The sequence below is a fragment of the Aricia agestis genome, chromosome 17 (genome assembly GCF_905147365.1).
Source record: "Aricia agestis chromosome 17, ilAriAges1.1, whole genome shotgun sequence".
NCBI lineage: Eukaryota > Metazoa > Arthropoda > Insecta > Lepidoptera > Lycaenidae > Aricia > Aricia agestis.
In genome coordinates, this window is record NC_056422.1 from 8,232,495 (window position 1) to 8,376,673 (window position 144,179).

The window sequence follows — 144,179 nt, forward strand, 5'->3', positions numbered from 1 at the left end:
TTGTAAGCACTTTTTGAAAATTTAATTTTTTTAACTACATATTATTTAGGTATAAGTACGGTACTAGCTATGTGACCGAGTAGTAGTTTGCTCGGTATTCGATAAAACACGAATTAAATGACATTTTCTAAAAATGATTCCTAGCTAGATCGATTTATCGCCCCCGAAAACCCCTATATACTAAATTTCATGAAAATCGTTGGAGCCGATTCCGAGATTCCAATTATATATATATATATATATATATATATATATATATATATATATATATATATATATATATATATATATATATATATATATATATATATATATATATATATATATATACAAGAATTGCTCGTTTAAAGATATAAGATTTGATTTATTGATCTCACATTGATACAATGATGAAAAACTCAAAGCAGATAATATGTTACTACCGCGTGCGTTTTGAAGCTTCAAATACGGCCCAATTGGGCCGTCTGTTGTTTAGTCGGCATCGAGCGCAGTCACGAATGTGCCACGTCTTGTCTTACCTAAATAAATTGAAAATGACGTCGTGCGTGTTTCGAAATTGTACCAATTATGACTCAAAAGAAAACAAAATACATGGAATCTCTTACCACATGTCTTGATTGCAATAAATACCTCGATGATGTACATTTTCAATTATTTTTTCGAACAATCTGGAAAAAATCGAATTTTCGTCATAGCTCAGGCGTAGCGTAGGCGTACTGGGAGAGGTATCTGCACGCTTATCCAAAATAATGAAAAGCAACGATATGCATGTCGCATTCAGGACAAATAATACTTTAAAACATCATTTGTGTCATAATAAAGACCAGATTGATAAAAAATATCAATCCGGTGTCTATAAGATCGATTGTCCTGAATGCGATAGTGTATACGTGGGTCAAACTGGACGCAGCTTCGAGACTCGGTATAAAGAACATATCGCGGCTTATAGAAATGGTCATCCTGATAAGTCACATTTTGCTAAACATCTTTTAGATAGTAATCATACTGTGCCCGATGGCCATTCCTATAAAGTTTTACATAAATGCGATAAAGGCTTTCGGCTGAGCGTGTTGGAACAAGTAGAGATCATAAAAGAAAAGAAAAATAACAGATTTGCATTGTTGAATGACCAAACTTGCTTGACTACGTCACCGCTTATTAATATGTTCGGGGGTACTAGTGAGAGTAGTGGGGGTAGTGGGGATAGTAGCGGGGCTCGATAGTGTATAAAAGGCGGTGTTTTGACCGTTGGCGGCACTTTGTTCGTAGAGTCCACATCCTGAGGATGCTCCGGTGTTGGGGCGAAACGCGCGTCGAGGTTTTCAACCTGCATGGTGGTGAGGGGCCTTGCACGGATTTGCCAACATTATTGCTTGTGTGGTGGTGGTGTTTGCAAGTTCTTGCATGCGAGTGTACGCATAGGCAGTGTGGGAGGAGGGAGGTGCTGTACGCATGCCTATGCGTACACTCACTCATTTACTTAAAGGTGGAAGTTGTTTTCGCGGAATATTGCTAAAAATAATAACAAACTAAATTTAGAACTGTCTTTTTTATGTAAATGGTTTCTCGTATCTTTTGTTTCACTTAGCTGTCAAATTTGTCAATGTTTGCAATTTTGACTTTGAAAATTGTTCGGAAGAGATTTTTACAGCCACCAGAGTGTAAAGACCTGTGTTCAAAATAGTAAGACTTAAATAGATTAGATTAAGATAGACTTAAGTCCGTTATTTTTGAGTTCACGTCATTAAAATAATAAACGTATTACAGGTAAACCAATCACACATAAATGCCGTTATTGTCATTTAGTGCGTTTGTAACATGTTGCACTTAAAACAACACTTCGGTGAACCTTAATATGTATGCAGTATAATTCTAAAGTACTGCATTAATGTTAAGTACTAGTCATCTGTTTTGACCATGGAAACAATTTTTTTAGTGCTTAAGTGACCTTACTGCATTAATACTATGTGCAAGACAAAATTAATAATTTTAGAAATACAACAAGAATGACGTAATTGGCACATACTGCATATTTGTTATGTTGCTTATTTAGTAAGCATGGGTTTTCACGTAAAATTAAGTTTTTGAGTACTCTTACTGCGGTTATACTAAGTACATAAATCTTAAATCTGCTCTTTACTGCATTTATGTGAATATGGTTTGGCTTTTGTAATAACGATAGGAAAAAATGGGTTTTTGATTATTATAGAGCTTAACGTCAGCATCTCGAATATCTAAAACAACCATAAACGCAGTAAGCGGTACTTACTGCGTTTATGAATTGTGCGGCAGTATGCAAATTTAAAATTACATTCATCATCACTACCATATTATACCTTATAAGTTACATGCATCCCATGATTATGAGCCTATTATGACTTATTGGTACTTTTCATAGTCATTTAGATCAAAATTCGATTTTGTCAAGCGATTTATAAAATATTTGTTTGTTTGATTGATCACGCTAATCTCAGGAACTATTGGTCCGATTAAAAAATATATTTTAGTGTTAGATAGCTCATTTATCAAAGAAGGCTATAGGCTATTTTATCACGCTAAAACTAATAGGACCAAAGAAACAGAGGAAATGTGGTTAAAACGGAAAATTATTAGGAAGGGTTTATCTCACGAACTACTAAAGCAATTTTGTTTATATTTGGCACAGATATAGAGTAGACTACGTGAAGAGAGATAAGCTATTTTGTTGCGAAAAAATGAACGTTTTCCGTAAAATTCCTAATAATTTACGCGAGCGAAGCCGCGCGGGACATCTAGTTTATAATATAAAGTAAGATAAATACGGCTCAAAAGCGCAAACTATAGTGCGTCAAGAAAGTGAAGAAATTAAAAAGTGGCAACATTGCGGACATGTCGCGAACTTTGCGAGTGTGGATCAGTAAATTTGGCAGAATGCGCGATCCGCGCCGCGCCCCGCGGCGCGCTGTCGCGCGCAAGTGTGGATCGGTAGTTAGTATCGATACAGTTGCGCGCTAGCATCGATACACACGCGCGACAGCATCGATGCAGACGCACATTAGCGTCGATGCAGAATAAGAATATAACAAATAACAATTGAACAACTTATTTTATGGTTTATTAGTTTTTTGACAATTTAATGATTGTTGATCTTGTTGATCTTTCACTTAAGTGTAAATGGGTGGACAGGACCACTGACCTCTATAATAGAGGTCAGTGGGGTGGACCCAATACATTTCTTTTTTTAAAGTAATAATACAGAGAGCGCGATTAAAACAGTTTCAATTGAATTCATCGCGCTGTGGCAGCAGGCAGTCAACGAATGACTGACCAAAATAAGTTTCACGTTGTGGCTCACGTTAGCGTCGATACAGTCGTGAATCGTGATGCTTATACGCGATACAGCATCGACGCTGCATCGTGATTGCATCGATGCTGCATCGCGATTGCATTGATACTACATCGCTACAGTTCAATGGCCAGCTTCTGCATCGCGACAGCATCGCTACTGTATCGCGACTGTATCGATGCTTAAAGTAGCGCAAGTGTGTAAAGGTGGACCACTTGCGACTGCATCGGTGCTGCATCGCGACTGCATCGCTGATAAAAGTCGCAGTATGTAAAGGATTGGTAAAGGACCTTAGCCGTAAGTCGTAACGCATTATTTAAAAAAAGCTGTCACCGCTGTCAGTGCCTTGTCAGACGTCAGTGTCAGATTCGTTTCAGTGACGTTTTATTTCTTTTAGAAGTTTGTGATCATGGCGGTAGGTGTTGTGATAAATTTAGTGATTAGTAATCCGTTTTAATCAAATATTATTGAAATGGCTTTGAGTACATTTTCATGTTATTTAATAAATTTAGTATTAGTCCCCATTTTTGTTACAGTATTTCGATAATTGCGCCTGTATTTGCATTGTTGCGAAGTCCTAACCTCAACCCCCCAAATACAAACTCGTTAGTGCCTATTAATTCTGTATTTACCATGAACTGTGAACAAAACGATGTGAATATTTATTTTAGCGTGTACCACCACCACCGGCCGCGATTAAAAAGGATAAAAAGGAGAAGAAAGCTCCTAAAGATAACTCCAAAAATGTTATGAGAAATTTGCACATCAGAAAGTTGTGCTTGAACATCTGTGTTGGTGAATCTGGTGATAGATTGACTCGTGCTGCTAAGGTAAATATTGAACTTATACAATATTACCATTAGTCCAAAAGCAACCGCCAATTGTTGTTAGTTGAATTAGTATTGACTATGGTCCCACACTCCCATTTAACATTGGGTTAAGCATGGTTTGAATCAGGAATACAACTAATGATTTGTTGCTTCCTTTGTATTATCATGCTAGATTAAATATTTCTATTTGCAACTTTTGGGTACTATTATTTTACTACTCAGAATACTCAACGAAATAACATTTATAGGATCCTTGCTTTTTTGTTGAAGCTATTGTCCTCTGTTAAATTAAGTTATTCACAAATTTAAAATTACACGTAAGAATTGTTAAAAACAAAAATTAATAAATCTAAATTTAGATACATTAAAATGAAATGCATTACAAATCTTAAGAAAATATCTTGTTTTACCTTTTAGGTGTTGGAACAGCTGACTGGTCAACAGCCGGTCTTCTCCAAGGCGCGATACACTGTCAGGTCTTTTGGTATCCGTCGTAATGAAAAGATTGCTGTCCACTGCACTGTCCGCGGGGCAAAGGCAGAGGAGATCCTCGAAAGGGGATTGAAAGTAAGTAAAATGATATTCTTACTAAATTATTAGTATCTGAGCCATTATAAATAATTATTTACATCCTTTTGACACTTTGTTCATTAATATTGATCAGTTTAGGTACCATACTAACACTACCAAAATCAATAAATACCCTTTGTTTTATTGGAGTATGTTGTAGTTTGAAGATGAAACAGTATTATTATTATGTTTATTCATACATAATAATAATACTCTGTGTGGGTTTGTGTGTGTAACACATTATGAATCTTTTTATTAGTAATTTAACTTACATTATCATTTGATAATGTTAGTTAAATTGATTGACACACAGATGCTTTAGTTATACAATGTTTGCCCTTGTCTGATATTTATGACTTTGACAGACTATAGTGTCTATACCATAAAGTTAATATTCCTAGCGGAATAGAGCAACAATCTTGAGCTGTCAAACGAAACCAAAATTGGTTTTCATCTGTGTGTAAAATATGTGCACGTACATACAATTCTATGAGATTAAATTGTCAACACTCAACATGCAGCACATGCTGACTGGACATCAAAAAAATCGGCCAAGTGCGAGTCGGACTCGCGCACGAAGGGTTCTGTACTATTATAGAGCAAAATTAGGCCAAAAATTGTGTTTTTTGTATGAGAGCCCCATATTATTTTAATATTATTATTATGTATTAAAGCCCACAAATAACTAAGGACATTGAGAAAAGTCTAAGTACCTACCTGTAGCCATTATTGATATAGAGCAAAAAAGGCCAAAAAATCACGTTTATTTATTCAATAATTTATGTTCACATAATCATTAACAGAGAAAACTTAAAATAAGAGATAACACGTTTGTTGTATGGGAGCCCCCCTTAAATATAAATTTTATTCTGTTTTTAGTATTTGTTGTTATAGTGGCAACCGATATACATTATCTGTAAAAATTTCAACTCTCTAGCTATTACCGTTCTTGAGTTAGAGCCTGGAGACAGACGGACAGACATAGAAGTCTCAGTAATAGATTTTACCCTTTGGGTAAGGAACTCTAAAAAGAGTGCTGCTGTCATGTATCACATGTCTCTATTTACCACGCAGTGTTACTGTTAGTGACATCTCTCTTGCTCAGGCCTTTGTTTCTCTATTCCGCTAGGTATATTAACTTTATGGTCTATACAGAGTCTATTTTAATAGTAAGGGTGTTAATAATTATACTGATTGCATGATTTGTTCAAGGATTACATTCTCTTTTGTACTTCCTTTGTAATTTCATGCTAGATTAACATTTCTAATTTGCAACTTTTGGGCACTATTCTCTTGCTGCTCAGAATACTTAAGGAAATTACATTTTTAGTTTAAATTATTATAAGTTGATCTTTATAATAATAACTAGCTGGTGAACTTCGTGTCACTTTAAAACCTTCCCTGGACTTCTACGAATATTTTAAGACTAAAATCAGCCCAAACCGTTCAGCCGTTTTCCAGTTTTAGCGCGACTAACACATTTGAATATCCATTTTTATATTATATAGATTGAGAAAATGAGAGTTGAAACAACAAGTTTTTCAACATTTTTTAATTCTTTACAGGTCAGAGAATATGAGTTGAGACGAGACAACTTCTCGGCCACAGGAAACTTTGGCTTCGGTATTCAAGAACACATTGACTTGGGTATCAAATATGACCCGTCTATCGGTATCTACGGTCTTGACTTCTACGTAGTATTGGGACGCCCAGGTAAACAGTGTATTTTTATGTTTACTAAAACACTCTTTGTAGAGATTTTAACATGTCCTTAAGAGTATTATCATGTATGTAACATCTAAACTGGAGCTGTTAAAAGTAATGTTAAAAGTTGTTTAAAACTTCAATAAATAAAACTATGCAATAGTTCCCAGTGCACATTGTTCAGGAATGAAAGATATATTATGGTCTTCATTCTGTAAAAATGTGCGGAGATCATTTTTTTATCTCATGCCAATTAAAAACACTTTGTATTTAGTTTTAATAGAGAATAAAGTACATTTTTGTTTTAAACTGTGGTTGTATCGGTCTTATCAATTCATCTTATATAAAATTCTTGTGTTACAATGTTATTTACCAAACTCCTCCGAAACGGCTTTACTGATTTTTACCAAATTTTATATGCATATTCAGTAGGTCTGAGAATTGGCTACTGGCTACTTTTTATACCGATGACAGTGCATTTGTTGAATAAATAATAGTAAATTATTACAACTCGAGACTGACCATTATTTGTGTTGTGCGATGGGATAGTGATGGACGTTGCCATGGTGCCTACTGTACTTATTTAGTGACTTCAATAAAATAATAAGGGCGAATACTTTATATGGCATAACAATATTGGCGGGACAGCTAGTACCTATATAAATTGTTACTTGTGTCTGTCATCTTTCACTAGCATCACAATATAATATATTAAAGCTAGCTGTCCCAGAAAACATTTCTTTGCCATATAAAGTATTTCGCCCGTATTATTTTATTAAAGTCACCACGGACGTAACCTTGTCTAATCACGAGTGAAGCATAGTTATGGCCGCCCGTGTAGGATGTGTGCGTGACATTGGCGCCGTCACTCAATGTACAATGACAGCGGGTTGTAGTACCTAGTTGCGTGTGAGTGTCGGTCAATAAACGAAATTGTCGTACGTTGCATGCTTCACCTCTTTATAGTGTAATGCTACGTCCGTATTTTTTTACGTCTGTGGAAGTGACTATATGTATTTCACCATGGCAACGTCCATCGCTATCCCGTCGCACAAGCAATGGTCGCCGTCAGTCTCAAGTTGTAATAATTTACTATTATTTATTCAACAAATGCACTTATCAAATTAAAAAGTACCCAGTAGCCGATTTCAGACTCACTGAATATGCATATAAAATTTGGTTAAAATCAGTAAAGCCGTTTTGGAGGAGTACGCTATCTAACATTGTGACACGAGAATGTTATATACTTATTAAAGATTAATTGTTGATTTTATATCATTATTATTATATTAATATGATCTACATTCTACACTATAATCAATATCCCAAGCATATATGAATGTGGATCCAGTTTACCAGTCTTGAATGTGGCAAATCTTATTTTTTCGACTGTACAACAAGCAATATAGGAAAACAATTTAACAAGACATATCCTTAATAAACTGTTTTTCTTTTTTAAGGTTTCAATGTCGCACACAGAAGGCGTAAGACTGGCAAGGTTGGTTTCCCTCACCGCCTGACAAAAGAGGATGCCATGAAGTGGTTCCAACAGAAATACGATGGTATCATCCTTAACAGCAAAAAGTAAATTAAGTAATAAACTCTAATAAGAATTTTGTGTTTTATTCTTAGAAATAGCCATCTCTTTCTTTTTATAATTAGAGTTAACTAGATTTTTTGCTGTTGCATGGTTAAAACCATAAAGTTAATATACCTAGAGGAATAGAGAAACAAAGGCCTGAGCAAGAGAGATGCCACTATCAGTAACACTGTGTGGTAAAAAGAGACGATACATGACAGCAGCACTCTTTTTTTTGATGTCCAGTCGGCACGTGCCGCACGTTGACAATTTAATTTCATAGAATTCATGTTCAATCATGCTTGTGTACTTTGTATACGTACACATATTTTCACACAGATGAAAACCAAATTTGGTTACGTTTGACAGCTCGAGATTGTTGCTCTATTCCGCTAGGTATATTAACTTTATGGTTAAAACTTATTGCCTAAGAAAACAATACAATACACTCCACAATGACTCCACAATAGGGTATTTGACAACATTTAAAATAAATTATAATTTATGGTCATCCTAATAAATTATAGGTAAATTAAACGTATTTCAACATAATTTCATTAAAATAATATGTATTTTCAGAGGATTTCGTAAGAAAAGTCGAATAAAATTGTCTGTTTTTTCGGAGATAGAAACGCTCTCTCATTGGTTGCAATCGTAGTGACGTCACACGCAAGTAAACAAAGCTTCTTGACTGGAGTTTAGTACGCCGTTTACGTGATAAATAGTGTTTGATTAGATTTTTATGTGATTATTCACAATTTTCATACAATTTCTAGTACAAATATTAACTACATTACTCACAACAGCTATAATAATATCTAAGATGGACTCCAATTACGTGCGAGCAGATAACAGCAACCTACCTAAGATCGATCCATTCATGGTAGAACTATTTTTTAAAAACAATGCAGTTTATTATGCTTCTGAAGTAAGAAATATAAAAACAGTAGTGTAAGTACCACTCGATAATTATAAATTTGGGTTTTGTACAATACATCATTCGTGTATTTTAGGTTATGTAGTGAAAATATTCAGTGCCTTTTCTGTTTTATTTGCAGGTCTGCAAGAGAGTCGTACGGTGATGATGCCGTTGGCTACGTTCAACTGTACCGTGACAATGGGATTTGTACAGTAAAATGCAAAATGTGCCCGGAACATAAAGTGCGCACCAAAGCTTACAATGTTACCCTGGTCGTAAATGAAAATGACGGTGTGATAATAAGCTGTGAGTGCCATGACTGTGCGGCTTCAGCTGGCGGATGTAAACACGCGGTAGCCTTTTTGATGTGGGTCCATAGTCGCAGCGAGGAACCAGCATGTACATCGGTCGAGTGTTACTGGAAGAAGCCTGTTCTGTCTAGAGTAGGAACCACTTTAAAGTTCATCACTATAGAACAAATGACCAAGACCCCTGTTCCACACAGACCTAGCACATCAGCACTATACGAAGATTTTATTTCAGAAGCCAAAAAGAGAAAAATTAACAAGTGTGAATTGCTAAAATTTCAAGATGATTTTGTGCATAGTGACATTATGAAATACTCATTAAGTACATAGTTTTATGATAAATCTACCTCAAGAAACTAAAAATGATATAGACATGCTCTTAGGCATAATGAAAAGTACATTCACAAGTGACATTATCAAAAGTGTAGAAGAAGCAACAAGGCAGCAGAATAAAAGTAGCTTATGGTATGAGATGCGGTATGGCCGCATAACTGCTTCAAAGGCCCATGAAGCTAGTGTCTGCCACACACCTGATGGAACATTAGTGGCCACTATAATGGGTGCGAAAATTCCTGATACAGTGGCCATGAAAAGAGGTAGAAAATTAGAACTTTCTGTCCGTAAGACTGTAAGCAAGAAATTGAAAAAAAAAATAACTTCCTGCGGGCTTTATATCTGTAAAGACAATCCTGTGATTGCTGCATCTCCTGACGGTGTAATGAACGATGCTGTTATAGAAATAAAGTGTCCTACTAAGACCAAATCTAAAGGAAATTATATAAAAAATGGCATCCTTTCTGAAAAATGTAGAGCGCAGGTGCAACTGCAAATGTATGCAACTGGTCTGCAAAAATGTTATTTTTGTGTAGCGGACAGTAACTTCGAGCAGACACAAAAAGTTGACATCATTTTAGAATACTATGATGATGATTATGTAAATAACTTAATAAATAAATTAGATTCATTTTGGAAACACAATATATACCCCATATTACTATGTAATACAAATATATGTGAGTGAGCAATAAAAAACATTTTATAAAGGTAAAAATATATTATTTCATTTTGATTCCTTAACTAGCTAGCCACATTATTTAATTAGAGAATCCTGCAAATTAATTAGTGCACAAGCAATAATAATAATATGGTCAAGGAAACGACGCATATTTGTATTTATAACTGAATGTTGCTTTAACATGTGAAATTCCCTTAATCGTCTTATGACTCTTTCAATATGAATTCGTAAGCTTGCAATGATTTTAGTTTGTCGAACTTCAGATTTAGTCAATTTTGCACCAGCACTTACACTAGGTGGTCTTAATAATTTAATTCCTTTTGCATGAAGTAAAGGTTCAAGGTGCTTAAAGCCTCTGTCAGCCAAGATGTAAGTTCCTGGCTCTAACCCATTTATAAAGCTACAGTTTTCTACTATGGTGACATCACTGGTTCTGCCACCGAACCCTTGTGATACATAATTGACTAAACCATTAGGTGTACATGAAATTAAATACTTCACAGTATTCCCTTTTTTGTAGTCTGACCATGTTAATGCCTGATATAAAGCCTTGGAGGGTTTCTGTATATCGATTTCCAGACAATCAATGATACAACTGACATTGTAATAATTGTGCCTGAATGCAATTGGGAGATTCTTTTTTATGTTTTTTTTGTCTAAAGCAACAATAAATTTGTTTAATACACTACTTAATATTGGGATATTAGACAAAAATATTTTACTTGCATATGATAGAGATATTCCAAAATTATCTTCTAATTCTGAAAATGTGCTATTTAGTCTAATTTTCTTTAAACAAAGTAAAATATGTTCAATTTTTATATTAGTGTGCTTATGAATTAACTGAATCAAAAAATAACAGTCTTTGGAAATACCAATATACATTGTAGGTTTGTTTTCAATCAAACGCATAGTATTTTTAAGGCACTGCATTTTTTCCATATCTTCAGTCTCGGTGGCAAAACTCTCAGAGTCAGTCACTTTTGATGATGATGATGTAGATGTAAGTACAAAAGGAGACAAATGGCCACTTTCCAAACAAGATATTTCACTGTCTGATCTTTCATCTTCAAGGACAATCTTTTTCTTCACTGCGTTAACAGCTCCTGAGTGTGATGGATGAAGACGACATGGTTCAATTTTCAAGGGTGAAGTGAAACTGGATGTTGTACACACTTTGGACGGTGAGGTAGAAATACTTTTATTTTGTGACCGTACTTGCACAGCTTTGCTCCTAAAATGTTTAGTCACTTTAGTTGTTACTTGAACAGATTTTTCAACGGTTACTACAGTTTCAGTAGAAGTTTCTTTGTCTAGAGTTTTTGGTATTTCTGAAAAGACAAACGCACAATATTGATTATTTCATACAACAAATTTTTAAGTTTCAGTATTATGTCATAATAAATACATAAATGGCATGTACCTTCCAGCATAACAGTATCTTGTACTATAATACTGTCATGTTGTTGATTCATACTTTCAACATCCGTTTCAGTAGTGCTTTGACTTTCCAAACATTCCGCAACAAGACTTTTTCTTTGCCTTTTAAGGGACGTATCTCGAGAAGGTCCAGCTTGAGGGGACAGTCGTCTCTTGCGATCCTCTTGACAATGAAATTTTGTCGGTACAGCCTCATCTGTCAAAAATATCTTCTGACTGAAGCCCATTTTGTATTTCAAGTAGTTTGTTGTATCTTTTTCTATCTGTAATAAAATGATACATAATAATATTAAAGGTTTTTTTGTTTTGATTGATGATCTTTTTCCCATAGTGCCCAGTTTCCTTTAGGCCAACCGATACCTCTATTTATTGTATTAGTAGTTATTGTATTTAGGATTCAGTACCTATGACATGGTATGTTTATATTTCTCTAAGACCCAACTATGACCTACTTATATCTAATTTACAAACATTTGCCAATGTTATATGTACCGTACCGTACGGTACCTATTTATCAATGTTGTGTTTGACACAAAAGACAATAATATTACTATCAACAGTCAACAATATGCGACAATATTTTCAAAACATAATACCTACATTAAGTACAGGTTATTATTATGATAATCTGGTATGAAATTCTAGATAACTTCTGTCTAGTGTCTTATTAACTTAATTTAAATACTTACTTACATCAAAGTGATCTTCACACATAAAAATGTTTGAATGCGATAAAACGCTCTTCGAGCTAATTGTAACCACATTTTTCGTCTTTTGGGATTAGTTGGAACAGAAACGAATATTTTTTCTGGAGTTTTTAAAGACGTATTTTTACATTCTGGCACTGCACACCATTTATACACCATTATCACGGATTAATTAAAGAAAAACCACGGAAAAACAGCTTAGCTCTTTTGATTGTAACTTTGTTTACTTGCCAGTGACGTCATCGACGTCATGTGATCGTCGCCATTTTCTAAATAGCGTTTTTCGCGCGACTTGGAGAATTTAAACTTTAATATTCATTTTCTTTGCTAATACAAAATATTTCCCGGAAATATTAATACAATATGTTTATTTCATAACAAAGAATAGTTTAAAAATATTTTTCAAAAATTGTCAAATACCCTATTAGACTAAAAATTATTGCAATAATATACAGTAGGTATGGTATAATTATATATTAAGTCTATGGGTATAATAAACATCGTGATTCGTGACAAGTCATAAAATCTTGACATGAACTTACATTTTTGGGACGCTATATAAAATTATGAGCTCACATTTGCTAGTTACTAATGGCAAACCCATGCAAATTCTGGGAACCAATAATTTTGATGATAAAAAAGTAAATTGTTTACATGTTTACTTGTTGTCATAGTAACAAAGTCAACACGATTACTTATTGTTATCAACAAAATATTTTTCGCCAAACATTGCCTTTTATTAAATCTATTTATTTAACGGCGTCATGAGCTTGGTATTACCCAAAGATGAATTTGGCGAAGATGTTCTTGCTCCGAAGGAACCTCAGATTGCTTCTCAAGATCCTAATGAAAGGAAAGCTGCAAGAGCACTTCGAATTAAACGAAGGCAGGAAGCACTTAAAAGGTTTGTAGCGTATATTCCCTTCTTTTCTCTTTAATTATCGTGCTGAACACTCCTCATGGCAAGTGCTTATTATGGGTATAACCATAGAGTAATAAATATACGGTCTCTGGTATACTTAATTAAAATTACGAGCATTTCATACTCATCTCTAGTTATACAAATGTAGCAACCTCAACTTTTTTTCGATGTAATAACAACATAATAATATGTTCTTTCCCGGGACTGAAAGACGTATTTTCATACCAAATGTCATCAAAATCGGTTCATCAGGTTGATTATGAATTAGGCGTAAAAAGATAACAATTAGTGTTTATCATTTTGCTTTAAATCCGATTTAATTTATGCACGTATTCAAATAAAATTGGACCATTTGATGTAAGTATACTACCTTCCCTAAATACTGCTGCTAGTTATAGCAGTGCCGAATTTATATTTTTTATGAGTAGGCCATTTTATTTCTACGGCCCAATGTACGAAATCTACCCCCATGCACGCTGCCGCCCCTAGGGCTTGGCCGGCGTGAGTATCTAGTAGGTATCTACGTTTATCAATCAACTGCTCAAATTATATTTATGTATTATAGAGCCGAACAACCCCTAGAAGATGCTATTAAGGATGAGGAGCCAGGTCTCATCGAGCAGGCCACCACCGCAGCCGCTCAGGAGATACAACGGCTGGCGCTGGACGGAGCTGCTAAAGTCACCAACGTCAAGGTCACCACTGACGAACGAGAGGTGCTACGACGGGTGTTGTTCACTGATAAAATGAAGGGTAAGTTACTACTAACAAATACTACAATCCTGCATCACGCTTTCAAAGTTTTGACGGAGTTGGGATTTGGGAAATGTAATATGGCACAACATCAGAGAAACGACAAGGATTTATGCAACAGCTTTTTACCGGCGAGGAAAACTACTTTCATAATAAAAAAATCATCCTAAAATTATGTAAATATTGCCCAATTTTTTAGGTACTTACTTACCTAATAGGTACTTATGACTTATCTTTAAATAAGAGCTATGACGTACCTAAATAAAAGTAAGAAGTAATTTTATATCTAGGTACCTATGTTGTTTATAGATTCCCTAAATAAAATTGAAGAGGAAGCAAATGATGCTCAAATACAGTATGAAGCGATAACAGCCAACTGGAATACCATGTTGTCTATAAAAGATCCATTGGAAATTGATGCCGAAATGAAAGAGCAAAAGCGAAAATGTGACGAACTCTTGGCGCAAAAGAATAGTTTGCTTAACGATTTAAAAAGCGATTTAAAACAAATGGATCGAACTTATTACAAAGATTTAGAAATTCAGGTAAGCATACATATATAAAATTATATCACAAGACGTGCCTTTTATTTAGGGTTGCCATCACCCAAATTCCCTTCGCCGGTCAGGCACAACAAAATTCCCGGACATTTGGCTGAAATTTGGTTATTTCCCCGGACACCTCTTAAACAGTATTTACGATAACGTCTTGCCAATTTTTGCTTTTCCAACAAGAATTTGTAAAAAACCGTGTGTATGCTTAGCGAGTTTTTATCTTTCGTTTGTTGCTGCATGACTTAAACGTTAAATTTCTCTCATCAAAAGTTTTCACCCGGACACTTTTCAAAAAACCGGCCGGACGCCCTTCAAACTAGGACAAATCCGGGGAAACCCGGACGGATGGCAATCCTACTTTTATTGAATATTGTAGACTTTATAGTAATAACTAGGTGTTGCCCGCGACTTCGTCCGCGTGGACTTTAGTTTATAGTTGTTCCCGTGTTTTCCGGGACAAAAAACATTCCTTGTCCCAGATTCAAATTAGTATCACCAATCTCCATGCCAAAATAGATTAAATAGTTTAGGCGATAATCATAAGTTTATTGCGCGGGAACCGCACATTTTCCGGGACAAAATTAGTATTCCTTGTCCTTTCCCGAGACTCAAAGTATCTCCATACCAAATTCCATCAAAATAGATTGAATAGTTTACGCGCAAATCATAAAAGTATATTGTGCAGTAACCGTACATTTTTCTGGGACAAAATGTATCCTATGTTCTTTTTCGGGACTCAAAGTATCTTTATATACATAACTAGATGTCCCGCGCGGCTTCGCCCGCGTAAATTAGGAATTTTACAGAAACCGTACATTTTCCCATAAAAAATATTTTCCCCATTTTTCCCGCATTTTCCTGAGTTTCTTCGGTCGTATTAGTCTTAGCGTGATAATATATTATATAATATAGCCTATAGTCTTACTCGATAAATGATCAATCTAACACTGAGATAAGTTTTTAAATCGGACCTGTAGTTCCTGAGATTGACGCGTTCAAGCAAACATACTCTTCAATGTTATTATATTAGGTAGGTATAGATTTTTTTTATCTATGGACGCTTCACACCACGTCAGTCTGGCCCCGTGGTAAGTACCTGATGGACTTGTGTTACAGGTACCAGACAACGGAAATATATTTAATACTTATATACTATACATATATTTAAGATTTTTATTATATGATACACATATTTAATACACATCCATGACCCAGGAACTTTGAAAACTTTTTGTTCCGTCGGCGGGATTTGAACCCGCAACCTCCGGCTTGAGCTACCAACGCGCTCACCACTGAGCCACAGAGGTCGTCAATCTATTTTTAGAAATAAAATAAAGATTTTTTTTAATTATCGCTTGACAAACTCGAGTCTCGATCTAAAAGACTATGAAATGGTATAATATGGTAGTGATGATGATGATGATGAATGTAATTTGCATAGTAGCATATGGTTCCTGTTCTTAAAACAACGCCGAAACTCCCAAACTTGTATCTATAAAGAATCAGGAGTTCTCTCAGCACCTTCCGAACCACGGTATACCAGGTATATCTCGGTGCAAAATCTTACTTGTTGGTAGCATATGCTTAGAATACTTCTCACGAAACCGAAGTCACCACACGTTTCCCTATAAGTTTTGAGGAGTTCCCTCGATTACTTATGGATCCTTCATCAGATCACCACTTTTGTGAATATAAAAATCGGGTAACATACGGCGGAGTAATCGTTGAATATAAGAAAACGAACATAACACCTCCCCCATTTTGAAAGTCGGTTAAAATTGTAGCCTATGTGTTATTCTGATGTATAAGCTATATTATTGTAAAGTTTCATTAAAATCCGTTCAGTAGTTTTTGCGTGAAAGAGTAACAAACATCCATACATCCACACATCCATACATCCAAACAAACTTTCGCCTTTATAATATTAGTAGGATGTAGCCTATAATATATTATCACGCTAAGACCAATAGAAGCGGAGCACCAATGAAGAATGTTTCAAAATCGGGTGATTTTTCCTATTGTGCTGCGTAAACGATAAAAGTTTCGCAAAAATTGGCAGAATTTTCTTTATTTACCCATGAATTAGTTACTCTCTCGGGTCTGTGGCTGTTTGGTTGTTCGTTTTGTTCGGTGTTGCTATGTGTCTGCGGATGATTTTCTTGCTCTCTGTATTCGATGCCTATCCCTATCCTGGCTGAGGCGAGCCTCACGCTCTACATATGATTCTCTTTCTCTCTGTATTCGATTTCTATCACTATTCTGGCTGAGGCGAGCCTCACGCTCTACAGACGATTCTCTTTCTCTCTGTATTCAATTTCTGTCACTATTCTGGCTGAGGCGAGCCTCACGCTCTACAGACGATTCTCTTTCTCTCTGTATCCGAATTCTATCATTTTTCCGACTGAGGCGAGCCTCATGCTCTACAGACGATTCTTTTTCTCTCTGTATCCGAATTCTATCATATTTCCGACTGAGGCGAGCCTCACGCTCTACAGACGATTATCTTTCTCTCTGTATCCGATTTCTATCACTATTCTGGCTGAGGCGAGTCTCACGTTCCGTTGACGATTCTTCATCTCTTGCTGAACGTGCTCTTTTGGCATTCACTGTACTACGACCTATGTTCGAACGACGACGTCTTCCAGGCATGATCGTATAGTAATACCCACAAAGCAACAAATAACCCAATCGCAAAGCAAAAACAAAAGTCCGTTTTTCTAACCAAGTCAAATATATTTTTATCGACAATTCAGAAACCAAAGAACCAGAAACAATGAATATCTGAAAGAAAGCGCTGTGGTTGCTCCTCTGCGTTACCGTCTGCACAACCACACAATGACGAAATACACTATGTACTACAATAACATAAGCCCGAAGCTTATGAGAGCCCCCGGCCGGTTCCGCCGTAACCGCTATGTCCCTCGGCCGCCGCCGCGCAACATATTTTTTGATTCCGCGTAAGTTTATACGTTTGAAAACTTCTAAAGTATTGATCGAAATTGTATAGTGTAAAAGACAATTATAATCTACATTTAATGTCTTAGCTTCCAAACATGTTTATTTGGATAAGGGTTAATGTTGTAAATTGTTAAAATCGCTTCGTAAATAAGCCTATTATATATATTATTTTTCGTAAAAAGTAAAGAACAAAAATGGCTATTGTGAGTTATCCCTAAGAAATACACATATACCATTGCGGACTTTTTTGTTTACCTTATTAAGGTGTACAATACTGTAGTACATTATTTTGATCTATCTCGTAGGGTTTAGCCAGCGTTTGCAATATAAACGCAAAAAAATGAATTTATTTACGACATAACATTAGAAACCTCTAAAATTATCAGTGTTTCTCTAAGATATTATGCATATGTTATACATATAAACCTTCCTCTTGAAACACTCGATCTATTAAAAAAAACCGCATCAAAATCAGTTGAGTAGTTTTAAAGATCTAAGCATACATACACACATACATACAGACAACGGAAAGCGACTTTGTTTTATACTATTTAGAGATTTCAGCAAAATGGGTCCAGCCGGTTACGCGTGATGTCGTGACCACGCCAAAATATATAACGTTGCGTGCAGCTTCGCCCGCGTACATTAGATATTTCACAGACAAATCAGTCCACAAAAAATAGCCTATGATCCTTCACGTGGTCTACTTCTTATCTGTGCCAAATAACAGAAAAATTGCTCCAATAGTTCGTGAGATAAGCCCTTTCAAATAATTTCCTCCGTTTTTTCCACATTTTCCTCTATTTTTTCGCTCCTATTAATCTTAGCCTGATAAAATGTATATAGCCTATAGCCTTCCTCGATAAATGGGCTATCTAACACTGAAAATTTTTTTCTAATCGGACCAGTAGTTCCTGAGATTAGCCCGTTCAAATAAGCCATTTCAAATAATTTCCCCCGTTCTTTCCATACTTTCGCTAAGCGCTAAGCGCGTTTTAAATTTTAAGTTAATAATTATATTATGTTTTAAATTTCTTACACAGGACAACGACATTAAAGAACTTTCGGACAGGATCGAAAAACAAATCACTATAATGCAAAAAGCTTATGCCAAGCAGTTGAGTCTTATAGAACAAGCTATAAATATCGAGCGAGAGGCAATGATAAATCTTAACAACAAGAGATGGGAGGCCCTGTATAAGCAACGGGATAGAGAAGAGGTGGCTCATATGGAATATAAATATGAAAAGGTATCTAATGATTTTTACTGCCTTTATTAAGGGGGATATTAGATTATCATATATATTGGATTCGAGATCATTGAGTCAATGATCCAATAGGATAATGTAATATAGACATATGATTCATTTCTTCCTTGATCATAGATTTTTCACATTTGCTGAGAGATTGGATCCAATACGGTCATAGAAATAGGTGTTGCCAGTTATTTAATATAAAAAAGAGTTTTTAATTTCTTGTTCGTTAATATGTTTCAAATAATGTAATGTAATTATTTTTCTAATTATATATATACTTGGATAATCTTGCTGAAATAACAAAAAACAAGCCATATTAAAAATGACGATGTCTTTTGACAAATCGAATTCTCTGAGATCTAGTAACCCTGACGTCAATACCTGTCAGCGTTAGCGCTCTCCATTGGCTATTGAAACCACATATGACGTAAAATAGGATCAATGAAATATGATAATGTAATAAGCAGATATGATCAAATGATCATATATATTGGATCCTATATATAATCATAGAAATGATCCAATATAAATGATAATGTAATACCCCCCTTAGGAACTAACTAGAAATGTCAAGAAAGTAGTTCTCCATTGGGTATTCTCAGTGGCTGCCTTACCCATTGCGAGGCCCCGGGCGGAAGGTCTTTGCGAGACCCCTTGTCTTCCAAAAAACAACTTGCGAGGCCCCTGCAAGAGGGCGGCCCCGGGCGATTGCCTATGTCATATCACTCATGGGGCCTCTGGCAGGATGGGGCATGAGCTATAAATGCCCCATCCAGAAGAGCGAGGAAAATGTATTTACGAGTTTCATTTTCTTTGTAAGTATAGTCTGTCAAGAAAGTTTTACGGTGGTTTACTTCCGTACAAAGTAAAAGACAAGTTAGGTTCAATAGGTTTATTGAATCCTTACTTATGCTAAAATGGTTTAATGGTAGCACGCGAACCGATTGGCGGCTTGACGCGAACTGGTTAATTAAAGTAAATTATAATAACGCTTGGCGGCGTATACGCTGACAGTGCGAAACGTGATGTACTGTCGACAAACTGTTGACCGTACATGCTGCCACCGCGAGAGAAGAAAGAGAATGGTGATGAAAATGGTACAAAAAATAAATGGTTCAATGGTTAGTGAGTGACGTGAGACAAGGTGATAAACAATATTCACTTATTCTAATGGCACCCTAGTATCTCTAATTACAATAATGTACGGTCAACAGTTTGTCGACAGTACAAAAGTGAAGAAATTAGAAAGTAGCAATATCGTAGTGTCATCCCTTTCAAATCAATCTAAGAAAAAAGGGATGACACTACGATGTTGCCACTTTTTAATTTCTTCACTTTTTTGACGAAGTATAAGTACTCATTATTATAACCTAGGTCCTAAACAGTACGTAACTCTTTCATTTATGAATCAAAACAAAAATTACAGCTCGAAGAACACAAACAAGAAATGGAAGTTATAATGTGGGAGCATCACGCCAAGTATAGGGAAGCTAAAATAGAACTGGAAACACTCATACAGGAATTACAAAAGGAATTGGAGAAATTAAAAGCTACTTGCCTTATTAATACGGAGAAAATTGGATACAATTACCAAGTAAGTAAAATAGGCGGATTTATTATCATTTATTACAAAAAATACTTTCTTGTGATGTTGTTAAAATGAATGCCATTGTCTTCAGGTGCTCAAAAAAAGGGAAGAGGAGAATGTTTTCGTTAGGTCCCAACAGAAACGCAAATTAAACAAAATGTCGGATATTGCGAATGCCCTCCGCGCCAAAATACGAAAGGCGGCAGAAGATGGTGCTCTAGAGGAAATCAAAGCGGATACGGAGATCGTGAAACTGATGCAGACTATGGAAGACATCGAGAAGAAGGCCCGTCACTTCGCTCAAGTTAACAACTATAAATTCTTACAGGTGATTTTCTAATATTATCTGTCGAGGCGTGCGTAGAAATTAATACGTATATGAGTATTAACTATAGACCCATTGCCACTTATTTCTTTAACTCAAGGCCGTACTCAGAGAGATTTACGGCCGTTCCCAATATTTGATCTATCTCTGGTTTTGCCCTACTAGAGATAGGAATAGCTCACATTAGACATTAGAGACATATATTTTATGTCAATTGTGAGCTATTCCTATCTCTAGTAGGGCAAAACCAGAGATAGATCAAATATTGGGAATTGCCGTTAATGATTGATTAACAACTTATATTATTGAAAAATACATTTTCTTAGGGGGGTATTACATTATCATTTATATTGGATCATTTCTATGATCATATATAGATTATAGGATCCAATATATATGATCATTTGATCATATCTACATATTACATTATCATATTTCATTGATCCTATTTTACGTCATATGTGGTTTCAATAGCCAATGGAGAGCGCTAACGCTGACAGGTATTGACGTCAGGGTTACTAGATCTCAGAGAATTCGATTTGTCAAAAGACATCGTCATTTTTAATATGGCTTGTTTTTTGTTATTTCAGCAAGATTATCCAAGTATGTAATTAGAAAAATAATTACATTACATTATTTGAAACATATTTAACGAACAAGAAATTAAAAACTCTTTTTTATATTAAATAACTGGCAACACCTATATCTATGACCGTATTGGATCCAATCTCTCAGCAAATGTCAAAAATCTATGATCAAGGAAGAAATGAATCATATGTCTGTATTACATTATCCAATATCATTGACTCAATGATCTCGGATCCAATATATTATATGATAATCTAATATCCCCCTTAAATACCATTAAATTATAGTAAACTAGATGATGCCCGCAACTCCTTTGCGCCAAAACTCGTTTATCGCGCTGGAACCGTACATTTTTCCGGGACAAAACTATCCTATGTCCTTTCTCGGGACTAAAATATATCCATGCCAAACAGAAAAATCGGTTCAGCGGTTTGAGCGTGAAGAGGTAACAGACAGACAGACACACTTTCGCATTTTAAATAATATATTAGTATGGAAGTTACTTCCATACTAATATATTATTTAAAATATATTACTTCCAGGAAGTATGGATTAGTGATAAATTCTCTGAGAGCTTGAGGGCTTAAGCAAAAACATTAATAATAATTATTGATATTATATTTTGACTGGTATCATGTTATCAATGATAAAGAAACAATTATTAACAGCTGTGGCTCAATGAAATTCTTTGTAGTTTTTCTTGTATTGATCATATTAATATTATATTCCGATAGGTATGGCGCATGTCTTCAGACCGCTGCACGGAGCTGGCGCGGTGCGTGCGCGACGCCGAGGTGTGCATGCACGAGCACGTACTCGCGCAGGCCCCGCCCCCGCCGCACGCTAAGCCACCCCGCAACCCTTTTACTAAATATGGTAAAACATTACTGATCATCACCAGCATAATACAACTTTAATTAAGTTACAATATTATAACGATTTAGTTATAGTATTAAATTAATAGTACCTGGATGACCGAGCTTTGCTCGGTATAGCAAACACTCATTGTCTTCGTGTTACTTAATAACGCCATCTGCTGGTCGTTAAAACAATTAGTTGCTAACCAAATAGTATTATTCTTCGCCAATAGATGTCAGGAAGAGTCATATTTTTCAGTTTATCGATTATCGATAAAACACGGGTAAAATTATGTACAGAACTTCTACATACAACTTTTGACATTTTATATAAAGTTTTGTTTCTCGATTCGCCATTTAGACTATAATATTCACTATCCTATAAAATATAAATTATAATCGTCCAAATCCAGTCCGCAGTACCTACCACATTCACTAAAACGGCATCAGTAAGTAAGTAATACTTGCCTTTTTGCAGAGATGGAGCGCAAAATAGTGGATTTTACCGACCAAAAGGGTGCTAATTCGACCTATATTTTAGAAGAAGGAAAAGACAAATTGGTAAATATACCTTTTTTGCTTTACATAATTTTAACTGTAAAAATATATGATTACCTACAATAATTAATACTAGTTCTATATTTAGGTATTCTTTAACTATATTTCAGGTTCGTCATATTTTACAACTAGTCGCTGACAACACGGGGTTCTTGGTCGAAGATCGTCTGCTGAAATTGATAGAAAAGTATCAACCTACATCAAGAAATCTTTGTACACTGGATTCCATTTTTATGGTAAGCCTATACTTTTATTTTGACACCAGTCAGTTCTTTTTATTCCTACCAAATATTTATATTATAAATGTGAATCTTTGCACACTAAAACTGCTAAACCGTTTAAGATTAAATTTGGCACGGAGATACTTTGACACTCGGGATTGGATAGTTTTTATTGCTAAAAGATGCACAGTTTTTTTGCATAGTTAAGTAGGTTTTAGTGGGAAGTACGTAATTTTCTAGGTCGGTAGTGTACTTCACAAAAAAGTCCTAGCCTCACATATTATTAGTCAGGCTACATAGTAAAAATGAAAATTATAAATTTTTCAGGCTCTAGAAATTCAAGCGCAAGAGGATGTAGATCTGTTGTGTACAGTATTTTTAAACTATGCTTTCTGTCCGCGATGTGCGACCATCGATGACTCCTCTGATATGGAACAGTCAACTTCAGGTATACCTAATTGTTATGATAATCCATACTAATATTATAAATGCGAAAGTATCTCTGTCTGTCTGTCTGTCTGTCTTGCTTTCACGCCAAAACTACTGAACCGATTGCAATGAAATTTTGTACACAGTTATTCAAGAGTCTGAGAAAGGACATAGGCTACATTTTGATGTGGGAAAATATCTTATTTCCATGAAAATATCGATGAAAATTAATTCGCATTGCGCGTGGCCAGCGCTCATCCCGGGGGTCCTGGGTTCGAGTCCCGCAGGCGGAACAAAAAGTTATCAATGTTCCTGGGTCTTGGATGTGTATTAAAATAATATTTCAAAAATCTTAAATATATTTTATGTATAATATTGTAAAAAATCCAGAAATATATCGATGCAATGAACATTTTAGTTCTAATACGATTCAACAGATGGCGTTTTATATTTTACTTCATTATTATAACAGAACTAATCATACCTACTTTATTATATTATGTATATTGGTTTTATTCATAACTAGCTGTTGCCCGCGACTTCGTCCGCGTGGACTTTAGTTTATAGCGCGCGGTGTCAACAAAATTTGTGTCAAATCTAAAAACTTTTTAAAACCCTGGTAAGTGGTACCCCACTTAGGGCCGCGCTACACCGGAATGGCAGCGCTGAAAGGGCTCGCCTCGCTGCTGCCATTCCGGTGTAGCGCGGCCCTTAATTAATCAAAATATCCAAAAACAGCTGTGCAGTGTGCACATAATCTATACTAATATTATAAATGCGAAAGTATCTCTGTCTGTCTGTCTGTTTGTCAGTTTCGCTTTCACGCCAAACGCCAAAACTACCGAACCGATTGTAATGAAATTTTGTATACAGATAGTCTAAAGCCTGAGAAAGGACATAGGCTACTTTTTTACTGGAAAAAAGGGTTGTAAGGGGGTGAAAATGCTTAAATTTGTTCAAATTAAGTTAGTTCCAAAAATTCATAATAGATGGCATCGTGCGTCTTCTACATCGCGCTGACGCTTGCTCAAAAGTCTTTCTATAAGAGGTGGTATCATCTTACATTTAAGTTTCGATTTTTTCGATTGTTATATCTATTCTACGGTATTAAATAACTCAGTACTTTATCTGTGCAGTGACGTAACCTTAAACCTATCAATGATAAAATAGTTTATGGGTAAAGTTGTGTAATTGGGGGGCTAAATAAGCTTTAAAATTTGGCATAAAATATAAAGTTTAATGTAAAAAAATTAAATACTTATTGTGTGCACACTGCACAGCTGTATTGATTTAATTATTTAATGATTGACCAGGGTTTTTTTATAAAAGCTTTTGACACCAATTTTGTTGACGAAGTCGCGGGCAACAGCTAGTAATAATTATATGAATATGTTGTGTTTGTAATTCTACCCCTAATAATACTAATTAAAAATACATTAATTTACGAACAGTTACACGTACATTTAATGGCATTATACCTATAATATCTTTTTTTTTGCAGGTGAGAAGTTTGCAACAATGCATACGCGTATTAGCGCTGCAAGAAGTAGTATGTCCGCCAGTACATCTAGATCAGCACATGTTGGCTTCAGGTAAGGATTTTTTGTCTTGTTTGTATGTCGAGCTTTTAAAAATTAAAATGTATTTTGATATTTTTTTTAATTACAGGAATATGGAACTAACGGAATCAGATGAAGCTCTCGTCACTGAAGCTGAAGAAATCATACAGAAATACGGCGAACCTAAATGTAATTATGTACAGTTAATTTTTAGGCACATGCGTACCTAATATCTATGTAATTTTGTAGAGTTTAGTTTAAGCACATCAGATAGACTTTTACTTGCTATAGTCTAGATTACAACCATAGTCTGGTCGTAGAGCACGTAGAAGTTCCATAGTCCTATTTCAGTCTCTTTTACTTGCGGGCAATTGTTGTCTCTGGCTTTACAAGCATTAGACGGAAAGATAGGATGTTAAGTCCAGGACGTCTACCATGAGGATGAAATTTCAATGTTTCGGACGAAAGTTTGAGGCGTTTCCCACTATGAAGTACTTTCGTTTGAAAGTTCGATCCGACCGAAGATCAAGTGACGTTTCTTGTATCAAACCTTACCACGAGCGCTTTTTAGACGTCCGAAGATTTGAATTTGACCATTGACTTTTATAAGTGGACTCGGCATAATGGTCTCTACCAAATCAAAATACTGTGGCCGGTCCGCCATTTTATGTTCCGGTTCTGCGAGGTACATAAACTGTCAAAGTGTCGTATTATAGGGATGTCGAGATTGAAAGAAAATATCGATATATCGATACATCGATATTTGAAAAAAATATCAATATCGGTCTCGATATATCGCGAAAAAAATAGGCACTTGAAATGTTCACAAAATACTCAGTTGTATACATACTTTAATAATAATAATAATTGATGGTAAAATTAAAATAAACTGTAAACACTTCGTGCGCGAGTACAACTAGTATTTGTCCGATTTTTTGGTATTTTTTGCCCGATATCAATAATGGCAACTTAAATAATAATTAATAAACTTAAAATAAATAAAATAGTTTTATTAAAATTAAAGAGGCTCCTATATAAAAAAAAAAACCATATTTGCCTATTTTGTCTTTATGTACATTTTTTTTATAAAATAAAAAAAAACATTTTTGATATCAATATAATATATAATATAACAGGACGCTCACTTATAACATGTTAGTTTATCGATGTCCTCGACAAATATCAACCGAGTGTCCCATCATTATAGACCGCCATGTTTAGTTCTTAGCAATATGGCGCCGGCCACACTTTTTTGTAGTTATGTCGCCTCCATCTGTTTCCTTATTCATTGCAACACACACAGATCATAGTAAAGCTACATTACGCCAAAATGTCAAATTCTTCACATGTCAATTTTTTTTTGCTGTCATAGGCACATACATAGGTGTATACAGCCTATATTAATTATGTTTTATCGAAATAATAAAAGATTTAAATGATTTATTACTTTAAAACCCTTTACAATCCATTTAGAATGTTATTCTTAATATTAAACGTTTGATAAAAGGCCAAATCTTTTTAAATACAACAATGTATTTCCAGCAAGAACGAATGTAAATCAAACGCTTTTTTTCCTCACTAATCGTTCGTTCCCGAAGAGTGTCACGTGACTCCAGCGTGACCCCGAAAGAAGTTTCCAATTCCGATGTAACTTCGTGGTAAAGTTAGGACCAAACTTTCGTATACGTATCGGTCGAAGCCGAATATTTGAATGCGACTTTTGATGGTAGACGTCCAGGGCCGGTTTTAGTACTACTAGCTCCCTGGGCGAGATTTCTTCGGCGCCCAGGGTGCTGATAGTGCTGAAAAAATTTGGCGCCCCTTTTTATTCGGCGCCCTGGGCGGTCGCCCAGCTTCGCCCCCCCTAACGCCGCTACTGGTTGTCTTTTAAATTTCCTCTTCGCTCGAGCTCATGCCTCTGTCAATCAAGTTATTAATAGGCGTTGTCACGTCAAAATGTGAAATTGCTCTTAAGTCTTATGTTGTAAAAATATTATAATAGTTACCCACTTCATCCACTTAAAATATTATGTCTTTAATCTATTTTGTATTTTCCCAGTTGGCATGGCAACTGAGGTCTCGTCTACGGAGGGATCGTCGTCGAAGCGCGCGGCCGGTCGCGTTACGGTCACCGTCAACGAACCTACCGTCGCAGAAGACGCGCCGCTACCGAGAGAACAGTTTCTGTGTCCTAGTGAGTTATCAAGATCATTAATTCCAAAATTCACATATTTTAATACATAAAATTAGGGGACAAACGAGCAAACAGGTCACGGAAAGCAACTTCCGTCGCCGATGGACCAGTGGTGTAGCTACCTCCGTATATGCCGTTCGTTGCCGGCCCTTTAAGAGAGAATACGCTATTTTCTTGAAGGTTTGCAGGTCGTATTGGTCCGGAAATACTGCTGGCGACAGTTCGTATTAGACTGTACTGTGCGTGGCAGAGACTTACGCGAAAGAAGCACGGTGGGAGACTGCCACTCATCAAGGTGTTGAGGATGGTATACTTTTCGCGTGGAACGATGTTATATTAACCCCTTTCTAATAATTTAAATTATAAAGTGAATAACTACAAGTTCTGCTAGTCGCTCGAAAGACAAAATACCGAGCTTATTCCTAAAAACTCAAAAACTGTGCTTTACTATGTCTGAAATGTTTTTTTTTCAGTGGGTCACAACTTGGAAATAGAACCAATGCAAGTGTTGACTGCCTTGAACGAGTTTATGTCGGTCTTTGTTCCGCCTGAGAAGAAAAAACTTTATGCAATCATGTAAGTTTACTTTTTACTTCAATTTTGTAGTCGAAATATAAATGTTATTCTGATTATTGTTATTTGATTTAATGTTTTTATTTGCTGTAGGGATAGCGTAAAACCACTCGACTTTTCTACGCCCTCGAGAAAATTGTCGGCCAATGAAATAAGTGCATATTGGGCCCAATTCAAAGATCTTTTCCCTCCAGAGAAGGACCGATTATGGGATGGTCTTATACACGGCCTGAACGACTACCTAAGTGTTTTGCAAGGTTTGTAAAGCTTTTATATTAATTTTGTTTATACTAATAATTACTTAAAACGTTCCTACAATAAACAATAATCTTCTTCATTTTGACCACAGATTTTAAAAGTAAGAGATATGTTATAGAGCTTGTCACATGTCGCCAAATCCTGCCCATATGGGCACAAATTGTCAGTCGTATGTCAATCACTCCACGGCAAACACGTTTTCACTACGCCGTAAATTGCGAACAAAATGCTGACTTGTGCTATAATTATCTACAAAAATTGCAGCGATACTGTGAATTACAGAAATAGCGGGATCACCTATCATAGCCAATTGTAATTTATACTACTTTTTAATTTAAAAATCAATTATTCTTCACGAAAAATGTTCCGTGAACTATCAAACTAAGGCACTAGTGATGTGGTGTGATGCAGATTTTGGTATCGATATTTTTATCGGCATTTTTATGCGGTTGCGTTATTATCTACATTAATATTATAAAGCTGAAGAGTTTGTTTGTTTGAACGCGCTAATCTCAGGAACTACTAGTCCGATTTGAAATTTTGAAGTATTCTTTCAGAGTTAGATAGCTCATAGCCAAGAAACAGAGGAAAATGTGGAATAAACGGTGAAAATTATTTGAAAGGACTTATTTCACGCACCATCCAGCAATTTTTATGTTGTTTGGCATAAATAAAAAGTAGACCACATGATGTCATAGGCTATTTTTGTGGGCTCATTTGTCTTTGAAATTCCTAATTTACGGGGGTGAAGCCGCGCGGAAGGTCTAAATTTATTATAAATATGCGGAAGTTTTATTTTATAGTCGAAAGAAGTGGTGCTTAATGCTTACTCATATAACAATAATTAGTGCATCTTTGAAGAATTATTACCTTCATCGCTTTTAGTCCTATTTCAGTTTTCCCAAAGACGCAAACTTCAAAGAGAAATGTTTGAAAAAAATCGGCCAAGTGCGAGTTGGTCTCGCGCACGAAAGGTTCCTTATCATAATGGAGCAAAATTAGGCAAATAATGTTTTTGTACGAATCCTTAATTATTTAGTTTATTTTAATTTTACTATTAATTGTTAAAGTATAATGGAGTATTTTGTACTTTTCAAGTGCCTACCAAGTACCTATTGCCATTATTGACATCGAGCAAAAAATTGCAAAAAAATCACGTTTGTTGTGTGGGAGCCCCCCTTAAATATGAAATTTAATTTGTTTTATTATTTTATCGGTTATATTATTGTATCTGTTATTTTATCGGTAACAGACATAGTACACAATCTGTGAAAATTTCAGAAGAGTAGCGGTTATTGAGATATACAGCCGAGACAGACAATATGACATCGAAGTCTTAGGAATAGGGTCCCTTTTTTCCTTCTTAAAGATATTCAAAAAATAATAAGCGGCGGATGTTACTACATCGCTATTATAGAAGCCAAAACTGTGGCTAGTTTTTCGTGTCTGTCTGTCTGTCTGTATGTTTGTTCCAGCATCACACGAAAACTACTGATCCGATTTGAATGCGGTTTTCGCCGACATATTTGTCTTTTTCCAACTTAGCATCTGGTTATATAATATTATGAATGTTTATCTATTGCCTAGTTACGATTTTGCCAGAACAGATTATTTTGCCGAATTGAGTTGGTCCCATAGTAAAAGTTTTTCGTAATCATGGATGATTTCAACCCCTTTTGTTAGACTCTGTAATATTAATTATTTATCACTTTCATTCTTTTAATAGTATTTAAATACCTACCAAAATACATCGATATCGTCGTAATAATAATTAATCGACACCGTAGATAGACCGGACATCACTAGACCGTGTACCGTTGACACTATTTTGACAATATAGTGTCATTGAAGTCGGCGACATAGGTTTCCATATAAACGGCGCTACATAACACTTCTCCTTATTTCCCTGTTCTGAGATTTTGACTAAGTAGTAAGTACTATACAAAATCTGCCTGCAGCAAATATTGTCGGATTTTAGACTAACAGACTTCTATGATAATCTGTCACACACATCACATTATCTACCATGGCAAGAATTTCATGGTTGTTATGCCAAGGGAATAAAATAATCGGTAATGTTATTTCAGAGCGTGAGCGATTACATGGCGATGTGCAACAGTTGCGCGAACGCAACGCGGCATTGAAGCGGATCGCGCGCGGTGAGTTGCCGCAACTGCCGCAACGGCCGCAGTACATGCAGCCCGCCCCGACTGCCTTTACAGCGCCTGCGCCAGATACCGCTCCGTTACCGCGCATTTAACGTAAATAGAAAAGTTTGATTAAAATGATTTGTGTTTTACTATGTACTTTACCCAGCGTATTTATTATGTCTGTAATCTGTATTTATTCTTGGACTGACCATAGACTGACCGCGACTTTGTATTTTCGAGAAAAGTACTCCGATTTTGTACTCAGATCAGAGAAGAGATTTATAGCCATTGAGGTACTATAGACTGGGGAGAGCCTTATATCGGTGTATAAGGGGGATATTAGATTATCATATTATATATTGGATCCGAGATCATTGAGTCAATGATATTGGATAATGTAATATAGACATATGATTCATTTCTTCCTTGATCATAGATTTTTGACATTTGCTGAGAGATTGGATCCAATACGGTCATAGAAATAGGTGTTGCCAGTTATTTAATATAAAAAAAGAGTTTTTAATTTCTTGTTCGTTAATATGTTTCAAATAATGTAATGTAATTATTTTTCTAATTATATACGAGTACTTGGATAATCTTGCTGAAATAACAAAAAACAAGCCATATTAAAAATGACGATGTCTTTTGACACATCGAATTCTCTGAGATCTAGTAACCCTGACGTCAATACCTGTCAGCGTTAGCGCTGTCCATTGGCTATTGAAACCACATATGACGTAAAATAGGATCAATGAAATATGATAATGTAATAAACAGATATGATCAAATGATCATATATATTGGATCCTGTATATGATCATAGAAATGATCCAATATAAATGATAATGTAATACCCCCCTAAGCGTAAAAAGCGTGTAATGTTATGTCCTACTTACTAGGACATAACAAAGGAGTCGGTCCACATATTTCATGCAATTAGATATTGTTGAGTTTTGTGGTTTCGCTTAATAATAAACCATAAGAATGGCCAAAGAATGCCTCAAATACGTGGATTTAACATTAAATACGTAAGTTTTGACTTACAAAGACCTTTCTGTTTCTTAAGTCAATGCAATCTAGGCACTGTCCCGCAAAATAGACAATATTGTTGTCACCCTACTAGAATTAGAGACATTTTTGCTCACAGAACGCACTTTCTGTTATTATTCCTACGTCGATAAACGCCACATAAAAAAATAATGACCAATGACATTTGGAATGTCAATGTCAATTGTCTGTCACAATGACATATGACATTCAGTTATTGCATTCGGTGGAAACGGGAAATTTACAAAGATTATTTAGAAAATAATACTCATCGTTACTTGTACTGTTTTAATCAATATCACAATTATTAATTACATAAAAGATAAGTCGCGCCAGGTCAAAACTTTAAAACATTTCTGGATTTGTCAGATGAAGATAACTTTGAACCTGATCTACATAGCAAATCATCATTAATTACTGCACGATTTAGTAAGAAAGTGGTTATTATAAATCGATAAAATGTTGAAAATACTGTTCCACCTAGTCGGCGCTATTCAATTTTTTTATGGTTGCTACTACGACTATAATTATGTGATCGTTCCACCTTCACCAAAATCGCCATCAACATTTGGTGGAAAATTCAAATACCTGACTTATTTGAATGCCGTAAGTTGTAATATTATCGTTTTATTTTTGTAAACTAGTAGTTTAGAATTTTTTTATTATAAAATCATTTGTTTTCAGATGCTTCAAACCTTATACTTCACCATTGCTCTACTTAATGATTTGATTGGCAGTGAAGATGTTACTCCATCAGAAAAACCTTTAATTCGAAGGATAAAAGATGCTATTTTCAGTGCACTCGCATTCCCCATATCATTATTTGTTGGTATAACTTTTTGGGGAATCTATGCAGTGGACAGAGAACTGATTTTGCCCAAAATGTTGGATGCAGTATTTCCTGCTTGGCTGAACCATGTGATGCACACTAATATCCTTCTATTCACATTTGTAGAACTTGCATCTTCATTCAGAATGTACCCTCCGAGAAAACGGGGATTGTCAATTCTTACAACTTTTATGTTGGCTTACGTAGTTTGGGTTCATGTCATCTATTTCAAGTCTGGTACCTGGGTATATCCCATATTAGCTGTCTTGAGTTGGCCCCTGAGAATAATTTTCTATATTTTCAGTCTTATGCTTGTGTTTGGATTTTATACACTTGGTGAAACTTTGAACAAGTCCATTTGGACCAAAGAGGTTGAGATAACAGTAAAGTCAGAAAAGAAAAAAGCGAAATAATTAATTTCAATAGTCATTTATGTCTCTTACTCAGTAGTATAATTATTTGAAATACGTAATTTTCCGCTTTAAATTTTTGATGTTTACAAATTAGAAATGAAGCAATAATTTTCATAGTATTGTAAATTTAACTAAAAAAAGGTTAACTTAAACGGTACTAATAAGTGAAAAATTGATGCTTATAAAATGTAAGGCAAATTGTAGTTTAAATTAGGTAATGAAAAGCAAATACTACTTAAAAAACTTTATTAGCTTATTATGTTAAACATCTACAATTTGTTGAATAACAAGGCTTATCATTTATACTATCTAAATTAGATAGGTGATTAGGTATTTATTAATGATAATAAATAATTAGTAAAGCTAGCTTAATGTTTTATAGAAGGAATGCTTTGAAAATGTGAATGTATGGCAGTAGTGGTTTTGGAATGTAATTCTATCGCATTGGCTGCCAGTGAGTAGGCGGAAAAATAATTAAATTGTAAGCAATTTCATTGTGATATTAAAAACAAGGCACAAATAATTGTAATGCAATGTCTTATGCCAATGCCCACTGTCTTCAACCTAGAAAACACTATTCACACAATGTTTTATTTTGTTTAACTGCTCTGTCAGTGAAATTGTATTTTTTTATATGCATGTAGTAAGTTTAACAGTTGTCAAAAGTGATCAATAAAGTGCATATTAATTTCTAATGTTTAGGCAAATATTATCCAAGGTTTTAAACACATATGGATTGTGTTGCAGAATTGAGCAATATCCATAATTGGTCGCTGTTTAGCGTTAGTGTCCTAACCCACAATTTTTTTCGTTGTTAAATTTTGAATGCAATCTTGTTCTAAAGAACATAGCTGCATTCATAACTCAATACGTATATTTTTAGAGGGTTAGTACACAAATGCTTAACAGCGTCCAATTAGTGTTTAAACAAAAATGTGCATTTGAAGGAAGCTGTATTTATTGCTAAGTGCAGTTTCATGTTATTTATTTTCCATTATATTAGTCAGTTAAGCTTTAGTACTAGTGAACAGTGTTCAAGCAATTAAATTTTATGTAAACAATTGTGTTTTACTTGAAATAACTGATTTGTTTATGCAAACTAAAATGCGATTAAAATTCAGTGGTCGCCAACCTTTTTCTCATACGGACCACAAACATGTTTTGGTCTTGGTGTCGCGGGCCGCAACAAATTATTTTTAGGGTGGAAAAATAACGTTCTTCAATCGATTTCAAAATAATTTCACGACTTTCACGACGACTACATTACTTTGCCGGTGGGCGTAAATTTCAAAGTGGTTTAACAGTACGCGGGCCACAGATAAAGTCCCCCGCGGGCCGCGGGTTGGGGATAGCTGGATTAAATGAATGATACATTAGAAAAGTAGCTTGACAGACATTCTAGGTTTTTTTTTAATGTTTAAACTAAACACAGATTTTTAAACGATTCTGTCTTGCATAAAAAAAACAATCATTTCTTGCATATTTTTATGGAAGTAACCTATGGCTCAAATCAACAGGCAAGTCACAAAATATATAAAAATCAATTTGTAATTAATAATAATATGAGTAGTCTCTTAGTTTGGGCTGTATTTTATTTCGTGAGAAAACAATACATTAGAATAATTAGAGGAGCAAAGCACACTAATGCTAAGTAATACGGTTTTGCTCGATCGAGCAATCATGAAGAGTAAAAACTAAAAACCATGGCTCGGGCTTTGGTCCACATATTCATCATTGCTCGATAGTTTCTCTAATTCGAAGATTAGATGTACCTATTTAATTCCATCGAGCAGGCACTTTGCGAGCCTTTGAGCTGTGAGTTTTGCAGTCCACATGGTGGTTTTTGCTTCGATTTAGAGGAAAACTATCGAGTAAAACCATATGTGAGTACTTAGCATAAGAGTTCAGAGGCGATAGTTCAAGGTCTTTAAGTAAAAATAATCTACAACATGTAATAAAACAGTGATAATACTTTAGAGTGTGTATCACGTATTGTGTCCCTTATATTAATTATTATAGTGTTCACTGTGAAAATAGCAGCTCTGGAAGAGTAACTTTATCACTTAGTTTTGTTACACCCTGTAGACATGATACAATTTACATTATACTATATAATGCTTTTTTAAATATTCCGCACTTATCACTAATCTTAACTCAAATTTTAGGACTAGAATAACATAATTTAATTTAAATAATTATACTTCTTTAGAATCCAGTTTAATAAATAAGCATAGTTTAACAGTATAAGCACTTAAAGTGATTTAAGTATAAAATTCAATAAAAATAATTCAAATAAAATTAATACTTAATTACTTAACTTGAAGATTAAAAGTAGAAGAAATACTGGACACAATAACTTCATTTATTACATAAAATAACACCATAATATAATAATTTCTATACTGCTATGCCTTCCATTCTGTGTAAAATATGTGCGTTTATAAATTATTTCATATAAAAAAAATAGTTACTTAATATACCAAGACGGCCAGTTATTATCACCGTCACTGGTCAATTGGGTGATGCATCCTCACACTGGTAAACCCATACATGCATGTACTAAGGTAGATGGCGGACCTACTTAATTTGGTAGCGTCATGTCAAACCATAAAGTTAATACACCTAGCAGAATAGAGCAACAATCTCGAGCTGTCAAACGAAACCAAAATTGGTTTTCATCTGTGTGAAAAATATGTGTATGTATACATGATTGAACATGAATTCTACGAGATTAAATTGTCAACGTGCGGCACGTGCCGACGGAACGTCAAAAAAAGAGTGCTGCTGTCATGTATCACACGCCTCTTTTTACCACGCAGTGTTACTGAATCAGTAACACTGCGTGGTAAAAAGAGGTATCAGTAATACTGATAGCCTGTCTCTCTCGCTCAGGCCTTTGTTTCTCTATTCCGCTAGGTATATTAACTTTATGTGTCAAACCCAACCTACAGATCACGGCTAACTTACGCCATCTGCCTATCATCATCAATTTCTTTGCCGGTATATTTCATATTTCTCGTAAAGTACTAGGTAGAAGTTAGAACTTGGACACTTATGCAGGTCTACGTAAGTCATAACATAATATTACATAGGCCACAATTCTATTGCTAAATATAATATGTAAATTATAAAAGAAAAATAGAAAATATTGCATTTTATAAATAAATCATAAATTTTTTACAAATAGTAAGTACAGCAAAAAATGGTGCCTAATTCGTTATAGTATATTATACTAGCTGTTGCCCGCGACTTCGTCCGCGTGGACTTCAGTTTATAGTGCGCGGTGTCAATAAAATTGGTGTCAAAAGCTTTTTAAAACCCTGGTACCCCTTAAATCAAAATACCCAAAAGAGCCGTGTAGTGTGCACATAATATATATTTTTTTAATTAAACTTTTTTATACCTTTTAAAGCTTATTTAGCGGTACACAACTTAGCTGCATAATGCATTACACAACTTTAGCTTTGCCCAATAGCCAATACCCATAGGCCATAAACTATTTAGTATTTATTATTGGTAGACTGTTGTTTCTGATTTCTATGTTGGTACGTGAGTTATTTAATAACATGGTACCACCTCTTATAGAAATACATATGAGCAAGCGATAGCGCGATCTAGGCGACTCTTGGCGCCATCTGTTCTAGTTTTTGGAACTAATTTAATTTGAACAAATTTAAGCATTAACACCCCCTTACAACCCCTTTTTTCAGTAAGAAGTAGCCTATGTCCTTTCTCAGGCTTTAGACTATCTGTGTACAAAATTTCATTACAATCGGTTCAGTAGTTTTGGCGCTGTTGTTATTGAATTTGATATCTAATCTAAGTTGGTAGGTGAGTTCTTAGTTAATAACGTGTATAACAATCGAAAGAATCGAAAATCCTAGCTTAACATGGTACCTCTTATAGAAATACGCATGAGCAAGCAATAGCGCGATCTAGGGGACTCTTGGTGCCATCTATTTTGAGTTTTTGGAACTAACTTAATTTGACCAAATTTACGCATTTTCACCCCCTTACCCTTTTCCAGTTAAAAAGTAGCCTATGTCCTTTCTCAGGCTTTAGACTATCTGTGTACAAAATTTCATTACAATCGGTTCAGTAGTTTTGGCGTGAAAGCGAGACAGACAGACAGAGATACTTTCGCATTTATAATATTATTAGTATAGAACGTGTATAACAATTGAAAGAATCGGAATATATAGCTGAACATGGTACCACCTCTTATAGAAATACGCATGAGCAAGCAATAGCGCGATCTAGGGGACTCTTGGCGCCATCTATTTTGAGTTTTTGGAACTAACTTAATTTGACCAAATTTACGCATTTTCACCCCCTTACAACCCCCTTTTCCAGTTAAAAAGTAGCCTATGTCCTTTCTCAGGCTTTAGACTATCTGTGTACAAAATTTCATTACAATCGGTTCAGTAGTTTTGGCGTGAAAGCGAGACAGACAGACAGACAGACAGACAGACAGACAGACAGACAGAGATACTTTCGCATTTATAATATTAGTATAGATTATACATAATATCGTAATGTAATAATAATATTATACTAGACACTAGTGTAAAACTAACATAGGTCCAGAGTTTATAAAATAAAAGCTTTTTAAAGAAAGGGCAACTACTAAAAATAAATAAACTTATCACTGTAACTTCTTGGTGGAAATTCATGTTTCACAGTAATAATATACACTTTTCATGCACTTATTCCACTTTTATTAATTTATTTTATGTTTCACACGACCAGTTTTGATAAAATTATCATCAGGTGTAGTGCAGGTAATTTTAATTTACCTGCACTATAAAAATTATTGTAATCTATGCTAATATTATAATTCTGCAGTGTTTGTTAGTTTGTTTGTTTGAACGCGCTAATCTCAGGAACTACTGGTCCGATTTGGAAAATTCTTTCAGTGTTAGATAGCCCATTTATCGAGGAAGAATATATGCTATATTTTATCACGCTTAGACTAATAGAAATGAAGAAATAGAGGAAAATGTGGAGAAAACGGGGGGAAATTATTTGACAGGGCTTATTTGAACGCGCTAATCTCAGGAACTACTGGTCCGATTTGATAAATTCTTTCAGTGTTAGATAGCCCATTGATCGAGGAAGGCTATAGCCTATATTTTATTACGCTAAGACTAATGGGAGCGAATAAATACAGAAAAATGTGAAAAAATGGGGGAAATTATTTGAAAGGGCTTATTTGAACGCGCTAATCTCAGGAACTACTGGTCCGATTTGAAAAATTCTTTCAGTGTTAGATAGCCCATTGATCAAGGAAGGTTATAGGCTATATTTTATCACGCTAAGACTAATAAGAGCGAAGAAATAAAGGAAAGTGTGGAAAAAACGGGGGAAATTATTTGAAAGGGCTTATTTGAACGCGCTAACCTCAGGAACTACTGGCCCGATTTGAAAAATTCTTTCAGTGTTAGATAGCCTATTTATGGAGGAAGGCCATAGGTTATATTTTATTATTCTACGACTAATAGGAGCGAAGAAATAGAGGAAAATGTGGAAAAAACGGGGGAAATTATATGAAATTGCTTATTATCTTAAGATAAGAACTACTGGCGCAATTTTTATGTTATTTGGCAAACATGAAGAATAGACCACGTTAAGGGACATAGGCTATTTTTTTGCGGAAAAATGTACGGTCGCGTGAAATTCCTAAATTAAGCAAGCGAAGCCGCGCGGAACGCGGAAAAATAAAATCGTAGGAAAGTCAATGCTGTACATTGAATATTTTTGTACAATAAATAATACTTGGGACGTGGTCTACTATACTAACGCGGACGAAGTCGCGGGCAACAGCTAGTATATTATATTGCAATAATTTATATATTATACTAGACGTTCCGCGCGGCTTCGCCCGCATAAATTAGATATTTCACAGATAAAATATTAGTCCACAAAAAATAGCCTATGATTCTTCACGTGGTCTACTTCTTATCAGTGCCAAATAACATAAAATTGCTCCAGTAGTTCGTGAGATAAGCTCTTTCAAATAATTTCCCCCGTTTTTTCCACATTTTTCTCTATTTTTGCGCTCCTATTAGTCTTAGCGTGATAAAATATAGCCTATAGCCTTCCTCGATAAATGGGCTATCTAACACTGAAATAATTTTTCAAATCGGACCAGTAGTTCTTGAGATTAGCGCGTTCAAATAAGCCCTTTCAAATAATTTCCCGTTTTTTCCACATTTTTATGTATTTATTCGCTCCCATTAGTCTTAGCGTAATAAAATATAGGCTATAGCCTTCCTCGATCAATGGGCTATCTAACACTGAAAGAATTTTTCTAATCGGACCAGTAGTTCCTGAGATTAGCGCGTTCAAATAAGCCCTTTCAAATAATTTCCCCCCGTTTTCTCCACATTTTCCTCTATTTCTTCATTTCTATTAGTCTTAGCGTGATAAAATATAGCCTATAACCTTCCTTGATCAATGGGCTATCTAACACTAAAATAATTTTTCATAGCATATAGTCTTCCTCGATAAATGGGCTATCTAACACTGAAAGAATTTTTCAAATCGGACCAGTAGTTATATATATGTAGGTATATATATGTAGGTACCTGCCTAAGTTATTGGAATACTGGCATCTATTATTAATGCTTTAATTTTAATTTATTATTTTATTTTTGTACGTTACACGAAAGTCTCTATGTCAAGAATATGGGACACCTACTAAAAATATTTACTTATCTAATTATAATATTTTACATGACTCCAATCATTTGGGTATGTCGTATGAACTAGCAAATATAAAAAACACCTGTCAACCAAGCCTATCCAACAGTTTAAGCAGAAACCTGCTTTTGATTTTGGTTGGCTTTTAGTAGGGGTTTGTTAAACTTGGTTGCGCTTAGCAATGAACTTACAATAATAAATTATCAAAACCATCACAAATTAGTAGGGCTGCACAGTGCACTGGTGAAATATTTTATATAATAATATACGGTTTACATAAGAAAATTGACTGTACTTTAAATAGTAGTCAATATCAACTTTCTACTCTGTTTCAATTCATTTTAATCTAAGTGTAAACAAACAGTATTGACTGTTATAATGCTACTAATTTAAAAGTCATGTCATTTATCGCGCAATAAACACCATGGCATATTAATTTGTCCAACTTTCTTTTTATTGTTTTCATTAATATCAAAAGTAATTGAAACTGAGTACACTTCAATATTCATACTAAACAACATTATACTTAAAAGTAAAAATACTTATACATACTAATTATGTATACCTACTAAGGCTGGTATAAATAGTCAGTACTCAAGATGCATCTCGGTCTCAACCAATGAATAAGGAAACAGATGGAAGCGACATAACTACAAAAAAGTGTGGCCAGCGCCATATTGCCAAGAACTAAACATGGCGGCCTATAGTGATGGGACACTCGGTTGATATTTGTCGAGGATATCGATAAGTAAGATATTATAAGTGAGCTATTAAGGTTAAAATCTTTTAAATAAATGATCAGATTCTTCACCTTATATTTTTTAAATTCGATAAAAAAGTACATCACTAAACGTCAAATCTACTAATTTCTATGTTGATTAAATATCGAAAATCAAGCCATGTTATATTCTATTCTATCACAAATCTTATTTATTGTCTAATTATTAACTAAATTAGCACATACGAAATCAAGCCATCGGTAAAATAACAAAAATTTTAGTAAAAATATAAACGTACCGATCCAAGGACAAACTTTTTCAAATTTATTTACTTTTTTGACGGACTATAAATTAATTTAAAAAAAGCAAATTGGTCGAAAAATTTGACCGATATATCGATATTTTTTTCGCGATATATCGAGACCGATATTGATATTTTTTCAAATATCGATGTATCGATATATCGATATTTTCTTTCAATTTCGACATCCCTATAATACGACACTTTGACAGTTTATGTACCTCGGAGAACCGGAACATAAAATGGCGGACCGGCCACATTATTTTGATTTGGTAGAGACCATTATGCCGAGTCCACTTATAAAAGTCAATGGTCTCAACTCTCAAGACACGGTTCAGGCTCTGTGATTGGTTGGCTGTCGAAATTTGGACCAATCACAGAGCCGAACCGCGTCTTGAGACCGGGTCGCATCTTAAGTACTGACTATTATGGGCCCGACAATGTGTGATAAATCACACATTGTCGGGCCCATATTAACACTGTAAGTTTTAGAACTCAAGATTAATCCCCTAGAGCATTTTAAAACAAAGTTGCTGCTATCAATAACCAGATTTAAGTCAGGATTAGGTTTTGGAAATCAGGGAACAATGGCGCAAAGTTGGTCATTAATTGATGTTTTAAAATATTTCCAAGAAGATCCTGAAATAAAATCGGCTATAAGTAGCAATGATTTTGAAAAATTAGTGAATCCAGAAGAAGAGTTTTTAAAATTGTTGAGATCTGCCTTAGAATACCAAGGGTTTGACCCAAGAGTTGTGATGAGGCAGATTATTAGGAACAGAGCATCTTATGATGCACAAAACAAACCATTACTAGAATGGGATCTTTCTAATGTCAATGATGACTTCAAGATGCGACCATCAACCAGTCTTGCTCACAAGTTCTCTAACAGGGAGCCTTTAAACAAGGATTTGAATTTTTTTAATAATGATGTTTCTATTGAGAAACAATCATATCTCCAAAATAATAAAGAAGTCCATTCAAGGGCTTAGTAACATACTGGAGATGTTAAAAGAAAAGTATGATATAAATGATGAGGTAAGGCAATCTGGCACATCACTAGGATCTAAAGATATAACCTTGCCAAGAATAGCTAGTGTCCTACCTTCAGTAGCAGTACAAATGTTCCATCATAGGTCTGTCAAAGAAACTGTGCCATACCAGTCAATACCTGGCATTGCTGAGATAGCTGGCTCTGCTAGTCCATCTCTTGATGTGGGTACATCCACATCTGATGATTTTGTTGTCTCCCATGCAATCTGCTGCCCCTTTTTACCTTCTCTTCATCCTATAACTATTGCAGGAGAGCAGCACATTCATGGACTAATGTTATATGTAGCCATTAGACTAGATGATATCATCCATAAAAAAGAAAAGAACTTCACAGGATTAGCTGAACTCCTATCCTATTACAAGGCTGGGTATGAATCACCAGCCACCCCAGCAAAATCAAGAATGGAGGTGTTCAAGAAGATTGGATTTACAACAGATGGTGCAAAAACCTTTAGAACAGAAGTTTTGGAAGTATCCAGGAGATGTTACAAAGCCTTAAAGAAGATGAGGACAGAAGACCCAAATCATGCACTTCTGATAGAGGCTGCAAAGACTGGTGTCCTACCTGAGTAGATTCACTTGACTACCCAGGTATTATACCACCTGTAAATAATATTAGATTAGTTTTCTTATTAGTTTTTAAATTAGATTGTAATTATAATATTATTAAGTACTTTATATTTATATTAGATTAATTATTTCATTAAATTAGTGTATACCTCATGAATAGTCTTAGTCTATAAAAATTCTTTTTTCTTTAATAAGTTAAATATTAAGTTTTAGTTTTAGGGACTTATGCATGCATAGGTCACAAAAAAAAAAAAAAAAAAAAAAAAAAAAAAAAAAAAAAAAAAAAAAAAAAAAAAAAAAAAAAGATATTGTGAGTCTCTCTATTGAACGAACAATTGAAGTAGCTTGCATAGAGCTAAGTCATCTTATTATTGTGGGTGTATACAGGCCTCCTTCAGGGTTATTTGATACCTTTGAACAAACTATGGAACAAATACTGTCAAAAATATGTGCATCTAACAAAAGGGTTATTATATGTGGAGACTTTAATATTAATTTATTGGATTTAAATTCCACAACTGTTAGATTCACATCTTTATTTAAATCATATAACCTTTGCAATTTGTTTCATGAACCTACAAGAGTCTGTGAGACCACAGCTACTTGTATTGATAACATATTTACAAATCTCATTCCCGATAAAAAAGAAATAATTAATAAGTTAAGCTCTGATCACTGTGGACAGTTAGCATCATTTAATGTCAATTGCGATAATAACGTAAAGGATAATCTTGTGTTTGTTCCTGTGACTACAAAACGTATTGAGCAATTTAGAAGTAAATTAAATTCAAATATTCAGTCATTGGGTAGATCAAATAGCTCAGATGAAGCTTTTAATAATTTGTTTAAGGTAATAAGAACACAATTTAATACAGTATTTACTTCTAAAACAGTTAGAAACGATAATAAAAAAACCAGATTTATTGAATGGGCAACTAAAGGAATTAAAATAAGTAGGCAAAGATTATATGAATTATATGATGAGAGGTGTAGCAACAGTAGTGAATCATTTAAAGCATATGTTAAAAATTATTCTAAAACCTTCAGAAAAGTTTGTAAAGCTGCTAAGGCTCTATATATCAAAAATAAAATTAAAAATTCTAAAAATAAAATCAAAACTACATGGAAGGTTATATCTGGTGAGACTGGAAACGTCACCTGTCGTAACACTGATTTTGAATTATACTTTGAAAATAAAAAGATTACAAATAATCTCGAAGTTGCGACGGTTTTTGAAAAGTTTTTTGCTGACATTCCGGTCTCAACTACAAAAAATCTAAATTCCTCACCAGAAGCTGCCGAAAAGCTACTCAGAGACAATGTAAAGGAATGTGATGTCAATTTCAAGTTTAGGGAAATTAGCCCTAGAGATATTATTGATACCTTTAAATTGTTGAATATTAAAAATACTACTGATCTCTGGGGCATGTCTACAAAAATTATTAAATCGATAATTGACATCATAGCTCCTCATCTGGCAATAATTTTCAATGACTGCATTAAGAGTGGTGTTTTTCCTGACTTAATGAAGCACAGTAAGGTCGTACCTTTATTTAAAGCGGGAATTAAATCAGATCCGACTAATTACCGGCCTATTTCGATTTTACCGACTCTTAGTAAAATATTTGAAAAAATAATTTTACAGCAATTACTGTTACATTTTAATTTAAATAATTTATTACACAATAACCAATACGGTTTTACTAAGGGTCGTTCCACAACGGATGCTGGTATAGGTCTTCTTTGTAGCATATTTGAAGCTTGGGAGGAGTCACAGGATGCCTTAGGTATTTTTTGTGACCTCTCTAAGGCATTTGACTGTGTCGAGCATGCTACTTTAGTCAAAAAATTGCACCACTATGGCATAAGGGACTCAGCACTCAGCCTTTTGACTTCTTACCTCAAAAATAGGACTCAAAGGGTTGAAGTTAATAGTAAAAGATCCAATGGGACCAAAATAGAATTAGGTGTACCACAGGGATCCATTTTAGGACCATTTCTTTTTCTCATCTACATTAATGACTTACCTTATCTAGTTAAGGATAATGAGATAGTACTTTTTGCTGATGACACTTCACTTATTTTTAAAGTGAAGCGACGGCAGTCAAATTACGACGAGGTAAATAGTGCTCTCTCAAAAATAGTACATTGGTTTAATGTTAATAACTTACTTTTAAACTCTAAGAAAACCAAATGTTTAAAATTTACTTTGCCCAATGTTAGGCAAGTTCAAACCAATTTACTATTAAATGATGAGAAAATGAATTTGGTGGACTCCACTATATTCTTAGGCATTACATTAGATAGTAAATTACAGTGGGGTCCTCATATTGCTAATCTTGCAGGTAAGCTCAGTTCTGCAGCATATGCAGTCAGAAAAATTAGGGAAATTTCTGATGAAGACACGGCAAGACTAGTTTATTTTAGTTATTTTCACAGCAGAATGTCTTATGGTATCCTTTTATGGGGAAACGCTGCCGACATCAATACAATTTTTGTGCTGCAGAAGCGAGCTATACGCTCAATTTATAAAATGTCAGCTTTTGAATCTCTGAGAGAAAAGTTTAAAGAAATTGGTATTCTAACTGTTGCTTCTCAATACATTTTGGATAATGTATTGTATGTTAGAAAGAATTTAACTAAATTTAAAACTAAAAGTGATAGTCACGGTAGAAACACTAGAAATAGGCACAAGCTGGAAATACCAGTGATCAGACTTAGCAAAATAAGTAAATCTTTTATAGGTCAATGTATACGCCTTTACAATAAAATCCCGGAAAACGTTCAAAATCTATCAATTAATAAATTTAAAAAAGTAATTAAAGAACGTTTGTGTGCCAAAGCCTACTATACGGTCAAAGATTTCCTAAACGATAGCACATCTTGGGAGTAGGATGGCTGCTTGCAAGGCTGCTTCTACATTTATTATATGTGACTTACAATTGTGTATTCATATTGTATAGATTAAGTTATTTACATTGTAAATTTTATTTTTTTTAAAAGACAAATTTTCCACTTTTTTACTAAAAAGTGGCCCCGTGCGAGTTTCTTACGCCGGTTCTTCTCGCCGGGTTAGTTCCCGAACCGGTGGTAGGCAACATGTAGTTCAACATTCTGAAAATATTTGATTCAAATTTATTCAGAAATAAAACAATTTTTATTTATTTATTTTATTTATTTATACCAGCCTAAGTGTGACCATGGACTTAGCACAATCGTGACTAGATAAGCAATTTACATGATTTTTAGACTTTGCCTTATCATAAAAAATTATCACACACATTCTGTCCTCAAAACTTTACAATCATACATAATATTCACTATATTTGAACATCGTTTTGCTGGCAATTGTGTAGCATTTAAAATTATTTATGCGGAAAGATCAAAGAAGTATAGTCACGCGGCTAACGGCTTATCTTGAGTTCAAAGAGTTGAAGGTTAAAATATCGTTTGGAGAGAAGAATGTTATTTTTTCTTCGTCCAAAGTCAAATCATCGCTTAAATAATTTTAACTGCTTTCATAATCAAATTTTAACAAATGTATAGTGCCAATTTTATCGATGCATGTTAATATTTTAATTGTTGATGAATACCCTCACTAATAAAGTTTGCGTAGCGTATTCAAAGTTCGCTTGCGGCGCTTGATGTCACCGCGCACCGTCAAGCAAAGTGTCTTGGTTTGTCATGTTACTTTTTAAATAGATAGGAGGAAATACGTAGGGCCCCGTCTTCACTTCGAATATTCACCGCTTGATTTTTTTAAATATATTTTTTCAACGGCCGCGCGGAGTCTCTTCAAAGATTCAACGTATCACAGAATCGCGAGAAAAAATCCGCGCGGTTAAAATTCGCAGTGCGGACAAGCCCTAACGATATAGCTTTTGCTATTATAATTGGTGGCACTGCTATATTCCAGTATAGGACGCATCACGTCTATCCGTTGACGTGTAGGTCTTACCCTTATTTTAACATGCGTCAATGAAATTGGCACCAAGGCCGCACTTAGAGACATTCAATGATTACTCGAGTTGTTACTTAACACTTTCTTGTAAAATTACTCTTATCTCAATCTTTACTAAGTAACTCTTTATAAATCCCTTAGGTACTAAAAAAGATATTTAAGCAACATAAATATTTAAGGTCCGCTGTATTTGTCACGCGACTTTTTCAATGTGAACGACAAAGACAAGTAGACTTTGTAGTTTATACATTTGTTCGCTGCCCAAATATATATACATATAATAAAATCGTAGGAAAGTCAATTCTGTACATTGAAAATTTTTGAAAAATAATACTTGGGACGTGATCTACTATGCTGACGCGGACGAAGTCGCGGGCACCAGCTAGTTTTGAATATTAACAAGTTAAGCCTCAATTTCACCAACGTCTGTTAGTGTTAACAGCTTGTTAAAATGTCCTGTCTTCTCTTTCATTCATATGAAAAACGAAAGAGCTAACGTGATACTAATTCGAGCATTAACTTTAACAGTCGCTGGTGAAATTTGGTCTAAACGTCTCTGGGTGCGGCCGTAAGTCTCGTTTTTAAGCATATTAAGTCTACTAGCACATACCTATCAATCGAGCGTGGTAAGCGGCGGTGAACTACGTTTTGACTTTCCTTGAAGTTTTGTGTCCGTTCTTTTTCCAGCCGTTGCCGTGCGTCAGTTCGCCGTTTGACCGCGGCGAGAAGGACGTGGACTTAGTTTTTGTCTCGTAAAGGACGTCAGAGTCCGTATCGCTCTCCGACACGTCTTTGTTTACAACTGAAATATGCATCAAATGTTAATATTAGCTCTCAAGCTCTAAGGAATCGAGGGTTGAAATACCGCCACGAGAATGCGGTTATCGCGTAAAGCCCGTCCTACCTCTATAGTCAGTTCAGAGACATTACACCTTGTAGTTTTATTTAAACAACTTTACTATATATATAGAGGTAAGGCAATTTAAAATTTGCATCACAACACTGCGATAATGCAATGTGAACTAGCCATTGGAAGTAAAAAAAAAAAAAAGAAATACGGCCTACTCACATGGCCTCTCGTCCGCCAGCGGCAGCAGGCGGTAGGCGGGGCGCGCCCGCTGCTTGCGCGGCGCACACAGACGACGCAGCGCGCGCGCCAGTACGCACCACGCCCCGCCCGCGCCCGCCGCCAGCGCCGCGGCGCACACGCACAAGTATACCACCGACCACTCTGTAAAATACATTCATTTATTGACTAATTATTATTATTTCATGGGAAATTCAAAATTAAAAAAAAAAAAGTTAAAAACTCAACAGAAATGTAATATTAATAGGCCGACGCCTTGTGGTGAAATTTTGCATACAATATGACCAAGTGGTTTCTTACAGAATAATCTGATTTATAAGCACTGGATTAATAAAAAATCAAATGTAATATAATTTTATCCTATAATTAATGACGTTACTGACTTTTTAAATTTTACCATAAAATAAATGTATAAATTATAAAAGCATATATTTCTGTAAAATTAAATTAGTAAAAATTTTATGGAACTATTAGTTTTTAAGTAAAAATTGTATTATATTAAGCTAATTTAAAAAAAAACTGTTTGTTTCCTAAATAAAGTAAAATAAAAATAAAAATAAAATAAACTGAGTTACATGAAGTGAACTCAACAATAACACAGTCTGTCAGTACGTACCGCAGTCGGGCAGCGCGTCGGGCTGCAGCTGCGTGAACAGGCTCTGCATCCAGAAGGCGTCGCAGCGGCACGTGCGCGTCGCCTGGTCGCACACGCCCCGCCCCGAGCACGCGCTCAGGCAGCGCCGCGACCGCACGCGCGCGCCGTCCACGGCTGCCGCGCGGGATAGAGTTAGCGCTGTCAGGCCATCCATAGCCGTGCCCTGGATAAATTGATAAACGATATTAAAATTTATTATTTTTATAAACATTTTAGTAAACTTTTTTTTTAAGTTTCGTTAAAAGTTTTTGGAAAGATCTTCATAATATAATATAATTGTAATGTTTTCTACTGTCACGCTCTGTCCCATTAATTTATAATAAAAAGCTGAGGTATTCGATGTACCTCGAACAGTATGCTCTAGCATGGTGCGGGTGACATAACATTCTGGCTGGATTAAATTTACGTTATAACAGTTACTAATGATTTTATATATTACGAATGTAGTACGGCTAAAATACTAAGTCATATGTTTGTAAAGAATGGCAACTTTCAGAAGTTTACTCCTGAAAGTTTGTTTTTACAAAACGTTACTGAAACTGTCACCCATACCATGCTACTTACCTTGTCAGACAGGAAGAAGTCAATAATCGTGTTCCCAGTGTCCACTTCTCCACGGATGTCTGTTACGTTAACTTTTATATCATCCTTGAGGAGCAACGTCATTTTCTGTACCAAAGAGTCCAGCTGCCCCTTGGTGAAGGTAGATATCGGTATGTTGAGAGTCATTTCCAGCATCTTCATGTCTAAGGGATCTGGTTTGACTTGAACACTGACTGTATCCCGCGAGGACTCGCCCTGATCATCCGTTACTGTCAGTTCGAAGACGTATCTACCAGCTTCTATGTTTGATAGCTGAAATTGTTTTATGTATTTATTAGACATATTTTAAGTAGACACATTAGACATATGTTAAGTAAAATTAGATAAAATTATATAAAAATTAATCATATTTTTGAGCAAAAGCCTCTAAAAGGCCTAAGTTTTACATAACACAAAAAAAGACCGCTATTTCGCTTTAATTTTTCTTTATACTATAGGTTTTAATATAATGTATTCTTTTCAAAGACACAACTTAGAACAAAAGAGATACGATACGAATAAGAATAATAATTAATTAATTGGTTAGACTTCCTATACTAATACATTCTTAAAGGATCTTATTATTATTATTTTTTTTTTTTATGAAATAAGGGGGCAAGCGAGCAAACGGGTCACCTGATGGAAAGCAACTTCCGTCGCCCATGGACACTCGCAGCATCAGAAGAGCTGCAGGTGCGTTGCCGGTCTTCTAAGGGGTAATAGGGGAGGGTAGGGAAGGGAATAGAGGAGGTTACGGAAGGGAATAGGGGAGGGTACGGAAGGAAATAGGGGAGGGTAGGGAAAGGAAAAGGGTAGGGGATTGGGCCTCCGGTAAACTCACTTACTCGGCGAAACACAGCGGAAGCGCTGTTTCACGCCGGCTTTCTGTGAGGACGTGGTATTTCTCCGGTCGAGCCGGCCCATTCGTGCCGAAGCATGGCTCTCCTTCTTATATCAAAGAAAAAACATTTGCCTATTGGTCTACAATCATCGTTAAATTTGCTTCTGTAATTTTCATAGTACAACTAACAGGCATCATTACCAAAATGAAAATCTTGAAAAAAATAAACCATAAACTCACCATCAACACAGGTTTCGTGTCCGAATTCAGTATGACCGTCCCAGCCGCGATACCGGACGTCGCTCGCGTCCACTTCCACGACACAATACGGAAGTCATCCGACGATTTAGACCCGTTCAGAATAAGGACGTTGACTGGTAAGTTCAATACTTGGTCTCCGCCCGCGTCCGCCTTCGGAGGACTATTCTTGTCTGTGAAATGTTGTATTGTAAATAAAATGTTTTGATGCTAATGTAATAAGCAATAAGCTTAAAAGTTAATAGTGATATTGACATGCAAGAGAAACCACGCATGCAATTTTTACATTGTTAGTATTTATGATTAATATCATACAGTTATTTATAATTTTATACATTTATACGACTAGCAAACACAAGCCCTTATATTTATTTGACGTAGATAACGAGACTATGCAAATATTTGTCACGAATAACCCGCGATTGAAAGGTTTTTTCCACCAATTGTAGTATATTTTTAGTTTGGCAATAATAGGGCCAAATCATTTGCACACTCGCGCCGTCAACAGAAATAAGGACCTTTTAACGCTTGGCTAAAATCGGAACTATAAGTATAGTTTTAAACACAAATAAAACACAATATTACTTGCACTTTTTCCACTATATTCATTAATTACTGCAAATTTAACTTAAACACGACCGGCTTCGATATAAATCATCATCAGGTGTACTTAACGTCGGTAGTTTTGAATAATTAAATATAATCAAAACAAATATTAGGGTTGTCAGCATCATGGTATTTTTTACAATTTGGTAGAATTTTTCTTCCAAATACGACTATTTTCTACTGATATTAAAATTAATATTTAGTTGGATTTACCCATTTTATATTGATAAATTAATAACGTTATGTCACAACTACCGACGTTAAGTACACCTGATGATATATATCGAAACCGGTCGTGTTTAAGTTAAATTTGTAGTAATTAATGAATATAGTGGAAAAAGTGCAAGTAATATTGTGTTTTATTTGTGTTTAAAATGAATTCCACCAAGAACCGACAGTACAATCAATTATATATATATATATATATATATATATATATATATATATATATATATATATATATATAAGTATAGTGTCATATTTTGACAGATATAAGTTGAATTTGAGAAATTCGAGAAAATCACTCGAGAAACTCTGACGCTGGCAACTCCTAAATGGGGAGGCTTACGCCAAAAGAAGAAGAAGAAGAACGTTACATGAGCCAAATGATAATATTATGTTTATGCGTGCACGTGTTAAAGACACAAACAACGCTAAGTCGCTGGATGATTTTATTAGACTTTAACCTATTTTAATTCAAAGATAATATTGATTGACAGTTGTTTCACATCTAGGGTAGATATTATCCGTTGCAGTGGGTTGATCGTCCCCGGACCTACGCTTAAGCGGGGAGTGGAGCACCATGGGACCCCGACAGATGTCCCCAATCCGCCGGGGCTGCGCAAAGCATTTCCCCATGTAAAAAAGAGTAGATATCACCCAAGCGCCAAAAGATCCTTACACCGATTATACTCACTCTGTGTAACAGTGACAGTGACATTAGTGGACGCGGAGTTCCCGTTATCGTCGAGTACAGTCAGGGAGAAAGTGTACACGCCCTTGGTGAGTGCAGTCGCGTTCGCTATCGACTCGTTGTACGCTAGTATGGTGGAGTTAGTTGGGCCGTCGACGCAGCGCCATGTGTACGCGACTATACGGTGGTCGTCACGTGACTCTGAGCCGTTTAGTACTACCCACGTTTGCGGTAGCGATATAAACTGGAAGGGGTGGAATAGATATTAGTTAGAGTCAATTCAGACAGCAATTTGCAAGACATCTCCACGCAATTGAAATCTGTCAACTCAGTACTTTAGAAATGCATCTACACGTCACGTTGCGATCTGATTTAACCCTTTTAGGACAAAACTTTTAAGCTCGCTTGGTAAAACTGGAGCCAATACATTGCGGACCCAGCGCCTTCCATTTTTACCGAGCAATCTTTAAGTTTTGGGTAGCCTGTAGTCTGTACATTGTTATAAAAGTTCGTGAATAGATTTTAGTATTGGAGATAGTCCACCAAATTACCACATGCATATTGCACGATGCTTAGGTTTTAGTAACTATGGTTTTTCAACATGTAACTTTATATTAGGCACTAATAAATATTTACAAACAGTACATACCCGATTCGCTTTGAACACCCTAGATAAAATATTTTTTAGTCATGTAGTCATTACTACTTAAGTACATAATTGAACAGCCTCCATTATTATACAATGACTTAAGTAGAAGAAATCTCATCTATGTACAGGTTTACTCGGACAACTGGCGACCCTAATTTATATTTTTTATAAGTATAGGCCACTTTAATATTTCCGCCCCTATGTACGAACCACGGAATATAATAATTATAACACTACAGGAAAGGGCATATGGGCGTGGCCCGCGTGCCATAGTTATGTCCAGCTGGACATAACTTGCACGCAAAAGGAAATTCGTGAGTACGGATTAAAACCTTACGCTTGTTGACGTAAGGTGTACAATTGCGTACAACTTCAAGTCTTATCATATTTTGCTGTCAAGCGCCATCTAGCGTTGAATAACTGAAATCGGTAGTCAGAGCCGGTATTGCTAAATTTAAATTCTTCTTTATTTCAAAAGGGTTAGGGTTGTTTTTACGACATTGTATTTAAAAAAGAAATCTCTTTGTGATTGGTTATTTCTTTTTTGTGCGTAAAATGTTACTGTGTGAGTTTGGCGACAGCAGTTTCAATGAAACTTACTTGCTATGGCCCTTCCTTTAGTGATATATATTCCGTGATACGAACTGTCGCCATCCTAGGACGCCATAAGACGCTGCCGCCCATAAGCCATGGCCTATACTGCCTTCATATAAATCCAGAGCTGGTTTTTAGATCATTTAGAACAAGAGTGCATTCATAACTTAATACATTTTTTTTGTGGGTTAGTACGTAGCATCCATTTATAATATCAGTATGTACTCATAGTGAGTACACTCACGGGCGGGGCGGTGGCGCGCGGCACGGGGGGAGTGTTGGTGGGCGGCTTGACGAACACGTGCACTTCCGCCGTCGACGACTGCCCCGAGCTGTCCGTCACCTTCAGCACGAACGTGTACACACCCTCAGACAGGTTCGACAACTGAAAATACCAACATAATGATATAAAATGATACAAGCAAATTACAAAATATGATAGAATTCATACAATGATAGCCTAAGTAGGGGGGAGGGGTAATTAATAATGATTTATTAGTAGGAGGAAAATGCACTGACAATGTCATCACAGCTTAAAGTTACAAAGACTTAACTGCACCAATACTATAGTGTTACCTGTAAATATGGTGAGTGTGTATTTTGCATGTCAACAGCTTTATTCTCATCTTCCGTAGCTTTGGTCCACTCCCATGATGTTATTTCGTGATCATCCGTCGACAAACTTCCATTCAAAGTCAAATTGTTATTTGGTAGATATATTATCACGTCTTGTCCTGAAAAATTTTAATACACTCATATTCATTGTATTAATTGACAAAATATCTATTAAATATTTACATTTATACAATAGGCTACTTAACCTATATTCAACTTCATTGAACAAATGCATATTTCTAGTAGAACTTGGCCTAGGAAACCATATTTCACCCTTATCATCAAATAAAAGCTTATGATTGATAAATAAAGTCGATTTGAAAATATGTTTTTATGAAAATAGGATTTGTACTGACGAAAACGCTTTTGCTTTACTTCCGATTTGGATGTGACGTCATCAGACTCCTAATTTAATGTCTTTTATTTATCGCGCTCGTTGTATGTAAGTTTATTTGTACATAAATAATAAGAATAAGCCTAGAAAAAATTCAAATAAAATATCAGTTTTATATATTATCTCCATTTATTGTAGACGGGAAATGAAATGGCTAAAACTTTTCTCCAAAAGTTTTCAACATTACAAATGATTTCTAATTTCTTAATTAATTATTTTATAATTTTTGGGCACTTTTAGACTTGTACATTTAGCACATAAAAAATGTTCAATAAAAAGAGTTTAAAATACAAAACGTATGACGTCACACTATGGCGGACAGTGTTTTCGGCGCCATATATAAGGCATATTTTTCAATCAACATTTTTATGGGTTTCTACTGTGTAAAATATTAAAATATTAGTTTTTTTTTTTGTGAAAATGAATGATTAAGAAGCGATTCGCATGAAGAAAAAAATTAGGTCAAGTAGCCTATTAGATTTGATATAAAAAGTATTAAGAATAGTAGTGAGTAGACTGTAGAGTATTTTTTCAGATACAAAACTTTGAAAACCTTATGTTGTTATGTCCAATACATAATTATAAGTAGTTATAAGTAATATGTCAGTACATACAAAAGTAATAATTAAAAGTACTGTTTTAAAGTTACATTAGATGCATTCAACATAGCTGACTGATAACTGTCAACTAACATAACCAAATTATATAGGTTTAATCACATACCAGCATTAGCCTCTGGTGGGTAGTCGGTATGATTCAGCACAGTCATATTGGCCGTAGTAGAATTCTTCACGTGATCGGAGTCTTCCACTGTCAGTTTGAAAGTGTAGTTGCCGGGCAGTTTTAAGTCATTCAACACAAGTGTAGGTCCGTCTTGTAGCGGAGGCTGGTAGCCAATTGGCCCAGCGATAAGCTCCCAATGCCAGGATATAATGTCGTCATCATCCTGTAACGAAAGAAAAATTATAAATAAAAACACGCTATATCGGTAATCAAGCAATAACCAAATGCACAGAACCTTCGTTAAAATTAAAGGGAAAGTAAACCTTGAAGTTTTGGAACGAATTTTTTTCACGGACAGACAGAGGGACAGACATTTTTTTTTTTGTTGAAGGCAGGTCAAGTAGCCCCGATGTCACTGCGACCCTTGAGGATCTATTGTGACTCCTTCGCATTAGAGTACCGTCCCCAACCCAATGCTGCTCATAAATTGAACGATGTGGTTGGGGTTGGTGCCACGAATTTCCTCGGTGGATGTATATTCGTAGCAACCAAGTGTCTGTTCCTGCTCTGTAGTAGAGCAGGGCAGTCAAGGAGAAGCCTTATAGGTGTTTCATCCTCCTCCTCGTAGAATCTGCAAGTCATTGAGCTACTAACACCTATTCTGTTAAGGTGCTTATTGAGCTTGCAGTGCCCAGTTAGGCTTCTGGTAAGGATTCTTAATTGATTCCTACCCATGGTGAGCACTATTCCTGACAGTTTCTCGTTGAAGCCAGAAATTAGTGCCTTAGAGTGTTCAAGGCCAGGGGTCTCAACCCATTGCTTCCTGCTCAGTTTGCGAACCCATTCCTCGAGCACTTGCTTTGTGGTACTGGGAGATATTCCACAGACTGGTTCTGGGCCATATATATGAGACTCTCAGCCCCAAGCCTAGCCAGTTCGTCCGCGGTTTCGTTACCGGGGACGTTACTGTGGCCCGGGACCCATACTAGGCGTATTTTGTTGTCCTTTCCTATCATGTTCAACGTCTCAATGCATTCCAGAACCAATTTTGACGAAACTTCTGCAGCAGTCAGTGCTTTAAAGCACTGACTGCTACAGAAGTTCACTTAAGTGCAGCTTGACTATCAGAAAGAAAAAAATATTTTTGTTAACTAGTGCCATCTCTAGGCTTTCTAGTAAGCAACCGATGATTGCGAAGACCTCAGCCTGAAACACGGTCGCAAACTCCCCCAAACTGGCATGTTTGCCTCTTGGGGGCCTGCCTCCGTAGAATCCGGCTCCCGCACGGTTGTCTTTCCTTGATCCATCCGTGAACCAAACTATATCGCTAGGGCGAACATCAATTGAGATTTTTCCTTCCCAGTCCTCCCTGGCAGGTATAAGAACCTAATATTGCTTCGAAAAGCTATGCACCTTGATCATGGCATCTGATGGCATGTCCATGATGGGTGATTCACGAAGAGACTGTTCTAGCTGTCTAAATGGGGTGGAGGCCCAATTTGTCCTGCCCGCCGTCCTGGCCCTGAGAGCCGCCTTTCTGGCCTCCATCTGAACAAGCAGAGGAAGCGGAGTTAGGTTGATCAGGGCCTCGAGGGAAGCGGTGGGTGTTGACGAGAGCCCACCCGTGATTATTAGGCATGCCAGTCTCTGAACGCTGTTCAGATTTTTACGACAGTTTACTTGTTTAGCCTTTTTTTGCCACACTACGCAGCCATATGTGGTAATCGGTCTCACTATGGCTGTATATATCCATAGCATTGCCTTCGGCCGAATACCCCATTTAGAGCTGACAAGCTTCCAACAGGAACCCAGAGCAGGGACAGACATACATTGAAGTCTTAGTAATAAGGTCCCGTTTTTACCCTTTGGGTACGGAACCCTAAAAAAGCTTATAAGGCGCGTATTTTGCCTAATAAGTCGTACGTGTCCCACCCGTGACATTGTTAGTCCCACCCGTGACACACTTTATTTAATTTTTGTAAAATATGTTTTATTATTAGGGCATTGTTTTTTAATGAAATGTTACGTTCAGTTTATCGTTTCAAACAAATATTGTAGTTTGCATTAAAAAGTTTAATAAGAAAGCAAGTTTTGTTGAGTTGAATACGAATCTTGTGTAACAAGAATGTCCATTTTTTATCCGACCCGTGGCAAACATTTATTGTCATTATGATTTTATTTTACACGGTGTTATCCATGTAAAATGAAATCCGCCTCCAATATAACTATAAAAGAATATAAAATATTTTGTTATTCTTTATACAGTGTGTAACAAAAATAAGTGATAATACTTTAGGGTGTGTACGTGTTCCTTGTAGAGAGTTCACTGTGAAAGTAGCAGAGCTGAAAGACGAAAAAAATTAAGGTACAAGTGTCTCTGTCAATCCCCCTAAAACCACTTTATTATAACGCGTTTACACACACACATGCGTTAAACTAAGCTACTTTGTGTTTTCTTTCGTAACGTCTGGCGGTGAAGTAGCGTAATTTTATTAACGCATGAATAAAAGACTTACAGAGTCTGGACTGACTTTGTCTGTATAACTCTGCCCGTGCATTATACATATTACTACTTTTTTTAAAAACATCATTACTTTTGTATGGCACCTTAATCGCATAAAAAGCAACAAAGTAAAATATAATATTAGAGATTGACAAATTAAATTACGGTACCTTGCTAGCACTTCCATCCAAAACTGCCCCAGAATTTGGTAATTTAACAGTCTGTGTTTGAGGTGTGATGACAACTATAGGTGCTTTGTTGATCCTCTTTGGTGGTAGCACGGTGACATTAGCGAAAGCCTCTCCATATGAGTTTGTACCATTTACTGTAACCTTGAATTTATATTGACCTTCCGTAAGGTCTGTCAAAGTAACTGTCGCACCATTTTGAATCATATTACCTAAAATATAAAGTTGATTTTTTATTGATAGCATAAGCATGAAGATTGAAGTATAATTCTTATTTATTAGGGTTCCGTACCCAAAGGGTAAAAACGGGACCCTATTACTGAGACTTCAATGTCTGTCCGTCTGTCTCCAGGCTAGGTATAGCTAGACCTCTGAAATTTTCACAGATTGTGTATTTTTGTTGCCGCTATAACAAAAAATACTAAAAACGAAATAAATATTATTTATTTCCCACACAACAAACGTGATTATTTCGGCCTTTTTTGCTCTACTATATCAATAATGGAAACAGGGAGGCACTTGAATTTTCCACAAAGTACTTTATTATTTATATGTGTACTTTAATATTTGATTATAATATTAAAATAAAATAAAAATTTAAGGCAGGTGTCGAATTTACTTAAATTCGAATACAAAATTTCCTGTCTTTTGATATCGTATTGAAAGATTTAGGTTCTGAGAAAGTGAAGTACCATTACGAGTAGGGTCTCACATGCCACATGTTAACCTTACTGTCAAGAAATTGTGTGAAGTATAATAAACGACTAATAATTCTTAAAACAAGGGTACACAATGTTACCAAAGCCATAAAACTATAATTTATTATAGTTTGCTTTTAGTTTAAATGGTCAGGTTCACATTTGGCATGGGAACGTTTTTTGTTGACCCTGCAGGTCACAGTTTATTTTACTGATAAATATTTTACACTTCTCTCCTTTACTCCTCGGAGTATAGACGTGCCTTACCGAATGCGCTTAACCTAAATAAAGCGCAATATAAAAGTGATTTTCTTTTATTTAATCTATCCACGACCTCACAGTCTAAGTCAATAAGACTAAAAGGTTATGGTTGCCCAGTCATCGCAGTGATTAAATAAAAGTTAAAATAGTTTTTGAAACTGAAAGTGATTGTGAAATTCGAACTTTTAAAAAACAACAAAATGGAGAAAAAGAAGACCAAGAGAAATATTTCGATTTTCATCGGAGAAAATTACAACATCTGGAAATTCAGAATCCGAAGCCTTTTAAGTGAACTAGACGTGATTTACGTTATTGAGAAGCCAGTTCCGGTCACACCTGACAACAAGTGGAAGAAAGCCGAACAAACAGCTAAAAACGTTATAATTGAATACCTGTCTGATGCTTATATCAGTCATGTCGGACTGGAGTCAACATCGAGGGAAATACTGTCTACACTAGACAACATTTTCGAGAGAAAAAGTACCGCTAAACAGCTCGCAACCAGAAAGAAGTTATTAAATATGAAACTCCAAGGAGATACCACCTTGAATCAACATTTTATGCAGTTTGATATTTTAATATCCGAGCTAGCGACTTCTGGTGCAACTGTGATGGAGGGAGATAAGGTATCTCAACTATTGCTGACTCTTCCGCCTGCCTATGACGGTATTGTCACCGCAATCGAAACACTCTCAGAAGACGATGTTACGCTCAACTTCGTGAAGATGCGACTTCTCGACTACGAAGTTAAACTAAACGACGAAAAACTAGACACAAGCAGAAAAGTGCTTCATGCTGAAATTCAAAACAATCATCTGCAAAACGAAGACTTCCAACGAAGACCAGCTGTGAAGAATTCTCGAAGAATAAATAAGAAGCCGAAATTCAACTATAACATGATAATATCTAATAAGAAGAAAGTTGTGATATGCCATTACTGCAAGAAAAAGGGACATTACAAAAATGAATGTCGCTACTACCTACGTGTTATGAAGACTAAACCAAATAATACCGAGACAACAATTAACACTGCTCATACAACAAGTGTTGATACAATTCAATCATCGCCGACTACACCGAGTTTTGTTTTTATGGCAGGAGCCATAATGCAAACAGAATATAAGCAAGATAAAATTATATTCTTATTGGACTCTGGAGCATCCGATCATATCACGAATCGAGAGAATATAGCAAGCTATTTTCGCACACTTACAACACCAATCAAAATATCAGTGGCGAAAAATGAAACATTCATCTCCACGTCGAAGATTGGATCAATCTCTGTTACGAGCAACTTGGGTATCGAAGGAAAGATAGAAAACGTGCTGTACAGTCCTGATGTCCCGTGCAACTTGCTGTCCGTTACCAAGATGCAACAAGCCGGATACTCCGTGACCATTGGTGACGATGGGGTAATGGTGTACTGCCACGGTAAGCCCGTGATGTCCGGTAAGACCGTAAACAACCTGTTTACTCTGGAATTCAAGGTACGTATAAACTTGATTAAACGTTCCGGAGGTCTGCGAGCCTGTCTATAATCTTGATCATGAATATCAACGATTAGGTCATAATTATTATAGGCCAATTAAAATGTATGCAGTGTGAAGCATGCTTATTTACGGCTAACAAGCCAGACTACCGTTACAGAAATGAAAGAACATTTAATATTCAGTCAGATGTTTGTGGGCTAATGACACCACCTTCTGTAAATAATGACAATGATATTCTGATCTATTTTATTGGTGACTTTACTCTTTATTGCGCAACATATCTTATAAGACACAAATCCGATATGCTTGCAATGTTTAATTAAAGATTTTGTCGAAAAAGAGGTGAAGCTAGATAAAACATAAAATAGTTAATTTTTTATTGCGTTAATAGTTATAGTCCAAATGGTGCAACAAAATGTGTTAAAGGGTATGAAAGTAATTATCTCGCAATACCACGAACTCCACAGTTAAATGGCATATCTGAAAGAATGGTACTTTTCAGTAATGGAACTATTACAGAAAAGGCGCGAACAATGACATCTGGTGCTTAATAAAAAAAAAAAGTGTTTTGAGACGATGCTGAGTTAACTGCAACGTATCTTATAAATATGACACCATTAAAGTCATTGAAGGTAAATAAAACACCTTATGAAATGTGGCACAATAAGAAACCCCAAATTAAATACCTAAAAGTGTTTGGTTCAACTGTATATGTGCATGTAAAAACCGGTAGAAACAAATTCGATGAAAAATCATCTAAAGCCATTATTGGGGTATGAACCAAATGGGTATATTATAGAGTTTATGATGTGGAAAATTAAAAGGACTTGGTAATAAGCGATGTGACCCTAAATGAGAAAAGCTTTCTTAAGTCGAATTTAAATTTAATCCAATAAATGTACACTCAGGTAAAGAAATGTCAAATCCTAGTTCGTCAAGTGCCCCTTACAAATTACAATGAACAAAACAATAGAAACAATTATTGTAATTTTGTAAACAATGCTATACAAGTCAGAGTAGCCACTTAGATTTTTTTATGGTACCAAACTAAAATAGAAATAGTGAACATATTGATAGTAAATTCATACTTTTCTTCAGTACAACAACAATAACACACTGAGGCTAAGTTTGTACTAATATTATGTATTCTGTGGCTAAGTAAACAGAGTAAAATAATAATTTATTATATTAAAAATATTTTATTTTATATAAAATAATATGTTCATGGCAGTTCTCGAGGGAGGATTGAGTATGTAAAATAAAGTCTGTAAACTCAATGTAGCACTAAATGGCTAAAAATAAGCCGCTAGATGCTGGTTCGAAAATATTCGAATAGGTAATACAAGGGAGACAATTGTGTGTACTGTATAGGTACTAAATAAGGGACAGATGTCCCACAGTATAAATGTTATTTTATATGTTGACGATGTAGTTATTTGCACGGCAAATAAAAGTGCAATGAATAATTTTGAACAATATTGGATTAATAAAATTTTCGATGGTTGACTTAAAAGAAATAAGATTTTTCTGAGTTATCATGATAACTAGGACCAGTAGGACCAAAGTACATAATAATATTATATAAAGGCAATATTAAACAAGTTTAAAGTGATGGATTGTAATCCATATTAACATACCTTTATAATTATATAAATGAAAGTTAACTTCGAAGCATTGGAATCTGATGAGATATGTAATGCATCATGTTGAAGTGCTGGTTGCCTTATGTACTTAATACATAGTATGTAATTGATCATATTTGGACCTTAGACACATGGACAAGAAATAACATATAACAATTGACTTGTTTAAAAAGAGTATTTGCTTAGATATTTAGAAAGTACATCAAATCTGAAATTAATAATATACAGATAAACTAATTGATAATTTATTTACGGGATATTATGTCAATTCAAATTAGGGAGGAAGTGATAACTTAGTTAGAAAAACTACAACAGTTTTTTATTATTTATGTTGTATGTATGAATGTACAATAAGTATGTTGTATGTATGTGAACTCTAAGAGGCAAGTTTCAGTAGCAGCCTCGTCGACAGAAGCCGAATATATTATGGCTCTGTATGAAGCCGTTAAAGAGGCTTTGTGGTTAAGGACTTCAGCTACTAGCATTAATATTGAAATTAAAGAACCTTTATTAATATAGAGGTACGAAGAGATAATAATGGATGTATTATTATTGCAAAATATAATCCATTGAGTCACAAGAGTTCCAAACATATAGACGTTAAATATCACTTCTCCCAAGAATAATGTGTGAATAAGACAATAACTTTGAAATATATTTCAACAGATAACCAGATCGTGGACATGCTGACCGAGCCGCTGCCAGCAGCCAGGTTCCGCGACCTGCGGGACACGAATGTGGAAGAATAATGTTTTATAATGTTTCAATAAATACTAATAGTAATTAATTATTTAATGATCTGGTGAGGTTTTTCTGGGGTTTCCCTCATCCTAGCAATGAATGTTGGATCATTTTGTATCTCCCCGGATTTTAAGGTTAAAGTGCACGGAAGGTTTCGTCAATTAGGTATTACTCAATGTATTTTAAATTGTACTTAATTTAAATTACTTTTAATGTTTTGAGATTTAGGTAATTTTATTTTAGGTTTATATTACTTTTGAATTTAATTCAAAAGACATTAATTTTTGAGGGGGCGTGTCGAATTTACTTAAATTCGAATACAAAATTTCCTGTCTTTTGATATCGTATTGAAAGATTTAGGTTCTGAGAAAGTGAAGTACCATTACGAGTAGGGTCTCACATGCCACATGTTAACCTTACTGTCAAGAAATTGTGTGAAGTATAATAAACGACTAATAATTCTTAAAACAAGGGTACACAATGTTACCAAAGCCATAAAACTATAATTTATTATAGTTTGCTTTTAGTTTAAATGGTCAGGTTCACATTTGGCATGGGAACGTTTTTTGTTGACCCTGCAGGTCACAGTTTATTTTACTGATAAATATTTTACACTTCTCTCCTTTACTCCTCGGAGTATAGACGTGCCTTACCGAATGCGCTTAACCTAAATAAAGCGCAATATAAAAGTGATTTTCTTTTATTTAATCTATCCACGACCTCACAGTCTAAGTCAATAAGACTAACAGCAGGTGTAGTGATCTCCTACATCTAAATATACACATTTTATTTTAACATTATATACTATTTATATTTACACGTATTTTATTTACACAAACAGCTATTTACAATATTACATCTATTACTATATTTAAAACAATAAAATATTTACAAGTAAAATCTTAATAACTACGACCAAGCATCAGGTGCGCGGTCTGCTCGTTTTGTTATTACTTATCAGCTGTTAATATTTCACGGCTCACGCGCCTCGCGCTGTGGATAGCGACCCGGTTTCGCTAGCTGCGTACGCCTAGGGTAGATGTGTTTATCGCTAGGCCGTACGCGCTGCGCGGCCGCGCTGCGCGGCCGCGCCGCGCCGCACAGTGGATAGAATCGACAATTTCGGGGACATAGGGACCAATTTTTGTTTTTCAAATTTTTTTTTTGTGCCAATGGATAGAGCTAATTAATCTTAACTAATGTTATTCTTTGCAATTTTTTCTTAGGGTTATTATTTAAGTAGAAAAAAACATATTTTTAAATTTCTTGTATGGAAAAAAATATATAATCCCAAATTTTTGTCAAGTCCTGATAGATCCCGCGCTCAAACCTTTTTTTTTATATATTTTGGCTACATTGCTAGTATTATGTACCATAAATGTGTGCCTAAAGTTGCCACTCTGCCAGAAATAGCCGAAGAAAATTACAAAAGATTTAATTAGTAACTAATGACTTCTTAAAATTCCTTAAACTATTCTAGGCATATTTCATGCAAAATAATTATTATGCTAGTAAAACAATACTTATAATTACTTAAAATCAGAAAAAAAAGAAAAATCGATTCCATGTAAATATTGTGATCGGTCATTAACTTCAAGTAACTAATCCGTTTGACAATAGTAAATAATCTTTTGTATTGTGTATTTTCTAACAATCGCTTAATGACAATGAACAGAACAACATTCAAAATAAATAGCTTAAGTAGCCTTGCATAAGGGCTTTTAATTATACCCTCATTAGCTATTATTAGTGTGGCATGGAATATAATACTATCTCGTTTTGTTTTGCTAATAGCGTAGTGTTTTAAAAATTTGCGAAGGAATTTAAAAAAAATCCAATTTTTGATACTTAAATTTTATTATTAAGTATCGAAAAAAACATAAAAAAATAGCATTAATATGGTTTTTTAACAATAAAGATTACAAATAATAATATTTTCTCCATTTAAGCGTTACATACATATTCCCTATTAATAATAAAATTGAAAAATAAAAAATAGTGAGTATACATAAAAATTACGATACCATACATACTATAATAAAAGTAATAAAATTATTTCTAAATAAATATTGCATTTAATTTACAAAACTCAAAAAGCTTACTCACTATCAGAATGATTATCCTGTAATTCATTAACGTCAATGAACTCTATCTCAGATTCTGTCGGCAAATTTAACAGAAGCTCTTTAGCCCGTGAAGAGAGAGCTATTTTGTTATGCTTTGATAGTCTTGGTCTAAAACTTGTGATATTTGGATCTGATGATATTAAAAGATTATGTAAAATATCCTCATTTGTGGCTTTTCTACTTAATTTTCTGGAATAACTCTCTCTGAATTTCCGGAAATCTTTGTTACGAGCTTCTGCTGCTTCTTCTGACAGATTGCCGATAGGTATGGTAGCAAAATGCTGGATAATATCAGCGCCATGTATAAGCAGCTTATGGAAACTAGAAGGCATATAATACCAGGGATATAAATTTATGTAGAGTTCTGCAGTCTCTCTACAGAATAAGGAGAATTTAGAAAGGTTGACGCACTCTCCAGATGCTACAGTCTGGAGTATTACATGACGTAACCTTTCTATTAATTCCTTGCTTATACCAGTAATACGGGCTGCAGTGTCTGCGTCCCTGAAAAATCTTCGGGCAGTATTGCCACCATTAGTTGTTCCCTCTCCTTGTTTCACCTGGTCTATTAGTAATCCGCAATCTTCTCTAAATGCTCGCTGAATTTCGAACTTTCTAAGCTTAATTTTTTGTTGATCTTCGCCCCTGCCACTCCATTTTTTAAAATCCATACGATAGGCTGCATAAGAAAAATGGGACTTTATTAATATTGAAAATGAATATTTTGTAAAAGAACAATGACTTGCGGCTGTAAAGTAATTAATAGCTAAGGTATGATAAATAAGAATAATTATTGTTACCTATGTGAAGAAGGCACTCCATACACCTTATCCAGCAGTGTAAAGATGATAGTCCGTACTGGTGAATTTCTTCATTCTTGTGTTTTTGGTCAAGCAGTTCAATATTGTTTATTTCCGATGGCTTTGCTTTGCAAATATCGCAAACGGCTGTCGACGTCTCTGATAAATATGACGTTATCTTTCCGTCAATCATCGTCAAAAGTAACTGGTGAGACACTTCAATTTGATTCAGTTTTGATGGCTGAAGCGCTTTTATTTCTTCTGTTATTCTGTTTTTAATTGACATAACAGTGGACTGGGTTTCTTTCGTAAATTGAAACATTAATGGACGACAGTAAAACGTGGACGATGGTCTTTCGTTTTCCCAAACAATAGTTCCATCGGATTGTTGTAGCCTAACTGGTACTAGACTGGCCATAAAAATACTGGAGTCTTCAAATTCTTTGTTTACTTTTTGCTTGTACACACTTTGACCAGAAGCTCCGTCAAAACCCCATTTACTTACAAGCTCTAAATTTATTGTTGCGTCCAAATCCATGGATATTGCATCCAAAAGTCTTGATACAGTCAAGTTGAGTAAAGCTTGCAGTTTAATTGAAGCCCCGTCCTCAGTAATACATAAATCTTTTTTATCTGGATAACAATTCAATTTAGCTTGTTGCAATTTGTAGTACGATGGATATAACTCTGAACCATTTTCACTCGCAGACTCTCTTAAGTTTATATATTGCCACTTTGATAACTTTAGCGAAACTAATAAAGCTAGTGCCTTATCAGGTGAATACGTATCACTCTTAACCTTATCGTTGTTTAAGCATGCCTTGACTTTATTTAAATCTTCTGGATGATTGAGTAAATGGTTCATTATTTTTGAAATATCTTCGTTTCCACTATTTTTTAAACTCCTTGTTGATATGGCAGACATTTCTTCCGGAGAAAATGAAAGATTTTTATTTATTTCATCTAAACGTCTCCGTTTTTGTCGATCACATAAATCTTCAAAAGGTTTCCTCGGAGTAAACGTAGATGTGGAAGCGTCTGAAGTAGAAAGTGCTGGTGGTAGATTCTCAGTATTATCATAAACCTCGAGTTCTATTGGTTCAGTATTGATAACATCAAAATTGATTTCTTGGGGCCAATTTATTGACGATTCTAACCAATCGCCATTTTTTTAAATAAATTTAGCTAATGTTCGGTTGCATTTTTCCCATCTGGCACATATATTAGAACAAAAACGCGTACATAACTTTCTAAGCACGGCACTATTCTCTTCAGTCACATTTATTTTCGATTGTAGAAAATCAAATAGTTTTTTACTATCTGACAAACTTTTCAATTGGTCTCTTAATACCATAAATAAATCTATATTATTCACAAGACCGTCCATTATACCAAAATAAAGAAAATTAAACACTGTGAAAATACGATGTATGTAGTAGCACGTTTAAACAATAACTAATTTTGAAATATCAATTACGATCCCTTTATAATTTTCCACACCTAACAAAGATAATTATAACTATTAATGATTGGCTAATGAGGGTATAAGCCCTTATGCAATTACTTAAGCTCTTTATTTTGAATGTTGTTCGATTCATTATCATTAGGTAAGCGATTGTTAGAAAATACACAATTCAAATTAATTACGAATTCGGCAGCCCGGGCTTCCAAAAAAAAACAGAAATTATCTAAGAAATTTATTAAACTAACTTATATTTCATTTACAACGTAACGCCGGGCACGTGCGGCTGCATCAGCATTCTCCTTTAGGGGTCCGTGCGTAATTCCTCCACCCCCAGAGAAGCAACTATTTGAGGACTTTGAGCGAGAAAGTTGCTGGCAGAGATTCTTGATTCTTTACAGGAACTGCGTAGACTGGTTGATCAGCTTGGCTGGTTGGAGTGACACCCTCGTTTAGACCACTGTCCTTTTGTCGACGCAAGCGGCGACGTCGGATGATAAGAATAAGGGAAATTGTAACTATACCAAAGACTAACGTGTATAGGGGCAACGTTGTATGGTACAGTGAAGAAGATATTTGATTTAGTTGGACAGGGTTCTGTAGAATTAATTGTTCTTCCAGGTTATGTAGATTCTTCAGGTCGAAAGAATTGAGGGTCATATGGGGAATCGATATTTCTAGTTTTTTTTTCTAATTTTAAGTAATTATAAGTATTGTTTTACTAGCATAATAATTATTTTGCATGAAATATGCCTAGAATAGTTTAAGGAATTTTAAGAAGTCATTAGTTACTAATTAAATCTTTTGTAATTTTCTTCGGCTATTTCTGGCAGAGTGGCAACTTTAGGCACACATTTATGGTACATAATACTAGCAATGTAGCCAAAATATATAAAAAAAAGGTTTGAGCGCGGGATCTATCAGGACTTGACAAAAATTTGGGATTATATATTTTTTTCCATACAAGAAATTTAAAAATACATATGTTTTTTTCTACTTAAATAATAACCCTAAGAAAAAATTGCAAAGTATAACATTTGTTAAGATTAATTAGCTCTATCCATTGGCACAAAAAAAAATTTGAAAAACAAAAATTGGTCCCTATGTCCCCGAAATTGTCGATTCGATCCACTGTGCGCCGGCCCGCTTAGTTCGTTTGCGAATTTGATGCGAAATACTCGCCCGCCGAAATCATAACTAATTTCCTTTCGTGTACGTAATAAACAATAGTATACTGTACGATTAATAGAAAACAGCTAAAACTACACAATGTTTTTACTTGCTATTCAGGCTAACATACAAAAACACAACTTTTGGCTTATTTTCACTCTATTGCGGTACGGAACCCTTCGTCCGACTCGCACTTGGCCGATTATTTATTTTATGTCTCCTTCACAATTGCTAATACATACTACAATAACAATGTAGGTATTATGTTACAGAGATAAAATTTACTACAGGTAAATATTATTATGTTTCTAGTTAAGTAACATTTTTTCTTACCTGTGAAACCACCACTTGGTTGATCTACAATAGTCCAAGCGTAATTATAGTGGGTTCTGGTCGTCTTCTCGTCAGGTATAGTATATGCTGCCAGGGTCACTTCATTTTCAGGTAATTGTACCTAAAATGTGCAAATACGTGTTGGCAAAAATTAAATAAAATAATCATTTATTTCATATACATACATATAGATCAAATTACATTAAAAATAATACTTTAAGTTGTTCGCGATCTAAAATGTTTAATATAATAAAACAATAAGTACTTTAAAAAATCTCAGATACTCACTTGTTTAGACTCTATAGAAACTGTTAAATTCAGCTTTGGCATGTTTGTGTCCAGTTTGGACTCATCCATTTTAGCGTCAATGAGGCTGTCACTCTTTTTTATAGACTCTATAGGCATAGTTGGGCCTTTGGAGTACGGCCGGCGCATCGGCACACACGCTCCTTGGGAGTTCTCTTCCATCCCTAAAATGCACTTGCATATGCCATGCATTTTATGGCCCAGAGGTACACATTCCGAGTTATATGGACAGTCGTCGGCTCCCATATCACATGAGATTTTATTCAAGAACCTCGATGCCAACATCATCTCATCAGAACTTTCATATTTATCGAAAGCCTGTTGTTCATCATCTTCCAAACTAGGTAAGTTATTGATGAAACGGTTAAGGAAACTTGACTCCTCATCATCTGGCATGTCATTGCCGTGATTGGAGTATGCATACATGGGTTCCTCCTCTGGTGAATAGTTATTTAATTCCCTAAAGTTTGATTGTTCTAGGATGTCCGACCAGTTCTCTGAAAAGGCAAAATAACCTTGAGTTCTCTCAAAAAACAATATTGTATGCTTAAAAATATAAAAAGAAAAATCTATCAAGATACTATGAATGACTGAACTCAACATGCAAGTTGTATTTAGGTGACTCTCAAATATCTGTAAATCTTACCACTGGGCAGCACAGGTTTGACTAGGATCATGGAGACATGAGTCTCCCACTTCCTGCTGCCAACCCTAGGCAGCGGCAGGCACAGCTCGTCGGCCACACACTCCACATGGTAGCACCTGGACTCCACTATGAACACAATGTTACAGGTGGTCTCCAAGCAGCAGGCCATTACACATTGTCTTAAACCCTTGAGATCCTTCTTCTCCGTGAAGTTACCAGCAGTTAAGTTTCCTGAAAATGTAAAAATATAAATAATTTTATGCCAGCAGATCAACTCTGCTAAATGATTTCATAATAATACAGTATTGATAAAATAATACAGTATTAATAAAACTCCAACTTTTTTATTCAAAATATATTTTTTTCAAATATTTTCTGAATGTCGCAACTATGGTGCCTACCACATATTACAGGTATGTAGTATGTATTGAATATGGCTCTCATAGTTCATACAGTATATGTATATGAATGTACAGTTTCATAAAATGATGAAAGAACAAAATAGTATTCCTATTATAAAATGACAAAGTATCAAAAAATATTCTGATTTGAATGTACTCCAACAAACAGTTTCTGAAGTCAAGATAATTAATTTTTAATTCAATTTTACTTTAATACAGAAAGTTTTGTTGCAATGGACCAAGTCATATTATGACTTTTTAGTACACTACCTACTAGTATTTTTTAAATAATTTTATAAGATACTTTTTATAATGTGCAGAAAGTTTAAATTATAATTGAGCTAAAAAAAACTCTTTTTAAGCCTCAGTCTGGTCTGGTTCACTAATAAGGCATCTTCTTAGTAAGTATTTAATTGCAGTACAAGGATCTTACAACCTATTTAATTTATATTTAGGTTCTTATAGGCATTTTGTTTATAAGGGTTGAAAAATTTGGGTTACAGTGTCCTTTTCTTTCTATTCTATCTGTATTTTTTATCACTATTATAAGTACTTACAGTAAATGAGCTGTAAAATACTTACCAGATGGCATGTAATTATCAAAGTTCTTAGGGTACAGCTTAGGACATTTATTGTTCTCATATTTTTCATTCCAAGGTTTACTGTATAGTGATTTAACGACACTTATCTTGAGCAGAAAAACGACAAACAAAATTCTTGCCGTAGCACCATACATCATGTTAGTGTTTAAAGTCTTTATCCTTTAAACATGCAACAATATGTTGTTTAGATTGTACATGTATGCTAATATTTCATTATGTATCCTAAAATTATCAAGTGCGGAGGAAATAGAAGGGTTTAGATATGCGATTTGTGTGGGTGCACTGATAACCGCCTATTTGGACGACATTATATTATTTTTAACAATTAATTTACATAAATAAATACAAATGTAAATTCACTCCCGATATCGACTCGTCAGTCATATGACACTGACAATTGGATTGTGACGTTTTGCAAAATGTCGATGTCAAATTGTCAATGTCATTTTTGCATTTTTTTTTCTTATTATGGCACTTCGGCTATTTAACCATGACCAGTGTCGAGTATAAATATTGACGGGAAAACAATATTCTATTTAAATACAATTTTCCCCTTCGTTTTTCTTATATTGTCAGGTCTAAAGCCTAGTCAAAGTCTAGTTAAAAGTCAATACAGTCAAGAAGTCATGTCGGTCGATTCAATAAGCCCTGCCCCGGGGCAGTTTCAGATGCCGAAAATGCTATTTATTTGTGTAAGCCTATCATATACATTACGGATTAATACCACAAGACTTGTCAGTGATTTAGCTAAGCTGGAGAGAAAAGAAAGGCTATGCATAATATTATGGCCCATGGCCATGTGCATTGTGCCATACTTCGAAAATTTACCACGCGGTTATTAATTAACGCTATTCTCAAAGGCCTACTCCAGTGCAAGGGTGGCCAACACGCGGCCCGCGGGCCATATTCGGCCCGCTGTCTGTTACCTTGTGGCCCGCGGAGCCGAGCACATTTTTTTTAAAGTAAAAAAAGTTAATACTAAAATTACCACATATTTACCTACTATTAAGGCTCCAACTAAGTTTTAATAGGAAAAATTATAGTATCCGATTTTGACTTTCATTCCTCTGAGTATACATAAAGTTTGGTAGTGCGGCCCGGGGTGAAATTCTATTTCCGAATTTCGGCCCAGATGTCGAAAAGGTTGGCCACCCTTGCCCTAGTGGCAATGCACGGCACGTCGCTTAATAGCTGTTGTGCATGCAAACTGCCGAATCCAAATTAAATAATATTAGTATAAAGACGTAGCTATAAGGAAAACAGTATAATACAAGACTTCTTCAAGGGAAGAAACGTATGAAACTGTTGGTAGTCATGCTAAGTCATAAAAGAGCCAGCGACAACCAGACCTTCGTAATTTTATAAAATCTGAAATTTTTTATATATGGCATGTCCCCTGAAAAAAAAAAGTTTATTTCAGAACCTATAAAAAATTCTTAAATTATAAGGAAATAATTAATTTAAATATCTGCCACCCTCTGGCGCACCAGATAGTACATGCACGTGTACATTGACCCAGTGCTTCAGAAAGAGCTGTAAGTACAACCACTAATTATAATAACAATAATATTTGCTCCCGCACCGGTTTTGGTGACGGCGGCCGGTTTCAATGAAACCAGTAGGCCAGTTAAGCAGGAGTAATTTTATAGTGCCCAAGTGTGACCACAGGCCCGGCCTGTGCCCTGTGGCACAGTGCACAGATGTAGATCATGATAGATACCGCATATGTATGTACTATCAGAGAAGTTGATTCCTATGCAAATCGGGGACCTAAGTAGTTTGGTTGCGTTACGTCAAACCCAGCTGACAGATCACAGTTAACATTGAATTGACATATTCGACCAAATAACGTTGGTCTGTCAATTGCATAGGAATCAACTTCCTCGATGGTACATCGCGTGCCATATCGCGCTTTCAAACAACGAGCAATGCTCGTCTTTCGAAAGTCTGTTCTTTAGTCTGCTATCGGAATCGGACGTCAATCGGAAATTTAAAAATGCCTAAATGCCTAAATGTGCCGGATTGAGCTGTAGAAATTCAAATAAAAGTGTTAGTCTAGATAATGGGCACTTTTCTTATCATCGGTACGTCACAGGAGCTATAAAAAATATCTTGATCTATGTCTGTGCGCATGACCGACTTTTTACATGCTCATCCGACGCATGGAACATCTTACTTGTCAGACAATCAGGTGATCAGCCTGTGTCTAACCAAACTTGGAAATAACACGTTTCCAACGCGGTCCAAGTCAAGAGCCACGCTGTAAACCTGGACCACGGAGGCGTTATAAAACTATTAAGCTTAAACTGTACCACACTATACCAAACCCCGATCTGGAAAAATCTCTTTTTAAAAGCGAAAAGTGATATTCTTTGCCTATAAGACTGCGATAATCCCATTTAAACATTAAATTGTAATTTGTAGAGTACCTAAGAAGTAGAGAAAGACCTTAAATACCATTACCACGTAGCGTAGGTAGTAGGTACTATCAGAGAAGTTCATTTCTAGGCAGGGACCTACGTAATTTAGTCGCGTTACGTGAAATCCAGTAGACACTAGACAGATCACAATAATAAACATTGAATTGACGTGATCCGACCAAATGACGTTGGTCTGTCTACTGCCTAGGAATCAATTTCCTCGATGGTACGTTTTAGTTAGGTCATCCATACAGAGAATGACGCGCATTACATAAAACAGATCGAGACTTTACACTCAATTGACAATGCAAATATTTAGTACTCACGAAGTTGGCAAACATGATGGACCATGAGTGACCTCAGCCCTAAGGACAAAGCACAAAGTAATCGTATTTGTTTGCCCCCATTAATAATATTTTATGTCAATACATAACACAAGTATTTAAAACAGCCAAGGTTTACAGAATGGGAACAAAGGATTCTGAATGGCCATCCTTAAAAAGATGTGCACGACGCGCTCTTGCGTTTTTCTAAGGAATCTATTGATTTTCTGCCATAGATAGCGCTTCCTAAAATCGAATAGGTAGAACTTAATATTAGACACATGACAAACCTCTACGTTGGTCTCACAGGTTGGTCTATTGATAATTTACGGATGATCAATTATTATTATTATATTTAATTTGTCCTTGATTTTAAATGTGTAGAAAAGCATATTCGTCTTTGATCGACTTTATAGTGCATATAATATCATTTTATTTATTTACTTTGATACATTTAGAACGAACCATTGCAAAGGACACGGACTACTTTTAACGTCTACATAGTTGGTTTTGAATTACAGACCACAGTTAACACTTTTTCTTGGCATTGTATTTTTCCTTATTCGTCATTTATGATGAGCACGCTAGTCGCTACGCAAATAGATGCAGTAATTGAAAACGTGTGTAAGCATAATATTGACAAATGAATGCACCGTGCAACGTGCTAACAGATTCGCGTAACACCTACATGTTACACAAGCATTATACAATCGTTTATTAAATAAGGCAAAAATTATCTGCTCTCTAAATCATTAATGGGTCTGTATAGTAAATCGGACTTTAAACTGGACTAGACAATATAGAGCAGGGATTCTAGACTGCGCAGAACTTTAGGCTTTGGTAGCATAGGTGGGGTTCTACAAAATATAATTGATAGGGAACTTGATAAAGAAAGTTGAGACCACTAGGTAACCCGGATAGTAATTATTATTGCGACAAAATTTACCATTTCTGCGGGGATTAACTTATTCATATCACAGTTGCAACAACCTGCTGCACTGCTGTTCATAAGATGGATATTGGATAGGTACCCATGTTATCACTACGATTGCAAAGCTGTTACAGCAAGGACAATGACGTTAATCGTAGGCAATCATAGACAAAATATGTTATTAAGGTCTACCAGAATCTGATGGCTGACGGCAGATTTTCAAAAAATATCCTTGATAATTGGAAAAATTCTTATATTTGCATGTTTCACACACAGAATAAGCCGCTATAAGAAAAAAAAGGATCAAAATGTATTATTCCAAATACCCCGGTATTGCTGGAGTCAATTTATTTTCTCACTTTTTGCCATCAGATAAAGAAAGTTGAGACCACTTTGGTCTACATTCTGGTAGACCTATACGTCCCTCTACCGACTGTATTGGTAAATCGAGGTGAGGCATAGACCAATTTCCACCCCAGCCTTCGTAATCGCCTGTATTATGTAATTTATTTTTATTTATTTATTGCAGGCACCTTGGTCCTTAATACCTTACAGACTAACATACATATAATATTTTAAATACTTAAACTAACATTAAACACTGAACGCGTATTGTCTGCCACGTGAGGCGCGACGTGTTCGGAAGCCGTCCTCAGAACCTCCTGTAGACGACTCCAATTATTGGCCAGAACTCGTGCTTCTCGAAGGTCGGTAGATGATGCGTCAGGACTCTCACCACAAAGGAGCTAAAATTCACTTTGTGGCGGGACTTCAAGCGCTCGACTTTTAAGATGAAGTGAGTCTTAAGAGGATACACTAGGGGCTGGAGAAATTAAAAAAAAAGCACGTGAAATATCTATAGCTGTCTCCCTTACCTCAAGCCTATACCGCAGAACGCGATAGAGACAACTGCAGAAAATCCAGAAAATCAACGATTCGTTGTCCCCTGATTCCTTCTCCAAAACTTAACGGATTTAAGTAATTTTTTCATTAAAGATTAAAAAAAGGCTTGAGCTGTGTTCCATGTTTTGCTTTTTTTTGTATAATCTAGCCAAATCTGTTTTCTAGACGTTTGAACACAGCGGAAAATCTGGCCATTTTTTTGGGTTTTTGAACGTTCATATCTTATTTAATAATTAAATTATGAAAAAAAGAAAACATAGGGACATCGTATTAGTGGCCGTAGATATTCAGGAAAAAAATTATAACTCTACTAGCATTATCCAGGGAGGAAACAGGGGACAACGTTTGTATGGAAAAAAGGGCGGTGTGGACTCCTCTTAAGACGAAGTGAGTCTTAAGCTCCTGATGTAGTCTACGACAGGCTCGACCGTTTGTGCATCAAACCATCATGGGTCTTTAAGTTTTACTTAAAGAGCAGAAGAAATAGAAAATTCTCGACTGTTTTGAATATTTACCGTTAGAGAATAAATAGTTGAATGTTTAGACATCACGTCATACTTAGATGGACTCGCAATAAACTTTTCCGTTGAATTACGAACTAAACTAATGTTTGTATTAAACTCTTGTGTCGTCAATAGTCCTGTAGAGTTAACATAGTCCTGTAGAGTAAATGTTTGTTAATACACACTGGAAGGTTCTAGAAAAAAACTTTTTGATTCGAATACGCTGTATCTTTTTTGTCTATACCTATTCTCTGGTTATGGTATACCTAGTCTTCGTTTAGTAGAAAGATGAGTCCGTACATGATCAGCCTGATCTTGTACGGACAGCATGTAAAAAAACATACAAACCCTAAAGTAATAATACTTTAGGGTTTGTAATATGTCTCTTATATAGAGTTCATTTTAAAAGTAGCAGCGCTGAAAGAGACACTTTTTTGTGATTTGTACGGGAAAGTGCCCCAGCGTCATAAATTTCCACATCAGGGTGTGTCACGTTGTACGGGCGATTGTTTTTTATTTAAATTTCTTTACGTAATAGGAATCAAAAGTTGCCTTGGACTTATATGATTATGTATATGTTATAAAAGTTATATACTTAAGTATATCTTTTATTTTTGGCTCGCTCAAGTGTCTTGAAATATCAAAAAAATGAATTTTTGTCGTATTTTTTTACGTCGGTTAAAGTGATAAATATTAATTTTTATCAGTTATAAATATTTGTTTATACATTAAAGAAATTAAAAAAAATAATTTTAATCCATTAAATTATAGAAAAGTAGTTTAAACATAAGGCAAAATTACAGCCGGCTGCGTTCAACAAATCCAATTTAGTCGATTTCCGCCAAATATAAAATAATAGCTTCCGAAACTACCTTCGGAGATTCTGATGAATAAGTTGCATGCCCCAGATAAATTAAACCTAGTTTTTGTACCATTGTTATATGCTCTTCTACTCGTATGCGACGGAATATCTTTTCATAACTCTATAGTAATTTAGTTCGCCCTCTCGTTTCTATCTTAGGTTTTGAAGTGATTTTAATCGTTTTATCAAATTAAACGTAGCGAATTACTAATTCCTATCTATTATTTAGCTCATAAATTATAATTGAACCACTCAGATAACTGAAAAATACGGCTTAGTCGAAACTGTAGGAGTCGAATGAGGTCAAATAAAAACAGGGCGCGGGTATGTAAGTATAAAATATAATAATAATAGCTCCCACACCGGTTTCGGTGACGGTGGCCGGTTTCATTGAAACCAGGCCAGCTACGCAGGAGTAATTTTATAGTGCCCAAGTATGTGCGCAGTACACAAGAGCACTCTCTATTCCTTTACTCTCATAACCCAGTGGGACGGACGACTGACACGACTGGCGAGAGATCAGGCGCAGGACCGACTATTTACATGCCCATCCGACGCATGAATCATCTTACTTGTCAGACAATCAGGTGATCAGCCTGCATTGTCCTAACCAAACTTGGAAATAACATGTTTCCAACGCGGGAATCGAACCCACGACCTCCGAGTCAAGAGCCGCGCTCTATACCACTAGACCACGGAGGCGTACAAGTACCTGATTTCAGAACGCGTCGTGGCCGTTTTCATTAGGGCCACAACACGAATTCGCGTCGTGGCGTTTTTAAAATGCTCAGAACGCGTCATGGTTTTACTCGATTACCACAACGCGTTGTGGTCGAATAGCACGTCAGCCACGACACGAATTTCGCTTTGTGGTATTTCAGTGATACCAGAATGCGTCGTGGCCGTTTTCACTAGGGCCACGACGCGAATTTCGCGTCGTGGCCGTTTCACTATTACCACAACGCGTCGTGAGTCATTTTTTCGCTCACTGAGCGTTTTCGGTCTTTGAGCATAACATAAACATAAGATAAGAAAATTGCGATCCTCGTTCTAGAATCTAGACTCTAGAGTCTAGACTCTAGAGCATCTTCGTCTCGGGGGCCCTTTATAATGTATTGTGCAGAAACCTTAGATTCTGCTTCGACAATAGCAGCCTTGTTTAAATATTTTGGTACAAAAATGTTTCAAAAACGCGTAGTTTTAGTCGAAAATTAACAAATATTTACAAGCAGTTTGACCATGCGGATATTTATCCAAAATGTTTACTTACATCTTCACAAGTTCACGTATTTTAGTATAGTACGTGTCTAGGTTATGACGCGCCTCTTATCCAATCTTTTATTATGGTAGTTAATTTCATACATGGAAGAAAATATAAGTACTTACAAGAAAAACTTGAGAGGTGTCAAGGGACACCCGGATGGAACGAAGTAGCTTTCGATGAGAGAGAAACACGCGCACGCCGCACGGCTTACAACAATAGCAAAAAGTGTCGTCACAAGTCTTTAATTTTTTCCGTCTAGACTCTAGCCCCCTTTAGCAACGCGCGATAAGAAACTTCGTTCCAAAACTTTGTTTCATAACTTTTCCCGACGAATGCTTACGGCTATCTGCTTACTTTTATCGTATTCAAATCGTTTCAGTATTTTCGTAGTTTCCAAACAAAACAATCTTTCATCTCATAACATAATGCATTATGGATTACAGTTATCTGATTATCACGTTATTAACTTGTTTGTGCGAAGTAAACGGCACTGGCTTTGGGGCAATAACAAGTCCGATATTTGTGTATTTAAACTACAGGTTTAAATTTAACGAACAAACAGTCATGACCACTGTAGAGGCCTTGAAAGAAAGTTAGGCATATGGAAGACAATATACCACAATTTAATCATTTTTCTAATAAATAAAACTTGACAGAAGTGTATTTCCTTTTAAACCAGACAAAGAAGACGTTTTATAAATAATTATCTGTTGTATAAATATTTTTATTATCTAGTAAAGAGGAAAACATACTATCAGGGGAGCTATGTAGTTTGGTCGCGTTACGTTAAGAGTTTTCAAGCGCGCGCTTTGCTAACGCGCGTTTCGAGAACCCCGGTTTCTATTGAAGCGTACACATGCAAGCGCGTCAGTAACGCGCGAAATCGCCCAATGTGTACCAGCTCTAACCCCAGTCACACATCACAATCAACATTGAATTGACATGACCAAATGACGTTGGTCTGTCAACTGCCTAGGAATCAATTTCCTCGATGGTACATTATCATCTAATGACGTACGTAATAACTACTCGTTTACGCAATTCGAGGCGCGAAACTTCATCATATCTAGATAATAATATGATATTAATTAAGTTATCATATCTCTAAATTAAATTATGCAATAAAATCGTACCTTAATCCCACGTCGTAAAATTGAACTCAAACTAACTACATGATAATATTTCTGAAGCACAACACAACAGCCTTTTGGCGCTCTCACTATGCTCCCAGTCAGGGATGTTGCGAATATTCGCATCCGCATCCGCAATAAATGAATGCGGATTTTCATACGGATGCGAATGTCATACGAGTTGCGACAAGAAAAAAAAAATATCCACAGCCGAATATAATATAACCTCCTCGTTTTTTGGAAGTCGGTTAAAAAAAGCGGTGGAGCCATGTGAATGGCGCGTGCCGTTTGCGCGTAACAATGACCATTGGGAGCGAAAAAGCTGGCCACGCACACGGCACAATAGAGGGTTCCGTAGTACCGCCAGTTTTTGATAAGTTTTGCATGGTCAATGAATGTACTTTTATAACGTGTTTAACACTACTATATACTATCATCTCAGTTCCGTTCAAATAAATTTTAACGAAAGGGTCCTTTGTAAGTCCCAGTCCATACACTAAAGGCTAAAGCAGGGATTCTACAAGTGTGCTCAAAGGAGCCCTGGGGCTCCGCAAAGTACTGAACCACTACAAGGCAGTGGCTCAGCGAGCGATACATAAATTGTTTTTAAAATGTGTTTTTAAAAAAAGATAACGTTTTAAAAGACAAAACATTCTTTTTTGGGGGGGGTCGACGTCAATAAAATTCTGTGATACCCACAGAGTGGGTATCGCAGAATTCGCAGACACAAAAGATTTTCAATTGTTATGCGGCAGCCGGCTGCCGCTTGGGGATTGAAGGGTTAAAAGGGTCCCGCCAAGTTTCAGAGCCGCTGCTCTAAAGTGTACACTTCTTGTGCATTGTGTTTTATGAATGGGTGATTGCACATTGCAACGTCACGAGGCGATGCCACACATTTTTGGATGAGCCATTCTAAGCTGAACCTAATTTTCTAAACACTAAGATACACATAAAAAATTGTCAGAGTTGCCGCCCGCGGTTTTAGACCACTTCTTCCAATAATAATTTGAATTATTCATTATAAAATGCATTGCATCGCCTTATCACGCTACAATTCGCAGTGACCCATTAATAAAACTTAATTTTCTTGCACTTTTTCCACAAGGTACTCCATAATTTTAACTTTAAAACCGGTTTTAATAAAACTTATCATCAGACAATGTCGATATCTTAATTATACGATAGTAAAAGTGTCAGAAGATTGTGTTTCGTCAGTGTGTACGCTCGCTACAGCATGGAAATTGTACAATATCTGCTGCTAATCAATTTTTTTTTATGAAATAAGGGGGCAAACGAGCAAACGGGTCACCTGATGGAAAGCAACTTCCGTCGTGGTATTTCTCCGGTCGAGCCGGCCCATTCGTGCCGAAGCATGGCTCTCCCACGTTAAAGCACGGCGGGCACATGCGCCGTCAGTGCCCGCCGGGCACCAGCGGCACGGTCTTTTTGCCCGTCGTGTGCGTTGGTAATATAGGATTCCCTTGGTGCTATCGTTCGCGGCGAAATTGACCACCCCGCATCGCGCCATTGTCTGCAAAGCGCCTAAATCGATATATTTAATTCCGTCAAGCCGGCTCGATGCGAGCCTTCAAACTGGCTCGATGCGAGCCTTCGAGCTGTGAGTTTTGCGGTCTACACAGTAATTATAACTCGATTCGGAGTAAAACTATCGAGCGAAATCGTATGTGAGTGCTTAGCATTACACTCTGTAGAGATGTCACTGCATCGTAGCAGGAAATTTTTTATCGTAGGCGAGCTACGATTGCGTCTACGCGCGTAGCACTGTGCTACGCGCGTAGCACTTTATATAGGTCGTCCCCTTATTACGGGTAGGTCCCTTTCCCTTACGACCGCCCGCTCTCAGACATATTTATTTTATTTAGTCGTTCTTTTATTCCGTACCCAAAGGGTAAAAACGGGACCCTATTACTGAGACTTCGATGTCTGTCCGTCTGTCTGTCTGTCTCCAGGCTGTAACTCAAGAACGGTAATAGCTAGAGAGTTGAAATTTCCACAGATTGTGTATATTTGTTGCCGCTATAACAACAAATGATAAAAATAAAATAAAATAATTATTTAATTATTTCCCATACAGTAAACATGATTTTTTGGCTTTTTTTGCTCGTAATCCATAATGGCAACAGGTAGGCACTTGAAATATTCACAAAATCCTTAATTATATTTGTAATTTAGTATTTAATTATAAAATTAAAATGAATTAAATAATTAAGGAGGGCTCTCATACAAAATACACTATTTTCTCGCTCTAAAACGGTACGGAACCCTTCGTGCGTGAGTACGACTCGCACTCGGCCGATTTTTTATTTAAAATATAACTTTGAATTATGTACTACTGTTTGTGTTAAATTTAGTCTTTAGGGATTTGTCTTAAAGATGTAAGACTTTCAAAGCATAAACATTTTTGTGTCCAATTGAGAGTTATGCAAAATATATTTTCTTGAAATCAAGTAAATTTTTTGAATAGGAAAACCTATTAGGAATAATTATTTAAAATTTTAAATAAAATAATTATTTAATAATTAAATATTATTTAATTATTTAAGTAATATAATTATTTAATTATATTACTAGATGACGCCCGCAACTCCGTTGCGCCAAAATTCCATTACACGCGGTAACCGTACATTTTTCGGGATATAAAGTATCCTATGTCTTTTCCCGGGACTCAAAGTATCTCCATACCAAATTTCAGCCAAATCGGTTCAGCAGTTCGGGCGTGAAGAGGTAACAGACAGACAGACATACAGACAGACAGACATACAGACAGACAGACAGACATACAGTTTGGCGACCTCTGTGGCTCAGTGGTGAGCGCGTTGGTAGCTCAAGCCGGGGGTCCCGGGTTCGAGTCTCGCCGACGGAACAAAAAGTTTTCAAAGTTCCTGGGTCATGGATGTGTATTAAATATGTGTATCATATAATAAAAATCTTAAATATATGTATAGTATAAAAGTATTAAATATATTTCCGTTGTCTGGTACCTGTAACACAAGTCCTTCAGGTACTTACCACAGGGCCAGACTGACGTGGTGTGAAGCGTCCATAGATATTCTTATATTATACAGACATACTGACAGACAGACAGACACACTTTCGCATTTATAATATTAGTATGGAAGTATGGATATTTGGACAACGTAACCCTGAATTTCCTGTCACTTGTTTTCATGTAAGTAGTCTTATTGAAATCGATTTGTTGAACTACTTCACTCGTCATTATTAACTGTACCTTCGCGGTGGTAATCATTTACCATTACTTATCGCGTTTCCGTTACGAGCGGTCGCTTTCGTATAAAATATAATTATTTCCATATACAATAATTGGAATTATCATTATTTACATATAAATAATTATTAGCTTTATGCAATGTTCATAATTCTACTCCTCGTGATATTCTCTTGCGTATACTATATGCACTTCCGTCATTTGAGGAAACCGCTGTATGAGCTATCGAGGAATTTGCCGGATATAGGATGTCTTCCTGTGCTTGGACACACCCATTGGTTCATAGGCGGACCAGAAAGTGAGTAATTAGATTTACAACAGAAATAATCTATCTTCTATCTATATATATAAAACTCAAAGGTGACTGACTGATTGACATAGTGATCTATCAACGCACAGCTCAAACCACTGGACGGATCGGGCTGAAATTTGGCATGCAGGTAGATGTTTCAAATAGGGGATGAAAGTTTGTATATAATAATACTTCTTAACGCGAGCGGAGCCGCGGGAAAAAGCTCGTTTTAACACAAAACACCGACTTCAAACAGTATTTATTTATCATGGGACCCCGAGGAAAGTATTCCCTTTCCTACAAAAGTAGATAGTAGAGACTGACAAAATGAACCGACTTTAGAATGCAAATTCAACGCTTTGATTATAAAATAACTATCAAAATCGGTTCACAAACGGCGAAGTTATCCCGCAAACAAACATAAAAAGATATCTATACTAATATTGTAAATGCGAAAGTGTGTCTGTCTGTCTGTCTGTTACCTCTTCACGCCTAAACCGCTAAACCGATTTTGCTAAAATTGGGCATGGAAATACCTTGAGTCCCGGGAAAGGACATAGGATACTTTTTATCCCGGAAAAGGTACGGTTTCCGTGCGATAAACTAATTTTGGCGCAACGGAGTTGCAGGCAACATCCATACTAATATTATAAATGCGAAAGTGTGTCTGTCTGTCTGTCTGTTACCTCTTCACGCTTAAACCGCTGAACCGATTTTGCTGAAATTCGGCATGGAGATACTTTGAGTCCCGAAAAAGGACATAGGATAGTTTTTATCTCGGAAAAATGTACAGTTCCCGCGCGATAAACGAATTTTGGTGCAACGGAGTTGCGGGCATCATCTAGTCTAGTAATATAATATATACCGTCGAATTCAGAAACCTTTTTAAGTTTCGGTCGTCGGTTAAAAATTCTTTATTGTGAAAAATAATGTTACTTTGCAGCAAATATATCTGGCCCCCAATAATTGGCTAAGGGGAAAATTGATACTGGAAAAATATTATTTTTAGATGTGGAAAAACGTAAAATAATCTCTTACCCTTGTATAATTTATCTTTAAATAAGGGTTCCTTATTGATTACGGAACTCTAAAAAGAGTGGTAAAGAAAAACTTATTGAAAGGAATTAAAAATATATATTTATCTATTTGGGAAGTTGAACCCGTATGAAGGCACGACATCAATTTGCCAATTAGTATACTATGCTAAGTATGCTACAATTTAATTCAAAACAGGCCTATTCTTAAAATAAAAGTGTTTCTTTTAGTTTCTAGAGATAAGTAGGTAATAGGTATTATATGACTGGACACTGATCCCAAGACCTAATGTCGTAGGGCTAGGGTGCCGCCTGCTAATCAATCAAGGTTAAAATCTCAACTACTTATAATTAAACTTAAATACATTTTACATTTTATATATGTGGTAAATGATGTGGATATCACAATTACTTATATGTATAGAGTAAGACTGTGTGTAAACGTATCTTATATTGTGATATTGTTTTTTTACCCTAATAAACAATAAAAAAAAAAAAAAAAAAAAAAATATCGATTTGTGCATCGAAAACCCTCTACATACTAAACACGGAAATTATACCATGGGATTTCTACGAACTTAAAGTTAATTAATTAAAAACATTGATAAAATATTAAAAAAATAAAAGTATAGAAAATTGCATAAAATTTTTCCAAGTCAGCCCCAAATAAAAAAAACCCTAGATTACCGCCTCTTCCTCCATTAAAAACCTCCTCCAAAAACCTCCTTCTTATTGGAAATTAGTTAAAAATGAAGGCATTCGATGTAAGTGTAATTTGCATTAAATGCACTTAAGTGCATTTTTTATCTAAGACCTTTAACTGAATGATAATAATTGATAAGCACTCCATTAAGAAGTTTAATTATTTATACATCCATTACTGATGAATAATATAAATGCGAAAGTGTGTCTGTTTGTTTGTCTGTTACCTCTTCACGCCCAAACGGCTAAACCTAGATAAAAACATTTAAGTAAACTTTGGAAGCCTAAAAAAGCCTCTCTACGAGTATAAAATTGTCATTTTGCAGTTTGATCCATATAATATAATATACTCAGGACTTTTTTATTTCGTAAATAAATTAAACCCATATCTCCATTTGCTCCGGGGTCTAAAAAATAAAAAAGGAATATGTATACAGATTAGGGCCGGATTTATATTTTTTATGAGTATAGAATTATAGATAGGCCACTTTAATTTTGCCGCCCCTATGTATGAACTCTGTCGCCATCTTAGGACGCTGCCGCTCCCCCCTAGGACGCCATAGGATGCTGCCGCCCATAGGCCATGGCCTATACTGCCTATACATAAATCCAGAGTTGACACAGGTATATCTGATAATGACCTCGCCACGGGTTTTGACCCTTGACTAGTGATGATCTAATCCAGTTATACCCAACCTGCGGCCCGCCAAGCCTCGCCGCAACTTTAACAATGGTTCGCGTAATAAACAAATAGCATGCCATGTGGATTAAGTTGGGTTTACAATAATCTAAAATATCAAACTGTTTCTCATACATCATGTTTGAAATCTTTGTATTTTAGTTTATATACGATATAAAGTAAAATAAACAAAAAATACGTGTGGCACTCGCGGACTGCCGCTGTAAAGCTAAATATAGCATTTTTTATTAACTTATGCAATTATAATTCGCATACGTCAATCGCACGCACCTAAACACCGTTCCGAAGTTTGACAACGCCGCGCCGCACCGACCGGTCGGATTTGGGGGTGTTAGGTTTTTTCGTTACAAAATCTTGATTCGGTCGCTGCGCTTAAGCCCACGATAAAAGCTATGCAATAACTTAAAAAAAAGATGTTATTAATTTAATTAGTTAATAATTTCTAGACTAAATAGTGATTGTGGCTCGTATCAAAAAAGGTTGAGTACCACTGATTTAATCATAAAATGTACGTCTAGGTTAGAATGGTAGGGGAGTGTTCATATTTACTTTAATTTTTGCTTGCGCACAGAACAGCAAACATAACTAACTAAATAATAAGTTCCTTCTGTGTAGATCTTTTAGACACGACTTATAAATAAGTTTGAACAAGATGTTTTAATACGTTAAGATAAATTAATATCCTTCAACATCCATACTATTAATATTATAAATGTGAAAGTGTGTCTATGTGTTACCTCTTCAAGCTTAAACCACTGGACCGATTTTGCTGAAATTTGGTATGGAGATATGTTGAGTCCCGAGAAAGGACATAGGATACTTTTTATTCCGGAAAAATGTACGGTTCCCGAGCAATAAACAAGTTTTGGCGCAACGGAGTTGCGGGCGTCATCTAGTTGTTACTAAACTTACGTATAAACATTAACAAAATATTATACAGTATAAATAAGGCGCCGTTCTAATATAAAATATATTATGTATGGACATACAGACGTACAAAAACCGTAATTTTCCCAGTACTATAAAAAAGTGGCGTGCAAAAAAATTAAGGTGAATTATTGTTAGGAATACATTATCGATAAAATTCTGTTACAATAAGCAATTCGCCAATACAAAGTTATTTCTATAGCTGATTGTAATAAACAATAAACAGTATATCGTAAAACATAAATGACTTTGTACGAATGAATAGGTTACATAATATACTATGATGGCTTATAGTTAGTCTAGTATTTAACATAAATTGAATCCCAATTCTCGTTGAGTCACACTTTGCCTAGAGGCCTATTAAATATTGATTGACTTAGGTATGACATTACAAACGTCTATGATAGTCCGTGATCGTCGTCGGTTTGACTTGCTATATAGGCAGCTGATAGCTCAGAATCAAGGTCACAATCATGATTATCTCAACAGCATCGAAACTAAATTATTTATTAAACATTTAAAACGTTGAATTGATCTTTCTTTTCAGAGATTCTGAGCAACATACAGCAACTGGCTCAAATGGTTGAGAAAAACGGTGGAGTCAGCAAGGTTTGGATTGGCCCGTCACTTTATGTTGGTAAGGACGTAGATTGCTTAAAAACATTAAAGCAAAAAATCGGCCAAGTGCGAGTCGCGAGTCCGACTCGTTTTTATTGTGTTTTTCTATGGGATATTAGATATTAATATTAATATTATTTTGTTTTTGTATTTGTTGTTATAGCGGCAACAGATATACCTACACAATCTGTGAAAATTTCAGAAGTCTAGCTATAGCGGTTCTTGAGATACAGCCTGGCAACAACAGAAAGACAGACAGACATACGAACAGACGGACAGACAACGAAGTCTCATGAATAGGGTCCCGTTTTCACCCTTTGGGTACGGAACTCTAAAAAAGTAGACTTAGTTCCAACTTCCAACACTACTAACTACTTCTCTATCTATTCCCAACGATATCAAATCTATTCCCTAGTTTTCAAATACAGAAGTAAAAACTAGTAAAAATAATAATTGATTTTGGTCTTACGTCACTATAAGTAAACCTAGCTAAAGATTTCTATTTTAAAATGTTGTTATTGATAAAAGTGTTTTTCAACAGTTACGTTGGATCCCAACGATGTTCAGAAGATCCTGGAAAACTGTTTACAAAAGGACGCGTCATACAAATTTTTGCAGACTTGGCTGGGCAATGGACTTTTCGTAGCGCCAGGTATATTCAGTATATTTATAATAAATTTATTATTAGTAAAAAATATAATGTTTATTATTATTTTCATTAATTGTCTGTCTGTTAGTCCGTTACCACTTACCACTTCGTGCCCAACCATTGACACGATTTGGATGTTTGGCGGATATTTCTATTAAGGAAAAATCCTACAGCATTTTTATCTTGACGACCTCTGTGGATCAGTTGGTGGGCTGTTGGTAGCTCAAGCCGGGGGTCGCGGGTTCGAATCCCGCCGACGGAACAAAAAGTTTTCAAAGTTGTGTGTGTGTGTGTGTTGGTCATGGATGTGTATTAAAATTTTTTTATGAAATAAGGGGGCAAACGAGCAAACGGGTCACCTGATGGAAAGCAACATCCGTCGCCCATGGACACTCGCAGCATCAGAAGAGCTGCAAGTGCGTTGCCGGCCTTTTAAGAGGGAAATGGGGTAATAGGGGAGGGAAGGGAAGGGAACAGGGGAAGGTAGGGAGGGGAAGGGAATAGGTTAGGGGATTGGGCCTCCGGTAAACTCACTCACTCGGCGAAACACAGCGCAAGCGCTGTTTTATGTATTAAATATGTGTATGTTATAATAATAAAAATCTTAAATACATGACTTATCTTTAATTATAACTAGATGACGCCCGCAACTCCACTGCGCCAATATTCTTTAATCGCTCGGGAACTGTAATTTTTTTCGGAATAAAAGTATCCTATATACTTTCCCGGTACTCTAAATTTCCCGGCTAAATTTCAGCAAAATTGGTACAGCGGTTGGTACTACTAATATATATTCTGTGACAGCGGTTCGGTTCGGGCGTGAAGAGGTAACAGACAGACAGACACACTTTAGCATTTATAATATTAAGGGCCTGTTTCACCACTTCCTGATAAGGTGCCGGATAGGCTATCCACAACTTTTTTGACAGATTCTCCATATATCTGTCAAGTTAATTGGTGGATAGCCTAGCCGGCAGTTATTAGGAAGTGGTACGAAACGGCCCTAAGTATGGATTAATTACCAAATTTTAATGCTATAAAAATTTGGCTCCGTGCGAGTTTCTTACGTTGTTTTACGTCAGATTAGTTCCCAAACTAGCAGAAAGCATCGGTGGCATGCCACATCTGCAACTGTTTGTTTCTTGTTCCTGACGACCTCTGTGGCTCAGTTGGTGGGCTGTTGGTAGCTCAAGCCGGGGGTCGCGGGTTCGAATCCCGCCGACGCGTGACGGAACAAAAAGTTTTCAAAGTTCCTGGGTCATGGATGTGTATTATATTATAAGTAATAAAAATATTAAATAAATGTATATGTAGTATAAAAGTTTTTTATTTCCGTTGTCTGGTACCCGTAACACAAGTCCTTCAGGTACATTACCACGGGGCCAGACTGACGTGGTGTGAAGCGTCCAAAGATATTAATATATTATTATATTATATTGTTACCAAGTACTAAGACATTTTTTCTTTCAGTGGACTTATGGAAGGCTCACCGTAGACTGCTGCTTCCGGTGTTCAACAACAAGATAGTGGAAGACTACATCTACGTGTTCGGAGCACAGGCTGATGTGCTGGTGAAGAGGCTGGGCGAGAATGTGGGGAGGGCGGAGTTCGATGTGCACAAATACATCACATCCTGCATGCTGGATATTGTCTTCGGTGAGGGCTTTAACTGACTATACTGTATGAAATATTATAATAACTTAGATCAAGTATCTACGCATATTTTGAACAAATTCGAAAGTGTGAGAGGACACTTTCGAATTTGTTCAAAATATGCGTAGATGCCTATCCGATGCATGAATTTTTTTTTTCAATATAGAGACTGCAATGGGCGAGAGGATGGACGTCCAACACAACCCGGAGACGCCGTACCTGCGCGCGCGCAACGTCGTCATGTCAATCATCAGCATGCGCCTGTTCAAGGCCTGGATGCAGCCCGACGCACTCTTCAAGCTGACACCCTACTACAAACTACAGAAGGAGAGCATTGATCTCACTCATAAGTTCACGGACGAGGTAAGGAAAGACTATAGCAACTATTTAGTAATATATTGTGACTAAAACCTAAATATTGACACACTTACAATTTACAAAGTCTGAATTAGTGGTACTCAACGTTTTTTTAAGCATAAGTACACAAGCACGTTATGGTACTGGAGTCGCGGGCCGCAACCAAAGGGCTAAAAAATAAAGTTTTTCAAAATGAGCGAATTAAAAATAGAAAATAATTCAAAATGGGCGTGAATTTCAAAATGGTTTAGTTCACGCGGGCCACTGATAAAATCTGCGCGGGCGCAGGTTTGGCTGGTCTAAATTTAAAATAAAAGTCCATGCTAAATCTAACGTGTTTGATTGTAACTTGATGATGGTCGGGCTCGTTTCGCTAATCACTAATTACATTTTTTTGTTCAGGTAATTAAACGAAAGAGGAAACTTTTCGCAGCATATAAGGGCCACATTCAAGATGGTAAGTAAATATACCTATTATCTATTATGCAGGTTATCGTCAGTACATAATAATAATGATCAATTAATCAATGTTAAGAGGATACACCAGGGGCGAGAGAAATTGAAAATAGGTATTTGAAAATGTATTGTTGTCTCACCAAAGTCAAGTCTCCCACCGCAGAGCGCGATAGAGACAACACGACAAAAGTTCTAGTAAAAGAACAGAAAATCTTCGATTCGTTGTCCGCTGATTCCTTCTCCAAAACTTAACCGATTTAAGTACTTTTTTCATTAAGAGCTGTGTTCCTATGTTTTATTTTTTTTTGTATATTTTAGCCAGTTTTAGTTTTCTGGGTGTTTGAACACAGAGAAAAATCTGGCCATTTTTTTGGGTTTTTGGACGTTCTTATCTTTTTTAATAATAAAATTATAAAAAAAAGAAAACATAGGGACATGCTAATAGTGCCCATAGATATTCAAGAAAAAAATCATAACTCTACTGGCATTATTCAGGGAGGAAACAGGGGACAACGTTTGTATGGAAAAACGGCGGTGTGGACTCCTCTTAAAACTTTTTTTACATGAACATCGCGCTATCCTTTACATTCGATCGTAACAGTGCCGGAATTATATTTTTATGAGTGTAGGCCACTTTATTTCCGCCGCTCCATGTTCGAAATCTGCCGCCCCCCTAGGACACTGCCGCCCCCTTAGGTAGGACGCTGCCGCGGCCGCCCCCTATAGGACGCTTCCGCAACCTAGGATGCTGCCGCGGCGACCCCTAGTACGCTGCCGCCGCGGCTAAGGCCTATTTATAAATCCAGGGCTTCATCGTAAAATTATGTGCCCAATTGATATTTACCTGAAGGCACTTTCGTAGGTCCGCGTGACATCCTCGACCTGCTACTAGAGCGAGACAACAAGTTCACGGACGAGCAACTCCGAGAACACATCGACTCTATCACCATAGCCGGCAACGATACCACCGCTCTCGTCATCTCCTACGCTCTGATGTTGCTTGGCAGCCACCAGCAGGAACAGGAGAATGTTTATCAGGAGTAAGTGTGTTCATCTCAAATATCTTTATGGCGACAACATGGTTTGTTCTCTATAATTCTTTAGCGAAGACCCAGCAATGGTTTGTCTTCCTCCATTGTTCCTTAGCGTATGCTAAGGATATTTTATTCATTATATTGTGTCCTGTAATACCCTATTTATATGTATAGCACCTTTTGTAACTGTAAGGTAGTAACACTTTTTTGTTTAGGTAGTTATATAAGGATGTATATAACATTTACAAATTCAAATATTTTGGCCTAAATTCGAAATATGTAGTAGAATAAAACATCCTGCATCGATTGATACCAAAAAATCAATACCTTACCGACAAGTTAAGTGAAATATTTCATTTTAAAATTTCCATGTATCACACGTAAACGTGCCGGAAGTGTTAAAATTTTTGAGAAATCGTTAGAATTGAATATTAATAACTAGCTGTTGCCCGCGACTTCGTCCGCGTGGACTTCAGTTTATAGCGCGCGATGTCAACAAAATTGGTGTCAAAAGCTTTTATAAAAAAACCCTCGTACCCCTTAAATCAATACAGCTGTGCAGTGTGCACACAATAAGTATTTCATTTTTTTATATTAAACTTTATATTTTATGCCAAATTTTAAAGCTTATTTAGCTCTCCAATTACACAACTTTACCCATAAACTATTTATCATTGATAGATTTAAGGTTATGTCACTGCACAGATAAAGTACTGAGTTATTTAATACCGTAGAATAGATATAACAATCGAAAAAAATCGAAACTTAAATGTAAGATGATACCACGTCTTATAGAAAGACTTTTGAGCAAGCGTCAGCGCGATGTAGAAGACGCACGGCGCCATCTATTATGAATTGTTGGAACTAACTTAATTTGAACAAATTTACGCATTTTCACCCCCTTACAACCCTTTTTTCCAGTAAAAAAGTAGCCTATGTCCTTTCTCAGGCTTTAGACTATCTGTATACAAAATTTCATTACAATCGGTTCGGAAGTTTTGGCGTTTGGCGTGAAAGCGAGACTGACAGACAGACAGACAGACAGAGATACTTTTGGCGTTTGGCGTGAAAGCGAGACTGACAGACAGACAGACAGACAGAGATACTTTCGCATTTATAATATTAGTATAGATTATGTGCACACTGCACAGCTGTTTTTGGGTATTTTGATTAATTAAGGGCCGCGCTACACCGGAATGGCAGCGGCGAGGCGAGCACTTTCAGCGCTGCCATTCCGGTGTAGCGCGGCCCTAAGAGGGGTACCACTTACCAGGGTTTTAAAAAGTTTTTAAATTTGACACAAATTTTGTTGACACCGCGCGCTATAAACTAAAGTCCACGCTGACGAAGTCGCGGGCAACAGCTAGTTATGAATAAAAACAATATATAATAAAGTAGGTATGATTAGTTCTGTTACAATAATGAAGTAAAAAATAAAACGCCATCTGTTTTCATATATTAGAATTAAAATGTTGATTGCATTGATATATTTTCTGCATGGAATACAGGCCAACACGGTACACTCGAACTCCTTTATTTTAGAGCGCCTTCTGTTGTCAACTCTTCACTTTATATGTTATTTATTTTATGTGTGTGTTTGTAACTGTGATGTGCGCAATAAAGTATATTCATTCATTCATTCATTCATAATGCATGCATTTCTAATATATTATATTAGAAATGCAGTAGGAGTTCTATAAGATTAGATATAGATAGATTGATTATTATTATACCAAGTGATAATATTATTAAACATATTATTCTAACGTATTAAAAACTATAAACAAAAACATAATAACTAATTATAAGTATGATTAGTTCTATGTTACAATGAAGTAAAAAATAAAACGCCATCTGTTGAATCGTATTAGAACTAAAATGTTCATTGCATCGATATGTTTCTGGATTTTTTTATAATATTATACATAAAATATATTTAAGATTTTTGAAATATTATTTTAACACACATCCAAGACCCAGGAACATTGAAAACTTTTTGTTCCGCCTGCGGGACTCGAACCCAGGACCCCCGGGATGAGCGCTGGCCACGCGCAATGCGAATTAATTTTCATCGATATTTTCATGGAAATAAGATATTTTCCCAAATCAAAATGTAGCCTATGTCCTTTCTCAGACTCTAGAATAACTGTGTACAAAATTTCATTGCAATCGGTTCAGTAGTTTTGGCGTGAAAGCGAGACAGACAGACAGACAAAGATACTTTCGCATTTATAATATTAGTATGGATAATAGTGCAATCTGCTGTCTCAATCCTATCTCTCTCCGTAGGGCTGCTGGATGAGATTTCTATTAGAAATAAGCAGATCCTTTGTGTCGTTTTACTGTGTATATTGTCTTATTGTAATTGTTTCTTGTGCACAATAAATTGTTAAATAAATAAAATAAATATGCTAGGTACTGTTAATATTAAGCTGTTCCTTGAGTACATGGGGCCACAAGCGAGTATAATATTATATTGTAGTAAAAATATTGACTTACGCACGTACTATTATGTAGGCTGTGAGAAACAGCGCGGCTCAAGTCTCAACCTATCTCTACATAATATTATAAGTAAGTGCAAGTATTTAGTAGACAAATGTTGAGCCGCGTTCTCTTATAGCGTACGTTCCTACCTAGCTGACTTTAAAGGAACTAGGAAGGAGTAGGTATATTTTACGTTCCTACCTAGCTGACTTTAAAGGAACTAGGAAGGAGTAGGTATAATATGCTAATAAAATTTAAAAGTGACCATTATAAGTAGTATATACCATCGCTCTACATTTCGCAGACTCCGCAGTATATTTGGTGATTCAATGAGATCTCCTACCAAGGATGACATAAACAAGATGGAATACCTGGACCGGGTACTGAAAGAGACCATGAGGCTGTATTCTGTCGTCCCGATCATTGCCAGAAAGACACAGAAGGAACTTAAGCTCTGTAAGTTTAAGCATTTAGTTTGTAAAGACAGGGTGCAATTATAGATGCTGGCGGGAAAGATTCCGAATTATTCCCGTCGAATACTTCGGAAGTATTCCGAAATATTCCGAAACTTTGGGAATATTTCAACTGTCAAAAAAAACAAGGAAAATTGCGCTTGGAAGCTGTAAATTATTTATCTTTAGTTGCGTATCTAAGAATATGTGATGCCGGTTACTAACATTATTAGCCAAGCGGCGAGAAACGGCTTTTTTGGCTTATTATCAATTGCAATTAAACCTTGCGGTCACGCGCCGGCAAGCGACGCGTAGTGTCCATTAATTGTGGTGTTTTTAGGATAACTTTCGGAAGCTATTTCTCAACATTTTAGTACTGAGTGATTATAAAAGAAAAAATACGTGTATTTTTATTTTTAAAAAGGATTAATATAATATATTAAAATTTGGCCGGAAGGTTTAATTGCACCTTGTAAGTTATTGTAAAAAAATTAACACCCCATTTTTTTGGTTAAATGGATTCTCCTAATACCTAAGCTGAGTCCTAAAAAAATTGACCGGTAGGTTTAATTGCACGCTGTATACTTACATAATTTGTAATTCAGTAGACAGTTATATAGCGAGTTATGTCTATTGTGGTTATAGATACTTAACCAAAATTTGTTTCAAATAAAAATATTAATTACAGTCTGAACTGTTTGGTCCAAATGGAAATGGAACCAATGTTTTAAAATATTTTTCAGTTCCTAATTTCGAAAATTTTCAAATCTAAATTCGACAGAGCTTAAAAAAACAAGACACTCGCTGATTCTAAAATCAGCGAGTGTCTTGTTTTTTTAAGCCTGCACATTGTGCACCTTACCGCCGTACTCAGAGACATTATGTTATGATTAAACTTCAATTAAATGAAGAGTTTGACAGATATTGTATGGGGCTTATGTCAAAATTTTGAATTAATTACATTTAAGTAGATAATTAATGTTCCACTCTGAGTGCGGCAGTTAGACACTGAAATTAAAGCTCTGCGTTCAAAGAATAGATCAGGGCCCCCGTAAGGGCTAAATATGGCACCTGTGTGCAAAAAAGGATTTTGGCGCCCCATAAGGCAATAGGCATTTTGAATCTTAGGAAACCTATCCTTAATAAGTTTTTAAAAGAGAAACATAAAATATGTTAAACAAAAATAAAGTATATTGTATCATACTCAACTTTTATCTAAAAATTTTTTGTGCCATTGGTTTTGGCGCGGTGATTAGGCGCCCCTAAAGGGTACCGCCCGTGTGCATTGCACACATTGCACATATGGTAGCGTTAGGTTAGGTTGTTCGATTTTCAGATCTATTCAGGGCCCCCTGAATAGATCTGAAAATCGAACAACCGATCGAGTGTCGAACCTAATTTAATCTTTATTGCAGCTACTTGTACGGTGCCCGCCGGCGTTGGTTGCGCTGTGACGCCGTTTGTGATGCACAGATCTAAGAAGCTCTGGGGTCCAGACGCTGACGAGTTTATACCAGACCGGTTTTTACCAGAAAACAGCGCAACGAGACACCCCTGCACATTCATACCGTTCAGCCATGGCACTAGAAATTGCATAGGTAAGAAATAACATTGGACGAGGTGTGAAATAGGGTACTAAGGTTGGGTTGCACCAACTAACTTTAACTATAACTTTAACTACAATGCAAAATGTCAAATCTTTAATTAAAAAAAAATATATACGCCATCAAGACGCCATATTTAACCATAACCATTAACCATAGAGCTCGACAAGGTTTTAAATGCACTTGGCGAAAAAAGGAACTACCGCTGTCATCATACAAAAACGCCATTTTGACAGTTCTCCTTTACCAGCAGCGCCCCTGCCGACGTTCATTTATAACCTTGTTGGACCAGTTGTCATCTCTCAATTTCTCCGGTCAAAGTTAAAGTTAAATTAAGCATTAACTATAACCATAACTTTAACTTTAACCACACCTCTGGTGCAACCCAACCTTAAAGTTGTAGAGTAAAGAAGTGAGCACACTGAGACGGGCCGTGCCGGGGCTCAGCGAGCCGGGGCTCTTCGCAAAAATCCGCCTCCATAAAATTTGTATGGAAGCAGATGCGCGTATCGCACACTGTGTCGGGGCGCAGCGGATTTCCGCTTCCATACAAATTGTATGGAGGCGGATTTTTGCGATGAGCCCCGGCACGCTGAGCCCCGGCACGGCCCGTCTCAGTGTGCTCACTCCTTAAGAGCCAGCGACAGCCAGTCGACCTTCGTCATTTTATAAAAGTTTACCTGTTTAAGATCCCTATAAAGGTAAGAACGACTAGCAAGTATGGAGTTTTGGTCGCGGTTACTTTAGGAGGTATCCAGTTCTGAAGGTCTACCTGACCTTTGATAAAGCAAATCTCTCTCAAATTTTATGTTACTTTCTTCGGGGATACCTGTCCCCTCATCTTCCTCTGCTGGACATTTTTAGCAGCTAGTACTTCTAACATAAGATCTTGTTTTTCAGGTCGTCATTTTGGGATGCTAGCAATGAAGAGCATACTATCTGTTGTGCTGAGAAGTTATAAGATCCACGCGAAGCCCTGTAAGAGTTTGAAGATTGAGATTTTGCTCTTCCCCGTGGCTGGACATTTAATGACCATAGAGAAACGATGATTTATCTAAAAATAATTGAATTAATTTAATATTTATGATTATCTTTAAATAAATTCCTAAATTCGTAAGTGTTTTATTGTTTCAAGACTTAAATCTCGACAAACCTAACCTAAGCATAGTGCTAATTACTAAACCTTTTTGAAATGAGCACTTTCTTTAAATTCTCTATACTTACCTAATATTAGATTACTTTCCAGAATCTCTTTTTTTATGATGGGGGACAATCTGCTTGCGTCGCATCATCATCATAGGTATTCCCGTTTCTGAGTCATATTTTCCATTCTCTAAAAATCATAGACAAGTAGGTAACCAAAGGTTGACCTTCACTGATCAAATTACGATAAATAGTTACCTTGGATTTCGGAACCTACTTACTTTCAAAACCATAAACAATGCTAAAAACAAAATATAATATCTGCTAACTAAAGAAGGATTAATTTTAATTTTTAACTATTTTAAGGTTCTTTATGATTTTACCACAGTGCTAGTTAACACGCCTAGCATGCTACGTACATAGACTGGGTTGCACCAACTAACTTTAACTGTAACTTTAACTTTACTTTAACTACAGTTCAAAATGTCAAATCTTTGGTTAAAGTTAAATATGGCGTCCTTACCTCCGCTCATACGTGAATTTCACCGGTTAAAGTTTTTTTTTTAAGAAGGCAGGTCGCTGTAGCCCTGACGTCACTGCGACCCATGAGGATCTATTGTGACTCCTTCGCACTAGAGTATCATCCCCAACCCAATACTGCTCATAAATTGAACGATATGGTTGGGGTTGGTGCCACGAATTTCCTCTGTGGACGAGTATTCGTGGCGACCAAGGTGCCTGTTCCTGCTCTGTAGTAGAGCAGGGCAGTCGAGGAGAAGGTGAATAGGTGTTTCATCCTCCTCCTCACAGAATCTGCAAGTCGTTATGCTACAAATACCCATTCTGTTTAGGTGTTTGTTGAGCTTGCAGTGCCCAGTTAGGCTTCTGGTAAGGATTCTTAATTGGTTCCTACCCAAGGTGAGCACTAATTCTGATTGTTTCTTGTTGAAGTCAGGAATTAGTGCTTTGGAGTGTTCAAGGCCAGGGGTCTCAGCCCATTGCTTCCTGCATAGTCTGTGACCCCATTCCTTGAGCACTTGCTTTGTGGTACTGGGAGTTATACCACAGACTGGTTCTGGACCATATTATATGGGACTCTCGGCCCCAAGCCTAGCCAGTTCGTCAGCGGTTTCATTGCCGGGGACGTTGCTGTGGCCCGGGACCCATACTAGGCGGATGTTGTTGTTCCTTCCTAGCATGTTTAACGTCTCAACGCATTCCAGAACTAATTTGGACGAGACTTCTGCAGCAGTCAGTGCTTTAAGTGCAGCTTGACTATCGGAGAAGATAAAAACGTTTTTATTAACTAGGGCCATCTCCAGGCTTTCTAGTGAACAACCGAGGATAGCGAAGACTTCAGCCTGAAACACGGTCGCAAACTCCCCCAAACAGGCGTATTTGCCTTTTGGTGGCCTGCCTCCGTAGAATCCGGCTCCCGCACGGTTGTCTTTTCTTGATCCATCCGTGAACCAAACTATGTCGCTAGGGTGGACATCGATTGGGATTTTTCTTTCCCAGTCCTCCCTGAAAGGTATAAAAACCTGGTACTGCTTCGAAAAGCTATACACCTCGATCATGGCATCTGATGGCATGACCATGATAGGTGATTCACTGAGAGACTGTTCCAGCTGTCGAAATGGGGTGGAGACCCAATTCGTCCTACCCGCCGTCCTGGCCCTGAGAGCCACCTTTTTGGCCTCCATCTGAACAAGCAGAGGAAGCGGAGTTAAGTTGATCAGGGCCTCGAGGGAAGCGGTGGGTGTTGTCGAGAGCCCACCCGTGATTATTAGGCATGCCAGTCTCTGTACGCTGTTTAGTCTTTTATTACAGTTTACTTGTTCAGCCTTTTTATGCCACACTGCGCAGCCATATGTGGTAATCGGTCTCACTACGGCTGTATATAGCCATTGCATTGCCTTCGGCCGAATACCCCATTTAGAGCTGACAAGCTTCCAACAGGAACCCAGAGCACATCTAGCCTTTTTCGTAATATACTCGATGTGCTTATTCCATATGAGTCCTTTGTCTAGGATTACTCCTAGATATTTGACATCACCCGCAAACTTAATAGTTTTCCCGAAGAGTGTTGGGGGTCTTAGTCCCTCCAACTTCCTCTTTTTGGTGAAAGGTATCAAGACCGTCTTATCAGCGTTTACTGTTAGCTTGACCCTTTGGCACCATCATCCTCGACGACTCTTAGTGCTGACTGCATCAACCCAGCGACCACCGTTGCGCATTTTCCCACCACCATAATCGCCAGGTCGTCAGCGTACCCTTGAGCGTAGTAACCTATGAGGTTCAGTTCCCTTAGTAGCTCATCCACTACCAGGGACCATTCCAGGGGTGACAGCACACCACCTTGTGGGCAACCTTGTGTCAGCCTGATTTTGAGTGTCAGGTCCATAATAGTGTGGCTTTGATCCATTTCCTAGTTGTTGGATCTATATTCTTTGAAGCCAGGCCATTTGTGATGAGCTGGTTGAAGTGTTATCGAATGCGCCTTCAATATCGAGGAAGACACATAACGCAATCTCTTTGTCTTCAATTGCTCTATCAATCCGATCTACCAAGTCCATTAGGGCCGTCTCGGTAGATTTGCCTTTTTGGTAGGCATGTTGTCTTTCATGCAGCGGCATTTTAGTGAGATAGGTGTCCCTTATGTGTAGGTTGACCACCCTCTCCATTGTTTTAAGCATGAAAGAAGTGAGACTAATTGGTCTGTATGACTTTGGTAGAGCTTTGTCTCTGTCCCCACTTTTGGGTATGTAGGACACCCTTACCTTTGTCCATGCCAATGGGATGTAGCCCCACGCAAAACTTGCTCTGAATATTTTCAGTAGCGTAGGAAGGATAATGTCCTTGCTCTGCTGTAGGAGGTCCGGTTAAAGTTAAGGTTAAAGTTAAATCTAAAGGACGCCATATTTAACTATAAAAATAACATAAGTTATACTTTAACTTTAACCACGCCTCTCTTTAACTGCAAATTTACAGTTAAAAATGGACGCCATATTTAACCATAACCATAGTAGCGTCGCCACGTACGGCACACAACAAAATCTCGGCCAGTTTTACTAGGCTGGTACCGCCGAGATTTTGTTGGGTGCCGTACGTGGCGACGCATTGATAATATGGCGCACACATACAAGCCGCGCGCGGTGCCGAAGATAACTTACTTCCCTTCCTTTTACTATGGTAATGTCTCTAGATTTTGTAATGAGAAAAATAGGCTTCATAACTTTGACTTTCGAACTTTTCAGAACTTTTAAAAAGTTGTTATGTCAATATTTTGACGTTTATGCTTTTTAAAATGACTTTTTAAAAAGGCAAATGTCCAAATTGATGATAGATCATATGAATCATCACGGGATTGTTGATTAGAATTTTTTAGTAAGGCAAGTTTAACGATAAATGGGATTACGTAGGAAAAAGTTGGCGGGCTTTTTAAAAAGAGAAGCGTATTTTTTCAACTTTGGCGAAATTAATTTTTTAAAATCTATACTAATATTATAAATGCGAAAGTATCTCTGTCTGTCTGTCTGTCTATCTCGCTTTCACGCCAAAACTACTGAACCGATTGCAATGAAATTTTGTACACAGTTATTCTAGAGTCTGAGAAAGGACATAGGCTACATTGATGTGGGAAAATATCATATTTCCATGAAAATATCGATGAAAATTACTTCGCATTGCGCGTGGCCAGCGCTCATCCTGGGGGTCCTGGGTTTGAGTCCCGCAGGCGGAACAAAAAGTTTTCATTGTTCCTGGGTCTTGGATGTGTATTAAAATAATATTTCAAAAATCTTAAATATATTTTATGTATAATATTATAAAAAATCCAGAAATATATAGATGCAATGAACATTTTAGTTCTAATATGATTCAACAGATGGCGTTTTATTTTTTACTTCATTGTAACATAGTACTAATCATACTTATTAGTTATTATGTTTTTGTTTATAGTTTTTAATACGTTAGAATATTATGTTTAATAATATTATCACTTGCTATAATAATAATCAATCTATCTTATCTTATAGAACTCCTACTGCATTTCTAAGGAGTTCGAGTGTACCGTGTTGGCCTATATTCCATCCAGAAAATATATCAATGCAATCAACATTTTAATTCTAATATATGAAAACAGATTTTATTTTTTACTTCATTATTGTAACAGAACTAATCATACCTACTTTATTATATATTATTGTTTTTATTAATAAGTAGCTGTTGCCCGCGACTTCGTCCGCGTGGACTTTAGTTTATAGCGCGCGATGTCAACAAAATTTGTGTCAAATTTAAAAACTTTTTAAAACTCTGGTAAGTGGTACCCCTCTTAGGGCCGCGCTACACCGGAATGACAGCGCTGAAAATGCTCGCCTCGCCGCTGCCATTCCGGTGTAGCGCGGCCCTTAATTAATCAAAATACCCAAAAACAGCTGTGCAGTGTGCACATAATCTATACTAATATTATAAACGCGAAAGTATCTCTGTCTGTCTATCAGTCTCGCTTTCGCGACAAAACTATCGAACCGATTGTAATGAAATTTCGTATACAGATAGTCCTGAGAAAGGACATAGGCTACTTTTTTACTGGAAAAAAGGGTTGTAAGGATCGTAAATTTGTTCAAAAAATTAATAATAGATGGCGCCGTGCGTCTCCTACATCGCGCTGACGCTTGCTCAAAAGTCTTTCTATAAGAGGTGGTATCATCTTACATTTAAGTCTCGATTTTTTTCGATTGTTATATCTATTCTACGGTATTAAATAACTCAGTACTATATCTGTGCAGGCAGTGACGTAACCTTAGACCAAATTTCACCAACGACTGTTAAAGTTAATGCTCGAATTAGTATCACGTTAGCTGTTTCGTTTTTCATATGAATGAAAGAGAAGACAGGACATTTTAACAAGCTGTTAACACTAACAGACGTTGGTGAAATTGGGGCTAAACCTATCAATGATAAATAGTTTATGGGTAAAAATGAAGTACTTATTGTGTGCACACTGCACAGCTGTATTGATTTAAGGGGTACCAGGGTTTTTTTATAAAAGCTTTTGACACCAATTTTGTTGACATCGCGCGCTATAAACTGAAGTCCACGCGGACGAAGTCGCGGGCAACAGCTAGTTTACAAATATTATTGAGATGAGTTGAGGTTGACTACATCGCGATGTAGCTATCTCGAAATCCCATTCACAGACTACTAACGGCCGTTCCCAATATTTGATCTATCTCTGGTTTTGCCCTACTAGAGATAGGAATAGCTCACATTAAGCCGGCGCCAGACATGTGCTTCAAAGTTTGAGCAAACTTTGCACAAATAGGAAAATGCCAGCAATAACTTTGCACAAATAGGCAAATGTCAGTGCCACACTTGGCGAATTTGCGTATTTGATCACATGTCTGGCGTCGGCATTAGACATTAGAGACATATATTTTATGTCAATTGTGAGCTATTCCTATCTCTAGTAGGGCAAAACCAGAGATAGATCAAATATTGGGAACGGCCGTAAGGGATTAGGCTTGTCGAATAAATATCGATATATCGATATTTTCAATTTGATATATCGATATTTTTGGGCGATATATTTTGTTACGATATATCGATATATCGATATCAAATATCCAATATCGAAATTGTATCAAAAACGATATTTTCTGCTACGATTTTGGCCAGACGTCTTCTTAATGGGTCCAGTTCTGTCAAAGCAACAAAAAATTGGCCTTCTCATAGGCTTAGCTGTTGGCTCAATGAAAATCAAAATAAATAAAAGGCGAAAAAGATGGTTGAAATAATTTTTGCTCCACGAAAAATTATGAATTACTAGCTGTTGCCCGCGACTTCGTGCGCGTGGACTTAAGTCGAGACGACGCACGGCGCCATCTATTATTAGTAAAAAAGTAGCCTATGTCCTTTCTCAGGCTTTAGACTATCAGTATACAAAATTTCATTACAATCGGTTCGGTAGTTTTGGCGTTTGGCGTAAAAGCGAGACTGACAGACAGACAGACAGACAGACAGAGATACTTTCGCATTTATAATATTAGTACAGATTATGTGCACACTGCACAGCTGTTTTTGGGTATTTTGATTAATTAAGGGCCGCGCTACACCGGAATGGCAGTGGCGAGGCGAGCACTTTCAGCGCTGCCATTCCGGTGTAGCGCGCTGCGCGGCCCTAAGAGGGGTACCACTTACCAGGGTTTTAAAAAGTTTTTAAATTTGACACAAATTTTGTTGACACCGCGCGCTATAAACTAAAATCCACGCGGACGAAGTCGCGGGCAACAACTAGTTATGAATAAAAACAATAATATATAATATAGTAGGTATGATTAGTTCTGTTATAATAATGAAATAAGAAATAAAGCGCCATCTGTTTTCATATATTAGAATTAAAATGTTGATTGCATTGATATATTTTCTGGATGGAATATAGGCCAACACGGTACACTCGAACTCCTTAGAAATGCAGTAGGAGTTCTATAAGATAAGATAGATTGATTATTATTATAGCAAGTGATAATATTATTAAACATAATATTCTAACGTATTAAAAACTATAAACAAAAACATAATAACTAATAAGTATGATTAGTTCTATGTTACAATGAAGTAAAAAAGCGCCATCTGTTGAATTATATTAGAACTAAAATGTTCATTCCATCGATATATTTCTGGATTTTTTATAATATTATACATAAAATATATTTAAGATTTTTGAAATATTATTTTAATACACATCCAAGACCCAGGAACAAAGAAAACTTTTTGTTCCGCCTGCGGGACTCGAACCCAGGACCCCCGGGATGAGCGCTGGCCACGCGCAATGCGAAGTAATTTTCATCGATATTTTCATGGAAATAAGATATTTACCCACATCAAAATGTAGCCTATGTCCTTTCTCAGACTCTAGAATAACTGTGTACAAAATTTCATTGCAATCGGTTCAGTAGTTTTGGCGTGAAAGCGAGATAGACAGACAGACAGACAGAGATACTTTCGCATTTATAATATTAGTATAGATTGTACGTAGTTTGTGTTTGTACGTTTTGCCACTTCACTAATCACTAGTACAAATAAAAAAATAAAAAAATTGTCTGTGGAAAAATAAACATGGTTGACTTGACGCAAGCTTGGCAACTGGCAAGCTTCGTTGTTGGCTGGCTTTGTAGTTTTATGTATAAATCTTTAGTTTATCGTGTAATATTTAAATCTACCATCAAAAGTGTATTCGATATTGTATTTACTACGAGTATAATTTCATAATTCATGTGTTTTCCGCTGGTGTGATTCTTCGCGAGCAGCAATATAATGTCATTCAGGATTATTTGATCACAAGGTGAGAAAGTAAGAGATATTTAGCACCTAATGACTTTAAGGTACAATACCATGTCTTGTAATGTAAAGATAACTCAATTGTTTCTCTGAATAGGTATCGAAGTAATCATGGATTTCGGAAACCCTCCTCCCAACATGTCCATGCCTCCACCCGGCATGGGCGGGCCTATGATGGGGCCGCCAGGTATGGGCCCGCGCAACAACATCAGGCATAACTTTAGGCCGTATAATTATCAATTGCGTTTTCCACCCCAAGGTCCTATGAACATGACACAGGATGATTTCGATGGTAAACGTTTACGTAAATCTGTCATGCGTAAAACTGTAGACTATAATTCGTCTATTATAAAAGCGTTAGAATCTCGGGTTTGGCAGCGGGACTGGAGGGACCGCCACGCGTTGCAGCCGGACGCCATGTACACGCCTGACCTGCTCCCTCCGCCGTCGTATCCCGACAATCCTATAAATGCTGTTACCACTCGTTTCGTCAAAACTGCAACAAACAAAATGAGATGTCCCATATTTGCCGTGGCGTGGACGCCAGAAGGACGTAGATTAGTGACAGGAGCATCCTCAGGTGAATTCACACTATGGAATGGTCTGACTTTTAACTTTGAAACTATACTCCAAGCTCACGATTCACCCGTGCGGTCTATGGTGTGGTCCCACGGTGAAGGGTGGATGGTAACCGGAGACCATTCCGGATTTATCAAGTATTGGCAAAGTAATATGAATAATGTTAAAATGTACCAGGCTCATAAGGAGGCAGTGAGAGGTATAAGTTTTAGTCCCAGTGATTCCAAAATAGTTACGTGCTCAGATGATGGCACTTTGAGGATATTTGATTTCTATAGATGTCAAGAGGAAAGAATTCTAAGAGGTCATGGAGCAGATGTAAAATGTGTTCAATGGCATCCCTCTAAAGCATTAATTGTGTCAGGAAGTAAAGATAATCAGCAGCCCATAAAGCTGTGGGATCCAAAATCAGGAACAGCATTATCTACCCTTCATGCTCACAAGTCTACTGTTATGGATCTCAAGTGGAATGAAAATGGCAACTGGCTTATTACGGCTTCCCGTGATCATTTACTAAAGTTATTTGACATCCGTAAACTGGGCACAGAACTACAAATATTTAGAGGACACAAAAAGGAGGCATCCAGTGTGGTGTGGCATCCCACACATGAAGGTTTATTCTGTTCTGGTGGTTCAGATGGAGCCATTTTATTCTGGAATGTTGGTACCGACAAAGAAGTTGGTTGTATAGAAGGTGCTCATGAATCAATAGTTTGGACCATGGCCTGGCATCCACTAGGTCACATACTGTGTTCTGGCTCGAATGACCATACATGTAAGTTTTGGACACGGAACCGTCCAGGTGATCTGATGAGAGACAAATACAATTTGAATACTCTACCTCCTGGTGTACAAGATGAGAATGAAATTGAAGAAACTTCTACTATTCCTGGAATGGGACCCGAAGACAAAGTTGAAATATTCTCCTCTGATACAGCTGATAAGGTCATTCCTGGTTTAGATTTAGACACAACATTCGTTCCTATGGAGTTTGAGAAAAAAGTAAAGAAAGTGCCTTACAGCAAACCTATACCAAGAAACTTCCAGGCACAGTGGAATCATGGTCTGGTGGTTGATGATGCTACAACTGAGGCCCTCACCCAAGCTCTCGTAGAGTCAGTACCGGGAGCAGTACCATTGCAACAGATAACTCCAAATGCAATATTTATCTACGGAAAACTAATACCAGTGGAACCAGGATCCAGACTTGAAAAAGCCATTATGGAAGGGCAGATAGCATTAAAAAGATATATCGCTACAGGTGAAATAGAACAGCTCGATGATATGATGGCTCATTTGGAGGAAGATGCTGACGATGAAAACTTTCCACCCTTTGAGTATCCCACCCCAGAAAATGATAGAGATGGTGAAAATGAAGACAGTGAAAATAATGAGAAAGAAGATTTTGATAAAGAGGAGTATTATAATGATCCGAGGGAGTCAAATGATCAAAACAGTCAGGACAATAGCTTTAATAATTATGAAAATGGAACAGACATAAGGCCTCCGATGGGGAATATGCCTCCAATGGGTATGATGAGACCTCCAATGAATATGGGGCCTATGAGACCTATGATGGGTCCTATGGGTATGCGCATGCCCCCACCCCACATGCCCGGAATGCCACCAATGGGACACATGGGACCAATGGGACCCAACATGTCACCTATGGGTAATATGCCACCAATACGAAATATGCCCCCAATGGGTAACATGCCACCAATGGGTAATATGAATTATCAGGACAACGGTTTCAATAAATCTGGCTACGACTCCAGCTTTGATGGTAACAACCAGTCCTATAATGATGACAACGATGAATACAGTGAGGACAACTCATTTGACAACAGTTTCGATGAGGAGAACAGTTTCAATGAGCAAGACGAGGGTCATGACTATGGACAAAATCAAAGATGGGGTGGAAATTTCAGAGGCAGAACCCCAAATCGTGGCAGGGGCCAAGATCGTGGTCGAGGTCAGGATAGAGGGAGAGGTAGAGGAGCCAACGGATTCGGCGGCCGCAATCTCCGGAAAGGGCCACCAAGAGGAACCACGTGGAGTCGTCGAGGCGTCGGCGCTAATAGACAATTTAGAAGAGGAAACATACAAAATAACTAGTATTCTCTTTTTAAAATTGCCTAACTTTTTCTTGTTATTGTATGTTGTGGATAGAATGAGTGAGTTTCAAGCGTAAGGACATTAAAGTGACGTATCTTGAAGAGGTTGTATATATTTACAGCTTGTATTTTTAATAAAATAAGATGAATTTAAATTTTTTTGCTTAAAAAAAAATATTTTAGTCCGCAGATTCCTTTAATGGCAAAACCTGGTAAGTTGTAGTTCTTTTGTGAGGTTTATTACGGTTGAACAAATTTTTATATTTTTTATGTTTTAATAACAGGTAATATTCTGCATCTTTGAGTTACAAACTCATCTAAAAGTCGTCAAAGCTGAAAAGGGGTTCGGGCAAAGTTCAAGACCACCGAAGCAGTTCTGTCCATACGCATCAACATTAGAGTAAGAGTCTGGTATTTTTTGTCAATAAAAATTATATTTTTTAATAAAGCAAAACCCTTCTCCCCCAATTGTTAAGATGTTTGCTCGTATGAGATTCAATAAAATAAAAGTAAAAAATAAAATAAAAAAATTATGTCCAAGCAACTCCTTTCCAAACAACCTACCTTATAAAATCAGTACACAGTCTAAATTTTAAATGTATTGTTACAACTTATAACATATTGTTTGTGTCATAGAAAATTTTGAATAAAAAATGTCCCAATTTTGTTAACTATAATTTTCTACATCTTCTATGTCTAAGAATGTTCGTATTCTATTGATTGTGGTGGCTGGTGACCACTTACTGTAATAAATGTAACATAATATCTTGCAAAGCAAATTCATATACTTAATTTGTTCTTGGAAAAAGCTTTGAAATGCAGCCTAGGTTTTTTATTTTCATATGTATTTATTTTTCATTTTAATGTTAATTTAAATGCATATTTTAATATATTTTTGGTGTACTGATCTAGCATCCTATTCTACCTTCTTCCCTCACTGCGCTGGACATAGTGACGACTGTGAATATGCTAAATTAATATAATATGAGAAATATGAAACGCTTTGTAGTGAAATAAATTTTTTATCATCAAGAGGGTTTCATTTAATTTTGCCCTGCACCTAAATAAACACTTGAGAAACATAATGCAGTTTTAATTTTCGAATACGTAAACACCCTGTTTCGTCAGCTTGCCACGTCAGTCAACACGTTTCCGTTGTTACAGATGACCGCGTCGAGATGGGTGGTCCAGTTGATAGCTGTGACGGCGTGCTACGCCAGCCAGTTCGACACGGGGGGAGATAAAAATAGCCTAACCACCGTCACGAACGAAAGCAGCTACCTCAAGCTCGAAGAGATTAAGGGAACGCCGAACTATAGACTAATAAAGACTGAGAAGGGACAGTGGATTCCGGAAAGGGAACTAAAGTTGGATAGTTGCGTGAGAAAAGCGAGATGCGAACCGCTGAATAGAACGACTTGTTTAGGAGTCAAGCTGCCGTATAATAGGACGAGCGTTCACCTAACATTCTACGATAGTCAGTACAAAATTCAAAACCAATTGGAGTTATACAGGGAGTTAATAAATGTGCCAAAATGCTGGGCGGTTATTCAGCCGTTTCTGTGCGCAACTTTTATGCCAAACTGCGAAAATATACTCGGACAGGACATGGTTCATCTACCATCGTATGAGATGTGCAAAATAACCATGGAACCCTGCGCGATATTGTATAACACTTCATACTTTCCCTCGTTCCTGAAATGTAACGCCACATTGTTCCCGTCGAAATGCGAGAACGCTGCCAGGGAGATGAAATTCAACACGACCGGCAAATGTGTCTCACCGCTCATACACACTGACAAACCACATCACTTTTATGAAGGTAAGAATTACGGCGTAGTATAAAAGACTAGCATATTAATCACTTAATTAACCTTAATAAGCTTTGCAGTTGTAAATGGAGATGGCCTGTCCCATTTTTATTTCTACATACATAGTGTATGTCTGTGTGGAATTATAGACCCTAAATAGATGAGCCGATTTTGATGTCGTTTTTTGTTTTAAATTTTTCTCAATATAATAAAGAGAGTTCTTAACTAGAACCAGTGGCGGATTAACATAATAATTTAAAGGCCGGTGTTGTCGATTGTCTCGCTAGCTCTCATAGGACCGTAGGTTATATTAAAAACAACATTGTTTTATGGCATGTAAAAAACCCTGCAATTCTCCCAGCTCCCGCCTTCTTTGCAGCACCCTAGCACCTATTGTCTTTAAGACTACAATCTCATCAGCTAACTTTGTTTTTTTCTAGGTATATCCGGCTGCGGAGTCCCATGTCGGGACCCTCTGTACACGGAGGACGAGCATCAACAGATACACCGTCTGATCGCGTGGGGAGCGAGCGTGTGCCTCGCTCTCAACCTGTTCACAGTCGCCACATTCATGATAGACTGGCGGAGTGCGAATAAATACCCTGCGCTGGTGATATTCTACATCAACGTGTGCTTCGCTGTCGCTTCTATGGGGTGAGATATACCTATATACCTAACCTGCTCGATTTACACGGGTGACTAACGAGTCGATTTTAGTCGCGCGGCAAGTCACCAGTCGAATCGCCTATCCAAGCCGAATCGCCACCCCATTTACACATTCTACAAAAATCGCCTGTGCCCCCCGAGATCTCCGCTATGTATTTGCAGAAGCGATCGCTTGCGACTGAGCGTTTGCACGGTCGATTTTAGTCACCAGCCGCATGCGGCCATTGGCTGCACGACTTTGGGGCTTGCGGCTTTAGCTGTATGCGGCGTAGTCGAATTGTCATTTAGACGGTCGATTTTCGCCGTGCGGCGTAAATCGTGCGGCTTTAGTCACCCGTGTAAATCCACCATAAAGAGGGGTCGACGAAGTGTGACATGGTGTGACAAGGAGTGGGGAGGAGTCCTAAGCATTGTGATATCGCATTTTAAATGTAATAATTTGAATAGCGAAATTTAAATTATTGTGGTGGTTCAAATGCGCCACTTGTCTGATATTATAGGAAAAGTCACATGAAAAACATAGACAGTAAACCTTGATATTTATACACTATTGTACTATATATTTTCATATTCTAAGGAAACTCATGGAAGCAAGTTATGTGTATTGTATTTTGATGGTTGAATATCATAACTTTTAACAGTGAAATTGATTCGACACGTTTGGGCTGTAACATAAGCCAAGAAAAGTATGGCTACAGTGTTCCAAGAATAAAGTTAATATACCTAGCGGAATAGAGAAACAAATGCCTGAGCAAGCGAGATGTCACTATCAGTAACACTGCGTGGTAAAATGAGACGTGTGATACATGACAGCAGCACTCTTTTTTTAACGTCCAGTTGGCACGTGCCGCACGTTGACAATTTAATCTCATAGAATTCATGTTCAATCATGCTTGTGTAAGTGTATACGTACACACATTTTTCACACAGATGAAAACCAATTTCAGTTACGTTTGACAGCTCGAGATTGTTGCTCTATCCGCTAGGTATATTAACTTTATAGTTCCAAGCGCTTAGGGCTTAGGCCCCTTACACACTGCGACTTTTAGCAGCGATGCAGTCGCGCGTTTTTGAAACGCGCGATAGCGTCGCGACACCAGCATTTTTTGCATCGATGCTGTCGCGCGTTAGTATCGATACAGTTGCGCGTTAGCATCGATACACACGCGCGACACTCGACAGCATCGATGCTGACACGCGTTAGCATCGATGCAGTTAATTGCAGACGCGGGCGGATTGTTAATGGGTGGACCCAATATTTCCTCTGTTTACGGTTACGTTTCTTTTTTAAAAGTAATAATACAGAGAGCGTGATTAAAACAGTTTCAATCGAACTCATCGCGCTGTGGTAGTTAACGAATGACTGACCAAAATACGTTCGCCGCACTTTCGCGTCGTGGCTCACGTAAGCATCGATACAGTCGCGATGATAACGCGATACAGCATCGCGATTGCATCGATGCTGCATCGCGACAGCATCGCAACTGTATCGCGACAGCATCGCGACTCTATCGATGCTTAAAGTAGCGCAAGTGTGTAAAGGTGGACTATTTGCGACTGCATCGATGCTGCATCGCGACAGTATCGCGATTGCATCGCTGTTAAAAGTCGCAGGGGCCTTAAAGCCTTATTTTTATTACTACAACAATGCGTACTGTAGTATGTCAGACACGCCAAGGATTTCTCATTTCGCCATGTCTTTCTGTAACTTTTACGATGCTTCGTGCGTCGTGAGTGCTTTCATTTATTTCATTACAGCTACAACATGAATCGCGTAGAGTATGTTGTTGTGTAGCCACAATTTCTGTGATTAATTATTTCTTGTATAATCTATATATACAGTTCCTTGTAGAGAGTTCACTGTGAAAGTAGCAGCGCTGAAAGACCAAAATTTTTTTTCACTTTTGTATGGGGAAACTCGTGACGCTCGGGCCCTTGCCCATACAAAAGTGAAAAAAAATGTTCGTATTTCAGAGCTGCTACTTTCACAGTGAACTCTCTACAAGGAACATGTACACACCCTAAAGTATTATCACTAGTTTTTGTTACACACTGTATAAAACTCAAAGGTGACTGACTGACTGATTGACGTAGTGATCTAACAACGCACAGCCCAAACCACTGGACGGATCGGGCTGAAATTTGGCATGCAGGTAGATGTTATGACGTAGGCATCCGCTAAGAAAGGATTTTGATAAATTTCAACCCCAAGGGGTTCAAATAGGGGATGAAAGTTTGTATATAATAATACTTCTTAACGCGAGCGAAGCCGCGGGCAAAAGCTCGTAAATAAATATGTCTTATGTTTTAGATGGCTGATTCAATTTGGCATCGGCTCCAGAGATGATATCGTGTGCTCTAAAGACGGGACGAGGCGACAGGGCGAGCCCTCAGCTGAGGAAAACTTATCGTGCGTCGTCGTCTTTGTTCTGGTAAGTTCTGTTGTACTCTTCTTCTTGCCATTTACAAAACTTAGGGCAGCTGTTTCACCACTTACTGATAAGTTTCGGATAGGCTATTCACAACTTATCTGACAGAAAGAGGCCCAGGTAGGCCCTTAGTGCATAAATTTCGTATATTAAAAGAAATACTTCACGTCTTTATCTGTTGCATTGGAAAAGCCAGTTGGCAAATTAAGATTAGCATTGACGCTTGCTAAGTTGTACAACTTCCAATTTAAGAATAAGAATAATTATCATTTTATTCATTTTAAGTGGCAGAAAACACCACCATTATAAAATATACAGAAAAATAACAGAATATAATAACAATAAAAAAAGCGTTATGCAAAAAGAACAAAAATACGGCATGGCAGTGCTTGCTACGAAAAAAAGAAAAAAAGGGGGGGGGGGGATAAGAATTTAGTTAATTTGTAACAATTTAATCGTTTTAGGTTTACTACTTCATGATGGCGGCTTGCGTGTGGTTCGTGATATTCACGTATGCTTGGCACATGAGTTTTAAGGCACTTGGTAAGTTACTTTCAGAATATATTTCTTTTTTTCCATTCCAAAAGAGTCAGTCATATTATGGAAAACCTGTTTGCAACCTGACGGAAGCGTAAGGCTTTAGGTTATAAAGCCTAAAAGCTATAAAGCCTTAAGCCTTATTCTAGACATTCTGTATTAACTAAAATAATTGCATAGCACACAATAAATAGTTACGAGTGTTATAATAAAACTTTTATATAATATACCGAATCAAGGCAAAGAACCACGAAAACTTATGACTCGAAAGACAGATATAACATCGAACCTAAATTTTCAGGTAAAATTCAAGACAGGATAGACAAAAAGGCGGCGTATTTTCACCTCGTAGCGTGGTCTCTACCGCTCATACTGACGATCACGACCATGGCTTTCGGTGAGGTGGATGGGAGCAGTGTGACTGGGATATGTTTCGTCGGCTACGTCAACCATCCTATGAGAGCGGCTTTACTGTTAGCACCATTGTCTATTGTGCTACTCATCGGAGGATATTTCTTGCTTAGAGGTGAGTGAACTTGTGTGAGCTACATTCAATTCTGTGAGTATGTTAGCTGAATAAAATGTAATAGAGTTTATATTTTTCCTAGGTTTGTTGAGTGACAACTCAAGCACACATTATTGTAACTTCTTCTTACGAGCGACGACAAATATTCATCAATATTAAGTCTTTGTTTGTTAGTAAAAAAATATAGGACCTTTAATTTCATTTTCTAAAGACCTTTTATTGAGTAAACTGAAAGACAGACACTTCTATATAAACATTTATATAATACTAGATATTGTTCAACTTAGGGAATAGTGCAAGTTGCATCAAAATTGGTTCAGTAGTTTTGGAGGTAGGGCGATTTAATTCTAAATTACGTATAATTTTGAAGTCGCTTTTATCTTTTTATAATGTTAAAAAAGATAAAAGCGACTTCAAAATTGTACGTAATTTAGAATTAAATCGCCCTACCTCCAAAACTACTGAACCAATTTTGATGCAACTTGCACTATTCCCTAAGTTGAACAATATCTAGTACAACAAAAAAAGATTTACTAAAATCGCAATGGTAGTTCCAGAGATATGCGAACACAAACATACATACATACATACATACATACTTACATACACAAATACCTACACTAGAAATATTTTGGCACATTTGTTCAGATGCTGATATACGAAAATTAGGCAGTTCTGGAATATTACATACATAGGCGTCGAATTAATAACCTCCTTTTTTTGAAGTCGGTTAAGTAAAATCAACGCCGTTTTTAATGCCGTTTTCAACGCCGTTGGGCATTAAACGTTAACCGTTCAAGTGTAGCCACCCACCTTAACGCGTTAAAATTATCGCGATAATTGTCGCGTTGTTGGGCATTGACGTTAAACGTTAGTGTGGCCTGAACATTAGTAATCACAAAAAAATTTGTTCTGGGGCTCCCGTACTATAAGTAATACAAACAAACCTAAAGCACCATCCAGTAACTGAAATAATAAATAAATGTTGTGTTTTAGGTGTGTTCTCCCTCATAACCGTCCGAGTGACGAGCAAAGGCGTGATATCCCCGCGAGCGGCGAGCAAGATCCGCCAGACTATAACGCGGTGCTCGCTGTCCGCGGCGCTCGTGGCCGTGTTCATATGCGTGACGTTCGCGTGCCACGTGTACGAGTTCCGCAACGCCGAGCTGTGGCGGGACGCCTTCCGCAGGAATATCATGTGAGTATACTGCTATAGACCAGGGGTTCCCAAACTTATTTTGTCTACTGCTCACTTTGAGAACCAATTATGTTTTAGCGCCCCCATTGTTTCAATTTAAAATGCATCCAGATGAAATAAATCACCCCCCAAGCCTCTACACAACGCCCCCATTTATTTTCTGGGTCCCGCACCACCCGCCTTTAGACCTTCAGCGCCCAGAAGGGGGCGTTATCGCCCACTTTGGGAAAGTCTGCTATAGACCATAGAGTATAGACCACAGACTACCCGGTGTTCACTTTCCTTTATATTGTAATTTCAGTTCTGTAAAATCTCGGTGCATATAGATTAGTCTAAAATTAATATACAATGTATAGCGTAACGCGTTTTCTATTCCAGTTGCCGGCTAGAGGCGGCGCGTGAAGGCGGGGCCGCGGCGGCGTGCGGCGGCGGCGCTCGGCCGTCCGTATCGGCGTTGCAGCTGCGGCTGCTGTGCGTGTTCGCGGCGGGCGCTCTCATGGCCTCCTGGGTGTGGACGCCGGCCGCTGCCGCAGCGTGGCGACGGTATATGGCCAAGTGAGTTTTTTAAGTTTCAACTCTCAGTCCTACTGACTATGCTGGTTAGTGATTAGCTACCAAAAATAGAATTGAAATACGTGTGGCACTCGGGGACTGCCGCGATTAAGCTATTGCATTGCATTTTTATCGACAACTACAACTCGCACACGTCTAGTTGCACGTAAACAAACACCGTACCGAAATCTGGCAACGTCGCACCGCTGTGCCCGTCGGTGCGGCGAGCACCACACCGAGCGAAGTTTGCCGAACTGAAATGACGTTATAAAATTTCTTGATTCGGTTCGCCGCGCTCAACGCCCGCCATAAAAGCTAATAGCTTAAAAAGTACACTGACTTACAAAACGAACTTTGTTCCTAAAATCTGTCAGTATTTCTAGTTAGCATTTTTACTCTTCACATCAATACAGTAACTTTACACCCCTAAATCTTTCTCAGGAAGTGCGGCTGTTCCGTCCAACCGGAGCTAACTCGACGAGCACGCAAGCACGAACTAATAGCACGCGCGTATCGCCGCCGCAACGAGTTCCTCGCGCGCGGCCGCCTCGAGATTTCCCTGGGGGGCTCCCGGCAGGATCCTGTGGGGTTCTGTCTGGACAACACCTCGCCGATTGACTATGTGGAGGACGGGAAACATGAGAGGTGAGTGGCATATAGATGGGGGAAATTACTGTTATTGAGAAATTCTTACAAGACTTCATACAGAGTCTAGACTCTAGACCATATTATTGTTTTTATATTTATTCGATCAAAACCCTTAAAATGGAACGCGGGGACACTGCTTTGCTCTTATCTGTCAAGTTCCTTTTCTATTTTCTAACTTATCAAACATCGACAAAACACTGTATAGTGTATCCAAAAGATAAATATCTTGTGCGGTGTGAATAATTTCTAGTAGTCTAAAAACGTTTCTCAACTACAAAATATTAATAATGCGCTACGTTTATTTTAAAGGCTAAATATTTTATACAATAAAATGATTATTTTCAGCTTGGAGCTATCTTCTTCCTGGGCGGCGACGTTACCACGTTTCGTGCGGCGTCGCGACGCACTAGTTGCGGGCACGGGCGGCGGAAGACACTCCCTGTCATCCACGAGCTGCGTCAACGAGCGTCGCACATCACAGGACTCGCAAATCAGCATCAGCCTGCGCCACGTCTCCGTCGAGTCTCGGCGTAACTCCCTCGACAGCCAGCTCTCCGTCAAAATAGCAGAGATGAAGACCAAAGTCGGACGCCGCAGGACAAAACATACTAAGGCGAAGCGTAAACGCGCGAGGAAGGAAAGCACGCCGTCCATAGAGAGCCAAATTAGCCGGTACTGGCTCCAAGCGTTGGCCACCGAGCCCGACAGACATGAGAGACACGAACGAGAGGAGGTGCATTTTAGTTTCGACGAGTAGCCATCACTAAAATGATGAAATCGAGTCTTCCGTTACAGAGATTATTAGTATGATAGATGGTAGACAGCTCCTATTTTGTGTGTATCCTTTACGAAGAGTTATACTTACAAAATAATGCAAGGCGAGCATCATTTATAGCCGCACTCAGAAACATTTAATGATGATTAAACTTCAATTTAATGAAGAGTTTGACATAATGTATGGGACTTATGTCAAAATTACAAAAAAAATCAAGTAGGTATGTAATGTAATAATATTAACTAGACATCGCCCAATGGTCGAAATTCGACCTTAATTTCAACGACATTAGGATTACTACCTATACTTTGTAAAAAATATTGACTTTATCATTTTTTTTTTTCAACTCTTGTCTCTAGGACTTAGCTAATCTCAGACTGGCAGTGTAAGCATTGTTTAATAGAATCTTAGATTCAATAAAAAAAAACTAATCCATTTTCAATTTGTCGACTTCAACTTGTTGTCAACAGACTTCAACCATAAATAAAAGAGTATAATTCGTATGTATAGGCTTGTCACTCAAAAATTTGTCATTTCTCATGTGTGTGTGTTGTTGTGTGTGTTATGTTTTATTTGTTAAAAAAATGTATGATAAAAGCATAATTTCAAAATAATATTAGCTCGATGCACTCCTTCACCATATAAACTATAACTGTGCAAAATTTCATGCATCTACGTTTCCCCATTTTTCGTAAAAAGGGTTACAAAGTTTTTCGTTCGCGTATTAATATTATGATATCTCTGAGTGTGGCAGCTAGATAGGTTTTTTGTTCTAATGAACCTATTTGAATATTCGTTTGCATTCGTATTTCAAATTATTAGACTGAAAACTTTTAACAAAATAACCAAGCTCCGTCCTATTTAACCTGAAATTTCAGTGTGTACAATGAGATATGCTTAACTAGTTTGTTTTATTGACAAGAATGTAAGTTAGGATTTCTACATACTTAAACAAAATTATCATTAGAATCTCACAAACAATGACATTATTATGAAGACTGTTTAATTTATAACTTTATACACAATATTTACGGGGTCAAGCGAATAGCTTATCATACAGCGAAGATAAATAATGTTATTTTTTACTAATAGTAATTATAAATCTGAACCCAAAGTTATTTTACGACTGTGAATATGTTAGAATAAGTTTTAATTTTAGATGTTCTGTATGGATTGTGTTGTGTACAAAGCAGTATGTACACAATTACAACATATCTGCATTTTAAACGGATATTTCAACCGAAGTTTAATTTTTGATAAATTTTTTAGCTTGTAAAAGTTACGTTTAAGACTGACTGAATTGGAATCTCAAAGTACCATGACATTCTGTATAACTGTAAGTATATTGTGCCATATTTTGTGCGCGTGCTATATTTTGACATGCGTTTAATGAAGCTTATATTATATACGGTAATACTTTTGTATCCTATTCAAAGATATCAGAAATCTTTTTATGCTAAAATTAAATTTATATGTACGACGGCTACATTCTGTAATGAACTTTTATGTTATGACATTTTTGATAATGTGTAAAATACGCGCAATTACATTAAATTGATATTATAATTGGGTACCTACTTAGTGAGTAAATTAGTTGTCTAATCATGAGAAATAACGTAGCCCTAGCACGGCCGTCAGTAGAAATGCGAAAGTATGGACAAATTGTGGAGATAAAGTTAAGGTAGCGTTCCGATCTTTTTTCGTTCCCGAAAATTCAATTAAAATGCCACTTTATGACAGACTATAGTCCTAAAAATTCAAAAAATATCCTACTCTATGACATATACTATAGTCTGTCATAAAGTGGCATTTTAATTGAATTTTTGTCGGTCGCGATTGGCCGCAGTAAAGATCGGAACGGCGGCACCTTTAGTTTATGTCCACAGTTTGTCTATACTTTCGCATTTCTTCTGGTGGCCGTGCTAGGGTTACTAGTGTTACTATGTAGCCCATAAAGTTAATATACCTAGCGGAATAGAGAAACAAAGGCCTGAGCAAGAGAGATGTCACTATCCGTAACACTGCGTGGTAAAAAGAGACGTTCCAGCCCATGTCGGTTTGATTGGAAATGAAACTGCGGATGCGCTTGCCAAGAGTGCAGTTATGGATGGTCCCGTAGCCTGTACTAAACCTTTTGTAAATGAGATTCATCATCAGATTAAGCAGAAGGCGCTCGAAAAATGGGAATACCATTTTGGTGAGGAACTACAAAGAGGTGTTGGAATTTGGTACGGAACCATCCAGAATAAGCCAGTGTGGGAGCCATGGTTTATTTCGTGTAACTTGTCGAGAAACTTGTTGGTGTCAGCCTTTAGATTGCGATCTGGGCACATTCCAGCAAACCAATTTTGCCACTTGGTTGGAATTAAGCCTTCGCCTAATTTCGATGTGTGCGAGAAGCCGGAAGACCTGTATCATGTTTTGCTGGAGTGTGCTCGGACTGCAGAGCTAAGATCAAGGCTCTTAGGTGACTTTGGCTGCCTGCACAATGGACGGATCAACAGTGTACTTTCGGAGCCGTTGTCCCCAGAGGCAATCAAATTATATAATTATTTGGATCTGTCCCTTTTGTAGGGAACACTGTGTTCACCTATGAGGCTGACATTGACACTGTGTGTTAAAAGCCTCTGTAAAATAAAAAAATATTAAAAAAAAAAAAAAAAAGAGACGTGTGATACATGACAGCAGCATTTTTTTTTGACGTTCAGTCGGCACGTGCCGCACGTTGACAATTTAATCTCATAGAAATCACGTTCAATCATGCTTGTGTAAGTGTATACGTACACATATTTTTTACACACAGATGAAACCAATTTCGGTTACGTTTGACAGCTCGAGATTGTTGCTCTATTCCCCTAGAATTTGCATTGAATTGACCGATTTGAATGATGTCTCACGCAATTGAAGTCTGCCAAATCTATTCAAATTTAGAAATGCGTATGCGCGTCGCGTTGCGGTCTGAATTGATCCTGTAGGTATCAGGCGCGGTCGCAGCCTGAAGTTTTGGAGAGGGTCACTCACTAGTCACTACACTAAAATTTTATCGCTTAAATAGGATAACTAGAAATTTCCTTTTATTATTTGGCAAGATTTTGAGATTTTTCAATTTGACCTTAAATTTTGGGGACGTGTCCCCTGTGACCCCTTCGGACCGCGCCTGGTAGGAATAGGTTAGTCGAAACGATTGAATAGGAGTAGTACGGGAGCCCTAGAACAACATTTTTATAATAACTATCAAGCTAATTTTTGTGAGTACCGTTATTTTGATAAGACGAACAACATTTTTATTTGCGAATAATCTCGAAAGTGGTAGCTAACAGAGATAGAAAGGATTTCATACTTTGACTTTATGATCCTAAAATATGGATTGTTCTATTTGTAGGACAATGTTACTCTTAAATTATATAACTATTAACCTATCAATATCCAAAAATCTGCTTGTTAGGGTTTCGTTTTAGGGTTCAATAGTCAACCAAGTTTTGTTGATTACAGAACCCTATAACGGAAAAATCATTCAATCATCATCAACGGAAACCACTAGAAAAATCTTAAAATTAGGGGGTAGGTCCAAAAAAAGGATGCAAACTCCTTCATACGTTAAGCGCTACTGGTACTATGACGTTAAAAACAATTTTTTAAATTAATTTTATTGTCAAATCATATTTGAGATATTGATTGTATCTATTTTATGTACAACATTTGAATTCGCGGTTGTGATAACTTTCTCGTGAGGCTCAGGCGATGTCTGCTTGGTACTGTTAAAAATCTGCTAGCTGTTAGTTTGTATATTAGCATTAAAGTCATTTTTTAAATAAATTTGTATTTCATAGGTGGAACATTTTTTATTTACTTATCCCCAATGATGTTTTATTAAAGATGGCGTATGCGGTCCTCAGAATTTGTCAGGAACAAATTCTGAGGACCGCTTTGTATGACTTTGTACGACATATAGACCTCTGGTATACCTGCCTCTGGTATACCTATAAATTACAACAATGAATGCGACAGATAATACGTTACGAATTATATAGAAAAGGATTGCTATATACTTTGAGTTGCACATCGGCACGCATGCGCGATTATTCTGTCCTTATCACGCTGCAGTTGTCGTCCGTATTTTCTATCCTTTTTTTAGTGTTAGCGGATGTCAATGGACAAGCTACATGATAATATATTTATTTAATTAAGTATATTATGTTAGTCACTATTTATAATTTTAATAAGTGATTATTAATATTTTAAATATTTATATTACTTACTTATTAATATTTTAAATATTAATAAGTAAGGTACTTGATTTTGACAATTAGTTAGTTATAAATGGGTGGGAGGATTATTTGCTTCCGTTATAACTGCCTAAAATATGAGAACCACATTAATTAATATTTAGAATTATGTACTTAACTTATTCTTAGCCATCCTTAATTTTAATGTATTTCTTTATGATTTTGCTATATCTGAATTGTCAACGGAAGTTCGTTTCTTTTGTGTAAAATGGTATAAAAGCCAGCCATATTGCATTGATTGATTCATTCTGTAATTAACTTTGAGACATGTAAGGTAAAACTCTGCTCGAATAAATATCGCTCAATGTATAATTCAAGACTTTTACTATTCTCTAACATTAGTTTAATATTTTGTATTAAATAATTTGTCGATAATGTTGGAAAATATCCAAATAAAAATTAATTACTAGATGTTTTCATGTACTTACTTGTGGTACGTAACTTTTTCATCCTTTTTTACCTTAAAACTATAATTTTTGCATTTCCTAAAAACGCAGCTTAGCATTTTAAGTCAAATACGTGACACAATGATATTCTAACGTGACACCTCATCGCTCACTCGCTGCCAACATGCAACTAATTCAAAAGAAGGCACTTACCTTGATTTGGCCGTATCAGACTGTACGCGCTAGTGCGATATCTACCTTTTTTTATAATAGAATATCATAGCTTATCCATAATTTTTATAACAATAATATGACATTCATACAATGTTTATTCAAGTTATGTCGTAGGACTGTGCATACAGGGAATAGATAAATTTCAAAAAATTGTATTTTTCTTCTTTCTTTATTCAACAAAGTAAATACAGCAACCATATGTCATACTTGTACAGAGAGAAACTAAATAAAACTAGCAGTACCTAGTTTAATCTATTGCGTGATATCGGTTAAGGTACACATGCACGAGTAGTGACCAGTCACTATTCTTGTCTATTACTTATTTAGAGCCTGTTTCATAATTTTACCACCAGTGAAAGTAGTACGGGAGTTGGGAGCCCTAGAACAAATCTTTTTTTGATTATTATCAACCAAATTTTTTGTGAGTACTTAGCTTTATTTTGATAATCATCTTTCAAATGCATCTTATCAAAATGAAGCTACTCACAAAAAATTAGCTTGATAGTAATAATACAAAAATTTGTTCTAGGGCTCCCATACTATAGCTTATTCAGTAATCAGCTACTGCTATACTTCATGCTGACCGACAGACACAAAAGTAGCAGATAACCAAAATAAGTATTTGTTACTTATTAGGATATTGTGAAACAGGTTCTTAGTCTTAATTACTGCAGGTACATAAAATAATCTACGAGTGAGCTTACACTTTAACAATATTCTTCTACCCAGCAGGTGATTTAAACGAACTTTTCTTAAAACTATTTGTCTCGCTACCAAATAAGGATGGAATAATAAAGCCTTGATTACACTATTAATCACAGACACCATATTATTATTTGAAACAATATTGAGACAGGAAGTATACAATTTTTAGTAAGAACACTTTTTCAAGTTGAAAAATGTTTAAGAATTTTAACTCGAGCCCACATTCTCAAACCCACTCATATACATGTATATGTGAGTGTGTACACATAAAATACTATGTTTCTGTACAGCACGACGGGTATAAGAGAACGCAGGGCGAGTCAGATGGCTCCGTATACATTTTAATATAAAGTCTGTGATTAACAAATATGAAAAGCATCTATGTAATATAGATAATGTAAAATGTGTATAATGTACTTTTGATTTATTCCTAATCACAGACATAGCTTAAGTGGCAAGATAAAAGTAGACCAAGTAAGGAACATAATAACTTTAAAGATAATTTTTACTGTCACGGTGAGGACGGGTGACAATGTTAAGTAGCAGTGTGTTTCCGGTGAAATAAAAATAACCTTTAAAATTATTATCGGTAAAAGCTAACATAAATATAACATGCAAAAAAATCAGGAACAATATTTTATTACTTAGAATAAATTAATAAAAAAAAGGAAATAAAATTTAAAAACAAAAACAACTATGTATCCCTGTACATATAAGTATCTAGATTGCACAATTAAAGAGTCTTTGGCGCTTAAACTAAGTTTATAAAATCACAAAATCACGTCAAAAATTATCTTGTCTAGCAAAATCATTTGATAAATTTCAAACTAATTTGCAAAGTAAACGACGGCCTACGATGAAGCACTTTGCAGTTGCAGTCACAAGCACTGGTGGGTAGAAAATATCCGCATCTGTCAATATACAAAACTGTAAATCAACTTGACAGCCTATATTTTTTATGACTGCAACCGTCAAAGATGCTGGTCTGACGTGCTCAATTTAATTAATGTAACTAACAAGTCCATCGGACATGCAACAATTATAACTAAATATGAACTATCACAACTGTCCCCAGTCTTTAAGTGGGCCGCGCCTTCCTTATATTCTTCTTCTCCGTTTCTGTGAAGCCGAGGATATTCTCTATCGCGTTTAGGTGACCCTGGTGATTCTCTGGGTCTGTGAGAAAGTAGTAGATGGCCGACTTGAGGAACTGCAGGGTCACTTCGGGGTCAATGTTGGTCTTGGTACCCTTCTGCGACTCAACAATGCGACGGTACATGGCCTGAAATAGAAGACAGGATATTAAAAATACAGCTACTTTTAACTGTTATAACAATAATCAGTCTATTCGCGTTAAGAGTGCAGTGAATCTATAATGTTTATCAATAAAGAGCGCAGATGATTCACTGCCTTCTTATTGCAAAACAGACTAATATGCTGAAGTATCTACATTCATGCAGCATGTAAAAGGACGGAACATTTTCTAAGTTACACTGTAAAAGACTTGATTGTACTATCAGAAAAGTTGATTCCTATACAAATCGGGGACCTAAGTAGTTTGTTTGCGTTACGTCAAACCCAGCTGACACATCACAATTAACATTGAATTGACATATTCGACCAAATAACGTTGGTCTGTCAATTGCATAGGAATCAACTTCCTCGATGGTACCTTTGACATTTAAATACCGAAATCCTATATTAAATGCTAATATAAAAAATGCTAATAATATCATAAATTATTTTATTGTTAGTAAATTTCTTAATTAATGCATATTAGACAGGATTAGATTTCATTATTAGCATATTCTGTTAGAAAATTGCAATTCTGAATTCAATACTGTTTCTATTTTTCTGTTTGAATTGCAGATTTTTTAAAAATAACTTTCATTAAATTACTTACAAGTAGTTTTGTTTTTCTTATGTTTAATATATTCCCGTTTAAAACTATCTGAAATCTTATCTCAAAGCTATCTATTTGTCTCTTTTACTTACATAGGTACAAATGATGTAAATGAATGTGTTAGTGATTATTATCTATACCAGGTATATTATTATGTTTATTTTTTCTTCTATACGAGACAAGTACGAATGAAAGAGACAGTGTTAGGTCAAAATCAAATAAAATTATTGTTATTCAAAATGAATTTTATACAAAAGTACTAAGAAGTACGTGCTTCGCGAAGGCCTACATAAATTTTAGTGTAGCGTAGCTTCTTATTAGAAGTTATCTAATAATAATGTAATAGAAAATAAAAATTCTTACAGATAAAGTTTTGTACTTAATTAAAAAAATATGAAACATGCACATTAGAAATAAGACTTACACCTGCATCTTAGGTTCCTAATAAAAGCTAATAACCAAAAGAGGCTATTTCATTAAAATGCATGCAAAGCGTTTTGTAAAATAATATATTATCCTGTACCAAGAAAATAGGATAACAAAGCGATTCAAGAAGCTTCGTTTTTATGACAAAAGTTGTTCACCTATTTATACAAATATTAATGATTGGGTACATGTAAACAAAAATGATTATTTTTGCAACCATGATTTTTTTTAAAAAATTTAAAAATTGTTTGCATCTACCCCACAACTTAAAAATCTTTGAAATTATCTACAATGCCGCTCCCTCCCTGCTTTTTACAATTGGAATATATTGCATTTCTAATTTCTTAAAATATTGTAGAAATGAGCCACATGCATATTTCTACAAGGAATTTGATTGCAAAATTAATACTTACCGATTCAAAACAGACAAAATACAAAATAAATTAAAAGTATAAGCTTAAATAACTTAAGAATGTGTAAAGTTTAAACTATAATACTTTTACGTCAAAACCTGTAAATCTACACATGCAATGCATTCCAAATTCTAGTTTCTCCTGTGCGTCTAAGCAACGTGATAATTAAAAAAAACTATAAGCATGGTCCCTCCGATGGCTATATCCGACCTTGCGCGCTCCTAGGACCCATAAAGAAACAGCCTCCTTTGCACTTAGAAGTACTTGAGACTTAGTAGTTCGGTCCGCTTTGAATTCAGTATCCTGTAATGCACTACATGTTAGGCGAGTCATGTTAATAGCGTTTACATGCTTGCTACAGTTAAACCCTATTTTTTTAATTGGAAAATGTTAAAATGTGAAAACACCTGGACATGGCGAAAATATCGTGCGTTAAATTTTACAAAAAACATTTTTCACTTAATGACTTTCATTGAAGATATTTTTGTGAACATACTTATTATAATTTGACATTTTATTTATAAAAATATTGCGGACCAATAAAAAAAAGAATACACAAGTGAATGGTGGCAATGCCTCATGAAATTTACATTATGAAAATATATGTATTTTGATCCATCGATTGCATTAATTTAAATGCAATTTTCAATTGCAAGTTTCAAGAATTAAGATTAAACAATTTTATGTTAGGATGTATGTCTACTTGATTGTTAATAATATAATAATAGTATAAAATTAAGTAATTAAGTAATATGTTATGATAATGACTCACTCGGACATTCTCGAGCTCAGTCTGAGTGATCTGCAGTTGCTCAAGAAGCTCCTCAACAGACACTCGGTTCAACTGACTCGGGCCTGCTTCTGGATCACCCTCCTGTAACATAAAATAGAACATACTGAATGTTTTAATAAAATATACAAGATGAGCAATACCTTTTAACACTGTCATAATATAATCTTATATCTTTAAAGGAGCAATTTTATAATTATAGTTGTAAGTAGTAAGTTTATAATTATACGCAATGTAGTGTATTTACTATTACTATTTAGGGTAATTAAAGGGCTTAAAATTGTATCCCTAATTATATATACATAAAACCTTTGATGTGTGACCAGTACAAGCTGTAGTTAAAATAATGTCTGTTTAATGACTTTAACCTTGGAGTTAGCAATAATGCAATCACTATAAGCATGAGAATGTTTTTGTTACTCAATCACATTGATAAAAATTATCAAGATACATGCATAAGTACTTGATTAGTATTATTCATTGCAGAATAATTGAGCAAGTATTTGAAATATAAAGGTTTTTTTACCTTTTCTAACTCAAATTTAGCAGCTTCCATTCCTTTATTATACATCTGCAGGTAGACAGCACGATGCCTACTGTCATCATCTTGTAATTGTTTGCTAGCTTCTTCCAATTGTTTCTCGAGAGAGTGAATTTTTTCCTTTGCCTGCTCATAGTTTGGAAGAAGCTCACAATATCTAGTGTTTACGTCAGCTAACTTCTGCAACAGTGCTTCTACTTTATCATTATGGGCTTTCTTTAGTTCCTGTGTCTCGCCGACATGTGCTCTCATAACATCCTCTATTTTCTTCTCATAAAATGATATTAAGCTGCGTCGCTCCTCTTCGCTATCTAATTCTTCTGTCATGCATGACGCCTCATGAGTGAGCATGAGCACAGATTCTTTGGAGTGTAAGGATGAGTTTGTGAGATCATCAAAGTGTCCGGAGTCAGTAAAGGAACTTTGCATTTCATTTCTACAGCGGGTTGGAGTCTGTTTGAAGATTGGGCTATCGGTGACATCGTAGGCCCTGTGACTCTCCTGGCAGCTGTCTCTTCCATCAGCTTCATCCTCATTATTCTCCTTGATGGTCACAACTTCACTTGAATTTGATTTATCATCGGGAGAGATTATTGAAGCCTTGTAGAGACGCAACTCAACAACCTCTTTAGTCAGGTGAAAAATTTCACTGTCCTTCTTTTCCAAGTCTTTTTTTGCCTGACTGAGCAAACTTTTAAGTCGCCGTATTTGTTTTTGGGCCCGCTGAGTGGGAGTGAGATATTCATCCCCGGCAAGGCCAGCATGAGAGGAGCAGTGCAGGACGTACCGCATTGATCGACCACTGAATGTAGTCCCATTGAATGGGGCATAGCCAGCGTCAATGGACGCTGCTGTTGCGGCGCTTCCGTAACTGTGCAAAGATTCATCATCGGGCAAGTCTTCGGGTGATCCAGGTGGGGTATGTGCAGAATCTGTCATGCTCAGGTGCCTATCGGTACAATCTTGATTTTTTAAACAGGATTTCTTTGTCTTTTGGCTATTGCAGTTAAATGACTGAAATATAATAGTTAACACTTTAAAAAAGCTGCATAAATAAAATCAAATTTTATTTGTTATGGGTACTAGGTATTAACAGATGGAAAACATACAATTTCCTATTATGCAGAACAATGGAGCGTGGCCTATTTATAATGGTCGAGTTCCTTGGCCTCTGTGCCAAGAATTAATCCTTTAAATAAAATATTAAAATGTCTTACGTGGCTGCGTTGACGATGGCTTGGCTCCGGTAGACGAGAGCCATCGTTTCGTTGTTTCTGATTAGTACTTTCCGTGATTATTGGAATTAATCTCCTGGTGGACAGAGGTGATCGCTGCACCATTTTCTCACCGCGCAGCCGCAGTGAGGAAGCGCGGCGAAAGTTGCCAATGACATTTCCCGCGCAGCAGTGATCCTCGTCAAAGTCAGAAACTTGTAAACTATAATTATTCTTTTTCATTTTTTGTTATTCACATGGACGCAGAGTGCTGAAACCCAAACATATGTTGATAAGCCGACTTGCACAGATTACCGACTTGCGACACGAAATTGACATTTGTGAAATAATAATCAAAACAATACAGATGACAGAAGTTGACAGAAGTGAACCGTGGAAGTAAACACCGCCTAGATATAAAACGACTGCAATACATCCGCTATCCATATTGCATCCATAAAATATGTTTTTATTACTTCTAAGTACTTAATAAATTAAATATTGTTACTCAAATATACATAAAATTAAAAATAATATTTTACAATAGACGGAAACAGGTTTTACAAAAATCACATTGATTGTGATTTGTGATCACTTAACATAGCGCCATCTATTGATGAGTAGTGTTAACGAAAGCGACTCGATTTGTAGTTTTTACAAACTTGCTGCATGGCTAGTGACCATATTGTATGCAATAGTTAGTCATCCGTACAAAACTGGAGTGAAAAGTAAGAGGCGTTACACATAATTAATTAGGAGTGAAATTACTGCACCTAAGCTTCGGCGAATAGATAACTAGGCGCGATATGCACAATTTTCACCATCGAGCACACTGCACATGCACATCTCATACTTTTTTAGGGTTCCGTACCCAAAGGGTAAAAACGGGACCCTATTAATAAGACTTCGATGTCTGTCCGTCTGTCTGTCTGTCTGTATTTCTTCAGGCGGTAACTCAAGAACAGTAATAGCTAGAGAGTTGAAATTTTCACAGGTTATGTATTTCTGTTGCCGATATAACAACAAATAGTAAAAACAAAATAAATTAAATATTTAAGGGGGGCTTTCATACAACAAACGTGATTTTTCAAACATTTTTTGCTCGGTATCAATGATGACAACAGATTGGCACTTGAATTTGTCATCATGGCATTGATTGTATTTATACTTTAATAATTAATAATAAAATTTTAATAAAATTAATAATTAAGGGGGTCTCCCATACAAAAATCACATTTCTTAGGGTTCCATACCCAATGGGTAAAAACGGGACCCTATTACTGAGACTTCGATGTCTGTCCGTCTGTCTCCAGGCTGTATCAAGAATGGTAATAGAGAGTTGAAATTTTCACAGATTATGTATTTCTGTTGCCGCTACAACAACAAATACTAAAAACAAAATAAATGTAATATTTAAGGGGGGCTCCCATACAAAAAACACATTTTTTGGCCTAGTATATACACTTCGTGCGCGAGTCCGACTCGCACTTGATCGATTTTTTACTATTTTTGCTCTATAATGGTGCGGAACCCTTCGTGCGCGAGTCCAACTCGCACTTGGTCGATTTTTTATTTTTATTTCCTAAGGCTGTGTCAATACTGTCAGTAGGAGTATTGTATTTTTTCACTAGTAACCAAAGCGCTAGTAACGAAATACAAAATAGGTACACAGTGCGTAAATATACGAAAATACGATAAGCGTTTTTATCGTCTGGGAAATTATGTTATGTGACCAATTTCAAAAGGAGTATAAATTACATTTTTTATTTACTTACATTTAATTTAGAGTCGAGATCATATTTTAAATATCTATTATATTATTGGCTATTTTATATAGGGTATATTTTAAGTGAGGTATTTAGTATTTACACAATAAAATCCGTGGCGCGTCCGTAGTCTGCTAACTATTAGGTGAAATAAGGATGACACAATGAAAATTGACATAATAGCTCCATGGTTTTGGGTCGTTGACTTATATCTAGGTTGCATCGTGCAGTGCGCTGTACGATGTTATTGCTTACGTGAACAATGTTTGTCGTTTTATGAGAATGGGTAAGGAAAATAAAACAGTCCCCCTAGAAATACGTAGCTTCACTCTAGATACGTAGTTTTTTTACAATGATGAAAAATATTTTTGTCAGTGCACCGCGACCTCAAAGAAAACCGGCTTGGCATTAAAAAAAAAAAAAATTATAGAGCTGTTTTAGAACAATAATTTGTTTTTTACTTTTCTTCGTTTAGCCAAAGGCCATGGGCGTTTTTTTTTTCTTTTTATATGAAATAAGGGGGCAAACGAGCAAACGGGTCACCTGATGGAAAGCAACTTCCGTCGCCCATGGACACTCGCAGCATCAGAAGAGCTGCAAGTGCGTTGCTGGCCTTTTAAGAGGGAATAGGGTACCCTCCCCTATTCCCGGAAGGAAAGCGAAGGGAATAGTTGAGGGTAGGGAAGGGAATAGGGTAGGGGTTAGGGGATTGGGCCTCCGGTAAACTCACTCACTCGGCGAAACACAGCGCAAGCGCTGTTTCACGCCGGTTTTCTGTGAGAACGTGGTATTTATCCGGTCGAGCCGGCCCATTCGTGCCGAAGCATGGCTCTCCCACGTATAAAACGACCGAGTACGTACGGCGTACCGAGAGGAAAATAAAACAGTCCCCCTAGAAATACGTAGCTTCACTCTAGATACGTAGCCCTTTTACAATGATGAAAAATATTTTTGTAGGTGCACCGCGACCTCAAAGAAAACCGGCTTGGCATTAAAAAAAAACAATATTATAGAGCTGTTGTTAGAACAATAATTTGTTTTTTACTTTTCTTCGTTTAGCCAAAGGCCATGGGCGTACCGAGGGGGGGGGGGGGGCAGCTGCCCCCCCCTGGATCATGTTGACGTCCGTACTAAGTATATTATCTAGTACTTTTATCTATAAAAATTAAAAATTAAGAACGAATTTTTGCCATTTGTTTGCAATACAATATTTTTACAACTAAAAATTATTAATTTTTTATTCTTTATAAACACCTAGCTTATGAAAAATCTGATTTGCCCCCCCCTGGCCCAGAACCTGGGTGATTTGCCCCCCCCCCCCCCCCCCTGGCACCAGAACCTGGGTACGCCCATGCCAAAGGCCTTTTTAGTTGGATGCAAGAACGTTTCAGAAACTTTAAACTGGGGTGAAGGCCGAAGCTACACGGCTTAAAATTTCAAAACCTTTAATAGATACCCATTTACGCTAATAAATATTTAAGCAATCAATATTTTTAAACAAAATGTGTACAACAAAAATCTTAGATGTCTCCTGTTACTTAAATCCGTTCCCGAACTTCCCTCTTTGCAGTCGGTTACACCTAGGTATAGGTCTGTGCCCTGTGGTTGTAACTGTCACGAGGGTCGCGGGTTCGGTTTCGCCGGCGCATGCCAACCTATTTCTGTTTATTGTCGTAGATATCGTGTTGTTAACCACTGCGGTTTCCCGCGAAACACTATTCGGTTGAGAAATCTTTAATGGTTAGGTAAATTTAATGCTAAGTACTCTCATTCGGGTTTACTCGTTCGAGCAATCACGTAGAGTAAAAACCACGGCTCGGGCTTTCGTCCACACATTCAGCATTACTCGATAGTTTTACTCCAAATCGAGTAAAAATTATCGTGTGGACGGCTCGCGTCGAGTAAGTTCGAAGTAAATTAGATTTATTTAATTATTCCATCGAGCCGGCTCGATGCGAGCCTTCGAGTTGTGAGTACTACTAGTTTACTCGATTTGGAGTAAAACTATCGAGTGAAACCGTATGTGAGTACTTAGCGTTTAAAAAGTAGCGCGCACCAGTCCCAGATTTACATTTTTTAATAAGTGTAGGCCATTTTGTTTCCGCCGCCCCCCCGTTGAATAATATGGTCCAATCTAAATAAACACTGCCTAAGCCTTCTAACGCTTTCCTAGGCTTATGATCTGTTTATATTATGTTAGGACTTAGAAGTCAGAGAATTCCAGAAGTTATTAGGAACAGATTATACGTCATATATTTAAAGTAGTTAGATAATATTAGAGCTATGAATTTATTAGTAAAGCACCATTTCACAAATGGCGAGAAAATGTTTATAGGTAGTAAGCAAGGGGTTTAATTAGAGTCCTTTCTTCCAAAATATTATACAACTGACAACTCTACCAAAGAGCTACCCTGTAACTTGTGTTAGCCAACAAAATAATTATATAACGTATATTTTGTACAGAAATTTAATCTGTATCAGGTTAATAAAATTATGCGTGCTATATTACGACACTTGCCCCAAAATTTTGAAATATACGGGCGCTTTCTCTGATTTTTGTATAAAGATACGGAACACTTTCTACTTACATTAATTTTATTGATCTGATTTTAAATTACAAATTAGGAAGTGGTTTTGATATTTCAACTTTATTTCCATTTATGATTAATAATTTATAAAATACGAACTTTTGCCCGCGGCTTCGCTCGCGTAAGAAGTATTATTATATAAAAACTTTCATCCCCTATTTTAACCCCTTGGAGGTGGAATTAATCAAAACCCTTTCTTAGCGGATGCCTACGTCATAATGTCTACCTGCATGTCAAATTTCATCCCGATCGGTCCAGTGGTTTGGGCTGTGCGTTGATAGATCACCATGTCAGTCACCTTTGAGTTTTATATACTTACTAGATGTCCCGCGCGGCTTCGCCCGCGTAAATTAGAAATTTTACAGAATCCGTAGGTACATTTTCCCATAAAAAATATTTCCCCCGTTTTTCCCACATTTTCCTGAGTTTCTTCTGTCGTATTAGTCTTAGAGTAATAATATAACCTTCTCGATAAATGATGAGTCTTACTCGATAAATGATCTATCTAACACTGAGATAAGTTTTTAAATCGGACCTGTAGTTTCTGAGATTGACGCGTTCAAGCAAACATACTCTTCAGGTTTATAATATTAGGTAGATATAGATTTTTTTTTAATTATCGCTTGACAAACTCGAGTCTCGATCTAAAAGACTATGAAATGGTATAATATGGTAGTGATGATGATGATGATGATGATGAAGAATGTAATTTGCATAGTAGCATATGCTTTCTGTTCTTAAAACAACGCCGAAACTCCCAAACTTGTATCTATAAAAAATCAGGAATTCTCTCAGCACCTTCCGAACCACGGTATACCAGGTATATCTCGGTGCAAAATCTTACTTGTTGGTAGCATATGCTTAGAATACTTCTCACGAAACCGAAGTCACCATATGTTTCCCTATAAGTTTTGAGGAGTTCCCTCGATTACTTATGGATCCTTCATCAGATCACCACTTTTCTGAATATAATACCAAATTGGGATGATACCCTATATACCAAAAGAAAAATTTTGAAAATCGGTTAACAAACGGCGGAGTAATCGTTGAATATAAGAAAACGAACATAACACCTCCCCCATTTTGAAAGTCGGTTAAAATTGTAGCCTATGTGTTATTTATTTAATATTTTAATCAGCACATGAATTGAATAACAAATTTTTTTTCAAATTAATCGTAGCACCATCTGTCAGGACAAACTAAAATTGAAATAGAATAATATTGAATGCGATGATAGCGCCGTCCGCCGGATCTAATGTAAAACATTCCAAAATCAACAACTCCTTATAAATAAGAAATTAATTGAAAAAACATTTTCCAGTAGACCAAACTGTAAATCTAAACCATTCTCGAATCTCCACGAACACACACAAAAAATTTCATCAAAATTGGTCCAGTCGTTTAGGAGGAGTTCAGTCACATACACACGCACACAAGAAATATATATATTAAGATATAGATATAGACAAACATCAATCTAACATAAAAAGTTAATAAAGCATTTTTAAATACTTAATTGCAGACAATATTATCTAATATCTAGACAAGACAAGAAAATACCCTTTTGGAGTTTGGACACTATAGAACTACAATAACATTCAGTATTTAATATTCACATACTCCTGTCCTAGGTAGACGTTTTTACTCGATAAGAAAAAAAAAACATGGTATTTAATTAGGTTTTAACTTAGAGGTTTTAGATTTAATAAGCATTATAAAACAATCCTCAGATGAAAATATTTTGGTGGTATTTTTAAGTAAGCCAATAATGTAGAGCACATATTATTATTATACTTAGTACCTAAGTACCTACTCCAAAGCAGAGGCTAAGTACTTAGAAATGTAACAAGAAAAGATGTTTTAGACTTGAATAATGAATATACATATAAGCACTATATCAATAATAAGCAGGTATTTTGATGATATCTTTGAGTCAGCCCGAAATGTAGAGCAGGCGCCTCGTTTCGAGTTTCAAACGCAACCTAATTAAATTATAAAACACACGTATAACACGTTCGTATAATTTTAAAACATAACCGTCATGTTACCTACTTATTCAGCTTACAACATTTTCTTCAAGTTGCACAATTCTGTAAGCAATAGTTTCTCATAGAATAATGAAACATTGTACACCAAGTTTTTACTGGTTTGTTCATAGCTATGAGAATTTGTTGTATATTGTCCCATACATCACCTTCTAGTAGTATGTAGAGAAATAGCTAAATTAAATTGAAGTTTTATTTTTGAAAATATTTGCGTGTCGAGATAATATTGTATCCGACAAAACATGAGCGCTATAATTTCACATTGTACCGTCTTATTGTTTATTAATACCATGTTTTTGAAAATAAACGTTCTTAAAGTACGTATCTATGCTCGGTTTCTGAGATTTCTTAACTAGAGTTTAACTTTCCAACAGAACTGTTGATTAGTTAACGTTTTGATGTTAGACCAAAAATGCGCAAGTGTGTTAGCTTTTCACGCTTGAACCATGAGACCAATGTTTATGAAATTTAGTTTCCAGGAGATACTTTAAGTCCCGGAACAGGAAAATGTACGGTTCCCGTGCGACCAATGAATTTCTGCGCAATCCAGAGTTGTGGGCATCAACTATTGCTGACCTAATAAGTAAAAGTATTTAGCTCTTCTTAAGAGTCCGTATACGAAATTTTGATGATTTTGCTTATTTAACAGACGTGATTTTACAATTAAAATACAGTATTTCTATAAGTTTTAATGTACAACATGTAAGATCATTAATTCAATTATCATCTAATGTTGGAGCTAGATTTTTTTTATTTTTTTTATGTAAGTATTTTTAAATAATCCAACTCAAACCCGCGACAGTTTTGTGATTTTTGCTGTAAAAGGTTTAGAATATCACCTGTTTATGGATTGTATTGACGTCTTAACGGTATGAAAAAAATACAATGTACTGTTGAGAAAGTCGTCTATACAATCTTGGAATTACTTTTTACCACTTTAATATGAAATAGTTGAGTAAAAAAAATATGTAACTCGGCAAAATTTTAGAGAAAATGGGCAAAGAATTGCTGTTAATTTCGGCAACTTGGAGCTGTAATTCATAAAAAGAAAACGACAGAAATAATCAATAGATAAAATTCTATCCAATTCGAGAAAAAAGAAAAAAAATTAAAAACAAATTGTGCCAAAAACACGATTCAAAACAACCTAAATATCAAGGCTGCCTTGCGGCGAGTAATATAATGTGAGTTTTAGGTTGTTTTGAATCGTATTTTTTGGCACAACTTGTTTTTTTTTCTTTTTTCTCGATTTGGATAGAATTTTATCTAAATAGATTATTTCTGTCGTTTTCTTCAAAATTTCGGCAAAATTTCGTATACGGACTCTTAAAAATCGTTTCGAAAATTACTTTTCGCCTTTTCTATACAGGACAATTCCATATGTGACTGACTCTACATTTGATACGACTTGCGTTTAATTTGTCATATATTATGGTTACTATCATGTTGTTAATATCAATTTTAAGATGGCTTTGTAGCAGATTAAACAAGTTAACTTATGCAGAAAAAATGGTGTACACAGTTGTTTTTAAATAGCATTTATTTAGTCAAACATAAACGTGACCGATACTACATGCAAAAGGAAGTCGTTTCCGAGAGTGTTTGTAAACACCAATAATCTTCCTCTCTGTGTGCTAAATAACTCTACTTTGTATTTTTATCGAAAGTGAATGAAACAAACTATTATAAAATGGTTACCTTATAACCTGTAAGTTTTTAAAAAAATATTTATTAGCAAAAGAAATTGTGACCGACACTACAGCCCAAAACGTAACCGACACTACACTCACTTTGTACAGGTAAAAGTCGGTAATTTTAAATGGCACCTTAAAATTTATGTATCTCAGCACGTACAATATGAACTCTAAAATTATATAATAGCAAATCAGTAATTAGTTAATTCATTAAAATGCTTTTTTTGAACTTAAACATCACAAAAACGAAATCACTAATAATTTGTAAAAAAACAACTCAACACGAAATCTTCTAAAAAACTATTAACCCAAGAGCCAGCGATAGGCAGACTTTCGTCTTTTTTTAAGCTAAAAATTTTCCATTATATGAGTCCTATAGAGGTAAGAACGACCAGACACTATGGAGTTTCGGTCGCTATCACTTTAGAAGGTTTCCAGTTCTGCAGGTCTGCCTTACGTTCAATAAAGTTTAAAGATCAATAATTTTATCTTATTTTCTTGCGATATCTGTAAGAATCTCATATTCTACTGCCAAATTTTTGTGACAATTGCTTCCTGTTTCCAGACATCGCAAAATTTTGGATTATATTTGACTTTGAGGTGGTCTGGCAGGTTCTTAAAATAATAATTTAGCGATCTGCTTCTCTCTCTCTGCTTTCTATAGCTATTTTCGCCATCTATCACCAAAACTAACAAACAAAACGCTACTTTTGGGCGTGATCAACTCTATAATGTGACTGACACTACAAAAATATTTTTTGTTTAGGTATTATAAAAGAAGATGACAAATTTTGAATGCCGGTATCATTTGAGTAACGGGGTCACGTAGGAAAGTTTCTAATTTTGTTGATGTAAAAGTAATTTTACTGTAGTTAAAGACAAAAGTAATGTTTTTTATGTGACCGACACTACAACTCGACACTGTTATCTTACAAGCCTATTATATATTTTTAAAAATGAATTTTCCCGAATCTCAAAAGCTATATCGGTATATAATTGTGTGAACAATCAGTGTGTAACAAAATATGACAAGAATTTAATATAGATAACGTGAAAACTAAGTCAAAACTTCATCACACAAAACACTCAGCCGAGCTCACGACATCATCTCTTAAATGGCAGCTTTTCTAGAAAAGTAATGCTTAGAAATTGTTGCTTCTATAAAATCTTACTAGTACCATAATGTTGTGACTATAATTAAGTATATTTAATACCAAAATCAGGTTATATTATAGATTTATTTTCTTAGTTTATGGTAGACTTTTACATGGCACTGCCCTACAGGCAACAAGAACGCAACCCTTGCTCTAACGAATATTGCTGGCAATTCCAAATCGATTTTATGAGTACCTGCAACTAATGATTTGGCTAATATAAGCTAGTTGGAATGTTTCCAACATAATGTTTCATGTCTGTAAAAGTATTAGCCTGATACGGTGCATTTCCAGCCTTTATAGCTTTACTAACTTGATTCATTATACTTAGCCATAATCATAATATGATTTAGTAAGTTTTCGTGCCTATGCACAAAAACTTGCTAAATGTATACTAATATTATAAATGCGAAAGTGTGTCTGTCTGTTAGCTATTCACGGCCAAACCGCTGTACCGATTTTGCTGAAATTTGGAATGTAGAAACACATAGGATACTTTGTATCGCTGAAAAATGTACAGTAGCCTCGAGATATAAGAATTTTGGCGCAACGGAGTTGCGGGCGTCATTTAGTGTTATGTTTAAATATGTATAAATAAAATAATTATTTATCATTTTGGTTTTTCGTATTCGTGGATTTACGAATGACAATTAAGCTATACGAGTTCCAAATGCTTAATCTTATTAGAATAGATATAATATGTAATGACATTAACACTGCTTCCAAGTTTGTAAATGGTCTGGTACAAAACTTAGGTTTAGATATTTAACTGACTGCCAAAAAACGAGGAGATTCTATGTCCGGGTGTAAATTTTTTAAGGAATTAAGGTTGAACTAAATTGTAATTTGGCTATATAATAAAAAAATGTATCTACAGCCGAACCTATAACCTCCTCCTTTTTGAAAGTCGGTTAAAAAAAAAACGGAGATTTTAGCTAGCATTTCCCTTTATTAACCAAATAATTCTGCTTTATAATCGTTTTGAGCATCAAATTTTTGTTTCAATTGGATTTTTTTATCTATAATTTATTAAAGTACGGGTTGCCTTCAAAAAACTGTTAATAAGTACCTACAGTCGATGTTTTTTACGAGTATTTTATGCTCTCTACTCTTCAAGGTTGCTATTGTATAGATTGTAATGTAAAAATCCATTACAAATTCTCGATTGTTACGAAACCGATAAGCAAAATATTACATGTAATTCAGTTAAAGTTACATGTATTTAGCTATATTCGGAATTTAATTGTTTGTGCTACAAAAATGATATTTATATATTAAACACATCTATATATAAAATAAAATTAATAGCCGTTATACTTACCTAGGTCTAACAACAGTTTGAATTGTTTTTGATAATAAAAAAATGGCAATTTCTTAAACTATATGAAAGTGAAATATTATTATAACTTGTATTTACAAGTTAACAAGATAAATTAAATAAGTAACAGAATGAAATATATTAAGTAAGTATATTAATCGCGCGCTATGTTTTCTACGACAAAATACTCACAAAATGTTTCGTACGTGTCATCCAACACTCCATAGAGAATAATCCAACACACACAATCAAAATTTGTCGGTCGCACTATATTCCGATGGAGTATTTATCGCACATTACATGGAGTAAACCATTCACTAGAACTTTTACGCCAAGAATGTTGCAGTACTGCGAGCGACTTGGTCGATTGTTACGCGAGTTGGTGCCGTCTCTAACGCCGCGGCGCGGCTTCGACGGCGCAACTGCTCAAACAAAATAAAGTTTTTCATTAATTTAATATTCGACCACCACTGCCAAAAATTTAAATATCGAACTTACATAATACAAAAGTTAAAAGCCATCTAGCGGTGGAAGGAGGAAGTTATTCGCGAATTTTTTGCGCAATTTAAAATACAATAGCGAATATGAATAGCGAATTATACAACGGTTATACAAAGTGTATCTGTTATTTGTTTACAAATAAACAAAATTGAATCTGTAGGTACTGTCAATGAAAAAATATCTTATTAGAATTATTTATAGCCTTTTGAAAATGTTATTGAAATTCTCTTTTGTTGATAAACAGTCGATTTAAGAAGCAAAGCATATCTAATCGGCGTAAAAAGTGAAAACATAGAGCGATAAAAGGAAAAGCGAAGTGAAATATGTTGCGAGTTTCCTGTGACATCAATCAACATGATCATTTTAGAAGTAGACATAATTAAGTATTATTATTTTACCAATGATGTTTTAACATAATATCATAGCCTTTTACTAAAATAATATGTTAACGCAGCGTATTCTACTCAAGGTCTCCTGTTTTGTCTGATAATATTATACTTTTCCAATGTGCTAGACAAATACAAGTCAACCTTATAGCTTTCGTTCGTTTTTTCTAAGATGTTTTTAAAAGTCTATTTGAACGTCATTGCGTTTAGTAAATATTTTTATTAGATTAGAAGATAGTATTTATTGTATACCTACTACCTAAGTATACAAAAGTATGCAGGTGCCTGATTTTAACTTTTGGCGCCCTTGTGCACTGAAAATGCTGTTCCATCATTAAAATTTATGATGGTTATGACTAAAAACCTAAAAGTAATGTAGTTTTGATATCTTAAGAAGAAGAGAGAAATGTATGAATTTAATTACGGCTTACAATTGTTCTATATTTGACAAACATTGCATGAATCTTATTTCCTGAATTATCTTTTAAAAACTTTTATATGATTAATTAAAATAATAAAAAGATCTACTCAAGATGGCATTAAAAAAATTCTCCGCTTTCCGAATTTTTCAGCCCTAGAAAATTTGCCGCCCTAGGCAAAGGGCTGGGCTAGTGCCCGCACTGCTACCACTAATAGTGCCTAACTATATAAATTTTTAGTAATGGTGATAATTTTATGCAGTTCTCCTCAAATTAAACTCTAGCAATAAACCAGTGTCAAAAATTAACGAATTGAATTTTAATTTTAATACTTACTAAAAATAGCTTTCCACCTGAGTTTCTCCAAATCTGCATCCAGTTTAAGAGCTACTCAGAATTTATTAATGCATCTCAAATTCTAATATATCTGTAAGCAGAAAGAAATACATTTGGAAAACATCAAAGCTAGAGTTACAAGAGATCTCGCGTCTCTACATATTGTGTAGAATTGAAATGTCTCTTAATTCGATTAGAGACATTTTATTCAACACTAGATGTTTCCCCTGGCGCTAAAATTTGTTGATCGCGCAGAAACCGTAATTTTTACCTAAGATGAAGTCTATCTTTTGCCCTATCCCGTGACTCAAATTATTTTTTCTAAGTAAGTATAAAGTACCAAATTTTATTAATTTTTTTCAGCTTTTCGAGCGTAAAGTGGTATTAGACAGATAGAGAGACAAACCGACATTTTGCAGTAATTCTAAAATAGCTATTAGTATGTATTTATATCACTTTTATCGGCAACAGTACGTGCTGTAATCAACCAATAGCGGTACAGTCGCGGCAGCAATGCGGATGGAAATGGTTTTTTCATCGCAATTATTACGACATACTCTGATAACGACGATTATATCAAAGTTTTCTAAACATTTTTTCAACCAATTACTCCCTCGATCACATGGAGGTTTTTGTAAAAATATGTTGATTTCCCCTTGATCGCTTCATCAGGCAACAATGTGGAAAAGTAGAGAAAGAAATCAAGAAAACTGAGCGGAAATTTTAAGTACAACCAACAGAAAATGCAACGACTTAGATTTTTAAAATAAATGTTACAAGAAATAGATATTATATAATTATTATTTTTTATGCAACTAAGAAGTTGTTGCTGCTTTAGTAAGTAGGAGTGGAGCTAATAATATAGTAAATAGGTACGCAGACATTGTAGTTTGAAAATTATATTTTTATTTCCTCAACTCTATATTAAATAATGAAGTTTTTTTTAATACTTTTTTTTAAATTAGGTAAGTACTAAGTAGTAGTTAGTTTTTGAATAAAAATATAATATAAAAAACCTACCTAAAGTTTTGTATTAACTATTGTAGCACGTGTATTGTGTATTGGTCACGGTGTTAAGTATTTAGGTGATTAAATTAATTCAGGAGTTCGTTGAACTCTTGAAACCGTAATGCGCTTACCGTACTATAATTATTATGTGGTATATTAAATCCATACTATATTATAATTATGCGAAAGTTTGCCCGTCTGTCAGTCTGTTACCTCTTCACGCCCAAACCATTGATCCGATTTTGCTGAAATTTGGTAGAGATTCCCGGGAAAGGACATAGGATAATTTAATCCCGGAAAAATGTACGGTTCCCGTGCGATAAACGAATTTAATGGCGCAATGGGTTGCGAGCATTAATTTATATTTAATGCTAAATAATATATTTTCTGAGGAGGTAGCTGAGGAGTAATTTTGTCACGGCTCATTGAATTTTAGAACATTGCTTTACAATTTCCGGAAGGCACCATCATTTATAATAATCTACTGCTGAGGGCAAAGAATTTTTAACTCGCTTCGTTTAAAAACATTTAAAATAACATAGTGTGGAATCGATTTTTATTTTGTAACTTACCTACTCAAATTTAGGTTAGCATGTGGTATTAGTTAGTACTTAGACCTTGTCCAGTCCCTGTCTAGTCTTAAAAATAATCGTTTAGCGATGGTTATGTAGTGTTTTGTCTCTGTTACGGTTGACAGGTCGACTTGTTACTTGTAAAAAATGGCATTAATCCGTCTTTGTACTATTTAAATAAATAAATATGTAATTGAAATTCAATATGTCCTAAGTCTTAATTATTATTATGGAAAATGATACAAGAATAGCGTTTCAGAATATTGAACAGCAAATCGTCACTGAAGTTGAAAGTGATGGCTCGTAAATTTCTCGGTACTGCAATCTGATACTTCGAAATTTAATCCCTTAGTAAAATTTAAAGAAAAATTGTAAAACAATATGTTGTCCGTAACTTTGATAGGCCGCAATTTGTCTATCACTTTTCGCATGCTACGGCATTTTTTCTGAAATTCGTTTATTTTATTTGCAAGTTTTGCAACCATACATTTTTCGGGTAAAACCATTACTTATATTATTTTCTAGCAATACCACCACACCACTATATTATTTTCTATATAGCAATCAAATTAAAAGAAATATTTAGGCGGTTTGACCAGTTAATAGACAGATAGATGGACAGGCAGACCTACGTTCTAATATATTATTATCTATTATGTTATTTCCCGGGACAGTACAGTTCTTCGTACAGAACGTCATCAAAAACTATTCAGCGGTTTGAGCAACAGAGAGACTTTCGCATTAAAATATTAGATATTAGTATGGATTCCAGAAAATTGGCAAAATAAATCGCTATTGATGTATAGGTGCCGCTCCAGCGCGCGCGCTCTCTCGCGATTTCTCGGCAGCCATGTTTTTATTTGCATGCAAGTGCGGCCAATTATATTAAGTACATCAGATAAACACTAAATACAGGATGCAACAAAGGTTTATTGTTAATAATATGTAGAGATCAACAAGACATAATACTATCCTCATCACCTTGATGAGTGGCAGTCTTCCACCGTGCATTTTTCGAATAACTTTCCGACGCGCACTGTAAAACTCTGGAATGAACTGTCACCAGTAGTATATCCGGACCAATACGACCCGCAAACTTTCAAGAAGAGAGCGTATTCCCTCTTTAAAGGCCGGCATCCCACCTGCAGCTCTTCTGATATTGCGAGTGTCCAGGACGATGACAGAGGCTTTTCATCAGGTGACCCGTTTGTTCGTTTGCCCTAATTATACAAAAAAAAAACAAATCGCAAATTGTGGATAAATATGGCAAGACGTGTCGAAAAAACTCTATATTCCTATATGTAGAGTTTCAAACAGTTGTATGCTAGAAAAGCTGACGTAGATTGTAGAGATAATTATTATAATATAAGGTCTTAAGTCTTAACTATTGTTGCATAAAGTAAAAAAATCTTTTTCGTATACTTCGTATAGGGAGTTGAATTCCCGGAGGGGCGACGAAAAACTAAAAGCACTTTAGGTTTTATAAAAATCACTTCATTATAACTCTTTGAATTCGCTATCCCCTATAGTTTTGGAATATGCCTACAGAAATAGGTAATACTTTAAATTCACCCAGTATATTAGCAACAGATAATAAAAAACAAGTTTATATTATTAAACTTTTTGTAACAGCCTGTATACCGGTTGTAAAATATTAGATTGTGATGGCATCACAGCGTTACGTGTGATGGGGGTAATTACAGCCTTCTCGGGTTGCCAGTTACCAATTGCCACACTACACCGACCTCAAATATCTCTAATGGCCGACTAAAATCGTAGTCTTGATGAGCTGCATGTTTTGTAGGTACGGATCAAATATGAAACCAAGATAAAAAATACTTTGTTATAATCGTCTTCCCATGATTGTACTTTTTTTACATGGGAATTAATGCTTTTTGGTGTACACTTCCCTGGCAGATCGGGGACATCGGCTGGGGTAGGTGGGTACTCCAAAGTAGGGTTTATCCACTAGAACCCCATGGTGCTCTATTCCCCGCAACGCATGATAGTACCTAATTTTACATTAAATTAAAATCTTTTTAAGGCCCGCACTACCTTAAACTAGCGCTATCTTTAATTTAATTCCTAGTTAACCAGACTAAATAAAATAAAAAACAGTAATATAAGCTGCAGACAGGTAATTGCGTGTAATATTCTTATTAAAACTTTTTATCGAAAAAATATTATTGTTTAAGTATGACAATTTTCTGTTAACGCATCTCAAAATCTGTAAGGTCTAGAAAACTGATTTTTTACACAAGTAACTACAGTTCAAAAATGTTCGATAGTTTAATTTTTACAAAGAACCTTGTTTTAGACACATTTTTGCTAGGATCTTCGAAGTTTACTGTCTTTTCTTTAATATTTTTTTTAATATCTAAAAGAGCATTGATAAAACCTAAATTTGCTCAAAATACTTTTTTCACAATCATTATAGTTCGTCTTTTGTTCATAGTAAAACTAACTTGGCGATGATTTTGCATCGTCCTTTTTCACCTGGCATATGAAAGACGGGCGTGAGTTTGAAGAGAGAAGGACGATGAATGATTTTTGGGGTTAGTCGCCCTCTTAATAATAATTATTGTTATAAACTAATTTTTATCTTTGTTCCTATTCCTATTAAAAATGTAAAACCAAAAGAGTTTTATAACAAAGTATTTGATTCATTTAGTGACGTGGGCGGTGGCCGGTGGTCATTTTGCCCCTATAAGGCTAGGAACCCATACCTTAAAATGACAAAGGGATATCAAAAACAAGAAATGCCACGTGTGTTGAATGCTGATCCAAATCTTTTGACTCATGGGCACGGTCAGCAAAGCAAGTTCCCCATGCCCTTACTAATAAAAATATGATCTCTACATTAGTAGATCTTTATATTTACCGTGTATACAGAGCATAGACAACAAAGAATAAAAAGTATAGGTCTACCAGAATTTGATGGCAAAAAATGAGACAAAAATGGACTCTAGCAATACCGGGGTAATTGGAATCATTTTGATCCTTTTTTCCTTATTGCGGTTGATTAAGTATGTGAAACATTCAAATACAAAAAAAATTATCCAATGATCAAGGATATTTTTTGAAAATCTGCCATCAAAATTTGCCATCAGATCCTGGTAGTCCTATAGTTACTTCCGTAACTACTTTTGTATACGAGCAACTTTCTTTCAACTATTGTACGGGAAACTCCACGACGCTGGGGCGCTTGCCCATACAAATCACAAATAAAATTTTGCTCTTTCAGCGCTGCTACTTTCACAATGAATTCTATAAAAGGGGGTGTATGTACACACTCTTTATCAATTAGTTTTGTAACAGCCTGTATACAAAAGCGGCTTGACAATAATTACGCTGTTAAGCATTCGTGTACTAACCCACAAAAAATTACGTATTGAGTTACGAATGCAGTTATGTTCTTTAAATAATTTAGAACTTCTGACTGCATTCAAAATTGAACAACAAAAAAAAATGTGGGTTAGGACACTAATGCTTAACAGCGACCAGAAAACTGTAACGTTTGTACACATTACACATAAAGTAGTTGTTGTAGTTCATGTTTTGTTTGTGGAACTAATGCATAATGTATTTCCAGCGACTTAAACTTAAAGTGTAAGTATGTAAGTACACGGGAATCATACACTTAGCAGTTTGCACCCATAACATAAGCTGTAGTCCGTTTTTTGTTTAAATACAGAGAGAAGAAAATATAGAGAATAGTCCGATACTATCTCTAGTATCTATACTAATATTATAAAAACGAAAGTGTGTCTGTCTGTGACTTCTTCACGCCCAAGCCGCTGAACCAATTTTGCTGACATTTGGTATGGGGATCCTTTATGTCCCGAGAAAGAATAAAGGATACTTTTTATCCCCGAAAATTGTACAGTTCCCGCGCTAAAAACGAATTTTGGTGCTCTATGTACATTTTCTATCCAATTTTGTCGCAAATATCTAGTACTAGAGCCTATTTGTCAATGCAAACAAACAAACTATAGTGTATCTAATATATAAAGTTCTCGTGTCACGCGCACAAGCGAACTCCTCCAAAACGGCTCAACCGATTTTAATGAAATTTTGTATGTACTATCAGAGAAGTTGATTCCTAGGCAGTTGTGGGACCTACGTAGCTTGGTCGCGTTACGTCAAACCCAGCCGACAGATCACAATTAACATTAACTTGACATGATCCGACCAAATGACCTAGGAATCAATTTCCTCGATGGTACCATCGAGAAAATTGATTGGAATTGGGTTTGACCGCGACCGATTTAATTACTTAGGTCCGCCATCTGCCTAGGAATCAACTTCTCTGATAGTACATTTGTTAGGCCTGAGAAGAGGTTTTTATCTACTTTTTATATTGATACTAGAAATAATTTATATGGCAAAACAACATTTGACGGGTCAGTTAGTTTATTACATTCTACACAGGGACCACTTTTTTGTCGACGGTACGGTGTACCTGCGTAGAATCCGCGTGAGTCAACTACTATCTGACAATGACCTTACTCGGTCTTACCTGCCTTATGCCTCTCTTTGTTTACTTCACCAAAACTGACACACTTTCTTATCGTGTTTGTAATGCATTATTATTATTTACTTTTATTAAAAAATACAGTCAAGTCGCAATTATTGCGTAAGCATATTTCAAAATGTTCTTTATTTAAATGTCGACATTTACAATAAGGTAAAAGCACTAATAGTAGACTCGGAACTAATAGATGACACTTACGACAAAAATACCATAAAAATAAGAATTAGTCTAATTTTTTCTCAACACCATAAATTTTATAAGCTTCTCAAGCTGTCTGTTGATGTGAAAATATATATTTGGGACGCCTTCGGGAACAAAATTTTAAAATGGGATCAGTTTTCGTAAATAATGTGACCACGTCAACACGCGCTCGGCAATTTCTTAGTAAATAGGTTAAGGAAGGCGAAATTTTGCTGGTAAGTTTTGAATACATTTATTTGATTTTTTGTAATTACTATTGATTTCATTGGATTAATGGTCATATTGTATACACTAATTAATGTTTATTTATGTTTTTTTTTCCATTTTCCCTAACAATATAAAGGATGTCTACTATTAGTTCTTGAAAATGTAAAAAACCTAATAGATGACATGGATCTCATCTTTTAGTTTTGCAATACATACTAAAGTTATTTTGTAGTTTATTCTACTGCAAATATCACCACTATTCTCTGAAAATATAATTCTATTAACAAACTAACAAATTAGAACTACTGTACCTAAAAATGGACATATTAGACCTTGTACTGATCTAAAAATCGATTGCTTTAGTTTTTTAGCAGTAAAAGGAGAGCTGAGAAAAGAAAGAAGAAAAAAGAAGAGGCAAGAGAAGCATGGAGATAATAAAGCCTGAAAATAAATTTACTAGGGAAAAAATATGAAAAATAAAAATAAGAGGTAAGATAGTTTCAGCATGGAAGAAGAATGGATAGAATCTGGAGACAACGTGGATAATATTTCATATGCATGTAGATACTATGATTAAGTAAATGAAATCTTAAAAAAAACGGCAAATAAAGACCTAATAATAGGAAAAATGTAAAATGTAATGTAATGTTCTATGTCAACTAT

General features: G+C 36.1%; 10 protein-coding genes across 13 annotated transcripts; 7 read left to right on the plus strand and 3 right to left on the minus strand.

Annotated features, from left to right (window-relative positions):
* The first annotated feature begins 3,673 nt into the window (after positions 1-3,673).
* Positions 3,674-8,042, plus strand: LOC121735618 (60S ribosomal protein L11). Its single transcript, XM_042126499.1, has 5 exons — positions 3,674-3,740; positions 3,997-4,155; positions 4,573-4,722; positions 6,291-6,438; positions 7,890-8,042. The coding sequence occupies exons 1-5, from the start codon at positions 3,735-3,737 to the stop codon at positions 8,015-8,017; spliced, it is 591 nt and encodes a 196-aa protein (XP_041982433.1). The 5' UTR covers positions 3,674-3,734; the 3' UTR covers positions 8,018-8,042.
* Positions 8,043-8,817: 775 nt separating this feature from the next.
* Positions 8,818-9,565, plus strand: LOC121735674. The gene is made up of 2 exons (XM_042126576.1): positions 8,818-8,959; positions 9,067-9,565. Exons 1-2 carry the CDS (start codon positions 8,832-8,834, stop codon positions 9,563-9,565), a joined length of 627 nt encoding a protein of 208 aa, XP_041982510.1. The 5' UTR covers positions 8,818-8,831.
* A 5-nt stretch (positions 9,566-9,570) lies between these two features.
* On the minus strand, positions 9,571-12,405 carry LOC121735675. Its single transcript, XM_042126577.1, has 3 exons — positions 12,384-12,405; positions 11,674-11,953; positions 9,571-11,581 (listed from the first exon to the last, which is right to left on the minus strand). Exons 1-3 carry the CDS (start codon positions 12,402-12,404, stop codon positions 10,326-10,328), a joined length of 1,557 nt encoding a protein of 518 aa, XP_041982511.1. The 5' UTR covers position 12,405; the 3' UTR covers positions 9,571-10,325.
* Positions 12,406-13,124: 719 nt separating this feature from the next.
* Positions 13,125-27,739, plus strand: LOC121735412 (dynein regulatory complex protein 1). 2 transcript variants are annotated; one of them, XM_042126238.1, is made up of 14 exons: positions 13,125-13,301; positions 13,885-14,072; positions 14,382-14,617; positions 18,628-18,834; positions 20,267-20,434; positions 20,520-20,756; positions 22,076-22,217; positions 22,677-22,759; positions 22,867-22,992; positions 23,305-23,425; positions 24,908-24,998; positions 25,075-25,154; positions 27,025-27,159; positions 27,633-27,739. In XM_042126238.1, the coding sequence occupies exons 1-14, from the start codon at positions 13,162-13,164 to the stop codon at positions 27,737-27,739; spliced, it is 2,061 nt and encodes a 686-aa protein (XP_041982172.1). In that variant the 5' UTR covers positions 13,125-13,161. The 2 variants fall into 2 exon arrangements, with proteins under 2 accessions (XP_041982172.1, XP_041982173.1); XM_042126239.1 differs by lacking the exons at positions 27,025-27,159; positions 27,633-27,739 and having other exon boundaries at positions 25,098-25,153.
* A 3,678-nt stretch (positions 27,740-31,417) lies between these two features.
* Positions 31,418-32,553, plus strand: LOC121735413 (androgen-induced gene 1 protein-like). The gene is made up of 2 exons (XM_042126240.1): positions 31,418-31,793; positions 31,872-32,553. The coding sequence occupies exons 1-2, from the start codon at positions 31,647-31,649 to the stop codon at positions 32,427-32,429; spliced, it is 705 nt and encodes a 234-aa protein (XP_041982174.1). The 5' UTR covers positions 31,418-31,646; the 3' UTR covers positions 32,430-32,553.
* A 13,686-nt stretch (positions 32,554-46,239) lies between these two features.
* Positions 46,240-69,375, minus strand: LOC121735359 (dyslexia-associated protein KIAA0319). The gene is made up of 14 exons (XM_042126161.1): positions 69,003-69,375; positions 68,020-68,250; positions 67,356-67,870; positions 67,068-67,188; positions 56,326-56,555; positions 53,653-53,875; positions 52,497-52,654; positions 52,165-52,305; positions 50,681-50,921; positions 49,141-49,331; positions 48,042-48,332; positions 47,439-47,640; positions 46,805-46,966; positions 46,240-46,537 (listed from the first exon to the last, which is right to left on the minus strand). Exons 1-14 carry the CDS (start codon positions 69,157-69,159, stop codon positions 46,377-46,379), a joined length of 3,024 nt encoding a protein of 1,007 aa, XP_041982095.1. The 5' UTR covers positions 69,160-69,375; the 3' UTR covers positions 46,240-46,376.
* Positions 69,376-80,655: 11,280 nt separating this feature from the next.
* Positions 80,656-94,681, plus strand: LOC121735564 (cytochrome P450 4c3-like). Its single transcript, XM_042126414.1, has 10 exons — positions 80,656-80,903; positions 84,808-84,897; positions 85,420-85,530; positions 86,998-87,183; positions 87,347-87,543; positions 87,940-87,994; positions 88,856-89,033; positions 91,816-91,967; positions 93,379-93,561; positions 94,468-94,681. The coding sequence occupies exons 1-10, from the start codon at positions 80,747-80,749 to the stop codon at positions 94,614-94,616; spliced, it is 1,458 nt and encodes a 485-aa protein (XP_041982348.1). The 5' UTR covers positions 80,656-80,746; the 3' UTR covers positions 94,617-94,681.
* Positions 94,682-101,916: 7,235 nt separating this feature from the next.
* LOC121735272 (pre-mRNA 3' end processing protein WDR33) lies at positions 101,917-104,902 on the plus strand. The gene is made up of 2 exons (XM_042126042.1): positions 101,917-102,055; positions 102,149-104,902. The coding sequence occupies exon 2, from the start codon at positions 102,163-102,165 to the stop codon at positions 104,746-104,748; it is 2,586 nt and encodes an 861-aa protein (XP_041981976.1). The 5' UTR covers positions 101,917-102,055; positions 102,149-102,162; the 3' UTR covers positions 104,749-104,902.
* On the plus strand, positions 101,938-114,070 carry LOC121735273 (protein smoothened). 2 transcript variants are annotated; one of them, XM_042126043.1, is made up of 10 exons: positions 101,938-102,055; positions 105,912-106,569; positions 106,999-107,212; positions 109,536-109,656; positions 110,118-110,196; positions 110,492-110,716; positions 111,713-111,914; positions 112,293-112,469; positions 112,908-113,111; positions 113,460-114,070. In XM_042126043.1, the coding sequence occupies exons 2-10, from the start codon at positions 105,912-105,914 to the stop codon at positions 113,869-113,871; spliced, it is 2,292 nt and encodes a 763-aa protein (XP_041981977.1). In that variant the 5' UTR covers positions 101,938-102,055; the 3' UTR covers positions 113,872-114,070. The 2 variants fall into 2 exon arrangements, with proteins under 2 accessions (XP_041981977.1, XP_041981978.1); XM_042126044.1 differs by lacking the exon at positions 101,938-102,055 and adding an exon at positions 104,960-105,147.
* Positions 114,071-120,461: 6,391 nt separating this feature from the next.
* LOC121735312 (uncharacterized protein YGR130C) lies at positions 120,462-135,756 on the minus strand. Of its 2 annotated transcripts, XM_042126094.1 has the most exons (6): positions 135,545-135,756; positions 124,791-125,058; positions 123,559-124,587; positions 123,015-123,116; positions 122,453-122,545; positions 120,462-120,782 (listed from the first exon to the last, which is right to left on the minus strand). In XM_042126094.1, the coding sequence occupies exons 2-6, from the start codon at positions 125,028-125,030 to the stop codon at positions 120,579-120,581; spliced, it is 1,668 nt and encodes a 555-aa protein (XP_041982028.1). In that variant the 5' UTR covers positions 125,031-125,058; positions 135,545-135,756; the 3' UTR covers positions 120,462-120,578. The 2 variants fall into 2 exon arrangements, with proteins under 2 accessions (XP_041982028.1, XP_041982029.1); XM_042126095.1 differs by lacking the exon at positions 122,453-122,545 and having other exon boundaries at positions 135,545-135,753.
* Between the last annotated feature and the right edge of the window lie 8,423 nt (positions 135,757-144,179).

Bases quoted from the DNA above. Each gene is read 5' to 3' on its own strand.
- LOC121735564 (XM_042126414.1), top strand. From the start codon at position 80,747: ATGTTCATAATTCTACTCCTCGTGATATTCTCTTGCGTATACTATATG. The intron at 87,995-88,855 runs GTAAGTAAATAT...GCACTTTCGTAG, and splicing joins TAAGGGCCACATTCAAGATG to GTCCGCGTGACATCCTCGAC. The intron at 91,968-93,378 runs GTAAGTTTAAGC...TCTTTATTGCAG, and splicing joins ACAGAAGGAACTTAAGCTCT to CTACTTGTACGGTGCCCGCC.
- LOC121735273 (XM_042126043.1), top strand. From the start codon at position 105,912: ATGACCGCGTCGAGATGGGTGGTCCAGTTGATAGCTGTGACGGCGTGC. The intron at 109,657-110,117 runs GTAAGTTCTGTT...TAATCGTTTTAG, and splicing joins GCGTCGTCGTCTTTGTTCTG to GTTTACTACTTCATGATGGC. The intron at 110,717-111,712 runs GTGAGTGAACTT...GTTGTGTTTTAG, and splicing joins AGGATATTTCTTGCTTAGAG to GTGTGTTCTCCCTCATAACC.
- LOC121735618 (XM_042126499.1), top strand. The intron at 4,156-4,572 runs GTAAATATTGAA...TTTACCTTTTAG, and splicing joins GATTGACTCGTGCTGCTAAG to GTGTTGGAACAGCTGACTGG. The intron at 6,439-7,889 runs GTAAACAGTGTA...TTCTTTTTTAAG, and splicing joins CGTAGTATTGGGACGCCCAG to GTTTCAATGTCGCACACAGA.
- LOC121735272 (XM_042126042.1), top strand. From the start codon at position 102,163: ATGGATTTCGGAAACCCTCCTCCCAACATGTCCATGCCTCCACCCGGC.
- LOC121735413 (XM_042126240.1), top strand. From the start codon at position 31,647: ATGTTGAAAATACTGTTCCACCTAGTCGGCGCTATTCAATTTTTTTAT. The intron at 31,794-31,871 runs GTAAGTTGTAAT...ATTTGTTTTCAG, and splicing joins ACCTGACTTATTTGAATGCC to ATGCTTCAAACCTTATACTT.
- LOC121735675 (XM_042126577.1), bottom strand. From the start codon at position 12,404: ATGTGTGAAGATCACTTTGAT. The intron at 11,954-12,383 runs GTAAGTAAGTAT...ATTTTATTACAG, and splicing joins TGTGTGAAGATCACTTTGAT to ATAGAAAAAGATACAACAAA. The intron at 11,582-11,673 runs GTACATGCCATT...TTGTCTTTTCAG, and splicing joins AGATACTGTTATGCTGGAAG to AAATACCAAAAACTCTAGAC.
- LOC121735312 (XM_042126094.1), bottom strand. From the start codon at position 125,030: ATGAAAAAGAATAATTATAGTTTACAAGTTTCTGACTTTGACGAGGAT. The intron at 123,117-123,558 runs GTAAAAAAACCT...TTTATGTTACAG, and splicing joins CTAAATTTGAGTTAGAAAAG to GAGGGTGATCCAGAAGCAGG. The intron at 122,546-123,014 runs GTGAGTCATTAT...AGTGCATTACAG, and splicing joins CTGAGCTCGAGAATGTCCGA to GATACTGAATTCAAAGCGGA.
- LOC121735674 (XM_042126576.1), top strand. From the start codon at position 8,832: ATGGACTCCAATTACGTGCGAGCAGATAACAGCAACCTACCTAAGATC. The intron at 8,960-9,066 runs GTAAGTACCACT...TTTTATTTGCAG, and splicing joins AGAAATATAAAAACAGTAGT to GTCTGCAAGAGAGTCGTACG.
- LOC121735412 (XM_042126238.1), top strand. From the start codon at position 13,162: ATGAGCTTGGTATTACCCAAAGATGAATTTGGCGAAGATGTTCTTGCT. The intron at 14,073-14,381 runs GTAAGTTACTAC...TGTTGTTTATAG, and splicing joins GTTCACTGATAAAATGAAGG to ATTCCCTAAATAAAATTGAA. The intron at 20,435-20,519 runs GTAAGTAAAATA...CATTGTCTTCAG, and splicing joins AAATTGGATACAATTACCAA to GTGCTCAAAAAAAGGGAAGA.
- LOC121735359 (XM_042126161.1), bottom strand. From the start codon at position 69,159: ATGATGTATGGTGCTACGGCAAGAATTTTGTTTGTCGTTTTTCTGCTC. The intron at 67,189-67,355 runs GTGAGTATCTGA...TGCACATTTTAG, and splicing joins TTTCTATAGAGTCTAAACAA to GTACAATTACCTGAAAATGA. The intron at 50,922-52,164 runs GTGAGTGTACTC...CACCCCTTCCAG, and splicing joins CGCGCGCCACCGCCCCGCCC to TTTATATCGCTACCGCAAAC.